This window comes from Gouania willdenowi, chromosome 8 (assembly GCF_900634775.1).
Source record: "Gouania willdenowi chromosome 8, fGouWil2.1, whole genome shotgun sequence".
NCBI lineage: Eukaryota > Metazoa > Chordata > Actinopteri > Blenniiformes > Gobiesocidae > Gouania > Gouania willdenowi.
The window spans coordinates 31,915,531-32,059,709 of NC_041051.1; the positions used below are offsets into that span (position 1 = coordinate 31,915,531).

Below are 144,179 nucleotides of genomic sequence, written 5' to 3' on the forward strand. Positions count from 1 at the left end.
TCCACATAACAGAACATTGCATCTTCCTTCTCATCAAAGTAGGACAGCAGCACGTAATTCCTCGTTGTTTCGAGTGTTTTGCTGCAAAACCCGCAAGTAATCATTTTTATTTATCCAAGTTGAAAAATCACATGGACTAATGTTGGACAAAAAGGCCACTTTAAATGGGAAAAAGACAGTCTAGTGTTTTACTCAGAAAACTAAAGTTAATCCTACCAAGGCGCCAAACCAGACGTTTTTAAATTATTTTCTCTGATAACCACGTTAGGCATGAAAATGTCCGCTTCTCAAGCGCAAAACACATTTAAAAAAAATAAATAAATAAAAAATAACGTCTCTGGCTAGCTTGGCTGCAGTGCACACGTAACAAGAAAGTTAACTGCAAAACCACAAAGTAAGCAAAGCCACACGAAAAATCTGAACATAAGGATTTCAGTGGTACGTTTGAGCAACACACACACGGGATAACTTTATGTGCTAAAGAATCAGTTTACCTATAATCTGCCCAGTCGAAATAGCCCCGCCAGTCAGCGTTCTAACTGTGGTCACAAACAGAGCTAGTATTTATCTCACAGGTGATGCTAATGATAGACCAGAACAAGTTTAAACAAAGTAAATGTTAAGCTTACCGGTACATGTCACGGTGCTCTGTCCATGCAGGTGAACGCAGCTCCAAGCGGTAGCAGCACGAACGAACGAAGGGCGTGACGTCACGCGCAGCGTGGTAGACACACTTCCCGCCTGAAATGCCAGCTGGGCACGAGACGTTAAACTTTGAAAAGCGAGTACTGCAGCCTCTCGCGATGGTTCAGTGTTGCAATGAAATTAATGTTTTTCCACAGTGGCTGTGTTTAGCCATAATTTCCTAACCATCCATAGTACAATTACCTCGAGAAAACAACAATAATGACAACATTCATCTTAATTTAAATACAGGCTTTTATATTTTTATTCAATAATTCAGGAATATTTTAGTTTACCACTGTGGTGATGTTTGAAACAATTATATTTTGTCAAGGGATGAAATTGTTTTTAAAATAATAAACAAACAAGCCTCTTAAACAGGGGCGTCACGAGCTTTAAAGACAGGGGAGGATTAGCCCCAAGAACACACACACACACACACACACACACACACACGCACACACACAAACACACACACACACACACACACACACACACACACAAACACACACACACACACACACACACACACACACACACACACACACACACCGTTATCAATGATTTAGGATTAAAATATTATTGGGAAGCTTCAGCGCCCCTAAAATAGAGACCTAATGATGCCACATAAGGTTCTCTTTTTCAAATATATCACGTAATGAATATAAGAAATTTTAATGATGCATGCTGTTTGTTGTTGTTTGTTGCATGAGGAAAAGTGAAAGGGAACTTAGCTATCATTTTGCATCTAAACACAACATTTACTTGCGTTTGGCCCATGGCCCCCAATTACTTTTTAGGTTTGGCCTGGTGAGAAGTTTGTACAATCTCCATTTGTAAATCTTCAAGTTTAAAGCTGTAACCTATTTATTTTCTATTTAAAGTGGTTCGCAATGTGAAATATACAAATTATAATGCTATACGGTTTCTTTCAATAAAAATGAAATAACTCGACAAAAAATAACCATTATTTTAACACTGTCATGTTGTAGTTTTAACTGTACTGTATTGTTTTTTGTATTTCAGGTTTCCTCAGTTAAAATTACAGCAGAATGTAGATTTTACAAAGAAATTTGAATATGTTTACATATTTTTACTTTAAAATTAACTGTTGGGTTTAGTTCTGTATTTTAGAAAATATTTCAGTTAATTAAACATTGTTTCACTGTTTTCCTGTTTACATGTTTTTGCTGTCATAATTTTACAGCATTTTACGGTTAATTTTACAATCTTTTTTTACAGTGTAATTTTGTGTGTTTTTGGAGCCTTTTTTTATATTTGTATGCATTTCTGTTGTCATTTTGTATACTTTTTGTATAAATATTGTTTAGTTTTATTTTACTCATTTAGTATATTTTTATTATAAATACTGTGTGTGTGTGCCAGCCATGTCCTCTGTGCGTTATCTATCACACATGCGCTCGCGCTTCTTGCACATAATCCGTCGCAGGTTGTTAAGAGAGACATGGTAACTACGGTGCGCCTGTTAAGTCAACTATTCATCATCATGTATGTCTATACTGTACCCACCACTGGATAAGTTTGTGTAGAGCCCTGATAATAATAAATATAATGATACGAATATATTATTATTATTGAAAATAATAATAGTAATAATAGTAATGGTCATATTAATAATAATGATAATAATACCAATAACAAAGTAATAAAATAAGAATCTAGTAACAATAATATGACTAAAAAAAAAAAACAATATGAAATAATGAGGTAATATGATAATATAGCAATGCTAATAATACAAAGACAATGATATGGATATAGTATTAATAATGCAAGTAGTAATAGTAATAAAAGTAATGTTATAATGATATTAATAGTAATAAAATAATATAATGTGCTAAAAACTATTAATAATAGAAAAAATTGAAAACTTACAAGGTAATATAATGACAATATAGCAATGCTAATAAAACAACGAGAAGACCAGTAACAATAATAAAAATATTAATAATGAAAAAGAATATAATGGTAATTATAAGAATAGCAATAACTTTAATAAAATAGTAGTAAAATGATACAATAACAAAATATTATAATAAAAATCCAGTAACTATGATACAATAACATAAAATAATAAGGTAATAATAAAAAATAAAATCAGAATACCAGTATCTATAAGAGAAAATAATAATAATTTTAAAAAAATAGCAAGAACAAAAATACAGTAGTCGTACGATTAGATGGAGATAATAATAGTGAAAGTAGTAATAATAGTAATGGCTATAATAATAGTAATAGTAATAATAACAGCAATAACAAAATAATGTAATGAATACCAGTAACTACAAGATAAAACAATAATAAGAAAGACTAAAAATGTAGTCACATCGTTCATCGCTCCGTCTTTGGCTGCAGCAGTCGATGCACTCGAGCACCATTTGATTAGCTTTAGCTTAGCTTTCTTAACTGCCGATGCCGACATTAGAACTACGTGCATGTTTAAACAGACTTTGTGGGTTTCTCCGGGGATTCTCCCTGTGCGCTATAAAGGACGCTCTGCTACGGATAAACCGTAAGTTACGTATGTAACTATGGTTCTATGAATCCCGAATGACCGCCAGAGGCGGTGCTTCAAGCACTGAATGATCATTCTTGCGCATGCGCAGGTCGAGAAATTAATAACAACAAAGTCACCTGTGACCTCCGGTGACCCACGTGAATCTATAAAGTCACATGACACCGGAAACACAGTCACACAATCTTCTCGCGTAACCACAGAAGATTCCGAGGGACTGAACGCTCTGGCGGTCATTCAGGATTCATAGAACCGTAGTTACATACGTAACTTACGTTCTATTTCATCCCTTCTGACCACCAGAGGCGGTGCTTCAAGCACTGAATGACTAATATCAACAAGGTCCCGAGGAATCCCCGGAACCAAAAGTCACTCACCTCGCTCAAGAGCGGCGTTGAAGGAGGACGCCCTCCAACGGATGTGGAGCGGCCACGTTCACCTTGTAGAACCTGGCGAAGGTGTTCGAAGACGTCCACGATGCTGCTTCACATATAGTCTCCAGTGGAACCCCCGCCTGTGCAGCCCAGGAAGTGGAGATGCTCCTGGTGGAATGGCACCTCACACCTGTGGGCAGCCGCCGACCACACCTGGCATAAGCCTCAGCAATGACACCAACAACCCAGTGACAGACGCTGCTTCGACAGTGGAAGGCCCACACGGGGTCCCCCAAAGCACACAAATAGTTGACCCGACTTGCGTAGTGCCGCGGTCGCACGCAGGTAAGCGGCCAGCAAACGGACCGGGCAGAGATGCTCGGAGCCAGAGCCCGAGTCAAAACGAGCAAGACGCAAGGGGCCGACCGGGGTCGCAGAGGGAACCTTGGGGATAAAAGATGGATTAGGCCAGAGAGTAACCTGTAACGCTTCCTTAGGCTAGTTAAGGGACTGACTGTGATAGGCTAAACAATAAGTATTATCGCCAAACAGAAAGATTCATCTCAGCTAGAGTCTGTGTGTAAATAAACCAGGCAACATCAGAAGTGTTTGCAAACAAGTATATATTAGAAATTCTAAAGTTATACACAAACATATATATGTAGATATTCAATAATAAATATATATATTAGACATTTGCACAATGAGAACAAAAGGAGGAAAAAAAACAAAACAACTCAGTTCATGTGATGAGTTGTGGCTCTTCAATTTATAAGAGTCCAAAGTTTAGTTCATGATTTCGTTTCCGTTGGGGTTTTTTTTTCTTAAAGTAGGAGTCCCAAGATCCAGCAGAAAAAACAAAAAAAGTTGATTCCTACCACAGCGTGGTTGAAAAGGGGTAGCTCACCATCTGCTGAGTCGGGTCATGTAGGGGTTTTTTATAGACAACAAAAACCTGACCTAAAGAAGGTCAAGACAAACAATTAGGAATCTTGTAATTCATCAGTGCATGATAAATACATGTTTCATCAATCAATTCAATTTAAGTGCACTTACAATAAACAAAAATAGATTCATAAATACATTGCAATGTTTATATTGGTCACCATCAATAATTCAAGTTGTACAATATAATTCATTTTCACAACTGGGCCCATTCAAAACCAAAGTTGGTTTAAAAAACATACAAATTTGATTACAACCAGGGCAAAATAAATGTAATGAATACATAACAGCATTTTATCACACATTCCATTGCTCCCTGGATTCCAAACTATACTTCGGCTTAAGTACCTTGATGTAACTTCGATCAGAAGTATTGTGAAGAGTTCCGGATTGTGACCGGGTTTCCAAATAGCGCTTAGCACCTCTGCTACAAACAAACAAGAAAATCAGCGATCTCTTCCTCCAATGATCATACTCTAAAAAACTGAACGGACCGATACACTCGCCGTTGAATCCGACTCAAAGATTGCTTATTCAGCATCCATCCGTCGTTTCATTTTGGTACTTTTGTGCCAGTTTACCAGAGGAGTTTAGCGTGCTTGCTCCCGGGTAGCCGATCGCTCGGAAGTTACAACAGCTATGACCTCATTTTGTAGGCGGCAACCCCGTAGTGCGGCGGAACGTTTTCAGAATAAAAGTAGGTCAAGTAACATGGGTTACAAAGCCCTGAACCATCAGGGGTTCCACTGGCAGCAGGGGTCCTCGACAGAGAACGTCTTAGCCGAGACCATCGCCAAGAGGAACGCAGTCTTCATGGACAACCATTTAAGGCTCACCTCTGCCGATGGCTCAAAAGCGGAGACCCCAGGGCCTCGAGCACTACAGCCAAGTCCCATGAAGGCACCACGTGGCGTCTGGGGGGATGCAGTCTCCGGGCACCCCTCAGAAACAGGGAGACCGTCTTATTGACACCGACATTTTCACAACTCATGTGTACCCCCTCTTCATATAATCAGTACCCTCTCCATGATTTCATATGCTTTTTCATAAGTGGAACAGTGGATTCTCCTAAACCTCTAAATGGGTCTTGAAGGTTGGTTTCCTACAGCTTAATCTACAAATTCAAAACAATGAGTGTAATCTAAAGTGGAATTCATATTTGTTTTTAAAAATGACCAATGCAACTTTTATGTAATTACTTCCACAGTGAGTAAATGTGGCCTCCAATGTCAAATGAAGCAAATTATCGTCTCATATTGTCACAAGTGTGATAAAATGGCGTCCACAGCATAAACATAATCCTGTTTCAATAAAATACAATACAATATAGTGGTTTATTGAGCAATAGTCCTGTTAATTTGTGGTGAATTTGTCCAAAAAATGGCCTAAAAAAGAACTAGGAACATTTTCTGATCATTTTTAAATGAATTGTTCAATCATTCTGTGTACCCCCTGTAATGTGCTCCTGTAGCCCCAGAGACACACGTACCCCTGTTTGGGAACCACTGACTTCGCTGATGCTTCAGTTATCACAGGTTTGTTTGCAATAATTGAAAGTAATTAGTTAATGATTATCATTATATCACTGATTGCACCAAAGTGTCAAGTTTACCTCAGATGTTTCTTTTGAAATCAAAAATCTAACACACGTGGGCTCATGGGTATTTTTTATTAAAGTCACATTTATTTGTTTAAGGAAACAAATGATGTTGACTAAAGGGTTGATCCTCTGCTCGCTGCTGTGTTAAAGGGACCTTTTCTTGTTGTTGTAGAGTCGTCCTCCTGAGTATTCTGTGTAAACTGCACTTGCAGAACTTGCTTGTTTCAAGCGTCTCGCCGATAACTGGGAAGCAGCCAGTCTCACTCAGATGTGCCATCACCGTGCTCCACTGTGAGAAAACATGTGTACAGTTGTAAATATTTATGTCTTTGCTGTGACATTAAATGAATCTAAACACAAACCCTTTCATTTTCCTTATTTATCAAATATGGCTAACAGGGTTGGGCTCAATTACATTTTTCTGTTACAATTGTTTTCAAATATTAAAGTTCAATTATAAGTAATCACAATTACTGAGCCTGAAATAAATAACCTAAAAAAAGTTTACCCTAGCTTTCTGTTTGCCTCTCTAGTAATAACGATCAGCTGTAAAAAACACACACAATCTATCATCTATTTTTTTTTCCTATCTATTTTTTGGGGGATTTTGGGATAAAACCGGATTACCGGAGAAAACCCACATAAGAGTCACACACAGAAAGATTTTTCTTGATGAAGAAATAAGAAAGGTTGGATGGGTGTGTTCAAATGTAGATTATCTATGACTGCGTGTGACTCGACATCAGACTGATTTAGATTTAAGTATCAGAGGACTGTTCTGCCTTTCAAAAAACAGCAAATAGGCAGAAGATTTTCGATCCTTGATGACGTCCTGAATTGATGTTTCTTTCACATTGTTGTCGCTGTATGTGAGCCAAGATTTTGAGCTTTGGCTCTGCTTACTGTTCACTCCATCACAAATGTAATGGCCATATTTAGTCGACGTTCCCACATGACTTACAACGCTGACCAGAGAATATTTAACTGATTTTCTCTCATTCACGCAGAATTTAGCAGGAATCTCTAGAATCTGTGAAAAATCAACAGCTCCACTGTCCTTTACTGCCTTATCATTTCGGAATAAAAAGCGTGTCAGCTGTACAACCAGCACGTTAGGAAGCGACTGGAAAAAGTGTTTCTGAGAAGACTCCTTGAATCCGCAGTCGCATAACCTTTCAACAGTTTCCTCTGTCAGGCCGTCCAGGAGACACTTGTCTAGTGAGGTGTTGGCCTTCACAGTCTGAGTCATAATGATGAAGTTTTCAACAATGCTTGACTTTGAACCACATCTCAAGCAGGTTATGGTCTGCACCATATCGAAACTGAACTGAGCATCAACTGGACACAAGTAACAGATGCTCAAATTAGAAGCTATTATCTCGAAATCATCTTTAGATTCCCGCAGTCGATAAAGCCATTTCAACATAAATTCAGGTGCATCCATTTGGTCGTCATTATCGAAATCTTGGAAGGACATCACAAAATTGTCTTTGAAACGCCTCAGGCTACATCTTTTTTCATTATCAAGTTGGAACTGGCAGTGTCTAATGCTCAGTAATTCTTTGAAACCCACTGAGTAAAAATGTTTTTCCCACACAACTTTCTGTCTGTAGATGTCATCAATGAATCCTTTCAGTGTGAGGAGAGCCTGTAATGTTGCATTGATGTAACAAGTGTTCGTCAGGTTTGGCAGCCCTAAGTTCTCGGTAAGGACAATGTTATAGTCTGTCCCTCTGAAATCCACAGAGTTTCTTCGCTGTCGTTGATAGTGGTGGTGCTGAAACTCCGTCGTAGTCACTAACACGTCGGTCAAGCAGTTCTCCACATCAGTGATTTCCATCTGCAGTGTCTTTGTTTCACTTTGACGATCAATGAGCTCAGGTTCTGTGTAGGCGACTGTAGCCTCTGTGTCTTCATTATCGTCACCTGGATTAGAAAGTACGACTGAACTTTCCTTCATGTTAGAAATGCCAACAATTGGCTTCTCTTCATCATTTATGGCGACAACAGACAAAAAGAGAGACGCCTCCAGAACATCAGTAGTATCATCATCGTTCACTGTTTTGGAGGTAATGCTGTCTCCAGTGGGAGCAGAAGTTTTTGTTGGATCGATGACTTTGGTGATTTCTTCATCAGAAAGTTGGCCGTCAGTGTCCACAAACTTCTCATCTGAAGTGGGTGTGGCTTCCGTTTGGTGTCCCCCGAAGAACTTATAGATTTTCCAAAAAAATCTTTTTACCCAGCTGCAAAATTTGATCCCCTTTAGTTTTGATTTACGGTACAGATCGCCCAGTAAAGAAAATATCTTTGGAAATAACTTGATTTGACACATCTTTCCTCACGTCTGAACTTCACTAAATGCGCTGAAGTGTTTCAAAGCCACTGAGTGTCTGTTCTCTCATGTCCATAGATATCGAACCTGGTATCTGAACACACGTCATACTGACGTTCTATATGCGCATGCGCACTACCGAATTTTTTTTTTTTTTTTTTTCTAAAATAAATTAATTCCTTATTTGTTTTCAAAGTGAAAAGACACGTGTTTTATTTGTTTAATGGATTATGTTAGGTTTATAATCTCAGTACGGAGGTAAACTCAGACCGTGACACCGGTATTTCAGTTTAGTGCTCAGCAGCTGATCAGGAGCATACCTGTCAAGTATCCCGTTTTGACCGGGAAACTCCCACATTTGATCCCCTTTCCCGCAGTAATAATTAAAAGATAAAGAGACTTCCTAAACAGCAGCAGGATGGGACACAGTTACACGTTCTGTAAAATATAACTGAGATTTTAGCGTCTCTCACAGCGGAAGGAACGACGTAAATAACCATGAAAAATCAGTCAATCACAAGCTCTACAAATATAAACTCCTTTATAAAGTGTTAAAGGATGTAAAGTCTGCAACAAATGTGTCTAATAAGTCATTAGTGAATATCAGAAAACCACATGAGAAACTGTAAGAAAATATGTAATGAATATATATTGACTTGATATGAACTGAAAGTATATTAAATAAAGAAATGTGCTTCATATACTCACTTTTTTTGACTGAAAATATTTATTTTCGATTAAAGTTATTTTTCTTTAATTTGAAAAGGTTTTTTTTGTTTTAATGAATGATAAAGACACAAATGTACTAATGAAAATATGGCCCAGATACAAAAAAATAATTAATTACATTTAAAAAATAAAACAAAAAAAAACCTTTTCAATTAAAAAAAAAAGTGGGGTTTTTTTCCATTTTTTTTTTTGATAAAAACAATAAATATTTTCAATCAAACAAAAAGTATTAAAATGCAAAGATATCAAACAGGAGGCATGTTTCAGCAGCATATGAACAGTAGAGGATGTGTTTAGGGGGAAAATATGAATGATCAAAAGAGCATGAACATCTCATCAAAACCACAAAATGTAGTTGGAGGAGAGAAGAATTTTATTGGTCAGAGACATGTTGTTGGATGTTCTCAGATTCCCTGGAGGTTCCAAGTGCTCTGGGAGGGAGGGGAAGCGCTGGCTGCCACAAAGATTTCCAGAAAAAATTCTGGGCATTAGGGCTTGACAGCTGAGCAGTGGTGAGGTTGTATTTTCACGCCTTATGTTTGACACCACTCGCTGATCATCACTTGTTTTCATGCAGTCAGTAGTTCTTCTGGGACTGTTAATGCACCTGTTGGGAGGCATAATGGAGAAAACACACAACACTTATCTATCACACATATTTGTAAAGAGAACATGCAAACTCTTAATTTACAACCTTTTATTTAATAGTCGACAGCGAATGCTATCATATGCTAATGTGTAATATCTAACTAAATATTGACACTATTACAGATGTGCGTGTAATAAAGTGTAACATTTAATGCTGCAGTACCGTCAGAGAACAGCAGGGGGAGGCACTGACTAGCAGCAACACAATTCATTTGAGCTGGACTGCTTAGAGTAGAGTAGAGGGACATTTACTGTCATTACTACGGAAACCTAGAGCTGCACAGGTGAAATATGATTTGGATCACCATAATGTATGAACAATATACTTATATTGTACAATATAGTACAGGCCCGTGCAGGGACCTCTAAAGGGAACATATAACGGTACATATCATGACATCTTGGCCAGTATCAGACAGTTTCATATACTGTATATATCAAAAGTAGTAAGCATGGAAATTGAAAGAGATTTTATTTTAACAGAATATATAAAACAAACAACTTGCAGCACATATTTTAAGCAAAATGTTATAATTTAAGATGAACTGAGAGCTCCTTTGATTCTAAGATGATCTGTAGCTTCAGATCTTACTGGTACTGCTGGGCTGAGGAGGAGATGAGGGAAAGACTGGGGACTGGGGAGGGTCATGACATGGAAAGAAAAAACAAAAGTACATGAGCACACTGTTGGTATTTTAGTGTACTGTAATAAACCATTAATACCAAATGCTTTGCCAGACTTACAGTGCAGGACAGTAGCACATTTTTAACACTAGCAGCATTTTGTGTACTTTTTGTATAAATATTTTTCATATTTTTGTTGTTTGGCGTATTTTTCTGTAATGTATGTATTTTGAAGTATAATTTTGTGTGTTTTTGGAGCCTTTTTTTATATTTGTATGCATTTCTGTTGTCATTTTGTATACTTTTTGTATAAATATTGTTTAGTTTTATTTTACTCATTTAGTATATTTTTATTATAAATACTGTGTGTGTGTGCCAGCCATGTCCTCTGTGCGTTATCTATCACACATGCGCTCGCGCTTCTTGCACATAATCCGTCGCAGGTTGTTAAGAGAGACATGGTAACTACGGTGCGCCTGTTAAGTCAACTATTCATCATCATGTATGTCTATACTGTACCCACCACTGGATAAGTTTGTGTAGAGCCCTGATAATAATAAATATAATGATACGAATATATTATTATTATTGAAAATAATAATAGTAATAATAGTAATGGTCATATTAATAATAATGATAATAATACCAATAACAAAGTAATAAAATAAGAATCTAGTAACAATAATATGACTAAAAAAAAAAAAAAACAATATGAAATAATGAGGTAATATGATAATATAGCAATGCTAATAATACAAAGACAATGATATGGATATAGTATTAATAATGCAAGTAGTAATAGTAATAAAAGTAATGTTATAATGATATTAATAGTAATAAAATAATATAATGTGCTAAAAACTATTAATAATAGAAAAAATTGAAAACTTACAAGGTAATATAATGACAATATAGCAATGCTAATAAAACAACGAGAAGACCAGTAACAATAATAAAAATATTAATAATGAAAAAGAATATAATGGTAATTATAAGAATAGCAATAACTTTAATAAAATAGTAGTAAATGATACAATAACAAAATATTATAATAAAAATCCAGTAACTATGATACAATAACATAAAATAATAAGGTAATAATAAAAAATAAAATCAGAATACCAGTATCTATAAGAGAAAATAATAATAATTTTAAAAAAATAGCAAGAACAAAAATACAGTATAGTCGTACGATTAGATGGAGATAATAATAGTGAAAGTAGTAATAATAGTAATGGCTATAATAATAGTAATAGTAATAATAACAGCAATAACAAAATAATGTAATGAATACCAGTAACTACAAGATAAAACAATAATAAGAAAGACTAAAAATGTAGTCACATCGTTCATCGCTCCGTCTTTGGCTGCAGCAGTCGATGCACTCGAGCACCATTTGATTAGCTTTAGCTTAGCTTTCTTAACTGCCGATGCCGACATTAGAACTACGTGCATGTTTAAACGGACTTTGTGGGTTTCTCTGGGGATTCTCCCTGTGCGCTATAAAGGACGCTCTGCTACGGATAAACCGTAAGTTACGTATGTAACTATGGTTCTATGAATCCCGAATGAACGCCAGAGGCGGTGCTTCAAGCACTGAATGATCATTCTTGCGCATGCGCAGGTCGAGAAATTAATAACAACAAAGTCACCTGTGACCTCCGGTGACCCACGTGAATCTATAAAGTCACATGACACCGGAAACACAGTCACACAATCTTCTCGCGTAACCACAGAAGATTCCGAGGGACTGAACGCTCTGGCGGTCATTCAGGATTCATAGAACCGTAGTTACATACGTAACTTACGTTCTATTTCATCCCTTCTGACCGGTGCTTCAAGCACTGAATGACTAATATCAACAAGGTCCCGAGGAATCCCCGGAACCAAAAGTCACTCACCTCGCTCAAGAGCGGCGTTGACGGAGGACGCCCTCCAACGGATGTGGAGCGGCCACGTTAACCTTGTAGAACCTGGCGAAGGTGTTCGAAGACGTCCACGATGCTGCTTCACATATAGTCTCCAGTGGAACCCCCGCCTGTGCAGCCCAGGAAGTGGAGATGCTCCTGGTGGAATGGCACCTCACACCTGTGGGCAGCCGCCGACCACACCTGGCGTAAGCCTCAGCAATGACACCAACAACCCAGTGACAGACGCTGCTTCGACAGTGGAAGGCCCACACGGGGTCCCCCAAAGCACACAAATAGTTGACCCGACTTGCGTAGTGCCGCGGTCGCACGCAGGTAAGCGGCCAGCAAACGGACCGGGCAGAGATGCTCGGAGCCAGAGCCCGAGTCAAAACGAGCAAGACGCAAGGGGCCGACCGGGGTCGCAGAGGGAACCTTGGGGATAAAAGATGGATTAGGCCAGAGAGTAACCCCTGAACCATCCGGGTTCCACTGGCAGCAGGGGTCCTCGACAGAGAACGCCTGCAACTCCCCCACGCGCTTAGCCGAGACCATCGCCAAGAGGAACGCAGTCTTCATGGACAACCATTTAAGGCTCACCTCTGCCAATGGCTCAAAAGGCGGAGACCCCAGGGCCTCGAGCACTACAGCCAAGTCCCATGAAGGCACCACGTGGCGTCTGGGGGGATGCAGTCTCCGGGCACCCCTCAGAAACAGGGAGACCGTCTTATTGACACCGACAGTAGCACCATCCACCCCAACATGCCAACACGAAATAGCCGCCACATATACCCCCAAGGTAGAAGGAGACCGCCCCTTGTCGAGGAGGTCCTGCAGAAACTGGAGAACCGAAGGGACAGGACAGCATACAGGGTCCAGCCCACGGTCACCGCACCACTTGGCAAACAGTTTCCACCTATTAGCATACAACATGCATGTGGACGGCGCCCGTGCATTGCAAATAGTGTGGCCCACACCACTGCCGAACACAGAAAAATCTACGCCCGGCCGTGCAGCGGCCAGACCCAGAGCTGTAGGCGATCGGGATCGGGGTGTAATACCCGACCCCCCATCTGTGATAACAGGTCCCCCCTGCAAGGGAGACGCATCGGCAAGCTGCAACAGAGCCTGTGCAGCAGCGGAAACCATGTCCTCCCCGGCCAGAATGGGGCCACCAGGAGGACCCGGTGTCCCCCCTGAAGGACCCGGAGAAGCGTCGGGAAAATGAGCGGCAACGGCGGGAAAGCGTACAGCAGGACTTGCGGCCAGTCGTGCGCCAGCGCATCGCGGCCCATCGGGCTAGTGACGTCCCCCAGAGAGAACCAGAGAGGGCAATGGGTGGCTTCCCTCGAAGCGAAGAGATCCACCTTTGCCCTGCCGAAGGCCCCCCAAATCCGTTCCACCACCTCCGAATGGAGCATCCACTCTCCCGGCGGCAACGCATGGCGAGACAAGAAATCGGCCACCTGATTCCACGGACCCGGTAAATGCGCCACACGCAAGCCCGCCAGCCGAGGCCACGCCCATGTGAGTAGCCGAGCCGTCACCTCCGTCAACCTGACCGACCTGGTTCCCCCATGTGGTTGATGTGGTAGACCACAAAGGTGTTGTCTGATCGCCTCTCAGATCGCCTCTCTTCCTGCCTCTCAGATACGGCAGGAACTGGCGAAGCGCCAAATGCACCGCTAGGAGCTCTAAAACATTTATGTGTTCCCGCCTCGATTGAGGGGACCACGTACCCTGGGTCACTCGGCCTTACCACGTAGCACCCCAGCCCGTGGACGACGCATCCGTATAAACAACTTCTCTCCGTGCCGGACAAACCCCCAGCCGGACGCCGTGCTCCAGCCAGAATCTGTCCCGCCATGGAGTCAGGGCCACAAGACACCGATGCGATACACGCACCAACACCCGTCGGTGTGCCCACCGCGACGGATCCAGACCCCGGTCGTTCAGCCAGATTTGCAGGGGGCGTAAGCGGAGCAGGCCCAAAGGAACTACGCCAGCAACCGAGACCAGCTTGCCCAGGAGCCGAAGGTACTTGGCAAAAGGGAGCCTCCCGGCCCCGCGAAAAGCGGAGAGGGTCTCCCCTATATCCTCGACCCGCCGTGGGGGAGGCCGAGCCATCATGGAGACCGTGTCGAGAGCAACCCCCAGAAAAACCGTGTCCTGGGTTGGCCTCAACTTGCTCTTGGGGAGATTGACCCTGAGCCCCAACCGCCGTACGTGCTCGAGGACAGTCTCCGTGTCCCGAACAGCCTGAGCGCGCGACGGTGCACAAATGAGCCAATCGTCCCGGTAAGGCAGTATCTTCAACCCCCGTGCCTGCAATGGGGCCAGCGCTGCTGCCACAACCCGCGTGAATACGCGGGGCGACAGTGAGAGACCGAACGGGAGAACCCTGAACTGAAAATGGCGGCCCTGAAAAACAAAACGTAGAAACTTCCAATGAGGAGAAGCGATCGGGACGTGGAAATACGCATCCTCCAGATCGATGCTGGTGAACCACTCGCCCCTCGATACAGTGCAAAGCACCTCGTAACATGCGGAACGATAACACCTTTAAAAACATGTTGAGACCTCTCAGGTCCAGCACGGGACGCAGGTCCCCTGTCTTTTTCGGGACCAGAAAATATCTGGAATAAAAACCTCCTGGATCCTGCAGGGGATCCACAGGCATGATCGCACCCTTGTCCAGCAAGGTTCGAATCTCGAGTCGTAACACCTGGGCCTTGGCCGGGTGGACGTGTGTGACCCGGACTGGGCCAGAAACGGGAGGTCGGCGGCGGAACTGTAGTCTGTAACCCCCGGACAATATGTTAAACACCCCCACGTCCCGGGTGTGGGCAGCCCAATAACGGAGCTGCTCCAGGGTGAAACAACCGACTCCCGGACCCCGGATCTCACCTGCGTCCCCCCCGACCCCTAGTGGATCGGGAGGGTTGCCGACTCTGTCGCTCCATGCGGGGCAGACGAGCGGCCTGCGTCCGAGGTCGATCGCCTTGAAAATGGTCACACCTCGTAAGCGGTCGCCGAGGAACAGCAAAGGGATCCGCCGAGGGAGGGGAAACCCTTGGAAGTGGACCCGGCGCAGGCGCCCGCGGAGGTGCACGCCGGTGAAGGCCCGCCAACTGCTGACGCGTCTGGGTGGCCTGTGCCGTACGGTGCAGAGCCTCCATTGCCGCAGAACCAAAGAGTTCCCCCGGGTGGACCGGGAGACCCCGCAGAGTCCTCCTACAGGACTCGGTCAGAGGAGACTGGGACAGCCAGACTTGCCTCCGAGCCAACGTGAGAGTGGAGAGCAGGCGGCCCAGCTCCCTTGAAATAAACGCAAAAGCCTGCAGAGAAGTGTCAACAAGACCCTGCGTAGGCAAATCTAGACCAACGTCCTCCAGTGACGCAGCCAGTCCCAGCAGCAAATGGGACAGGGAATTCCCGATACGCCCCATACGAGCCCCGGCCTCATAAGCTCTACACAAAAGCTCATCAGTGGCCCGACACTGAGGGCGCAGGCACCTCGCATCGGATCTGAGGGCCTTCTCTGGAGACACAATAAGGGTTAGGGTTACAACAAGGAGAGGCCAGCATGACGTCGGGTCAGGTCGAGTCGCAGACCAATAGCGACCCAAAACGCTACAAAAACAGACCCACCCAAACGAACACGTCACTGGTGGATAAAAAAGTAAACCGAGCAGGGAACGACCACTGCCGATAGCCGGTAACAATACCAATTATCTTAACCAGCAACGAGGAAGCCGAACACGGCAGCGTCGCGCGGAAGCAAGCAGCTGATTGTACTCCGTGTAACAAACAAGTCACGCCGAACACGGCACCAGACACACAAGCCCACTCCTCACCGTAAACGGCAACAGGAAAATACTCACCAGGGACCCACTCCGCAGCAGCAGCCCACGCAGCCCAGGAGGGCGAGACGCGCTCGCAGCTCCCACCACAGGTCACGGGCCGATAGCAGTGAGCCGCAAAAGACTACAGTAGTATGTGGAGTCCGTTCAGAAGAGCAACACTCGACCATACGCGAGAAGAACAAAAGGGACTGTGTCTCCGGTGTCATGCGACTTTATAGATTCACGTGGGTCACCGGAGGTCACAGGTGACTTTGTTGTTATTAATTTCTCGACCTGCGCATGCGCAAGAATGATCATTCAGTGCTTGAAGCACCGCCTCTGGCGGTCAGAAGGGATGAAATAGAAATGCATGTTTACTTACCAGAATAGTACGTCCCACAAAACTGATTAACGCCGATAGATGAATAGCAGTTGTTTCACAGTTCATCTGTTTCGCCTTCAAAACGGATACCGGAAGTCGTCTCAACTGTGATCGAAATGAATGCCGGAAGTCGTCTCTCAACAGACGGTGCGCTAGCGCCCCTTCACACCCTGAGGACAAAAGCTGAATAGGTTTCATTTCGGGGCCATCCAGAAGAGAAATAAAAATAAAATAAACATTTTGAAATCACCAAATTACTCCAAAATAACAGCTACACACACTCGGGGTATTTGGAACCCGTCGACCGAGTTTCAGGTCGAACTTGCAACGCGTCGGGGAGATATTTGCTCCACACACAGACCTCCCTTGAATTATAGTATAGATATTTTAAATTTGAACAGAAAGTGATTTTATTTTGCAAATTAAAATTATATAAACACTTTGTTTATGCGCTAGCAAACAAACAGCAGTTCACTAATGTAAAAAAAAAAAATCATTTTTTTATTGTGAATTCAGTTACATGTGTAACTCAGTTTATCACTGTCATAGTTTGGAAGGAATTATTTTGACTGAAAGTCACACCTTTTTTTTACATTTTAATGCACAGGTTTAATTTTTTAAATTAAGAGTTTACTTACAGGGCTTCAATAGTGTATTTATTACATCAACACAAACCGCAGCGTAATTAAGAAATTATACAATCACTACACACTGTTGTCTTCCAGGCCACAGATTTTTGTTATTATCAAAGGAAGCCTGACTTAATGAATCCCTGATGTTAGAAACACACACAGAATAGCAACGAGTGTGAAACAGTGAGATCTGTTTTCATTTTGGGACTCCATAATTCTCCTCCTCTAAAGTTAAAGACCAATGGGAATCGTGTTAATCTTCCTATTGGAACAAAGTAAACACACAAACGGAAATTAAAAAAAAAGCCTAAAATGTCACACAGGTTTTTCAGCCAGCAAATAAAGCACACGTAAGGCAGCGTGGGCCTTACTGTAAATTAAATACAAGGTACAGTTCTTTGATCTCAGCCTGTGGGGACGAGTCCGTCACTTCTTCTCAAAAACACTTTCAATGAAATTAGCAATTTTTGCCGAGCATGCATTCGCCTTCTGTTCAGGACGAATGAAGCCCTTCACGTAGGTCAGCAGGTGGTGAGTGAACTTGACCCGCTGCTGCAGCCCCTCCCCCTCCTCGTCCTCACTGTACGGCCTGCTCGTTGGCTGTGCTACCTGAATCCTGCGGCTTCATGACGTCCGGGAGCTCAGGGGGGGTGGAGAAGGGCTCCATCCTCAGCTGCTCAAACGAATCATCTGTGAGAGCGACAGAGTTCAGAACAGACACACGCAGTTTTTTACATCATTTAGCAGCTTTTTCAGGCAAAAGGACAACTTGTGCTGCCTTTGGTTGATCTTTGGTTTATAGTCATCTAAGAGATCTTTATCATCTAAGAGATCTTTATCCTCTTTCGGTAAAACAAAGAGGTTTACATCAACATCTTTAACTTTTCCTGATTATTTAGAGCAGGGGTGTCCAATTCCGGTCCTCGAGGGCCACTATCCAGCATGTTTTAGATGTTTCCCTCTTCCAACACACCTGATTCAAATGATTAGGATCGTTATCAGGCTTCTGCAGAGCTGGATGAGGAGTTGATCATTTGAATCAGGTGTGTTGGAAGAGGGAAACATCTAAAACATGCTGGATAGTGGCCCTCGAGGACCGGAATTGGACACCCCTGATTTAGAGCAACCAAAAGCAGCACAAATTGTCATTTTGATCTAAAAAGCTACTAAATGATCTAAAAATCAGGATGAATGTTTCACTTCAATAGAAAACAATGGGATGTTTAAAGGCAGTGGGGTCGTGTGACATCATCTGAAGCACTCACCACTTAAACGAAACGCTAATCCCACTGTGGCCGGAGCCTGAGGTCTCGCTGTTTGATTGGTGAAGCCACAGTTTCCCAGGGTCTGACTGTCATTAAGCAGCACGTCGTCCTGTGGACACAAACCATACTTTGAGAAGCTTCCCAGAACCGTCATTTAATGTAGCGACAATACAGAAGTTCTCAACCTTGGGGATGTTAGATTCAATTCAACTTTATTTATATAGCGCTAATTACATCAAGTCATCTCACAGCACTTTCAAAATATAAAATTCATAATAAAAAGGAAAAAATCTAACAAATCGAGATGCCTTCAAGAAACTAAGAATATTTTCTGAACAAGTTAAGCCAATTTTTGCTTATTTTTCACTTTTTCTGCAACTACACCAAATGAATACTATATTTTTACCTATTTTTCTTGCCATATTTTTGTTCCTTTTAATGCATTTTTACTACATTACTCTAATTTCTGACACTTTTCCATCAAATTTCAATACCTTTCTGCACTTTTTTTCCACTTTTAAGACATGTTCAGCACTTATAAACCCTTTTCACCTAATGTCACATATGTTGACCCATTATTGTCACTTTTAACCTCTTTTCACCATATTTCATGCTTATCTTTGCAAATTTAACCACATTCACAATTTGTCATGCCCATTATTTGCCAGTTTAAACTTATTGTTCCAATACTGACAGTTTTAAACCCTTTTTATAATTAAACAAACCAATTAAAAACCCTTACCACCTTACCGCTTTTTTCCACTCTAAATTACAACTTTTAACCAATTTCTGTGGTTTGTTGGTGAATTTTAACCCATTTTATTTGTGATTAAAACAATGATTTACATCTTTAAGATGACTTGGGGAGAAAATAACCACTTATTCACCATGCTTATTTTTGCTAATTTAACCAACTTAACCCCCTTTCCACCAATTTCTACCAATTTTAAGCAAACATTGACACTTTGAACCATTTTTTAATCACTTTTTCTGTCTGTTTTTGGAAAATCTAATTTGCAACTTTTTACCAATTTCTGTGGTTTTTAAAATCCCATTTCAGCACCGTTTCCACAATTTTTCATCACTTTTATCCTATTTTATTTCTTTAAGATGACTATAAACTATGGTGCAAATAACACTTCCTGGATAAGAGTGGATACTAATCAGATGAATGAATAAATGTGGTCATCACAGATTCCTGTTGGTGTATCGTTTCATGTTAGGAGATAGTGGACAGAAACCAGTCACCAGATGACACAATCACCAGTCGTACGTAACAGTCCGAGCTCTAACGCTAAACTCGTAGCTACCTTGTAAAGCCTCTGCTCCTCCGGCGGTCTCTTTAAAATTCCTTCCACGATGCGCTTCAGGTCGTAGACGGTGGTCGACTCTTTGGCGTCTGTGAAGATGGTCGTCTTGTGACGTCGGATCATTAGAAACACATCCTGGTGGGAGATGAAGTCAAAGTAACAGGAATGGAACATACATGTGAAAAAGGCTTGAATCTGTTTTTTTTTTCTTAAAAAAAAAAAAAAAAAGTTGCCAAATGTTTTGCAGTCGGAACTATAAAAAATGATGGACAAAGCACAATTAAAAATTAGCTTAGCATTTACTTAATTAAATATCATGCACAAATATCTAGAAAAGTTTGTTTATTTTGTCGTTTAACTTTGAGAGGAACGTGTGGATTCTTCCTCCGTCTGTGAACAAAATAAATACAGTTTAAGTCTTGTTAATATTTTTTCATGTGAACTTTTATTGATCTTTTGAGGAAAATAAAATAAAAGCATAAACAATAAAGTCTAGAAAAGTTCTCAAATCGATATGAATTAGGTTTTTTTATGTGTTTGGGAGGAATCTCTCGATGCTGACTCACTCTACCCTATACTGTAGGATTGTTGTTGTTTTATTTTGAAGAGTAGATGCAGCAGAGGTCAGCAAAGGAAGTGTGTGAAACATAAACTGTAAGTAACATAATAATCTTTATTTATAGAGCACTTTTCAAAACACGTGTTACAAAGTGCTTTTCACAGGCAGCTGTAAACAGTTTAAGAAACATAAAAACAAGTTAGAAATGACTTAAATATTGTTACACAGTCAGCAGACCTGATCTCAGACAGATCATTCCAGACTCAGCTTTTCCCATTAGTTTTCAACCAGGCCATGAGGATCTTAAGGTAATAAAAGCTCTGTAAGTTGGGGTCATTTAGGGCCTTAAAAGTAATCAATAAAATATTTAAAATCAATCCTAAAACATACTGGGAGGCAGCCAGTGTAAAAACATTAAAACAGAAGTAATATTGTCATATTTCTTGGTTCTTGTTAAAACCCTGGCAGATAAGTTTTGGACAATCGTTTGATGGAATTATGATTCATGCAGATAAAATGTCTGTTACAGTTAAAAGTATGTAAAATTGTTTCTGTGTCTTTAAAAGTTAAAACAGAGCGTATTCTAGAAAAGTTCCTCAGGTGGTAAAAACAAGACTAACTTTGTGGTTTGATGTTCCAAACTCAGATTAATGTCCAACTCGAGCTGGGCGATACATCGAGATTCAAGATATACGGAGTTTTCTATTTTAAGGATATAATAAATTACGTCGTCTTATGAGTCACTACAGCATTAAAAGCTCAGTTAGATGGATTAACATGTGCGTTCTCCTAAAGGTGCATTCACACCAAACGAGACTGAAGCGACTAGATTACATTCAAATTAATGTCAATGACACAACCTCAAGTTTTCCCCCCTCAAGCGACGTGACTTACGTGATTTGAGCGACAAGGTCAAGCGCGACCTCGTCGCTCAAACTTTTTAAGCGACAACTCTCCCGTCCTTCGTCTGTAGAGCGGAGGCTGCAGCCCCTCCCTGCTCCCTCCCGCTACAGTGCAGACAGTTGTACAACTTCCTCAATTTATCAGGGCAAAATTAAAGCCGTTAACTTGTTGAAAACCAGAGTAACTACTGATCATAACACATTCGGAGTGAACTCACCCTTGAATATCTCCGTAAGTTGATCATTTAAACCGTTAAAGCAGAGCAAGAAGGAAGAAAAAGTGATCAACCCTCTCTCTCTCTCTACCCTGTCACTAGCTCAACCGGCCACAAAAAAAAAGAAACTTTTAACATTTATTTTCATGTATGTAGAGGTAATTTTTATTTTTATTTTTTTTAAATATTCACTTCCACTTTTGTGCTCACATCTCCTTCATTTGACCACATCTGGTAAAACTCAGCACCAAAGCGAGGGCATATTTACTACACTGAAAATGCGTGACAAACACTCCCTCACGCTGTTTACTTTGGTTTTATATTCAGTTTGAAACTTGAAAATGTCATATAGGGTTAAAAAGTCAAATAAATTGAAGTTTAATAAATAATAAGGATGAATCAACACCAGTAGTATCAGGCCGAAAGTGTGCTAAAATATCACTTAAAATATTGGTTTTTATAGTCATTAAAGAAAAAAAAATGTTACCAACTAATTTATTTGCGTGTGGCAGAATTATCGTATTCAGAATCAAAAAACATGCAAATCCAAATAGCTATCCATCGTATCGTTTTGGGGAAAAATTGGTATCGCTGCATCCCTAATGAATATACTAGCAAGTAATAAGCCTTTTTTTTCTCCTTATCAATCTCATGCATACAATGTTTGGTATTATATCGTGAACTCAGTGTATCGTCTCACCCCTAGTTATTGGATACAGAAGTACAATTATCTCATTAAACTGTTAGTGGTAAATTCAATTTCGATGCATCATTCATTTATACAGTTAGCAGATAAATAAAATAGCAAAAGAAGTCTATCGTACACAGCACTGTTTGTCATTTATTGTTTGTTCAACGAGATCAGGCAAGAAATCCTGATTATTGTGGGTTTTGTTTAGAATTTAAAAAAAAAAAAGTAAAACAAACCTAAACTTTATTAACCAGGTGGTTTAGATTAAAGGCTGACTGGATTTAGAAAATGAATGTGAAAAAGGAACTCTAGCGGTTGATCAATCGTCCAATCATTGCCAGCGAGGCTTTTTAAAGAGCCAGGTTAGCTTAGCTGTTAGCGTGTCTAACAAAAGCAACCCTTTACGTTCAGTGGACAAACTTTACAGATCAAACTATACATCTTGAATAAAGATAACACCTTCTACATATACAGATACATCGCTTTAGTTTGCTTTCAATGTTATCAAACGGTTGTTAAGAAAATGCTAACGTTAGCCTAGCCGTATCAGATAACTTCGGCAAAACAAACTAAAATAATTAAAGGGTTGTTGCTCTTCTGACATTTGACTGAAACCATGTTGTTTCTAACGTTTATATGTGAGTGCAATTCGTCATAGTTTGTTTTATTTCAGCACTATTATTAAGCGAAGAAAGATAGAGGTGAGCTAAGTAACTGCTAGCACCGGTTAGCCGAACAAAGACATCGGCTTGTGTCGGAAGCTTGTCCCGGACACAATAAGGGTCGCTCGGTCACAAAACGCTACGTTATCAGGCGAGTTTTTTTGGTTTAGTTTTTTGTCCACTCACCATTGCTCACAGTTTGACGTAAAACACCCCAAAAGCGAGGCTGAGATTCACAGCCAGCAGCATCAACACAACACGGCTACAGCTTGCAGCTCGCACAGCCCGACGCCAGGGGTCGCAACTAGAGCCTTATCATTAACTAGAGCCAAAGAAGAAAAAACAAGCAAGAAATCACATTAGTTTCTTTATTTAGATACACAAATAATTACTAGTCAGTCACGAGATTCACTCATAATTCTGAGACAAAGTACACTTAAATATGACATCTAATCAAGTCAGAATTCTGAGATTAAAGTCAGAATTCAGTTTAAATTTATGATTATTACTAATGTTCTGAATTTAAAGTTAGAATTCTGTGATTGAATTCATAATTCTGAGTTTAAAGTCAGAATTCTGAGGAAATAAAAAGTCAGAATTATGCGATTAAAGTCAGAGTCCTGATATTTTGTGTATTTTTTTTACTTCATTTTTGGTATATTTGTTGCCATGGTGTTTTGTGATGTTTAAGGTATTTTGCATATTTTTATGGTTTCGTCCTGTTTTTGGAGTCATTAATTTCATGTATTTTTCTGTCATTCTTTGTTGTGGTATTTTGTGACTAAATGGTAAATGGTCTTGATTTATATAGAGCTTTATCAACCACTGAAACAGTCTCAAAGCGCTTTACATATCAGCTCATTCACCCAATCACTCTCACATTCACACACCAGTGGGACAGGACTGACATGCAAGGCGCTAGTCGACCACTGGGAGCAACTTAGGGTTCAGTGTCTTGCCCAAGGACACTTCGACACATAGTCAGGTACTGGGATCGAACCCCACCTCTCGATCAGAAGACGAACCCACTACCACCTAATCCACGGTTCGCCCATGGAGTTCGGGGTTGGTTTTTTTTTTTTTAGTATTTTTGTTGATGTTTGGAAGTTTTTCCAGTTATTTTTGTGCATAACTGTTGTGGTTTTTTGTTATTTCATGATATTCTGTTGTCATTTTGTGTATTTTTTTGTTATATGTGTCTTTTTAGGGGATAATTTTGTGCATTTACTTTGAGGGTCGCCAGTTGCCTCTGTATTAAATCATTGTTTAGTCTTATTTTCCTTCATATTACATTTATTTATAATTCATGACATGTTAACCTGCACCGTAGTACAGCACACGTCAGAGTTTAAAATCAGCCCTCAGAAGGATTTCTGCACAGAATTGAAACGGGATCACTGATGATCGAATCATTATGTTTTACTATTTCTATCTTGTTTTTTTTAAATACATTTTTATTCTATTTAAAAAACAATATTTCTATTTACTTATACAACTTGCATCAGCATTACAAATCCTGTGTTATAAAATATTTACATAATGTACATTATTTTCCAAACACAGACACCGGTGAATTCTGATACGTTAACGCTAAACATGCTACATGCTAACGTGTGATCACCTGTTACAGTGAGCGTTTGCTGTATGTTTACTGTTCTAAAACAGCCATAACTACATTTTTAATGATTAAATTGACCTTTATGAAATGTATAAACAGAAATTAAAGCCTTGTTCCTCCTGCAGACGTCGGTATCGATTGTTGCTGAGAAGTAAAGTTTGGTTTCCACTTCAAATGATCTGAAAAGAAGTAAGAGATGCAAACGTTCATGAAGCCGTCAAGACTTTTTCACCCAAATTAACACCAAAATATGATCAAAAACATCCAACAACTCACCTGTTGATCTTCTACCTGATCACAAAAACCCTCTCTCTGATCTCAGCGTGTGTGTTCTGTACGTCAAAGATAAACACGGCCCAGTGTTATATATAAGGTGTATTTATTGATCAATAATATGAGCTAATCTATAGCATCACGTACGTCCAGTGGTCGAGGAGAGCGCACAGCCTCTCGTCCTGTACAGCATAGCAGCACAAACGGCCTCTGCTTTGTCTGTGGATGCTCTGTGAAGCACAGACTGAACACCTGAGCTGGAAGGTGAACGTCCCAGTCTGTGGAATGCTGAGTCAGCAGATCACTGACCATCCTGTCAGTACGGGAGGGGGGCGGGGCAACGCAGACGACAGAGAATATACGATTATGGGTCAGTGATGTGATGGGCATCATCGGGCCACGTTTGCATGAATATTACCATGGAAACAAAAATAGAAATGCTTTCATGGTCAGACAGTCGCACCACATGATATTTTTATTCATATATACATATACAAATATAAATCGTATAACAATATTTGACACGAGAAGCAACGTTCTTAAAGAACTAAATATCCATCCATCCATCCATCCATCTTCTCCCGCTTAGCCGTTTCCGGGTCGCGGGGGCAGCATCCTCAGTAGGGAGGCCCAGACTTCCCTCTCCCCGGCCACTTCCTCCAGCTCTTCCGGGGGGACCCCGAGACGTTCCCAGGCCAGCCGAGAGACATAGTCTCTCCAGCGTGTCCTGGGTCTTCCCCGGAGCCTCCTTCCGGAGGGACGTGCCCTGAACGCCTCACTAGGGAGGCCCCCTGAACGCCTCACTAGGGAGGCGTTCAGGGGGCATCCTAATTAGGTGCCCGAGCCACCTCATCTGGCTCTTCTCGATGCGGAGGAGCAGCGACTCTACTTTGAGCCCCTCCCGAATGACTGAGCTTCTCACCCTATCTCTAAGGGAGAGCCCAGCCACCCTACGGAGGAAACTCATTTTCGGCCGCTTGTACCCATGATCTTGTTCTTTCGGTCATAACCCAAAGTTCATGACCATAGGTGAGGGTTGGAACGTAGACCGACCTGTAAATCGAGAGCTTCGCTTTTTGGCTCAGCTCCCTTTTTACAATGACGGACCGGTGCAGACTCTGCATCACTGCAGACGCCGCACCAATCCGCCTGTCGATCTCTCGCTCCATCCTTCCCTCACTCGTGAACAAGACCCCGAGGCACTTGACCTCCTCCACCTGGGGCAGAACCTCATCTCCAACCCGGAGAAGGCACTCCACCTTTTTTCCGGTCGAGAACCATGGACTCGGATTTGGAGGTGCTGATTCTCATTCCGGCCGCTTCACACTCGGCTGCGAACCGATCCAGTGAGAGTTGAAGGTCACGGTATGTTGGAGCCAACAGGACCACATCATCTGCATAAAGCAGTGATGCAATACTGAGACCCCCGAACCGGACCCCCTCAACGCCCTGACAGCGCCTAGAAATTCTGTCCATAAAGTTATGAACAGAATCGGTGACAAAGGGCAGCCCTGGCGGAGTCCAACCCTCACCGGAAACGATTTCGACTTACTGCCGGCAATGCGGACCAGACTCTTGACTCCGGTCATACAGGGAACTAAACGAACTAAATAGTGTTTATTATTTCTATCACTGAGTCCTAACATAATGTGTAATATGAATAAAGAATATTATGATTGAATTGTTCACAAAGCACAAATGAAATGTAACTAAGATATATTCATGCTTTTCTGGATTTTTTGTAAACTTTCTAAAACAAATGTGTTTTTGTATTAAAATAAAAACATCACTTAGTCCAGAACATTCCAGAGAAGTAGAAACTGAACAGTGTAAAAGCGATGGTTCCACCTCTGAACCTGGTTCCACTGGAGATTTCTTCCTATAAAAAAGAGGGAGTTTTTTTCTTCCCACTGTCGCTAAATGCTTGTTCATGTGGATCTTGTTGGGTTCTTTCTTTCTTACTATGAACTTTATATTTTGTTCAGCCCTTTGAGATGACTTTGTTGTATTTTGCGCTATATAAATAAAGTTAAATTGAATTGTAAAATAGTTAGAATATCTGTGGATATCATGATATAAACAGAGCAACTGATGAAGATGATGAATTTAGTCTGAAATAGTTTTTCTACAAAACAGTTGATAAGTTGGGTCAGAAAATGCTATCTGGAGCAGCACTTCAAGCCCCGCCCACATCCTGTACCACAGAGAGGTCGACTGTCCACTACAATCATTTATCACTGACTTTGTTCATTTGTCACTCATTGGTGTGGCGCACGGTTGCTTAGTGGTTAGCACGTCCGCCTCACAGCAAGAAGGTCCTGGGTTCAAGCCCTGGGGTGGACACTTGGGTCCTTTCTGTGTGGAGTTTGCATGTTCTCCCCGTGCTGCGTGGGTTTCCTCCGGGTACTCCGGCTTCCTCCCACAATCCAAAAACATGACTGTAAGGTTGATTGGAGTCTCTAAATTGCCCATAGGAGTGAATGAGTGGTTGTCTGTCTGTGTTGCCCTGTGGTGGACTGGCGCCCTGTCCAGGGTGTACCCCCGCCCAGCGCCCTATGAGAGCCGGAGATGGGCACCGGCAGACCCCCGCGACCCTGATAAACGGGAATAAGCGGGTATGAAAATGGATGGATGGATTTATTGGTTTTGGTTCTGAACCCTCTCTGAGTGTCTAGTGTGGATTGGAGACACTGTCTGCTCCACTAGGACCGTTGTCCCAGCTAGCTGCTACACGTTAGCGTTGAGGTGCTAGCTGCTACATGTTTAGCATTGAGGAGTTAGCTGCTACATGCTAGCATTGAGGAGCTAGCTGCTACATGTTTAGCATTGAGGTGCTAGCTGCTACATGTTTAGCATTGAGGTGCTAGCTGCTACATGTTAACATTGAGGAGCTAGCTGCTACATGTTTAGCATTGAGGTGCTAGCTGCTACATGTTAACATTGAGGAGCTAGCTGCTACATGTTTAGCATTGAGGAGTTAGCTGCTACATGTTAGCATTGAGGTGCTAGCTGTCACATGTTTAGCATTGAAGTGCTAGCTGTCACATGTTAGCATCAAGGTGTTAGCTGCCACATGTTAGCATCGAGGTGCTAGCTGATGCCAAAAGAGCTCTGGTGATCGGAAACTCTTTCTTGCACAATTTGCACACAACCGGGCTTTTGTTTTCAATCCGGTGTTTTTAAAAAAATAATAAAATGAACGCCCACAAACGACGACTTCTCTGGTTTTCCTGTTTCTTGTGTTGTGGTCTGTGCATCAATATTATGGCTATACCGGGAAATCATGCAATAAAAAAGGTTCCACGCTGTTTGGAGTGGGAAAAAAGCTATTAACTGTGTTGTATTTTTTTGTGCATTATTTCTCTTGAATTAATTCATCGTGATTAACGGGATAAGGTCCCAGCCCTAATATATACATATAATATGGTATTTTAATGCATTTAAAAAACTGAAAGAAAAGCAGGTGGACAGAATATTAGAGCATGGGAACAATCTGGAAATGTTACATACAATAATCTTTAGAGAAGAGGAAGACCAGTAAAATCACAGAACATTACTGACATCATCCACAGACCTGTCAATCATTGGAGGTGTGGTGGTGTCTGCGGTTCCCGTCTGATGATGATGAACCATCAGAGCAACGCTGACCTTCAGGAGCTCCTTCAGCTCACGGTTGATCTGATGAAAAAGGATCTGGATGTTATACACACACACACAGTACACACATAAACATGTGTGTACTCGGTTGTGGTGGTTCACCTTGTGTACGATCTCCTGGGGGAGCCTGGACAGGATTCCCAGCGGGTAGCCCAAGTGTGAAACGATGTCGGCCACGTTCTTGGCCACGTCCAGAGGGAGGCACGTTGCCATGGGAACGGCCTCCACCCATTTAGAGTGGAGGTCGGACACTGAGAGCAGGAACTTGTGACCGTTGAGCGTTTGGGGCAACGGGCCCCTGACGTCCAGACTGAGCCATTGCCACGGCTCCTTTACCTGCACACAGGAAGTTAACACTTTCATTAATGTACCACGTTCATCTGAACTCCTCCAGATCAGGGGTTCTCAACCTTAGGGTTGGGACCCCATTTGGGGACGCAAGACACTAAGAGAAGGTCGCCAAATAAGAATATTTTTTTGAACAATTTGAGCCTATTTTTGCTTATTTTTACCCTTTTTCTGCAACTACACCAAACTTACCATATTTTAACCTATTTTTATCACTTTTTCTTGCCATTTTTTTGCTCCTTTTAATGCATTTTTGCTACATTACTCCCATTTCTACCACTGATTTCAATACCTTTTCAAAACATTTTTTCAACTTTCTAGACATTTTTAGCACTTATAAACCCTTTCCACCACCTTTTCCACCTAATGTCACATATGTTGCGCCATTATTGTCACTTTTAACATCTTTTCACCATTATTCATGCCTATTTTTGCCAATTTAATCACATTGACCATTTGTCATGCCCATTATTTGCCAGTTTAAACTAATTGTTCCTACTTTTTAAACGTACATTACTCCAACCCTCCAACCTTTTATTAAAACAAGGATTTACATTTTTAAGATGACTATATACTATGGTACAAATAATACAATAAATAAATAAATATATCTGAGCTCAAAAATTATCAAAAACTAATTTTGTCTTTGGGGTTGACAGAAATTCTTGAAATTAAAACGGGGTCATGATGCAAAAAAACCACTTCATTAAATACTGTTTCATTCCACTTATTTACAAAATGAGATTCTTTATAATGTGTGTTATCACTCGTTCATTCCATCATTATGATCAATAGTTGTTTTTAAATCATTTTTAAGTAAAATGTCATAGTCAGACAAAGGGGGAACTTGAGAATAAAAAGTTTGAGACTGTTCTAGTTGTACCTCTATCATGTTCTCATCTTTAAGCTCCGTCTGTTAAAAAAAAAAAAAAAAAAGAGAAAAGGAATGAGATGAAAAACTGCAGGAAAACCAGGATGTGAATATAAATAACATGTTTTAATAAAAGTCTGAGGACTTACAGCATCTGCATCATCTGGAGCCCATTGTATGTTCTGCTGGAGACGTGAAAACACACAAAAAAAAACACCCAGCGCCTCAATTTATGACAAATATATGTTTTGTTACTAGTGAAAAACTACTAATCAATAAATGATTATCAGAGACAAGCTACAATGGCCTCGTGAAAAGGATTTTCAATATCCACGAGTGGTGAAATAACCCAAAGTTTGAGTCCAAAATGAACATAAAGAAGAAAGACAAAGAGCGTGTGACCCAAGAACCAAAGCATGTGACTAATAATTAGTGATGTCAACAGTTTATGTACATAGCTCTAAGCTGACTAAACTACAGGGAGTTGAGGCATATGCAGGGCAGCCTTCCGGCTAGGCAACCCAGGCGGTCGTCTTGGGTGCCAAATTGCATCCCCCAAAAAATAATAATTTATAAATGTATAATAAATGTGAAACACAGCCTTTACAATCACTTTACATGTTTTATCTTAATCAAATATTAATATTAAAAATCTGTACACCTGCTGATCTTCTGCCCATATTCATTTTATTTTAATTCTTGCTCTATTCTATATAATTGTATTGTGTTATTTGGTTTTAAGATTTGTATTACTGACTAGTGAAACCAAACAGGGAAGTAGAAACTTCTGTTTTGCATTGCATTTGGATTTTGCACCATTGTTGTTGTTGTTCCTTGTGGGGGTGGGGCTTACTGACTGTTCCTAAATGCATGGGCGCTAACACGTGGCTAACCTGAGGAACGCAGTAATCTCCATGAAAAAAATGTGGAAATGACGCAATCTTCATCAGCCCGTCATCGATGATGATCCTCCACCTCTCAGACTTTGAATGTTCTCTGATTGAAAAACAGAAATCCAGACATCGTGACACGTGTTATAAAAAAAACAAACTCATGCTGTACGGCAGCATATTAGTGCCACAATAACATAAAAAGAAACCTCAGCACAACACGATTAAAGTCGTAATATTGTGAGAATAAAGTCGTATTTATTCTCACGAAATTATGACTATTCTCACAATATATTTATTTTCAAAATATTAAGACTTTAATCTAATAAAATACGACTTTAATCTCAAAATTTTATGACTTTAATGTAATAAAATTATGACTTTGATCTCAAAATATTATGACTAATGTAATAAAATCATGACTTTAATCTCAAAATATTATGACTTTAATCTAATAAAATTACAACTTTATTCTCAAAATATTACAACTTTAATCTAATAAAATTATGACTAATCAAATAAAATTACAACTTTATTTTTGAAATATTACATCTTTAATCTTGACTTTAATCTAATAAAATAACAATTTTAATCTTGAAATATAATGACTTCAATCTAATAAATGTACAACTTTATTCTTTAAATATTATGACTTAAATGAATGAGATTACGACTTTAATCTCAAAATATTATGACTTTAATCTTGTAGTGCTCAGATTTATTTTTATTTTAATATGCTGTCGTACTATCATGTTGGTGATGATGGTAAAAATCACACATATATGAAATAAACAATATAAACACACCCTGAAGAAAACTGCTGAATCATGCTGAGGCTCGGGACATCCTGCTTCGTTGCAGATGGAGACGTTTCGTCCTCCAAGGCTTTGGAAGCAGCCTGACTCAACACAAAACCACAGGAACAACAATATTAAGCCCCGCCCCTTTATCAGGTACACACGTTTAACTGCATGTTGACAATAGAAACCAATCAGTTCATAACTGTAGAGAGGAGTAAAGGTTAAATCAGCTGAGTCATGCTTTAAATCCCACAGTATCATTACCAAGTCACGCTTCTAATGCCATGTTTGCAAAGTCAGTGGTTGGTCATTTAAAAAATGTCCATTTGCATTCATTATTATAATTAATTACTGATTAAATATCTCTTATTGAACATTTTTTTTGTCATTTTGTGGTCATTTATATACAGGGGTGCACATCAATCACTTTTTAAAATACACATTCCCTGTCTTTTAGTTGTTCATTTCTAAGCCCTAGCTATATTTATTTTTGTACTGAATGAATATGATACTAACTAAGGTAGTCCGTCAGTGTCAACGAAGACATTGTGGTGCTATTTTTAATTTAATTTATTTATTTATTTTTTGGCCTGGGGACCCACCCCTTATTTCCAGTAATTTCCAAATTTATGGGAACAAAGTCGAGTGATATATCGTTTCAAAGGTAATTCAACGTAGATTACGATTATGCCTCGCACAATTCGATTAGGGGCCCGAGGGGCCCACCCCCCCTTTTTTCGGCAATTTTTCGGCCCCATTTTTCAAATGACTACTCCTCCGGAGTTCATCAGAACTTGTTTTTAACCCAAGTCACTACATTCTGTAGTTCTGTGTGGGTGTTGTGAGGTCTCACCTTGTGTTTCTTACGACTTGAAGTGACGGAAACCTGTATTTAAAAAGAATATTTGCATTAATCAAGGAATTGGAGATGATTACAAACAACTGCAGATTGTTTGGTAAATCTTAAGAGTGTGTAACGTAACGAGGTTATTATGTCTGACGTCTGTATGAGTGAACATCAGTTTTTGTGCTACAGACCATCTTCTTCTTCTGTGAGTCAGTGTCAGAGGACAGGAAGACGGTGGGAACGGCGTCCTCTCTCAGCGTCACGTTCTTGCCCGTGCGGTCGATGTGTTGTTCCTCAAAGTGATTGATGCACAGAACGGAGAAACGACTGGGGGTCCAGTCCTTCCACCTCATGTTGTTCAGCCATTTCTTCAGCTTTCTAGGATTGTACAAAGGAAATCTGCAGGACACACAAAACTATCTCTTATTTCTATTAAAGTCTCCTACTTGACAATCAACTTCTGCTAGTGCGGCTTGTCACTGTAATGTGTGGAGTGTAATATATGAAATACACTGCAGCAGATTCATCTGTGAGTGTGTTTTCCTGAATATCAACAATGTACAAGCGAGCTGTGACACTAAAAAAATATATTTTCTAGATCAGAAATGGGCAACAAAAACGTTAGTCTGCTCTGAGGGCCCCATTATTAGCATTTAAAATAACGACCAATCAGAGCAATATTTATTACAGGAAAGAACAAATAGTTTGTGTATTTCTAATATATTATTTTCTCATTTTTAGGTTGTCTTATGTACGGTATATTTGTTGGTATTTGGAGTAATTTTTGAGTACTTAAAGTCAATTTTGTGTATTTTTTATTGTCCTTTGTGTATTTTTCTGTAATTTTGTGTATTTTATGTTGTTGGTTTGGATATTTGGAGTCATTTATATGTATTCGTGTTGTCAATTTGTATATTTAAAGTCAATTGTGTGTATTTTGTTGTCCTTTTGTGTGTTTTTTAAAGTCAATTAGGTTCTTGTCTTGAGTTTCAGAGCCATTATTGTGTATTTTTCCTGTGCCGTTTCATATTTTTCTGTCACTTTGTGTGTTTTTGCATTCATTTGGTGCATATACTTTAGGGGCCGCACAAAATTAAACCGAGGACCGCATGTGGACCCCGGGCCACCAGTTCCCTAGATCTGTTCTAGTATCTGAGCAGCTCAATAGTGAATTAATACACAAATCTGAGACTTCGTACTTAAAAACTGCTCTTTTATCATTGTGTAGATGTTTATTTATTATTTAAACAAGGATAAAACTGCGTTTTTAGCGATAGTGTGCATTTATTCATACAAACATAGCATCCCTTTTCTGCAGTGGCCTCTTTCAGAAGGATAATATTCCCAGTTGGGAACACGGGAAAGGTTCAAAAAGTCAACACCGTAAAAGTTTTATTTTGAAATGCATCCATTCACGTCTGTAACTATTAACGCTGATATTTCGGTAATTCATTTAACTGTAGTCTTCAATTATTTTCATTTTAAATTATTTTTAAAAAAATACTTCACACTAAATATAATAACTGTTGTAGTTTTATTTGTAATTGCAAACTCACGGACTGAATAACGACAAATAAACTTTGTACTTTATCGGTAATTTCGCGTTTTTAAACAATTATTAGGGCAAACAAACTTACTTAAAGCACTTGACATCAGGGTTGCTGGAGTTGTCGCAGTTATAGGCACATTTATATCGTCCCATTTTAACATAATATGCAGTTCGAAGAGAGTCTGAACTGATGCTAATGCTACATCTGCGGGTAACTAACTAAAATCTGCATCCGGTAAGCTATCAAAATAAAGCACAATACAAACTCCTTTTACTTGTTTATTGGCGGAGCAAAACATCATTTGATTTTCTCAATTTCTTTTTAATATATGTTTCGGTTATTATTAAAATGAACCAATGAAGTCTTTTTAAATTCATATAAAACTAAGCTTTATATCAGCAATATATAGGTGCTTCCGTTTTAAATTGAGCTAAATATTTCCAACTTGATTACTTTCAACCATAGGACGTTGTTTTTCTTCTTCTTTGTGAAGTTAAAAATGAACATAGTAGCTCTTTACTGCCCCCTGAGCACAAGTGGAATCATTACATTATTTCTCTATAATCTCATAAAAACCTTTACGTTTATTTTGTTTCATGTTGTTTTGTGTTTTGTTAAATCTACAAGACAAAATGTAAAAATCATTTTGCGAGTTTTATTTTAATTAAAAGAAACATTTACAGTCAATTTTATTTGTAAATCCTGAAAAAAAAAAAAAAAAAACTGTTAAAACTTTTACTTTTTTAATAAACAAAATAAAAAAATAGGGGAAAAAAGATTTAAAAGAAATGCAATGGACTGGGAGACAACACAGAATAAAACAGAATAGGCATTTAAAAAAAAAAAAGGTTTTATTTGTATTCATCATTAGAATGACAGAAATGAACCCAAATAAAATTTTAAAACAATTTTTTTAGTGAAGTTTTGTGTTGTTGTGTTTTCAGTGTATATGTAGTTTTTAGCATGTTTTTGTTGTCATTTGATGTGTTGCTGGAGTCATTTTGTATGTGTGTTATGTTCTTTTGAGTTTTTAAAGTCAATTTTGGGTATTTTTCCCTAATTTTGTGTGTTTTTGGAGTCAATTCAGTTCTTGTTTTGGTTTTTGGGGTCATTTTTGTGAGTTTTTCCTGTTCTTTTCCATATTTTTATGTCATTTTGTGTATTGTTGTTGTTGGTTAGGGTTTCTAAAGTCATTTTTGTGTATTTATGTAATCGTTTTTCAATCAATAATTTAAAAAATAAGGCAGACAAAATGATAAAAATACAAAAGACTGGAACACAACACAGAATAAAACAGAATAGGCATTAAGTAATTAAGCAACAACTGTTTGTTATTAAGTCACAATATTACAACGAAGTAATAGATGACTTTTAAAATAGTTTTTATTATTATTTATCTTTAAAATGACAGAAATTAGCACAAATAACATTGAAAAACTAAATTTTTAGTTTGGTGTTTTTTTTTGTTGAAACATTTTTTATCTCATTTTGTGTTTTTGTTGTTATTTTGTGTATTTTAGTCATTGGTTTGGTATTTGGAGTCATTTTTGTGTGTTATGCTCTAATTTTTGGATATTATTTATTGTCCTTTTGTATATTTTTCCCTCATTTTGTGTGTTTTTTAGTCATTTTGGTTTTTGGAGTCATTACATTACAATAAAGTGATGAATGAGTTTTTATTTGTATTCATCATTAAAATGAGAGAAATGAACCCAAATAAAATGGAAAAACTACATTTTTTGTTACAAATATAAGGTTTTTCCCTCTGTAAATGAAACTCATTCATTAAATATGAATTAAAATGAATCAAACATTAACTTTAGAAAAAATCTGTTTATTAAACAAAAATTGTTAGAACATGTGTGCGTGTTTTTAATGTCTGGGTGGCTGACAATTATTTTCTTATCCTCTGTCAGAAGGAACTGGAACGTCAACGATGAAGGAGCCTTTGATGTAATTCCAAACTTCTTTAATGACCTCTTGCAGTGGTTACATGGGGGTTGAATAGTATTATGTGTGTGTGTTTGTGTGTGTGTGTGGTTTTCTGGAAACAGTAGAAAGGAGGTAAACATAATTAGGATATGGTTGAATGTAGGTAACATACCAACAGGCAAACAAATGCACCCTGAACAGGCCAGCGGTCTGAGGGCCAATGGCACCACCTTTTGGATGTATCAATGTACTGCACTCAACTATTGAGGCTGCAGTCGATGCAAAGGAGTGCAATATAACATTAAACACTATGGAAAAAAACAGTTATAATACTGTGAATAATAGTCACTTTGATGTATGTTATGCTCAGGGAACCCTTAACTGACTAGCCACGTGTCAGGCTGCCTCTAAGCTGAGTGAAAGACTACACTTAACATGCAAACTATGCATAGAAACATATACACATATATTGCAAAACACTAGGCTACATGGCAAGTATAACTAAAAGGCAACAATACTGTAACACAGGGGGACTTACTTGTTATTGACCCACACAGATGCAACAATCCGGACTTAAACAGGTGGAGTGGAATGTACCATTGCAACGGGGGAACATGGAACAGTCCAAACGACACCGACCTCAGGGGGTTTTCTACAAAAATGATGAACAGTGTTTCAGCTGCTCTTTGTTTTCCACTCCACTCTCCATTCGTCCCAGTCCAGCAAAGTTCTCTTCACGTCCCACCCTGCAGCTTCAGCTCCTGGAAAACATAAAAACACATTGGAACATAACATAGAACAAAACATAGAACTCATTTCCTGCAGTCGCTTCGTCCAAACCAGGGGTCGTAAAATTCATCTTAGTTCAGGGACCAAATATGGACCAGTTTGATCCCAACCAAGCCACAGATTTAAGGCGGGAAAATAAGCAATTTTTACATGAATGTGCCCTAATTTACAGTTTCAGGTATAATAAGTATGTAAAGCACGATCATATCTGATCAAAACGTGACATATCTTTGCTTCAAAACTGGATGCTCTGAAGGGCCGGGTTTGGCCCCGGGCCTTGAGTTTGACACCAGTCTCACAGTTTTTTAGTTTTTGATCATGTTTGAGTTTAGATATTATATATATATATATATATATATATATATATATTTTTTTTTTTTTAGTTGAACTAGTTTTATATTTTACAAAGTGAAAGTATAGAAATACAGTTGTTTAAGGTTGTGTGTTGTTTTAATTTGAATAAAACGAATAAGAATTGAAACATATCAAAAATGTATTTACACTTTTTTGAAATTTCAGACGACCCCACATGGGGTCCCGTCCCCAAGGTTGAAAAACACTGATTTAGTGGCTCTTGAATAGATTAATTTCTATAGTTTTTTATCATTTCCGGTCATTTCACACCTGGAGTGAAACCAAGACTGACTCTTTATTCGTTCATTTTCCACTCTCTCTCTTTCTTTCTTTCAAGTAACCCCTGTAGAGCCATCGAGTACCCCTAGAGGTATACGTACCCCTATTTGAGAAACACTGGTCTATACCTTTGAGAAAATCATCAAAAACTGCGTCCATCTTCTTTTGACTGTCGTGCACCAACTTCCAATGATCTTTACCACAAAAAATAGTGTAAAAGAAACAGCGTGAGCACAAAACTGGAGTTTGTTTAAAACACATCTTAAATTTTAAAAAAAAGAGGTAAATCAGTGGTAGAATCTGACCTTGTGCAGCTCCAGATGTTTTAAACTCATCCCTGAGCCACAGCGCCTGACACATGGCTCTGATTTCATGGTGCACAGAAGCTCCAGGAGACAAACACACACACACACAACCTGGAGGACCATCAAAGCACAGTTAATATATCAGACATTTAATGTTAGCAGGGTTGGGGTCAATTACATTTTTCAGGTACAAATACATTTTCAACTACCAATGTTCAATTACAATTCCATTACGATAACAGTGACCAGCATTTTTTCCAATTACAATTAAAATACAATGACTTTTTATCCTCAGAAAGTCAATTACGACTACAATATTTGCATTTCCTGATGAAAATGCAAGTGAGGATGGAGGTGCTAGCCCACGTCGCACTGCATTAGCTAGCATTACCATTAGCATTAACCTAGCATTAGAATAGCATTAGTCTAACATTAGCATTGACATAAACCTACCACTAGCCTAACGTTAACATTAGCATTAACACTAATCCAGCATTAGCATTAGCTTAACAATAACATTAACCTAATACTAGCACTAACCATAGCGTTAGCATTAACATTAGTCTAGCAATAGCATTAACCTAGCATTAGAATTAGCCTACACAATAACAATTACCTAATACTAGCACTAACCGTAGCATTAGCATTAACATTAGTCTAAAAATAGCATTAATCTAACATTAGCCTAACAATAGCATTAGCACTAACCTAGCATTAGCCTAACAATAACATTGACCTAACAATAGCATGAGCCTAACATTAGCATTAACATAACATTAACCAAACAGCATTAGCCTAACATTAACACTAACTTAGCATTATCCTAGCATTGTCACTAACCAAGTATTAGCATTAGCCTAGCATTAACACTAACCTAGCATTAGCATTAACAAGAGCATTAGCCTAATACTAGCTTTAACCTAGCATTGGCACTAACTGCACGAGCCAAGCAATAGAATTAACCCTAGCATTAGCTAAGCATTAACATTAGCAATAAGGTTGAAAAAGGTTTAAATCTAATTGCGATTATGACAGCAACAGATTTTTAATTTAAAATTACAAACTGTATAATTGCAATTACAATTGTAATTAATTATGGTACCTTTTCTGATGCTCATCAGGTAAGGCAAGTGCTTTCCATGCGTAGCCAAATCCAGCTCCTCTAAACTGTGACACAAGCAGAGATTAACGTCAAATGTGAGAAAAAAAAACATTGATTATGTTTTGTTGTCATTTTACATTTGTGTATTTTGTTGTTAGATTGTGTTTTTGCAGTCATTTTGTTGTAATTTTATATATTTCTTGTGTTTTTGTTTTTATGGTCATTTTGTGTATTTTTGCTATTGTATCATGTGCTTTTCTGTCATTTTGTGTATTTTCTTTTGTTAGATTTGCGTTTTTTTGGTCTCATCTCTGTGTATTTTGTTGTCATTTTACACTTTTTTCCCTGTTATTTTGTAGTTAGATTGTGTTTTTGGAGTCATTTTGTGTATTTTAGTCTTAGAAACACCAGAATATTTAAGACCAAACACTGTCACCTCTGTGCGATGTCCTCCAGTCTCACTCCCAGTCTGATGGGAACGTTTCTCCCAAACTCTGCAGCAACAAATCAAACACGTTATTTAAAGCTTGTTTATTATTGTTATTATTATTATTTAAGGAAAACAAACCCCAAAGCGTTCCTCACCCAGAAACACCGGCTCTCTCCGATTAACGTCCGGCGGACTCAGCACCCGTTTGTCGCTCAGGAAACTCTGCAGTGCGATGGAAAGGCGAGCCTCGTTGAAGGTTTCCATGACGACCGATCGCACGGCTTTGTAGTTGGCGTAGAGATGAAGGGCGGTGAAGATGAAGAAGAGGCCGAGCGTCAGACTGAAGGGAATCAATCACTATTAATATATTACTAATATCAATAATAACACACACAGATGGTGTTTTATATAATCATTTTATATTTAAATTGATGATATAAATTAGACCATTTGTCAAACTCATGGCCCGGGGGCCAAATCCGGCCCTTTGGAGAATCCAATTCGGCCCGCAGCAGGAAGCAAAAATGACAGAAAAAACATGAATTATTGTGTAAATAAAACTCAACAATATTTACAGGTGCTCAGAGATGATTGCAGTCATTTTTAATGTTAAACTGTTCAAAAAAAAAAATCTAAATTCTTCAATTTTTCCTCAAATTATGACAATATTTCCCTTAGTTAAATAGAAATTGGTCATGAAATCTAGGAGATGTAAAGTGTAGACCCTGTTGGGAATGATATCTGTCACTTTTTGTTGAATATTGTCAGTTTCTTACATATTTTGTTAATTTATTATATATCTAGAAGTGTAAACTAGGGCAAAATAATGTTGAAATTACTCGTTTTCCAGCTAAAATTTGTGGCCCACATGAGATTAAACTGCTCCGTGTTTGGCCTCTGATCTAGAATGAGTTTAACACCCGTGAATTAGACACTAATATTACACACATAACTGTTACACTAAGCATTGCTGATGCTGTTTAGCAGCCTGGTGGCCGACTTTTAAAAGTCAAACACATTGGAACACAGAAATGATTGTCATGGTTAAATATGACATGTTTATCGTAACAAAAGTTGTCCTTTAGAGCTTTCAATTTGGCCCTGCAGCAGAAAACATGACTCATTGTGTAAATTACCAACTAATTTAGTTGTAGAAATTTAACAAATTCAACAATTTCTCAAAAATTCAGCAATTTTCTTCAAATCATTCCACAAAACTTCTTCAAATTACATAAAAATGGCTCACAAAAAGTAATTAATTTAATTTAATTTAAAGTGAATATAGACTGAAATCTATGTTGTCGTTAAATTGTGTTTTTGGAGTCATTTTTCTTATCATTTTGTGTATTTATGCTATTGTATCATGTGCTTTTCATGTGATTTTGTGTATTTTTTGGTATCATTACAGTGTAGTTTTGTTGTAATTTTATATTTTTTTTCCTGTTATTTTGGATATTTTGTTATTAAATTGTTTTTTGTTGTAATTTTATGTATTTCTTGTGTTGTTGTGCATATTTGCAGTCATTTTTATTGCCCTTTAGTGTATTTCTGCCATTGTATCATGTGCTTTCATGTCATTTTATGTATTTTTATTTGTTAGATTTGCAATTTTTTGATATCATTACTGATTTTGATGTAATTTTAATGTTTTTCCTGTTATTTTTTGTATTTTGTTAGATTGTGTTTTTGGAGTAATATGTTATAATTTTGTGTATTTTTGCCATTGTATCGTGTGCTTTTCTGTCATTTTGTGCATTTTTGGTATGATTTCTGTGTAGTTTTGTTGTCATTTTATATATTTCTTGTGTTATTGTTTTGCGTGTTAGCGATCATCTTGTTTATTTGTTTTCTTTAATGTATCATGTGCTTTTCTGTCATTTTGTGTATTTCTTTTATTAGATTTGTGTTTTTTGGTATCATTTGTTGTCATTTTATATTTTTTTCCATATATCATCTATATTTTGTTGTTAAATTGTGTTTTTAGAGCCATTTTATATATTACTTGAGTTATTGTTGTGTCATCTTGTTGAAATCTGTCACTTATTGCTTTGATATTATCAGCGTTGTAGATATTTTATCATTTATTTATACGTGGTGGTGCAAACTAGAGCACAATGATGATTAAATGACTCATTTTCCCGTATATAATCTGCAGCCCACTGAAGATAAACTGAGTTTAAGGTTAAAGCAGTGATTATTTTACACTTACAGTAGATTATCAGTGACGAGAGGAACGAGGATCAAACTGACGAGCAGCCCAGCCAGATTCACCAGAGTCTCCTGTGGGAAAAATAATTAAAAAAATAATAATTTCCAGTGTATTTCCAGATGTTTGCGAGCTATAATTCTATATTTCCTTTTGTAGACCAAAAGGAAAAAAAGCTCATCAACCCATGAAAACAGAGAGATAATAATATTACTATTTAATATATTAATGAATAAAGTAAACACTTTATCCACTCATTTACGAGGGCCGAACTATTTTAACACGTTATCAAAAATCTAAAAGATTTAGATTTTATTATTATAATAAATCATTTTAAATGATGATGTATTAGATTTCATTATATACTAGTAAATAATATATACGTTATAATAAATGACTTTTTGTTGTAGTATTATTTTAAATTAGCGCCCGATGATGATGGGAGGAAACAGGTGGAAAAATGGTTTAATATGATCTTAAATTATTTTGAAAAATGTTCATTTAATTACAAAAAAATGTCGATGATTATTTAAGAAATATAAATGACAAATAGTAAATAATAAAATAATGTTTACATACTTAATGAACCCAGTGAATTTAATTAGCTCTTTTTAAAAATCTCATTATCTTAATTGTGCCGTCTCATTTCTGTGTACTTTAGTTGCTTTATTTATTTTTCCATGATTTTGCGTGAGTTTTGTTGTCATATTATACATTTCATCTGGTTTCATCTTATCTTGTGTATTTTTGTTGCCATTGTATCATGTGCTTTTGTCATTTTGTGTATTTTTTTGTTAAGATTGCATTTTTTGGTATAATTTATGTGTCATTCGGGTATGAAAATGGATGGATGGATTATGTGTCATTTTGTTGTAATTTTATATATTTTTACTGTTATTTTGTGTCTTTGGAGCCATTTTTGTTGTCAATTTATATATAAAAACAGAAATGTCCCCCAAAGAAAGTAGTAGATTTTGAAAAAAACGTAGAAGGCTAAAACTCGCGGCGAGATATTTTGCACTAATGATGCTATATAGTGGATTTTAGTGCATTATATTAGTGTAATTGTGGCTTTTCTTCTGTCTTTTTTGTAGCACTTTTCTTAGCATGATGTATTTTCTCACATAGTTTTTGTTTACATGATGTATTTACAAGTTTAAATCTGGTATCCATGGTAACGATGACAAAGAATTGAGCATCATTATCAGTTTACCTCCTTCTATGTACCAACTTATAGTATAGCAGTAGTATGGTCTCTTAGTAGTCCTCTGTAGAATGCTGTCTGGTACTGGAACATATCTGCATGATTTACATCATTTTTGTGTGGTTTGCTTGTAGTTGGTTTTGGTAATATATTTAGTCGTATCAATGCACATTAATATTCATAATAAATCTAACACAAGCATATTTTAATTAAGCTCAAAAGTTGATCATGGATGTTTAAAGAAAAACATAAATTAATTTGTGTTATGAGTCTGAGGCGTCGGTAGAAAGGTCTGCTCTGCCCGAGTCTGAATATGTGCATCTCGCCTGGGTAAAGTCAGAACTGCGCCCCCTAGAGGCGAAACATACAATTGCAGTGCAAAAAAAGTGCTCATTTCATGGAAAATGTAGCACCAGCAGACGCGTTTTATTCCCCTGAGTCTCAATATGTGGTTTGTTTTCAGCTAGGGACCAAATTGTGCCACCTGGGGGCGGAGAAATTTGGTACCCTTCAGCAACAGGGTCGGGTTTATGCTAATGATGACTGATGTTAGAGGTGTTAGCTGCTGCTTAGTGGAGCGTGAGATAAACTCACGAGATTTAGAAAATGGCCACCACATTGAGCATTGCTAAAGTTGCTCAAAGTGTGGAAAACTTCTTTTTCATGGATTTTAACAATTCTTTCGGTGCTAAAGGGGTACGGAATCATTTATGAACATGTTAAAAGAGTAGAAGGTGATTCCGCCTGCACCTTTAACATCGAGGAGTCGCGCTTTATCCTAGAAATGCCAGGATTTTTCAGCATTAAAGGAGGAGAGGGTTAAATGTGACTAACTTAAACTCTCGTACCTGGCTGCCATCTTTGGCTGAGATGTCGGCCATGTTGTCTCTGCGTGCCTGGTGGACGGTCAGAGCTGCTCTGGTGGCTCCGCCTGCAACTCCAACAATGGACTGGAGAGAAAAACCTCATCACTGATGCTCAGAATAACAACACTCACAGAAGTTTAATATAGAAGAGTGTATTTTGGTTTAACAAATAGAACATTTTGCTTAGAAAACTATTTAAAAACAACTATAGATCATAATGATGGAAAGAATGAGTGATAACACATTATAAAGAATCTCACGTTGTAAATAAGTGGAAATAAACTGTATTTAATGAAGTGGTTCACAATATTTTTTTGGATTGTGACCCCAAAGACATTTTATTTCCTAGAATTAGATTTTTGTTGATGATTGAGCTCAGATTTTTTAGATTTATATTTCACAAAGTAAAAATAAAATACAGTTGCTTAAGATAGTGTGTTGTTAATAATCATTACAAAATTTCAAAAATCTATTTAAATTTTTCAGAAAAAATTCAGGCGATCCCATTTAAACTCCAGGTGACCTCACATGAGGTCCTGACCCCAAGGTTGAAAAAGGCTGATTTAGTGACTCCTGAATAGATTTATTTCTATAGTTTGTATAATTTCCAGTTCTGCTGTACGTTTGCACTGTGAGTAAACATTTACAGTATGTGCTTTGAATTTATTAAGATTTAATTTTTTTTTGTGTGTCTTAACACTATTCGAAGCTGGAACCCCTAAGGGTACACATACCCCCATTTGAGAAACACTGCATTAGGGTGAAAATATTTTGATTTCCAAAAAAGCGGACACTTGGGCCAACCTCAGCGTACTCAAAAAGTACTCGACGTTTTCTTAAATCTACCTTGTAAAGGCAAAATACAATATAATAGATAAATAAGTTCATTTCTCATGAAATTTGAGGTTTTTCTAAAATAAGCGGGTCTGAAAATACACAAAAGGAGATTGTCCTTTTGTGTATTTTTTATTCAGTTTTGGTGTCAATTCACCTTGTGCATTTTTTTTTGTCATTTTGTGTATTTTTGTGTCATTTTTTTTATTGTTTCTTGGAGTCTTTTGTGTATTTACTTAAAAGGACTGCACAAAATTAAACCGAGGGCCGCATGTGGCCCCTGGGCAGCCCATGTCTCATATTGGCTGTAAAGAGCAACTCCTTCGCTTTTAGAAACTTCTGGAATTTCTCAGAAAGAGCAATTATTAGCAGAGTTACGGTTATTTAAATTAACGTATTCTCCTAGATGCGTTCAGGGTCTCCGGGAAAGTCGGACATCTTTGTGAGTTTTTAAAAATCCATCCAGACAAGACGTGAAAAGACGACGTGTCCGGATAAATCTGGACGTATGGTCACACTAATATACGGTTTGTACATAATTCACCTTGAATATTCCTGCGATGCATAATATCACGACGAAGAATGGAGGAAAATACGGAGCTGAGATTTCCATAAACATGGCAAAGTCGTTGAGAATGTCGGCAAACAGCCTGAACGGGAAAAACAACCAACATATTGATTATTCATTCATTCATTTACACTTCTTCTAGCCCACTTACATTACAATTATTATTTCCCCCCTGAAAGTCAATGACAATTACGTTCTCAATTACTAAACTTCAATTACAATTAAGCACAATTACCTTAACAATTAGCCTTTAATAAATAATAATATAAAACATAACCGTCCTCTTGTGCTAGCTTTCTGTTAGCATCTTTTATGGTGTTGCACTCGTTTTAGTTCCGGGGCCTAAAAAATAAAGTAGTTTGATCTTTAGTGGGCCGCAGATTTTAGCCAATTTCAACAATAAGTTTGTGCTTTACACGACGTATAAATGATACATAAAGTATGTAATAAGTGACTGATATCAGTGACTAGTTTTTAATTTCATTTTGGGAAATTATGGGAAACAATTTCAGGAAAAAATCGAGTCCTTTGAACAATTTGAGATTTAAAATGACTGCAGTCATGTGATAGAAGCACGGGAAATATTGTGGAGTTTCATTAAATTAGTGTATTTAGAAGGGTTGAGATATCTATAACTGTATTATTTGGTAATTTACACAATAATTCATGCGTTTCAGTCTTTTTTCACTTTCTCCTGGGTGGTCTAAAGGGCTTTGAGTTTGACACGTGTGATAAATACACTCAAAAATATGATCTATCATCTTATTTGTTTTTCTTCTCTATTAGGCTTCCTAATCAATGAAAATATAGGTTTTAATATTTTTATTGTAAACATCTGAACCTTTTTTGTGTCAGTATAGCCCTCCATTTACAGTACATATATTTTTGATGGTAAGATGAGAGGTTGTGGGAAAACTTGATATGAAACACATTTTATTGATTGGTAATTACCAGGGTTAGGGTCACTTATAATTGTAATCACGTAATTGATAATTCATTACAGTTATGGTGTGATTATGACTGTAAGTTCAAAACTATGTTGCTGTCAATTGTGATTAAATTGTAAATGAGTTCAGATAATTGACTTTGTAATTGTAATTGCCATTAAAATTCTATAAGAAATGTCAATTATAATTTAACGCAAAACTGGAGAACCATGTTACAGTTCTATGTCCAGTACATCTATAGTTAATTATCATTCAAATATGTTTCATATCAAGCTTTCACACATTTTAACATTTAAAAAAAATATATAAATCCAGTGACACAAAAAAGGCTCAGACATCCACACCAAAAATATTAAAACCTATATTTTCATTGATTAGGAAGCCTAATAAGGTAACCAATAAATAGGAAATAAATTAGATGATAGATATTTGTTTTTAGTGTATTTTACAGCTGATTTATGACCCGTTAGCATTAGAGATGCTAACAGAATGCTAACACAAGAGGAAGGTTAACTTTTATTAGCTTATTTATTTCAGGCTCAGTAATTGTGATTAATTGCAATTGAACTTTAGTAATTGAGAACGTAATTGTAATTGACTTTGAGGATACAAAATTATTGAAATGTTATTGTAATTGGAAAAAATGCTGGTCACTGTAATCGTGATTGAATTGTAATTGAAAATGGATAATTGGAAACATAATTGTGACTAAATTATGAAATTGACCACAACCCTGATTATAATTACATCGTAATTGTAATGAATTACCAATTACATGATTACAATTATAATTGACCCAAACCCTCGCTTCCACATCATGGTGTACCTCCATTTTTTGGCCTCAGAGTCCAGTTTACTCCTGCAGAAAGAACAAAGGCGTGAGTGAGGAAGACGAGGGTGAGAACGATGGAAGAAGATCAGGTGGATGAACTCACCCTTTGAGCCACGCAAAGAGGATTCTTCCCAACATCCCTGTTCCATCTGTGGAGGAACGGAACGGTTAGAAAAGGACAAGAACAGAGAAATAAACACACTGAGGTCAAAACTAAAGAGCTCTACTTTAGCTGCTCACGCTAATGGTTTACAGTACAACACACACACACACGCACGCACACACACACACGCACACACGCATGTTTGTGATGTTTCAGGGTTGGGAATAAAATGAAGGAAAAACAGAAAACCAGTTTTCAGGTGTTGACTCCGCCTCCAGACTCCCCCAATTCCAGTCTGTCCAGTGTGTGTGTGTGTGTGCGTGTGCGTGTGCGTGTGTGTGTGTGTGTGTGTGTGCGTGTGTGAGACATGCTGGATCAAGTCTGATCTACTACAGTTTGCTACGTGTTTGCCCTTAAAGCAATTTCTTTAACGTGTTTTACGTTTAAAGCAGAAACTGTAAATTACAAGATACGTAATTAAATGGCGAGTAGACAAACTTGTGTTCTAATATTAAAAAAAAAAATAGGAATCGTTCACAAACATTCAAACATTCCAACAGACATTGAATGCAACGCGATGTCACAGCTGGTTGAAGTGAATTCAATTGGTTTTTTAGGCTTGAAAATGTAAAAATGATGAAAAAAAAATATGTTTTTTTTTTTTTATAACATTTTTAAAATTGATTTAAAATGTACGACAAAAATAAAATAAAACATTGAACCCATGAAAAAGAAGAAACACTAATCCTGTATGTGCAAACATTCAAACTACAACAAAAAGGACAAAACAAATGACACACGAGTTATACAAGATATGAACCAAATGATGGTCTATTGTTTTATGAATCTGTGATAATTTATTCATCTGATTAATATCCACTGTTATCCAGGAACATTTACTATTATTATAGTCATTGTAAAGATATAAATAATTGTTTTAATAAGAAATAAAATGGGTTAAAAGTGGTGAAATGACATTTTAAAAAGCACAGAAATGGGTTAAAAGCTGTAAATTAGAGTGGACAAAAACGATATAAAAAGTGGTAAAAAGGGTTCAAAGTGTCAATATTTGAACAATTATTTTAAACTGGCAAATAATGGGCATGACAAATGATGAATGTGGTTAAATTGGCCAAAAATAAGCATGAAATATGGTGAAAAGAGGTTAAAAGTGACAATAATGGGTCAACATCTGTGACATTAGGTGGAAATGGTTCATAAATGCTGAAAATGTCTTCAAAGTGGAAAATAATGTGAAGAAAATACATTGAAATGTGACGTAGACGTGTCAGAAATGGGAATAATGTAGCAAAAATCCATTAAATGGAGCAAAAATATGGCAAGAAAAAGTGATGAAAATGGGTTAAAATATGAAAAGTTTGGTGTAGTTGCAGAAAAAAGGTAAAAATACGCAAAAATGGGCTCAAAATCTGAAATTATTCTTATTTTGTTGAAAGCAAGGTTGAGAACCCCTGATCAGTGTGAGATTAGATGTAAAGAGGAATGTGGTGAGAAGATCAGATCCCTATAATATGTGTTTTAACATATACTTTTAAAGTCGTACCTTTTAACAACCACGTCACTGTAGCAGCAGCGACCGTCGCCTCCTGGTTTCCAACACCGACACCTTTCAGAGCGGCTTGAGTGGACAAAGTCCCCGACAGAGAGCTGGAGAAAGCCTGAGGATACACATTGGAACGTTGCACATGCTAAAATAAACAACAACTTTTTTTAAACATTTAGCAACAAACCACATTTAAAAAACACATGTGATCCTTTTGTTACTTTTTGACCAGATTTATTTTTTCTCGTAAAAATGTCAATGTTTAATCTAAATATTAAATCTAAATGTTAAATATTAATGCAAATCTAAATGTTAAATATTAAATGCAAATCTAAATGTTAAATCTTAAATGCAAATCTAAATGTTAAATATTAAATGCAAATCTAAATGTTAAATGATAAATCTAAATGTTAAATTTAAATGTAACATTAAGTATAAAATTTAGATTTACATTTAACATTAGATTGAATATTTAACATTTAGATTCAACATTTAGATTTAATATTTAACATTTAGATTTAACGTTGACATTATATTTTTTACAAGAAAAGTAAATGTTAAGTCTGAATCTAAATATTGAATATTCAAACTAAATGTAAAATATTAAATTTAACATGTTTTTCTATCGTAAAAATATATACGGCAATGTCAACATTAAATCTAAATGTTAAATATGAATGTTAAATGTACATTTAACATAATAAATATATTTATAATTAACATTTACATTTAGAATTTCCAGTGTCTTGCTGGGGTCCTGACCCTAAGCTTGAGAACCACTGCTCTAACCTAACCTGAAGAGGAGGAGGAGGAGGGGGCGGGGCTTGGTTTTGTTTTTGGGAACCCTAGAGTTCCTGGATAAAGAACCAGCTCCTGGTTCTTGGTAGAAACTATGGTGGGAACGCGGTACCTGGACAGTGTCCCAGAACTGGTACTGCAGGTAGTCCTCACTGACACTCTCTGGGAATCCTTGAGGCAGGAAAACACTCTGGAATAACAATGATACGTCACACTTTAGGGCATGTTTCAGACATTATTGTTAGAAAAAAACCCCACTAAAATAACGGGTTTCACGCAGCAGGATAACGTCACAACGTGGGGGTACTACTTTTCCCGCTGACACGTGGACGTTCACACTCACTTTAAACACCGCGAACACAGATCTTCCTCCGCCGTCGTCCCTCCTTCTCTTTATCTGCCCGTCAGACGTTATGTAGTTCCATGTCTCTGCGCTGCCGTAGTACTCTGTGGCAACCACGGCTCCCTCCATGTGTGCTCCACGGTCACTTATTCAGATAAAGTGCCTTATTTTTAATGACTTTATCCGCTCACAGGCCCTGAGGAGTCAGTCTTTGAATCACTTCCGTGTTTTCGTCCCGCCCTCAAAGATTCTGGATCCTCATTGGCCGAAAATGCGTGAAAGAATAACGTCATATTTGATTTCTTTAAACTTATCCATAGTTTTTATCCATTACAACTTTACACTCAAAATAGGTTTAAAAAATATTGATTCCAACTGTAGCTTCTGTGATTTATTTCCTGAAATAGTTTTCAACATTTTGCGTTATTAAGGAGGAGTGTATTGTTTGGACTTAAGGAAAACAACTGTATATTCCTGATAAATTATTATTGTTATTGTTAATAAATTCAGGCAATGCATAGATTGAATCAAATACACTAAGAAAAAAAGCAATTAAAACTGTTTTATCTTGCAGTGTGTTTGATATCCCCCCGAGCATTAATGTGTACTTCTTATTGTTGTTTTTCTTTAAATTGTTAGTGATGCACTTGTTAATTTACACAACCTTTACATTGGATACTTAAACTGTTTATGTAAAAGTTGTGAATATTTTATTTCACATGAAAAGTACGATAAAGTCTAATACAAAAATTACAAAACAGAAAAAAATACAAAGAAAAAACACAAACTACTAATATGTCAAAATATTGACAAAAAATGATTTACAAAAAACCCCGTCAAAATAGTGAAAAAAAAATACACAAAATTACAGATCACACACAATGACAAAGAAAAAACACAAAGGTTGAAATTATTTTTTTATTTCAATAACTAATCATGTAACAAAACATATAATATATATTAAAAAAAAAATAGAAAATCATGAAAAATAAATAAATATAAAATATAATTATTATCACAAGAAGTGGCGATATTAACATGAATATCAATATTAGTAATAATATTTTTTATATGTATTATGTCTTTTATTCTGTGATTAATAAATGTTTAAAATGTGAAATTAAACAAAGACTGTGTGTGACTTTGTAGTAAAAACCAATAAAAAAAAATATGCTGGAAAAATGTAGGCTTTGATGTTGAAATAAATAACTCCACATCAGTCAGTCCCTGCACTTTGTCTTCAGGTTATATTCTCGTTTATTGCGCGCGCACACACACACACACCTGTAAATGTGTGCAAACAGGCCTCGGTGCAGCTTTACAACCTCCTGTGCACACAGTGAACATGTGATCGTCGTCGACACCTTTACATTGGATTCTAATTGAGTTCAACTCAGTTCATTCATTGATTTTCATCTTTTATTTCTCAAACTGAGAGAAAAAAAGTCTATAACAAACTGTTTGGACAGACATTCAACTGGTGGCCCAGGAGCCACATGTGACTCTTGGTCGAATTTTGTGCGGCTTTCACAACAGATACAGAAAATGAAAGAAAAAGAAACAAAATAACCCCCAAAACCCAAGAAATTACAACAGAAATGCACAAAATTACAGAAAAACACATGAATTGAGAAAGAAAAAACAGAAATTACAAAAACCTAAAAAATAATGACAAAAATACACAAAATGACAACAGAAGAATAAACAAAATAACCCCAAAAATCCAAGAAATTACAACAAAGATGCACAACAATTACAAAACAACACACAAATTGAGAAAGTAAAAAACAGAAGTGATGACAAAAAACAACAAAATAAGGTCAAAAATACAAATTATTATTATTTTTTTAAATACACTCAATTACAGAACACACAAAATGACAAAGAAAAATCAACAAAAGAATGACAAAAATACACAAAATAATGACAATAAACTAAATTACAGAACACACAAATGACAAAAAGCGTAAGGACAAAAATACACAAAATAATAATAAAAATACACAAAATTAATGACAAAAAATGACAAAGAAAAAAACTACAAAATAATGACAAAAATACACAAAATTTCAAAGAAATAAATTACGACAAAAAGGATTGTGTTGTGTTGCACTGATTCCCGCCCTCTCATAGTTTACATTTTTATTTGTTCTCATTGTCTCACTGGTGTTGGGACGTAACAGCGGTGACGTTTGTTCCTCAGAAGCTTGTCGTCATCGACTCAAAGGAATGTGGGAGGAGCTAAAATTATTAATAAATACATCTGTTACTGGAGAACTGATGCTTTCTCTGGTAATAACATTAATATTTCTCATTGTTATGAACATTAACATGGGCCGTTGATTGTAAAGTTACTCATGCTAAAATAAACAGCAACTGTTTAGCAACAAACCACATTTAAAAAACATTTTTTTAAATGTTACTTTTAACCAGATTTACTGCAATATTTGTGAAATTTGTGATATTTTCTTTTCTCGTAAAAATATAATGTCAATGTTAAATTTAAATGCTAAGTCTAAATCTAAATGTTATGTATTTCAATGTTAAATCTGATCCTATATGGTACATCTAAATGTTAAATCTAATTTTTAAATATTAAATCTGAATCTAAATGTTAAATATAAAATAAAATTATATATGTTAAATGTAAATGTTAAAACTAAATGTTAAATAATAAATCTAAATCCAAATGTTTTACATCTAAATGTTAAATATTACATTTAATTCTAAATGGTTAATCTAAATTTAAAATCTGAATCTCAACGTAATTCTAAATAGTAAATGTTGACTCTGAATCTAAATATTAAACTTGTTGAATCTAAATTTCAGATGTAAATTTTAAAAGATAAATGTTAAATCTAAATGGTTAATGTAAATGTCAAATGGTAAATCTTAATCTAAATGTTAAATGTAAATCTAAATGTTAAATGTAAATTTATATATTAAATGTAAATGTAAAGCTAAATGTTAAATGTAAATCTAAATCTTAAATCTAAATGTTTGTGTCAATGAGCTTTTATTTTGGTACTTTGGGTATTAGCTAAATATTTAGTTTTACCCGTGACAATTAGATTTTACATTTAGATTTCACATTTAGATTAAGAAATTGAGATTAAGACTTTGACATTTAAGATTTACATTTAACATTTAGCATTTAGATTTAATACTTAACCTTTATATTCAACATTTAGATTTAACATTGAAATTGCATTTTTACAAGAAAAAAATATCACAGATTTCACAAATATTGCAGTAAATCTGTAAATCAAAAGCAACATAAAAAAAATTCACATACATTTTGTAAACATAGTTTGTTGCAAATAGGAAAAAAAAGCACTCATACATTAATAGTTATTATATAATATTTGGGATTTGTAGAATTCTTTATTTGAAACACCTTCGTTCCTCCCTGTGTGGGCGAACGGCGACGAAAGTGTGGGAGTGGAGGTGAGCTACATCACTATCTATGGGTCAGAGAGCAGAGATCCATCCCACATGTTTACTGTTCCTATACAGCGCGGCCTTAAAGGAATCAGACACAGGTGCATGATGGGACGAGTGCAGACACACCTTTCAGGCAGCTCAGGAATGTGGAGAGAGAGAGAGAGAGAGAGAGATCACAAAGGAAATGAAAGCTGAGGGAACAGTTTGACAGTGTCTGTGTGGGAGGGTGAGACACATGAATAGGTGTGGAGGTTACACACACACACACACACATGTAGTTTCAGTCCACAGCACTGCTTCCTGATAATAGGACGGACACACAAACACACACAGGAACTAAGGAGTGGAGGAAGGTCTACCTGCATTTCGCCGACTGAACGTCTCAGTGAGGATCTCACCTTCATCAGATCAGGTTAGTTTCAACTTGCTGCCGTAAACACACACACACACACACACACACACACACACAAACACATGTCGACAAAGAAGCCCGGCCTCTGACTGGTTTCATGATCAATACTATTATTATTATTATTATTGTAGAATAGGAACTCGTTTCTTATTGTTTCCTTTGGTTCTTTATGTTTTATTGTGAAGGACTTTGTGCTACACTGTACATTAATGACAGAAAAGTAAACACAAATTACAACAAAAATGTACAAAATCACAGAAGCCAACACAAATGGAAAAAGAAAAAAACACAAATGACCAAAAATAACAACAAAATAATGACCAAAAACAACAAAATCACAATAATAATGCACAAAGAAGCCCTTCCTCTGACTGGTTTCATGATCAATACTATTATTATTTAGAATGGGATCTCGTTAATTATTGACAACGTATTTCCTTTGGTTCTTTATGTTTTATTGTGAAGGACTTTGTTTTACACTAATGCGTATGAAAAACAAAATAATAATAAAAAAACATACAGTACAGTTAACTGTGGAGAAGAACAAACAAAATGAGAACGAAAAAACACAAATGATGACAAAAATACATAAAATTACAAAAATGCACAAAATTACAAAAATAAACAAAATGACCTCAAAGACCAGGAAATGACAACAGAAATCCACAAAAAGACAGAAGAACACACAAACTGAGAACACAAAACCACAAATGATGATGAAAAACAAAAATAAAAATGACAAAAATGCACAAAATGACAAAAAATACACACAATTACAGAACACAAAAAACACAAATGACAAAGAAAAAACACAAATGATGACAAAACAACAAAATAATTACAAAAAACAACAAAATAATACACAAAGAAGCACTAATGATCAATACTATTATTATTTCTATTATAATCAAAGGAAAATGTTATCTTGTTTCTTATTGCTAACGTGTTTTCTTTGGTTCTTTATGTTTTATTGTGAAGGACTTTGTTCTAACCTAATGTGTATGAAAAACAAAATAAAGAAAAACATACAGTACAGTTAACTGTGGGGAAGAAGAGACAAAATGAGAAAGAAAAAACACAAATGATGACAAAAATACAAAATAACTATATAAAACAGTGGTCCCCAACCACTGGACTGTGGCCCCAGAAGGTGACGATAATTTTCTCATAGGGGACGATACAGTAGAGCAAAGGTTCTCATCTCATAGGATGGGATTAAAAAGCGGTTCAATTTACAGAGCGGTTCACGAGTATTTACAATTAGTAAAAAACAATAAAAATGCGTGACTTTATTTTGAAGGGATTTCATGAATACAGTAGAAAAGCAGCCTTTTATTTAGCCTGTAATTGGACTGCTTGTAGTAAGCTTCAAAAGTTTGCATGTATTTGTGTTATGGTAGTTGGAACCACAAACCAGAGCATGTTTGATGTGCTGAGATCAAATCTCAGATTACAGTTTCGTATTCTTCCACGTTGGCCTGGAGGCCGGGTGGTTTTTAACGGGTTTTTCCACATTTTCAGGGACTACGTTCCTCCTTAAATACCATTAATAAACTGCAACACAGAATGACATCAGAGGAGTGGATTCTTAGGTTTAAAGCGAAAGGATGACTGATTGTTCCTTCAAAGTAAAAGCCTCTAAAGATGAATACAAACTTAAAAATCTATCAATCTTCGAGATGAATGGGTGGATGTCTGCACACAATACCGTCATAACAAACATGTTTATCGCATTCATTCTGTTTCCAATTCACGAGTGACGTTCAAGCACTACTTAACGGTACATTGTGGGCGGGGCCTACCAACTTAAGGTGCTTTAAATGCTAAAAATAGCTTTACAGTTCAGTAATCGCAACCAATGTAAATAAACATTGACGACGAATTATAGTTGAATAAAAAAAGTTGAAATAATTCCAGATGAATAAATTATCTTCATCCACCAATAATTCATGTTAAAATATCTATCAAATGACTCCAAAAACCCCCACAAAATGACACATATATACACAATATGGCTCAAAAAAACATATATTTTCCAGGAAAATTACACAAAAGGACAATAGAAATATACAAAAGGCTTCACAACAAGCAAGACAACAACAAACATACACAGAATGACAGAAAAACTTTGTTCTTTCCTGTATTAATGCTCAGATCGCTCATTATTCTAAATGCTTCCAGTAAATTTCCACGTGGAACTTAAGCTTGGGAGTAATTAAAAGTAGAAACTTTTCACAGGAATTATTTATTGGAATTAACTGGAAATTGGGAGTAATCTTGAATAACTGTATCATAGCAAACATAAATATTGGCATCCATTCAAGAGAATACAACTAAGAACAATAAATGTTTAACTCGGATTGCAAAATCCCGGGAATTTTCTAATTTGGAAACTCTCCCGATTATTAACAGGAAATGTAAATATTTGAAGGTTGACTGGATTGTAAATAATTGTAAATATATTTTGGCATCTCCTAAAAAAGCATTTTTTAAATACAGTATATTCAAAATTCCCAAGAGCAAGTTCTGGTAGAAATGTATCAGAAACCCAACCTATAAGCTGTGGTTTGTGTTTTTGAGGTTCACACAGTGCGTGACATCAGCAGACAGTATATCATGGGATTGATTGACAGGTGACTAATTTTCATTTCTGTGTGTTGATTTCCTCACGTCCTTGTTTTTCTTCCATTTTCAGCTTCCAATATCTCCACAAAGTTAGAAAAGTCTCTGATATTTTCATTCACAACTGAAGATGAAACTTATTTAAGCTAAAATATGTCTTTTTCTTTGCAAGAAGAAAAAGAAAGAAAGAAAGTCCCGGTTTAGTTTAGCAGCAGCCACCACGCCTTGTTTCCTCCTCTTCCTCATATCACTGGTTGACACACGTTATCACATCAAAGGAAAAGGTGTTTTGATGAGGTCAACATTTACTCACACAGTTTGTTTTCAGCCAAACTGAAACCAGTTCTTTCAAAGTACGTTGAACTTGAAAATCCAGCATCCTGAAGCGTGTGTCGCAGCACAAATACAACCTTTAATGTTCTGTGATTGTTTGCACACACAGAGAGAAAGAGATGTTCAACCATAACCAGGAGGAAAGCTTCCCCCTGCAGAACTTTGATCCTCCTCAGACCAGATTAGTGATGGAGGACGTGGAGGAGATCCCCCTGAGTACAGTACCAGGACAGGGCTGCAGCCCACCTCACAAAACCAGAAACGCCATCGAGTCCTGCTGCAACGACCCGCATCACCGCAGACTGGCCATCAGCAGCATCATCTGTGGAATCTCCTGCATCGGAATCAAAGCGCTCATCGACTCCGTCAAGGTAGCGCTTTAACCCTTCATTAACCCTCTAGAATAGATCACTTTATACTTTAACCCTTCATTAACCCTTTAGAATAGATCACTTTATACTTTAACCCTTCATTAACCCTTTAGAATAGATCACTTTATACTTTAACCCTTCATTAACCCTCTAGAATAGATCACTTTATACTTTAACTCTTCATTAACCCTCTAGAATAGATCACTTTATACTTTAACTCTTCATTAACCCTCTAGAATAGATCACTTTATACTTTAACTCTTCATTAACCCTCTAGAATAGATCACTTTATACTTTAACTCTTCATTAACCCTCTAGAATAGATCACTTTATACTTTAACCCTTCATTAACCCTCTAGAATAGATCACTTTATACTTTAACTCTTCATTAAGTTCTCAACATTTGCTTTTACTCAATACACTAAAATGTGTTGGCCTTTTATTTTGAAATAATTTTGTCCTTCAGTTACATTATGCATTATTTCAGGTTCAAACGGCACAAACTTCTCTCAGAATACGTCAGAGTGAAGATCAGCAACTTTTATCACAGCAGGGCCACAAAAATGTGATTGTTTCTAATCAGACATTCATCAACATTTATGTCAGAATTTAGAATAACGACCAACCTGAGCATTAACACGGGAAAGGACAAAGTGTGTGTTGCCATTCTTTGTAGTATTTTGTGAATTTTTATATTTCTGTTGTCCTTTGTTGTACTATTACAGTGCCCGTCGTTAGTATGTATTCATATAGTGGAAGGAGCTTAAGTAGAGTTGTCAATTATGTCCAAATGAGTTTGTGTTTGAAGGTTGGATGTACAAAGAGGTGTACATACTCTGTAGTGTTATAAAGGGGTTTATTTGTGGGTGCAAAGGAAAATTGCGTGTGATTTCCCTGGTTTAATTCTATGGGACATGTACATGATAAATGTTTTTTTACTCATTTTATATTTTTTTTATTTGGTGTATTTTTCCTTTAATGTATGTTTTTTTGAGTCATTTTGTGTATTCTTGGAACCTTTTCGTATTTTTTTGTGTGCACTTTTTGTATATAAATATTTAGTTTTTTGTTCTATTTTACTCATTTAGTATATTTTTTATTATAAATACCTTATGTGTGGTGAGGACGTGTGTGACTCGACCTGTTCTCCTGGTTGCCATGTGGGACTCTCTCTCTCCATCTCCTCCGTGGATTCTCTCACACACACACGCACATCAGGCTGTTAAAATGCGTGTCTCACGACCAATGTGTGAGACTTGAGAGAAAAAAGAAAAAAAAAACGGACCCGGAAGTATCATGACAAATAAACGTTTTGCAAAACCAAATAAGTCTAAAATAATGGATGCACACCATGGGGTCATGTGGTCTTCTTCTACTGATTATTAAAGGTTGTAAATGAACAGATTGGTGTGCTAGCGCCCCCTCACACTGAGGTCAAACGCTGAACAGATTTCACTCCTGGGTAAACATGAATGTGACGTTCGGGCGAAATAAAATTAAAATAAACATTTTACAACACCAGATAAGTCCAAAATAACACATGCACACACTTGGGCTATGTGGAAACTATTAAAAAACACACACACGAGCAGAACTTCCTTGCTTTTATAGAGATTTTCTTAATGTTTTGTTGGTTTTTTGGAGTCATTCTGTGTATATTTTAGTAGTTCAGTCTATTCTTCTGTCAATTTATGTGTTTTAAAGTTTACTTTAATATTATTTATTTTTTTGCCCATTTGGAGTCATTTAAAGTATTTTTGTGCCCTTTTTTGTATTTTAGTAGTCAATTTGCATGTGTTTTAGGTTAATTGTATATTTCTACAGTCTATTTCTGTTTTTACGAGTATTCTGATTTATTTTTGGAGTACTTTTGTGCATTTAATGTGTGTATTTTTCAGTCACTTTGTGTATATTTTTGAGTCTTTTTGTGCATTTTATTGATTCATTTTGTGTAACTTTCTGTATTATTGGAATCTTTTCAGGTATTTTTTGAGTCATTTTGTAGTCCTTTGTGTGGTTTTTTTTTAAAAATTTTTACACTGGTCGCTCATGTCTCATTTAGAGGATTACCTAGAAAAAAATGATATATGTATAAATTATACTGTTTGTATTTAGAAATATGTAACAGTTATTACGTTATGGAAAGGATGTGGAGTTTCAGATACAAAATGCATCTCAGTTTTTGTCTTTACAGCATGTTTGAGAACATGTCCACTTTCTGCCTGATAAACATTTCAATTGTTTTATTTTGCCCATGTTTTATTTGTTCATGAATTAATGAATGCGTGTTAAGCCTCCCTTGAAGATGCTGACATTGTGTTTTTTTGCTCCGGCAGGCTGAGAGCGCCACAGACCCAGAGGCGGCCGACAGGTTTTCCCGCCGGGCGAGGAAACTGGGAATCATCTCCATCGTGACGTGGGTCTCCATCCTGGTGTCCATTCCTCTGATGCTGGCGTTGGTTTCCTACCTCATGACTTTAGTCGACTGATGGAGCAGAACTCTGGGTTCACACGTTACAAACCAACGAGGAGCCAAGCTGATGAAGGTCGTGGAAGACGCACAAAAAGGACTTCTTCAGACTTTACCTCACAGCAGAACGTTGTTCTTCTTTCTTTAGTGATGATGTGGAGTTTCCAAACACAAGCCGATACGGATTATTTTTAATGGATCAGAGACTTTTCCTCTGAACCAATCACTTATCAAATCATCTTAGCTTTTGTCAGAAGCCAGACACAAGAAAACATGTTCACCAGTTGAGTCGTAACACTGTAACTTATATATACGCCGAGTGTGATCAAAGTACAGAATTTCCTTCTCCAAATGATTCTGGAGAAAGACCAAGAGTTTCAGGATGTCTAACAGTCAGTTGACGACCGTGTGCTTCGGATCACGCCGTTCTTTCAGCGCGCATGCACAGTACTCTGATTGGCTCAGAACTGGACGATAGAAACACAAATATTACATAAATAATATAGATTTCTGACGACCATACGAGGGTTTTCACAGCGGAACAAAGTGATGTCGTCGTTTTCTCACGGATTCGAAGAAGCTGGAAGTCACGTTGTCATGGTAACAGAGCTGCTGTATCAAGTACTTACTGTCCACTGGGAGTAAATGTTTTGGTCTGGACATTTATGGCCAAAGAAGAAAAAGTCTGATTCTTAAACGAGTCGATGAGTTAAACTATGTCATTTCCTGTTGTATTATGTAGCTTTGCAGAAGTGACTTTTACGTTACAATTTTTTGTTATACACACACACGCGTGCGCACAAAATGCAGCAGAGGCACAAAAAAGTGTTACAGATTTGTGACAGTGTTTCTGCTTTAACTGGAAGTCCACTTTTGTGCAAACAAATTAATGGATTGTTTAGTTCATTGAAATGACAGTTATCATAATAAAGCAGTGTTTCCCCCTAAGGTTTACAGCTTTCTGTGCATACACTTATATTTGAACTCGTTATAAAAAAAAAAAAAAAAAAAACCCTGAAGGCCTTAGGGGCATTCCATGTAATCTTAACAAATGTCCCGCACACTTCAGTCTCAAAAAATTCTGAAATTTTTACCACTTTTTGAAATATGGACAATTTAATGAAAACTTTCAATCATTTTCTGGAGGCAAATATCTGTGGGGTCACATTGACCCCAAGTGTAAAATGTGTTATGGATAAAAGGAGGGTTAAATGATGTTATCAGGTCCATAAAAGAAGGAAATACACTTGGTAAATCACAAACGTTCCCAACACACATGATTAAAATCGTCCCGACTGGTGGAGGTAAACTACATCTGTAGCCACTGCAGCACCAGAAACTGTTGGAATGGCTGCGCTATTGTTGTTTCTTTCTCATCGTCCTATGAATGAAATAAATGAACCTATGTTCTTATTTTAGTGAGTGATAGTCCGCCCCCTGCTGGTTGACTCCATGTTAATGCGTTATCCTTCAGAATAAAAGACTACAAAACAAATGTACAACAAAATTCAAGAATCGACAACATTTACAAGTCTCTGTACACTGTAATATTTATTCAACAATATATGAACAACTCCAAATCTGAATACATAGAAAATTCAGCCAGTTTTGAAACACAACGTGACGATTATACATTTATTATTATTATCACAGCTGTCAGTAACGACCCAATCCTTTACGTCTTTCCTACAGAATGCATCCAAACAGATGAAAACACTAATAAATTAAGTCCAATATTGATCATAAATCAGCTGTGAAAGGATTGGGTCTTCACTGGGGGGAGGGGTTATTAGGGATCGTGGCCTCACATTAGCATTATTGCATTGTTAACGTGTTAACTCATGTCAAACGTACGCTTTTATACAAAGAGTTTTTCATAGCAAAAAATTGTGCTTTTGAGTTCTTTTTGAAGTTTTAGAAAAACTACTTTTTTTTAACCACAGGTTTAAAAAAAAAGAAAAAAAAAAAACTTCGAAAGCATTTATAAAAACACCAAATGGAGAACAGCCGCCGTCATCCCCGAACACTGGATTAACGTTGAGTTTACGGGGAGAGTTGCTGACGTTTTGTGCTTTTAAGTCATCGTCAGAAACTCGAGTGTGAAACCGTGTTGCTGCGAATCTCTCGTTGGCACATTTTGAAAGTTAAAAACGCAAGAGTTTGGTATAGAAAATAGCTGCCGCTGTACAGAGCACGCTGCTTCCTGCTCACTAATACATACTTTATGTTCAAGTGCAAGAATAAGAGCTGCTGAATAATGACGGGGACGGCGTGAGTGAGTGAGGAAATACCGTGTGCGATCAAACCTCCGCACACTGGTCGTCGTGCAACAGCCACAGACTCAGCTGGTCCAGTTTGGCACAGAGCAGCGAGTCCACGTCCTGGACGCTCAGGGACGGCTCGTCTTTAGGGAAGGCACCGCGTCTCGTCCTGGAGGAGGAGGAGGAGGAGAACGAAGAGGAGGAAGAGAAGGAGAACACAGACGTTTTCCCCACTCCAGGGAGAGGCTTCTTTGGCTTTCGGACGTCGCCGACCTCGGGGAACTCCAGGAATCGTCTGACGCGCCTCAGACCGAACCAGGACTCGGAGCCGTTCCTGCGGTTCAGCGGAACCTCGAAGATGGTTTCTAAACGTCTGAAGGCACAAGGAGTACAGAGAGATCCACCTGATATATGAGCACATACGTGTACTCTGTAATCTGAGCACAGATTAAAACTAAGATCTGATTTTTATAACATTCACACTCAGCAGAGATTGGCAGCGGTTATCAAAGTGTGGGATTGTATTTGATTCCAGGATCACATGACCAACATCCACATCAGCATCTAGAATTATGATCAATCTGAGCATAAACAGGAAACTACAAAGGCTTTGATGTGCTTGTTTTCATTTTCTGAATTCTTCTCTCATTTAGTGTGTTTTTGTTGTTGTTTTGGAGTAATTTCGTCATTCTGTGTAGTAAGTTTTGTTGAAATTTAGTGTATTTTTAAACACATCACAGATTTAAAAAAAAAAAAAAAAAACTAAAGCTTTTTACATGAGAAAAAGTCTTTAAAATGACATATTACTTTTGAAACCTACATGTAAAAGAGGGTGATTGAACCTCAAAAAAATATTCTCTGTTTATCCTGGTTTACTTAATTTTAATTGAGTTTAACTGTTTTTTATTTCTCGAAATAAGGAATAAAAAAAAAAAAAGAAATTTTCTTCTATTTTCCAAACAATAAATAATGTAAACCCTTTTTCACCCACGAGGAACGTAACCATTTACTGTCCTCTAGTGCAGTACTTCTCAACTTTGGGGTCAAGACCCCACTTGGGGTTGCGAGACACTCGCCATAATATTTCTTTTAACAGTTTGAGCCCATTTTTGCCTATTTTTTTGGAACTACACCAAACTTGCCATATTTTAACTTATTTTCATCACTTCTCCTGCCATATTTTTTGCTCCTTTTAATGTATTTTTGCTACATTGCTCCCATTTCTGCCACTTCTACATCCCATTTAAAGTCCTTTTCTGTACATTTTTAGCACTAATAAACCCTTTCCACCACTTTTTCCACCTAATGTTTCATATGTTGACCCATTATTGTCACTTTTAACCTCTTTTCATCATATTTCATGCTTATTTTTGCTAATTAAACCACATGCACTATTTGTCATGCCCATTATTTGCCAGTTTAAACTAATTGTTCCATTATTGACACTGAATGTTTTTTTTGCCACCATTTTTGGCCATTTTTAGCAACTCTAATTTATAACTTTTGACCAATTTCTGTCGTGTTTAAAATCCCATTTCACCACCTTTTTTGGTTACGTTTTATTTGTGATTAAAACAAGGATTTCCATCTTTAAGATGACTATAATAACAATAAACGTTCCTGGATAACAGTGGATATTATTCAGATGAATAAATAAATGTGGTTATGAATGAACTCACCTTTCTGGTGGTTTGCTGAAATTCTTGTTGGTGTAAATTTCCTCCAAACTGAACTGCTTCTTTTTCAGCCTGCAGAGAATCACACAGAACTTCACCATTGATCACATGGAAACCATTCAGTTGTACCAAGCGTGGACAAAAGGAAATACAGTCAGAAGATGTAACCTGTCCCAGTGGTTTCTCCTGTACCGTAACACCAGTTTATGTCCACATAGTTACAGACTCCTACCTGATGGGTTTGGGAAGGCCCATGGGCGTCAGGTTGTTCTGGGGTTTGGGTAAAGTTTTCCGAATCCTGATGGATGACACCTTTCCCTTTTCGACCACCTGTGACGACGGGAAAAAAATTAAAAATGTTGCCTTTATTAATGTGAACGTTTAGATTAAATTCATAGCAGGCAAGAACAAGCAATCCTGTAAAACGACATATATATATATATAAATATAGTCTGTAACAAACATGAGAAGAATAAACGATTATTTGTACAGCAAATACAAAAGCTGTGAACAGCTGACATAAGTAACAAAATCCAACATCAAAAAAGGCTCAGTTACTCTAAATTATCTCTAATTTATAACCAAAGGGAAAAAGAAATGACCCACATTCACTCTGCTGTATAAATGAAGCTCCACAATTAAACTGAATCAATGTGCAAGGCAATAGCACCCTCTCCTGGCCAAAAATATTATTGAATAGATTTTCCCCCACGATGATAACAGCAACGAGAACTCCGACACGGTAAACGGTGTTAGATAAGTGGGTTAGCTTATACAGTTATCAACTTAGCATTAACTTAAAACATATTAATGGTGACTTACTTTCTGGTCATTGACTATAAACAAAGTGGAGCACACAGGAACAGGAGAAGGAACTGAACACAACTCAGAAGAATGTTTTAAAGGACAGCTACGAAGTTAAACATCCGACTCAGGCTCTTACTTGGACAACTGCCAACACTAAACTACGCACTGAAACCGAGTGCCTCTTAAAGAGGCAGGCACATAAATCAGAGCCTTTTAAACAGAGACCATTTGTTATCATTGTGTAATTTTTATCATGTAAATTGAGGAAGCAAAAGTAGTATCGGCTCCAAAAAAATCGGTATCGGCATCGGCCCTTGGATGTTGGTTTTCCTTGAGCAGAGGACCTAATTATTCTGTTGTATTTTGCAAAGATGCAACATTGTGTTAAATAAAAATTTAATTATTATTGTATTTGGCACTAATGACACGTATGTCATCTCATAGGGACAATGTCAAGGATGTGCAGTCGACCTTTTTAGGAGCCAAAATGTCAAGGTCAAGGTCGTGTCAAATGTCAAAAACCAACATTTTCTAAATCTCTAATATTTATCGTACAAGTTTGATGCTTACATTTATGAAAAGCTCATCTCAAGTATTTTATTTCATTGGACCAAAGCTGTACGACCTACCAGTAAAAAGATCAGTAGGGGTCAAAGTTCATGCATATATATATATATATACTTTTTTCCCTATAACTTGGCCACAAATGTGTGACCTTGCCCTTCGCTCAAGGTTAAATTTAAGGTCAAGGTCAGTCTTCTGTTTTTTCTGCATTATTACTTTCAATTTAATTAGTAAAAACAACAAACGTGTCAACAAATCCAGATACAGGTTGTCATTTTTGCCAATTCTTTCAATTGCCAAATACATATTCGCCTTGCAAATACAAGTCTTGCCTATTTTTGTTGTTTTTTTTCCTTTCTTTCAATATTTGGAGAGTTCCGAGAGAGAATGGAGGGGATTAAATAAGGTTGTACTTCTTCCCCTCCCACTGATCATTTCTAGGATAATGTAGACGTGGTGATGCGATTGTGCATATGTACTTGTATGCGTTTAAATATAAAATGAATAACAAATAAATAAAACAAAAACATTGACTTTACCACTCACAAAAAAAACCAAAAAAAACAGAACATACCTTAATTTCTGAGTCAGAGAGAGCTTTCTCCTCCCTCAAACCCAGATCTTCAAACTCCTGACTGGAGGAACTTGTGTCTTCTTCGTCATCCTCGCTCTGCCTCCGTTCCAGCTCACGCTGCATCGAATGCCCACTGAAAAGTAGAAGGCTTAGTTCAACCCAACAAAGAATCAAATCCGGCGTCATGGTCTGAGTTCACATCGTACTGAGATTGTATACGCGCACATGCGCACTACCGAAAAATGAATATTTGCTAAGAAAAATTTATTAATTTTTGTTTTCAAAGTGAATGGACGTGTTTTATTTGTTTATTAAATTATGTTAGGATTAGGGTTATAATCTCAGTACAAAGGAAAACTCAGACCATGACACTGGGTGTAGCTAAAGCAGACTAAAGAAGGTCGGTTACAGCCAGGGTTAGGATCAATTACAATTACGTCTTCAATTATCCATGTTCAATTATAACTTAATTGCGATTACAATTATTGTTTTTCCCCTGAAAATAAATTACAATTACTGAGCCTTAAACAAATAAGATCACAAAACGTATCCCTCCTCTTGTGTTAGCGTCTCATATGATAACGGGTCAGTTTTCAGGTCTTATATCAGCTGTAAAATACACTAAAAAATTATTTTTCAACTCTTGGTTACCTTGTTAGGCTTCCTTATCTATAAAAAATATATACTTCTTTTAATATTGATATTAATATTGTTGGTGTGGTTTTTTGTGTCAGTATACCCCTCAAATTCAGTTTTTTTAATGTACTGATCCGAACAGAAACTTTATGTAAAACATAATTTAATAACTGTTAACTACATATAATAACAACAACAATAATAATAAATACATTTTTGGGACTCAAAGCCACTTTACAGAAAAATAAAGAAATAACAGTAAAAGAAAAGTGAGTTTGTTATGTGTAAGCCATAGAACTGTAACATGGTCCCTCAGGTTTGTGACTGATTATATTGTAATTGACAGTTTTTTTCATAGAATTTCTATGCCAATTACAATGACAATTATAATTGACCCCAACCTTGGTTATAAGTTCAACACCTTACCTACTGCTATGATCCAAGGCGGCTCCAGAGGGGCTCGTTCTTGGAACTAATCCTGCATGAAGCCACTTCATGGGGGAGCTTAGCGGCGAGGAGGGAAATAAAACGTGGCTTGAAGAGGCGGGGCTTAAAGCAGCTCCTCGGCCCTCGGCCTTCTTGGAAAGGAAAGCGAGCGGGCTCGAGAGGAAGCAGGAAGCGAGCGCAGATGGGGAAAGGCAGTGGTTGAGGGAGTCACAGGGAAGCGATCGCCTGGCGGGATACACTTCCTTACGGAGACACAATGGGGCGATCTCCCTCTCCACCTCCACGCTGCAGACTGTGTGTCGGCGGGTTCTGCGCTGAGTTTTGTGGGAGGTGGAATTAACGTGGGAGTGCTGGTGCGATGGTCGGCTGTGCTGAGGCGAGTACAGCGGAGAGGTCCAGGGGACATCGTGGGGACAGAGGGAGTGGATTTCAGGACACGAATAACTCCGTAACAGACGTCCGGAAAAGTTATCGGAGCGCGGCAAAGCCAAGTCAGAGTCCTCCATGGTGATGGACTTTGGTACGTCCTCTGCCTTGTGTGTCCAATTATGCAGAACCCGGCACTTCCTCTTTTGAGGGTCGGCTTTCTTCAGCTTTACTCTTCTTGTGCTTGGCGGTAACCTCCACAGATGAACGCTTACATCGTTAGTATTGATGGAGTCGGAAGGAAATACGTCCTCCTCCATCAAAAGAGTCCTTTTTATTGACCCAGCTGCAATATTCTCATCAACATCACCAGTCAGTGCACAACGATTTAAACAGTGTGAAGTCTTTTGTTGTGAATTTTGTTCAAAGGAAGTCATTTCAAAATAGGAGTCATTTTTGATAGTGGTTTCATTTGTGTCTGAACGTGGGTTGATGGAGCATCGTTCCATGCCATTGGACGCAGAAGCTTGACCTCGGAGGCCTTTCTTAGACCTCTTGGATGGCAAGTTCTGCGCCTTCATCAAGCTCTCGGCGAGCTGAGACGGATGGATCTCCGTGGACGGTTCAGACGAGGTGGAGCTTGTTGGGTTGGGCAGCTTCCGTTTCGGCGGCCTCTTGGTGACATTTCTGTTGTTGGTTGCAATCGGATGGCGATTTCTTTCTGGACGTACGAGTTCCGGTAATGGAACCTCCTTGGATGGTTTTGAAGAAGTGATAGACAAAGTGGTTTCCAGATCCATTATAGACAGGTTGATGTGGGTTTTTGCTCCAGATGTGGTAGTTTTCAGTCTCCTTCCTTCAGTTCTTGGTTTGGTTTTGCTGCTGCTGTCTTTTTGCTTCTGATTTGAGGCGGAGCATTCCGTCTGGATATATGAAACCTTGTTAGCTACAGACACAAGAACTTCCTGGGAATCTTTCCCATTCCCGTTTGCTTTTGCAGATGTAGTTTGTCTTTTTCTTGGAGTCTTCAGCGTTTGACCGTCTGTAACAGTTTTAATCAACCGAACATTCTTTTTAGGCGATTTTAGTTCTGTCGGATTTAAAGCTTTGTTGTTCATATCTGCTTTCAGTCTTTTCTTCTTCACAGAATGGAGGGGTTGTCTGTTCAGCTTGCTCTTTGTCTTAGCAAATGCTTTAGTGGTGTTGGATTCAGAATCTCGCTGCTCTGGATCAAATTCAGGTTTCATTGTCTGACAAAATGTTTGGTTATTGCTGAGTTGCACAAAGCAACATCTCTCTTTAATGTCCGTCTGAAGGCAGTTTGGGCTAAAATGAGTGCGACTGAGTGAAGGAAACGTTTCACTGGACTTTGTTTGCTTGTCGCTGACTTCTGAGTCCTGCGCTACCTTTGTGTCCTGAGGCGCCAGAGTCCGATCGCAGACTCTTCCCGCCTCGGATCGGTTACCTGTGCATTTCCTTGGCAGTCGTCTCGTCCTCTGGTTGTCAGCAGAGGAGGATTCCTGTGAGGCACTTTGTAACAATATAGCAATTTCCTTCTGACTGCTCAGTAAAGGCCTGGTTAGCAAAGGCACTAAAGAGGCTGACTGTGTTTCGTTCTGGTTTCCAGCATTTTTATCGGAGCCGTGTGCGGTTAACTCTTCATCGAAGATGAGTTTTCTAAAGGAAGAAGCAACAGTTTTTGTTACATCTTCCCTGTTAGGACTGCTCTCTTTTGGGGAATAAATGCTTTCACTCTCACTCCCTGGAGGAACGGCAAAGCCAGAATCTGGGAGTTTATCATCTGTTGTTCCTTTACTCCCGTCCGATTTATCCTGACAGTCCAAGGACGGGAAAGAACTGTTGCTTTTAAAGAGTTTGGCAGGACTCATGACGATCTCAGTGAAACTGGCCATCTTCGACTTAAGGGACTGAAACAAGGGGCCGATCACCCAACCTTTAGGAGGCGAGTGGTTTTCGCCGTCATCCTTGATCGGATCGCAATACATGTCCACGCCAGGCGGGGTTGAGCTGTGACTGCTCTCAACTACATTTTCTCCAGGTGAAATATCAACATTGATCTGTTGATTGTCCTCGCTTTGCCTTAATGAGAGGGAGAAAAATAAATAAATAAATAAATTAGAAAATCATGGAGCACAATCCTTCGCCGAGCGCCAAATCTCCTCCGTCCTTACTTTAAATGCTTGTAAGAAATTTCTATCCCCAATATTAACGATACATTAGCTCCAAATATATGGGCGAGAGCTACAACTAACAATTATTTTCATAATTGATTAATTGGTCAATAAATTAATCGATGAATCAGATTTTCTGTGTAACATAAACGATTATCAGAATAACACTAGTGGTGGAACTCAAATAAAAATTTTCATCTAATTAAATTAATGGCCTAACACTATTTGACATTTAGTTTGAAATAGTCTTTCTAGATAGCAGTCCATTACTATCTGTAGCAGCGCTTCTAGCCCCGCCCACATCCTCTACCACAGAGAGTGGTCGACTGCCGCCTACAATCATTTAAAGACCGACTTTGTTCATTTGTCACTCATGGACTTAGTCCCATCCCTAATTAACACACACAGTCTGTAGTGATGATATCATCACTAATGAGGCCATAGACAGTTATATACATGTACATGATTCAAAGTGTAAGAGATCCACTTCAGTGATTCATACTGAGCTTTTAAAAACACTGCACTGTAAACAGACATCCAATCCCTGTGTGCGTTACTATTAACATCATCATTTATTAATAGACAGTGGTTTGCAGCTCTCAGTCTCCTGTTTGGTAGGAAGGGCAAAAATGGCATGTTGGACTAAACCAAATGCCCACATAGGAAGGATAACTAATACTATGAATAAGTGGTAACTGATGTTAAATAGGTCAATCAGATGTAATCTTCTTGTGGGAAGTTTAAACAAATCAATTCTAATTAAATAAAGTAGTGGTCATAATTTTAGTTTTGCAAATTCTCCATTGACTGAGTAGACTAAAATAATTTACATTCAAGTCGATTGAAGTAGAAATTAATCTCGGAACTGAACCTAAATTACATTTTTGTTGTCAATGGCAATTTTATTTTTCTGGGGAACTGGACCCAAAAAAGGGACTGAAAATCAAGGCACAAAAAAATTAGTTCAACAAATAAAGACTTTTTTGTATTGTAAGCAATTGGATTTAATCCATTAATAAGGCCGTTTGAAGGCTTTTAAAATACATATATTTATGTTACAATTGGAGAGAAAGAGCAACATCTGATGTATGAAAGTACTTCAAAGGGAGTACCATAGCATCTGTATTTGCATTAATAATTCCGTATAAATTGGTATCAGGACGTCAACGTTTGAATGATTTAAAAATTCTAAAAATGATTAAAAGGTGCTAGGATTCAATACATTTAATTTCTCTGCAAATCCTGAAAAGGAACAAGCGAGTTGGAAAATGGATGGATGGATTATTACAATTAAACTTTTATTTATTTGATTAAGCCAGTGGTTCTTAATCTGGGTTTGTTGAGTATTTCTTAGGGGTCAGGACACACAGTGAAAATGTTGTACAAAAAATGCATTTCCATAATAAACTAGTTTATCAAAAGATAAATTACGATAACGTCAAATTTAAAATATTAATTTATTTAAAAAAAAACATTTAAAGAGTTTTGAACAAAACAACAAAAACGTGTCTGTCTGAATAAAATACACACCTATTTTATTTTTCCAATTACGGAGGGTTTAGTGAATGCACCTCCCATAAAGTGAATAACCATTGGATTAACAAGTTCTTTGACAGTTTCTTTTGTTTGTTTTTTTTTTTAAGATCCTTTTTGACCTGAAATGGTTCCAAATGGAACTAAAGAGTTTAATGACAACTTAATGGATGCACTGGTTGTAAAAATCAATCGTTTACTTACTTGAGTCGGTGATCGGCTGCATCTAATCCAGCCTGCAAAAGGGAAAATGAACATCACAGAGTTAAAACTGGAAAATTAGACATTAATTACTTGTTTCTAACCAAGGAAAGTTGTAAAAAAAAAAGCTAATTTCTGGCTTCCAAATGAAACCGGGTTCGATTGTTCACCTTATTCCGTGTTAAAACCAAATCAAAATAACAAACAGTTTGGTTATTTTGTTTTGCTGATTTAAAACCAAAACACAAATACAGAAAAACCAAAAACCAGATAAGCAGCATTTTTCAGTTTTTTTTAAATTTATTTTTGTTTCACTTGTTCTGTTTGTGTGATATTTACGGGGGAAATTAGAGCGAGAACAGAAGTCCACTGCACCTGGTTTCCCTCCTCAGGTCCTGGACCAGGTCTCCACACACAATAGGACTGTTTAGGATTTATTTCAGCAGTTTTAGCTCATAAAAAGCTGCTCACATTTATGTTTTGTTTCACAGTGTTATGATCCAAATCGTATCCCAACAAACTGGTGACTGACTATCAACTGTGAGTCTGGTGTGTTTATGTTTATGTTGCATGTTATAAATACCGCTAACAGCAGACGTCAACACACACAGAAGTTGATCACAAGAAACGAGGAGCACCAGTAGATTCATCGCACCACATCTGGCATGTTTTACGTAACATCCATTTTTTGGTCTTGATTTATTTAAGTATTAATAACCTTTCAATTCACCAGTAATGTGACTTATGCGTTTCTTCTTTTTATGTCCGGACCGGGAGCAAAAGCCCGCCCAGTCACCAGTTTATCTGGATACTATTTGGACCATAACACTGTTCGGTAAAGTTGGCAAATATTCACAAATTCAGACTTCCAGCATCAATAACTCTTTAAGAAAACGGCATCGACACACAAATTACACCTCTGACACCGGTGAGAGGTGGACAACATGAAGCAGCAGAATAAAAGTCCGTCTGTCGGTCGTCCTGTGTGGTGAGAACATGAATCTCTCGTTCCAGTTTCCCCGTAAATATCCAAATATCACACAAACAAAACAAGATTTAATTTCAAAACAGATAAATGCTGCTTGTTTGGTTTTTATGTTTTAAATTGATTAAAAAAATTTAAAAAAAAACAGTAAGTTTTTTAATTTGGTTTTGAAACAAAATAACCAAAGAACAAAGGGTACACTGATTTTTAATGACAAATAATTGGTACTAATGGATATTCAAACACTGCTTACATGTTTATATCATTAATTTCCCCCCTTAAAAATGTTAAATAATTTAATTTATAGAGGAGAATGGTGTTGACTACTTCCTGGATGTGATGCTGTAGCTTTTGCACATGTTCCAACGACACTGAAGAATCCATTGCACGGCGCAACATCTGCTGCCTGTGCATCATTCATTATTTGTGGGTCACGTTTAGACACTCGATTGGCCGCCTGTGCCAGGCGCAGCAGACCGTGAAGGAGGATTAAATCACTCAATTAACCCCGACACCTCAGTCACTGTACGGGGCAGCAGTGTTGATACAGCAAGGCTGGGCATTAAGATTAAAAAGCTGGCCACTCGCTGGAAGGATTTATAAACATCCTCCCTCACTCTTGATCTGAGAAATGTGCAAAAACAGATCATGTAAACCAAAGAAATGCCACACTGACCTCGATATCTTCTTCTTCTTCATCTATCCGTGTTCTGTCCACACGCAGCAGCTTTGATTGTTGCACCTTTTTGTCAAACAGAGAAAAGTAAAACAAAGCTTTGATTAAAATAAATTAAGAGCAGCTCAATCATGTTTGAACACAAAGGCCGCACCATGTTGGCGTCCTCCAGTTGTCTCTTAGCCGTGGACGGACTCTGAGATCGGATCCCTTGGATGCGTCCGCTCCGTCGGTGTCCAGATATCCCATCGCTCGCACAACTGGGAGCATTTCCAAAAAGAAATATTTAAATAAATTACCATCAAACCCACATGTTTTTTAAAAATTCACAGAAAACAAGCACGTCGATTACCTGAGAAAGGTGGGATTAGGGCTGGGCAATATATCAAGATATATCTAGATTTTTATTTTGGCGACATTGAAAATTACAATACCGCCTTCATCGATTTACAGTATATATTTTCTATAGTTTAATTTGTATTAAAACACTTACAGTATGAGTTGCAGCTTGTGCTACTAGAACAGCATGAAAAGCACAGTTTGATGGATTTATGAGTGCGTACAAATCCAGACCAATCCCTAAACAAGCCACACAACAGAACTCACTCACACATGCTGTCCTTTATAGGAGGAAAAAGCCAAAAGTGGCAAATATTGTGCAGCTGTGTATTAACAAATCTTCCAGTGTGACATTTTGCATTAGCAAATTAAACCCAGATTTTTTCTTTCTGGTAAGACTTTATTTGAATTAAAAATGGATTTATATAATATATCGCCATCTTCAGAAAAAATATTGAAATATGAGGTTTGGTCCATATCGCCCAGCCCTAGGTGAGATTCATATTGAGACGAAATTGCAGAGAGACAAAAGACAAACACTGATGCAACCAATTAGGAATTAGTGAGTCGGAGAACATTTGGTTAAGTGAAGATCGCTGACGGAACAATATCCCAAAAATACACATCCAGCTTCATAGTACAGGCCCTTGATGATAAAGAGAAGTTAAAAGCTGAATTTTAAATGTTAATCACTTTTTGTTCTTAAAAAGATCTTTCTGTTTTTACAAACGTGGCCTAAAATCTTTGAAATGTATTCATTAAAAGATCTATGCATAACAAAATGCATTATTATGGACCACTTTCTTTTTATTACATTTTAAAAATGGGACTACGTCGCCATTTTCGAGCCTGTGTACCACCATTACTGGTCCTTAAACAGTGCGCTGACACGCTCTGGTGACTGAAGTTAGCAAGTAAATCACGGACTGTTGAAAACACACAAACCCTGACAATAGAAGTCCTTTCGGGTTGGATTCCTTCAACAGTCTGTGATTTTCTCGCTAACTTCAGCCACCAGAGCTTGTCAGTGCACTGTGTAAATGAGAGTAAAGGTCTATGAGGAGAGCTCTTCTTCTCCGTTTCATTGTCAATTAAAAAAACACAGAGTTGGAACTGTCCCCCCTGCGGTCTCAGGTTTGATTCTATTCTCTTTCGGTAAACAAAAGAGGTTTAAATTGACATCTTTAACTTTTCCTGATTATTTAGGGAAGGGGTGTCAAACTCATTTTACTTTAGTGGGCCGTAGATTTTAGGTTAGAGAGAAAAGAAAAACTTTAACATTATTTTGCTTAAGATTTTAATATCAGTTCAATTCACTTTAAAAAAAAATAGTGATTTTGTAACCAATTTTTGTGTAATTTAAAGTTATTTTGTGGAATTGTTTGTGTGAAATTGCAAGACTTGTGAAAAAAATTGAGAGTTCTTTCCATAATTAGCAATTAAAAATGACTATATTCATGTGATATAAACAAAGGAAAACTGTAAGCCCCTAAATACATTGTGGTGTTGGTAAATTTGAGGTATTTACAACAAATTATTAGGTAATTTACACAATAAATCATGTTTTCTGTCATCTTTACTCTCCTGCGGGCCAAAGTGAATGCTCTAAAGGGCCAGATTTGGCCCCCAAGCCTTGAGTTTGACACGCGATTTAGAGTAAAAGCAGCACATGTTGTAATTTTGACCAAAAAATCTGCAAAATGATGTTAAAAACCGGCTGAATGTTTCATTCCAATAGAAAACTATGAGATGTTTACAGGCAAAAATCAATCACGTGATTTCAAGGTGAAGGAACACAGGATCTAAAACTCTAAAGTAGTCCTAAGTTAATAAAATTAATATGGTGCATAGTAATGTGTTTTTTTAAACAGATAGTAGAAGAGTTGGAAACCAATGTTTTCTGAAAGAAAACGACCAAATATTTCTAGAAAAAATTGAAATTTAAAAGATTAATGTGGAAAACAGAATTTGAAAAATAAAATAAAAAGGATTTTACAAGTGCAATAAACCAAGAAGGGAAAAGTAAAGGTGTGAGGACCGCGATACCTGGGAGTGGTGGAGGAAAGGGGGAGGAGATGTGGTGGAGGTTGACTGTGGAGGGGTGCACTACTGAAAGGGTTTGGGAGGAGAGCATCTTCATCCATCGGAAAAACTATGTGAGGGAGCGAGTCAGAGGGGTAAGTCAACATCCCCCTTTACTCTGTCTGTCTGTGTGTCTGTCTCCTTCACCCGTCTCCTCTGTAAATAACAACCAAAATAAACAAACGTGCGAGGGATCAAATAGACAGAGAACATTTCAAAGTGGGATTTCAAAGTGAGGTCGCACTTACCGTATTGAAGTCTGGGGCGGGAGTGCGATCTGCAGCGAAAAGAAGCAACGTGATGGATTTGTTTACAAACTCAGATATTCAAAAACACTGAATAACTGAGAAAATGGACAAAAACTCAGTTTGTGTTTCCAAAGAGTTAATATATCTAAGTAAAGGAATCCTCAGTTAATTACTGTAATCTCAAAAAAAACTATCCATATCGAATTCCATATCGTATCGTGAGTTAACTATTTCGTTACACCACTAATAATTATCTATATTTGCTTTCACAATTGTAAACTTGTTGTGGCATTTGTAAAAGTGTTTTGCACCTTTCACCCACCGTAGAACACTAATGTTAAATCGGCTACCTTAACAGCTGATCTGTGCTGGTAACATTTAGTATATATGTAATATTGATCAGATATTTGTGGTAAATGAAGGAGGTTCACCACAGCAGACATTCGTCTATTTACTGGCGGAGAGAATTGGTGTTTATTTGCTCACACCGTGGACGTTTGTTATTGGAAATTATACATAGAGAGGAATGTAAAATATGATGGTGGATTTAAAAGCGAGCAATAGTCAGAGATGGATTAGCGTAAACACACCAGGGTTTGGACGACAACGATTTTTCTCAGCAGCACCGCAGACCAGGGATTAGCCGTATCCGCGAACTGTCACATCTCTGGCTGTAAATTCAGATATTTTTTTTTCAAGATATCTGGGAAGAGCCTCTGTATTTAAACTTCACCTCAGACTGTAGCAGTAAATAATAAATAATAATGGATAAATACACTTGCCTTAAACACGCAGACGGACCGCACTCCGACCTCGCCGTCAGCTATGTATCCGTTTTTACAAACTCAATTGATTGAGAGACGGTTCATCCAATCACAACGCGACTTGGCGGCCCACCCGCGTAGGGTTGTTGAAGTTTGACCAATCAGAGACGAGGAACGAGGACCAATACAGTTCTTCTTCTTCTTCTTCTTCTTCTTCTTCTTCTTCTTCTTCTTCTTCTTCTTCTTCTTCTTCTTCTTCTTCTTCTTCTTCTTCTTCTTCTTCTTCTTCTTCTTCTTCTTCTTCTCAAGAAAATAAATAAATAAATAACAATGACCATGGCAAGTCATAATTATCAGTTAGTGAAGTCATATGAGATAGAAAGTCATAATTATGAGATACAAACTGAGCATTTGCTGCTGTTCACCAACACTGACTGTTACCATTCTTAATGACACTTTGAATAAATAGTTAATTCAAAACACATATTTTGGCTGTTTATTTAGTTTTTAGAATTCAACACATGATACATGGTGTAAAAAATAATGGAAGTACATAAATACGTCTTTATCCCAAAATGTTTCTGTCACTTTTTTTGCAACTTTACATAAAAAATGTTTTCTCATAATTGTGACTTTCTTTCCCATAATTATGACTTTCTGTCTCATAATTATGACTTTCTATTTCACAATTATAAATTTCCCTCTCAAAATTATGAATTTACTAACTCATAATTATGACTTTCCGTAGTGATTTTCTTTCTTTTTTTTTTTTTTTTTTAGTGACAGAAACAAGCTTCCATAAATCTGTTACAATTCATCACAATAATCATATTTATAGTCCCTGTAGTCACATAAAATGTTCAGAAGTCTGTTATCTGTGTGTGTGTCATCTCAGTACGATGTGAACTCTTTCTTCTTCTTCTTCTTCTTCTTGTGTACACTTGTTAAAATCACTACTCCTCTGTTGTTCGGGAACGGATCGGGCTGAAAGTTGGTAGCTAAAATGTATGGATGTGTACGCCTCAACACACAGAGCCCAATTTTGGATTGGTGGCCCAGGGGGCCCAAGACACCCCAAAAGAAAAAGAAAAAAAACCGAAAGCCGTTTTCTCATTTATTTGCGAGTCAAATATATATTATGGTTGGTGGTACCAAATTATTGACACATACCGATATATAAATGGGGCCCATTACCCCGTAGACTTCACAAGGGCGCCAGGGGACCCCCGGGGGCCCCATTTTTTAAATTACTACTCCTCTTTTAGTTCTCGTTAGATCAGAATGCAGTTTGGTATGAATGCTCTGAACCCTTTTGTTTAAATGGGGCCCATTTCCGGTAATTTCCAAATTTATGGGAACATAGCTGTGTGATATATCGTTTCAAAGGTAATTCAACGTAGATTATGATTATGCCTCGCAAAATTTGATTAGGGGCCCGAGGGGCCCACCCCCTTTTTTTCAGCAATCGCCATTAAAGTCGTTTTCACATTTATTTGTAAGTCAAATATTACGACAGTTGATGGTACCGAATCATTGACACAGACCAATATATGAATGCGTCCCATTACTCCGTATGTGACATGGGGGTGCCAGGGGGCCCCCAGGGGCACTATTTTTTTTTAAAAAATTAGAGACCTTTTTGAAACGGGGGGCGGGGGCCCCTTTTCCCGTCATTTTTAAATTTATCAGCGTATAGTTGTGTGATATATCGTTCCAAAGACAATGCAATGTAAATTGTGATTTTACGTTGCACATATTCATTTGTTTACTCGGTGGAACCGAGTCATTTCACTGAATTTTCGGGAATGTAGTATGTGCTATTCGGTGTGGAGTTGTTCTGCGGGTCCAGCCGTAGTTAATCAGAACTTGTTTTTTATTGCATCCATATGAGGTCATTCCATGTCATTTCAACAAATGGCCCACACACTCAGTCTCAAGAATTTCTGAAATTTCTACTAATAATTCTATTTGTATGGCATTATATAATTTGGAGATGATCTTGTTGCACAATCTGGGCTTTATTAATGATATAAATACTTCCATGAATCCTGACTCACTTTTCTCTCCTCTATTTCCAGACCATGGTCCTGTTGCAGGGTTTCAAAGCTCTGGAATGCCCCCTTGTGGACAAATGAATAATAGGCAGTTACACCTTTAGTGATTCGTGTCTTAAATCTGCCATCACTTTTATTAGGTATAAAATCTGAGTCATTGGCAGCTTCTTTAACCCCATAAATTTGCTAATTTCCCTGCCAGGATTTAAAAAAAAACTGGAGGAGCATTGTCCCCCCTCATGGTCAAAACTTTTTCTTACAGTTTTCCAAAACTCATTCAAAAAAATATTTAATTTTTTTTTTTTTTTTTCCTGCTGCTTTCATTCATATATTATTACTGTTAGTTTCATGTCACAGATGTTAGTTCTACCTCAGGTGTGTAGTATAAGTTTTCAGTCAAATGATCCCAAACTTTTGAGACTTTAGGTTGGTTCTTCTTCAGTTGTGCAACTCTTCTTCACAATGTAAATGGTGAAGTGACTTTGCACCCAGCAGTTCATGCAATGGTGCTGCAGCTAAAATGAAGCAGAAAGATTTTATCAAGATTTTACAACATTAAAAGATGCATTGGCGCAAATTTTTGGAATCAGCATTATCGCTTATGTTACTAATCATTTTTGCATTATTGTATATGTTACACATATTGTGGTTGGTGCAAATCTGGACACGGTCTATACATTTAATTGTGTTTGTTTTTTATTATGTATTATTTATTTTTATGTTACATTTTGAGGTACAAGACCCCATTTTCACTACACGATGAAAATGACTTCAACATGTCGTGTATGGACGTACAGTGTGAGCAGTCAGATCATGTCAGAGTGTGGGTCCGTATAGTGTGAGAACATGAATCATGAGTTGCGAACATTCGGTCTCTGCATTTGAGTTGCGTTGCACAATTTGAGCTGGAGCTGAGTACAACGTATGAAAAAATTGCAGTGTACGCACGTACATTTCTCAGTCATTTATTTATGCTCCTTTTGCAAGTTTTTTTCCGTCATTTTGTGTTTTGGTTTCTTTGGATCATTTTGTGTATTGTTCGGTAATTTTGCATGTTTTAAGAGACATTTTGTGTATTTTTTTGGTGCTTTTTAGTTCATTTTCTGTGTATTTTTCTATCCTTTCGTGTAGGGGCCGCGCAAACTCAGACCGAGGGCCTCATGTGGTCCTGGGGCCGCCAGTTGCTCACACCTACTTTAGATAAAATAAGAAAATATTTATACACCCTGCACTTCTTACAGACTCACAACAAAATCTAATTAAAAAAAAGTGGGTGAAAGTGAATGATTTAAGAGCACAAACACATTTCTTTATTGACTTTGTGGCCTTTCCTTGACCTCGTCCCGCTGTCACACCTTATCACATGCATTTGAATAGGAGCGTGCACGCTCATGTGTGTTTACAAACATGTGTCCTGCAGATGGCGGGGTGGGGGTTGACAGCAGGGCAGGGGTTTGAGAACCTGAAGCTGCAGATCTGGTCTGTGCGTCGTGCACGATCGGATCATGAATGTGTCACAAACATAATTTAAAAAGACGTCTAAACCCATCATGACAGTGTGCTGCTGCAAAGAGAGCGACGTGCAAAGGCCGTGCGTGGATTTCATAGTGGAGCGGGAAGAGCATCGTGCACCGTGGCTCTGCGATCGAGCTCATAAACATAAAATTATGCAGATTCCTGTTGTTTTTATGGATTTTTTCGGAGAATCCACGCCTTTACACGGTGGTTTAACACGCACACACAAGTGTTGATGCGCATTTTAGCCTGCGGCGATAGTATGCACCGATTGCACGTGTAAACCGGTCGATCCGCTCCTTTCTAGGACTGTTAACACGCTAAATCCGCAGTTTTCCGTTCACTCGCACCGCATATGCTCTTACTACTCAACAACCGACCTTGAATGTGTCCTCGGCTTAAACACAGCCGCATCAGTTTGGCAGCCAGCCATTGGCGGAGAACCACGCCAGTATAGATAGTCCCACCCCTTCCTGCGCGTGATTGGCTGAGGACGACAGGCTTTCTCTCGGCGGTGGGTCGGTGCTGCCTGTCCCCGGCCTCGCATGTTCTCCTCCGGGTCCGTGTTGTGGATTTGATGCTCCTCAGCTGGACCTGCTGGTTCCCGTCCTCACGCCTCTGAAGGTCCCCAGGAACCAGGCTCCCCTCGGCTGGTCACCGTGTTTTCAGTTGCCCCGTGACATGGCGGGGGTGAGTGGCGGGTCCACCGGGCCGGTTGCCCGGTTGGAGGGCCGAGAATTCGAATACATGATGAAGAAGCGGTCGGTGACCGTCGGACGGAACTCGTCGCAGGGCTCCGTGGACGTGAGCATGGGACACTCGAGCTTCATCTCCCGGCGGCACCTGGAGATCTTCACGGCCGGGGAGGACGGCTCGGGCAGCGGGGACTTCTACCTGCGCTGTCTGGGGAAAAACGGGGTGTTCGTGGACGGGGTGTTCCTCCGACGGGGCGCCGCTCCCCTGCAGCTGCCTCGGATGTAAGTGTGCCGTCCGCCGCCCTCGGGGCTCCGGTTGCCGGGTCCGCCGCGGCGGCTTCACGCTGCAAAGCGGACCACGTGTGTTAGCATGCTAGCTCCGGAGTCCTCGGGTCCTGGCTCGGGTTGCCATTTTCTTTGTTGACATTCCTGTTGGCCCTCAACATTCCCTGTCAGGATGGAACATTTAGCTGCATTCCTAAGCAATCTCTATGATCTCAAACTGAGGCTCGCGGCCCTTATTCACCTCTGCCGGCCTCAGTTTTCGGACGTGCCCCTGTGTTTACAAAACAACTAAAACCTTGCTTGTGAATCATGTTCTCAGTATGCATCAATCATTTTGCTTGTTTTTGGAGTCGTTTTGTGTATTTTTGTTGTTTTTGTATTATTACTTTAGTGTATTTTTTTTTATCATTTTGTGTGTTTTTGTTTCTTTGGGTAATTTTTCGTATTTTTGTTGTCCGTTTTGTGTATTGTTTGGTAACTTTGCAAGTATTAACAGCAATTTTGTGTAAATTTTGCAATTTAGCTATTTTTTGGTTTATTTTGTGTATTCTAAAATTTGTTTTTGGAGTTTGGTACATTTCTTATTCATTTATTTATGCTCATTTTGTGTGTTTTTGGAGTCCTTTTGTGTATTTTTGACGTTTTATTTATTATTTTGGTATATTTTTCTTTTCTTTTTGTGTGTCTTTATGTTATTTTGTGTATTTTTGTCGTCCTTTTTGTGTATTGCTTGGTAATTCGGTCATTTTGTGCCATTTTTTTCTTAATTTGCGTGTTATTAATAATCATTTTTGTTCTCGTTTCGTACATTTCCACTCCACATTACTGTCAGGATGGAGCCTTTGGCCTGCATTCCTAAGCAATCTTTATGGTCTCAAACTGAGGTTGGCATGCCTTATTGTGGTCTGCCAGTTTTCGGGGGGTGCCCCTGTGTTTACAAAAACACTGAAGCATTGCTTGTAATTAAAATATAAATGTGGTTAAATGTTCTTTTAATCAAAACTATGTAATTAAAGTATAAAAGAGCAGGTATGTAAAAATTAAAACAAAGTGATTATGTGTATATATTTTATTACTTAGTCAATTTAAAATATTTAAAGATTGTATTAGATACTATGATTTTTAATTAAGTTTTTATTTGTTTTGTTTAAGACTGAATATTTTTGATTTATGTTCAAATTTGATTCAATCAGTATTTGTTTGTGCAAAATGTTATTTTAAAAAAAAGATTTTATAATTTTAAGTTTTGTTGATTAAAAAAATATTTACAACTAGTCCCATAATGAGAATTTATTTTTTGTCATTACGGCAACAATAATTAAGAAGTGAGACAGCTGGAAAATAGGCATGGAAACGTATTTTTACACTTTCAAAAATATCTTAAAAAAATAAATAAATAAACTCTCTTTGAGCTTGCCCATAATGCTCTTTTGTTTTTCAACTGGTAAGAAACCAGTGCTCCCACCCTAGCGTGAGAGCGCTAAGCCCTCAGCTCTGCAGGGGGGTCTTTATCTGCATGTTTTCTGTTGTGTTTGTGTGTGGTCGCTATGACAACAGGCCAGTTTGTGAATGAAGCTCTGTGAACGTAAACAAACCAGCTGGCCCCGCTGGCGACCTTTGACCTCCATTCCCTGAAACCGCCTCAGTCGTGTTTACTTCAACACGTTCCCTTTTAGTGATTATAGTCACACTCACTTTGTTTAGATGATACGTTCACATAAAACAACAATGCAAACACATGAATGAAGAGTTTTTCTCCTTCAAATACTAAACTAGTGGATTTGACCTTGAAATATAAAGACTTATTTGTCATTTTAGAAACATTTATAAAGATTAGTTTGTTGCATTTTCATCATTGTTGATATTATTTACAGTTAGTTTTTACTTTTGATTCATTTTCAGATATTTAGTTTATACAATGATTGCTTAGGTTTTGTATGATTTTATTATGAAATGTTTGGTTGGGAAACAATTGCAACAGTGGTTTTCCCTTTAAAACAGTCAAAGTTTAAACTAATTTTTGTTGTTTCAGACATTTCTCAGTCATTTGTGTTTTTGTAGTCATTTTGTGTATTTTTGCTGTTATTTGGCTTATTTTCTGTGTATTTTTATCATTGTGTCTGTTTTTGTTTGTTTGGGTTATTTTTCTGTATTTTTTGTGTGTTCTGCAATTTTTATGTTTTTTGTCATTTATGTTTTGTGTTTTTTTTTTTTTAATCATTTTTGCGTGTTTTTGGAGTAATTTTTGTTGACGTTTCATACATTTGTTTACTATTTACATCAGTTTTTGTATTTTGTCTGTTTTTTATTTTTCTATTTTATTTTTGTGTGCTTTGGTTTCTTTGGGTCATTTTGTGTATTTTTCTTGTCCTTGTTATGTATCGTTCTACAATTTTGCATGTTTTTAAGAGTGATTTTGTGTATTTTTGCTGTTATTTGGTCTATTTTTTGTGTATTTTTCTATAATTGTGTGTTTTTGTTTGTTTTGGGTCATTTTGTGTATTTTTGCTCTCTTTTTTTGAGCACTGCAATTTTAATGTTTTTTTTTTTTCATTTTGTGTATTTTTGCTGTTTTTAAAAAAGTATTTACTGGGTATTTTTGCTTTTTCATTTATTTTCTGTGTATTTTTCTATCATATTGTGTGGTTTTGGAGTAATTTTTGTTGTTTTCATACCTTTCCCAGTCATTTATTTATGGAATACTATTTTTGTGTATTTTTCTACAACAGAATTTATTAAAGGTGATTATGGCAGCAATGTTTCCCTTAGGTCTTCCAATACCTCGATCACAAAACATTATTGATGAATTTATTTCTGCCTTGAAGCCTCGTTTATTTTTCAAAAAAGTTATTTTTATACAATTACTGACACACTAAACGTCTCAAAGTTATGTAAAATCCCTGCTATGGAGTAGTTAAGTTACATTTTCTAAATATTCATATTTTTTTTCCTTTCACGATCTGTGCATTTACAGTATTTTTACCCTCTAAGTTCATGATCTTATTTAAATCAGTGAATGTTTTTCCTCTTGTGCAGTGTAACAAACCGGTGTAAACCAGTAGATCTATGACGATTTCTGTTTAAAATGAGCTGGCTTTAATTTTTGTTTTCTGGTTGAGTTTTGCAGGTCGAAGCCTGTTGTTGATAATGAGCAGTTGTGAAATCTGCTGTATTCTAGGCAGACTTTGATCAAAGCGAGCGCTGGTCGATGCCGCACACGTCAGTCTAATGTCAGTTTATGGTCGAGTCGATGCTGAACATGTTGGTCTGATGTGGGTGGAGGATCGTAGTTCTAAAGCCTTTGTTTACTTTAGTTACACCAACTAGTAACTAGTGCAGTGCCCGTAGGAAGTGTGTCTTGCTATGGAAAAGTGGGAGGTTAAGTACCTTTTTCATGGATGGTTTATGGGAGCTTTAATTCCTTTTTAATTCAGAATAAAAGTTAAATCTTTTAACTAATGCAAATTTAATTCTGTATTACACATCCAGAGTTACCATGACTACCAGTCAACATTGAGCTGTTCTGCAAAGCTGCATTTAAGACAATTTTATGAAATAATTTATGAACGGTATCATTGCAATCTAAATTACAGTTCCACGGTACCCCCAACGGTAATACCGTGGATTACAATACTACCGGTGCCAGTTTCCGCTACATAGCGGCTGCCTCTACTCTCCTCCCGGCTTCTCACTGCACAGTCTAAGGTCACTGCACCCTACGCACTTGAAAACAAACCAACATGGCAACCGAACTCCACAGCTGCTGAATGATTAGCTGTTTGCCTGTTACTGGTGACGTACGGAGATATGATAGGCTGTTTCCGCACGCTGGGTCCACCCGATTGTTAGCTGATTGGCTGTTCGTGTGTTTCTACCGGCAGAATGAACTCCATGAAGACATCTGCGCTTCGACAGAAACTCACTTAAAAACAAACAACAAGCTAAAGTTCTGTTTCACATGGACGCGTGCATGGCTTACAGTCACAAACACGAGACAACACATGGCAGAAGCACCGGGCCCGAGCGGCGAGTCTGCCGCGGCGGTGGCGTCGTCAGTGGCATCCCTAATTTTGCTCAGAAAACACAAACTCTAAAAGTCCCACTTGGAACTATTTTGGATTTAAACAAGGCAGAGACAGTAAAGCAATAGGAGATCTACTGTGCAGGCGCTGTCACCAGGCTATAGGAGCCAAAGGAGGAACACTTTTTATTTTCCCCCGCACAGACTCGGAGCGATCTTTTTTTTATTTTTATTTATTTATTTTTTATTTATTTTTTTACAGATATTTACACTGTACAAACCATATTTACAAATGATATACACACAAAGGAGGCATCACATCCAATCTCATAAAACCCTGTGACGTCACCCAGAAAATACATACAAATATAGTTTTCTCAGGGAATCAGTTCCTGTTTATTGTATTTTATCCTCTATGGTTTATTATGTTGGAAAAGAAGCATTATTGTCAAATAGTTTTTTGTTTTTTTTTTTAAAAAAAGACAGTGGATTTGTTATCCTAAGTTGATTATTTGTATTAGTTCAACATAAATTGATGTGCAAAGGAAACTGAATGATTATTTTTTTAATTTCAACCATGTATATTCTAACTTCTTTTATTAGTTTTTTTTATTGTTTATATGCTTTTGTTCATGTACTCATATCATGCACCAAACAATACTATAAGTAATTAATAAGTATTTCTAACTTGTACAAATACATTGCAGTTCATAACATTAATAATAATAAAAAATGCTTCAGTATTGTGATATTACCCGGAACCGTGATACTTTGTCTGGTATCGTATCGTGACAACTCTAGTCCAAACAAATGCACACCCTTGAACCAAGCAGCAGCCATAATCTCAGCCTGATTCACAGAGATATTTGAGGAACACACACACAGATTCATTGCTTTATAGATAAGATTGATAGATTCAAACACAGGATGAACACATACTTTCTACCTATCACTGGATCATGAGTTTCATACTCATAAGTGCATTGAGTAAGTAAATACATCTGATGATTTTTGATCGTAAAGGATCAGAATCAGATTAAAACATGACGACGATGTGCCAAATTGCGGAGATCGTAGAACAGTCTGTAGTACACATTTTATCCCTCGCGTCGTGGTGCCTTGTCTGCAATATGTCTGTGGCTCATACATAGCACATACAAAGGTTTTTTTTTTTTTTTTTTTTTTTATAAACATCATTTGCTAGTCAGGCTCAAGTTGGTACTACAAACACGCCGACGAATCAGAGCTCAATCAGTGCAGAAAGTACGATCCATACAGTCCATATCACCCAGGCCTAATGTAAGCAAAGCAGTGACGTTTTATCTTGTAAAGGATATAATTGTCCAAACTGTGGGAAATGAGGCGTTTGAACACTGCTTAAAATAGGATTTTATTCAAATGTGTTACGTCAAAAACAAATCACTGGACTGATATGCTGCTTTGTTATGTAGCAAGTGTTGCTAATGCTATACCACTTAAGTTAAACAAAGGAAAAAGACTGTGACTAAAAGTACATGTCGGCCTTTTTGTTTGTTGTTAATTGTACTGGGAACGAGAGCTGCAACAATCGATTATTTTCATAATCGGTCAATAAATTAATTAATGAATCGGATAAAAAAACAACACATTTTTAATTTCATTTTCTTTATTCGTCCCATTATGAATGTAGTGGCAGGTCACCCTAAGCTAGTCTTCATTGGCTACACGTGTCCATTTATCAATAGTGAGAGACAGTTTGTTGTTGGTGTTAATTTCAGTTTTCACTTCCTTTAAAGTCTCTTCATATTTTCACTCCATGAGATTTGTAAAATGTAAAATGTGTCATTGGAGGAAGAGTGTGACCTGGATTAAAGGTGCGGATCATTGTAGTGAAGCTTCATCTCCAACCATCGACACAGGCCTCATGTCAGTGATAATTAGGGGTGTGAAAAAAATTGATTTCACAATATATCTCGATTGTTTTGGGTGCCGATTTGAATTTTTTTTTTCAAATTGTTGATTTTTTTTTTTAGTTTTTTGATATTTAATCAATATTTTTGTGTATTTGTGCAATATTTCAGTGGTGGTTACAATGCTTTCATTGTGTTGCTATGGTTACTTTATGCACTTGATTTTATGATGGCAGTGTGTAATGCCTGCAATATTAATGTATACACAGACATTTTATTTTCATATATTCTGTTCAGATCATTGTTTAAACTGACACAATAGGAGAAATAATTTTTTCTTATATTTGTGCGTTATCAGTAACTCAGGATGATTTTTTCTTAATGTTCTCACAGTTGTTACAATGCCGTCATTATGTTGTCATGGTTATTTTGAGACTTCTACACAGTAGTTTGAGTGAAAAGAAACTTGTTGCATTTTATTTTATGATGGCAGTGTCACTACAACTTATATTTATCTTTTAATTATATCTTACTTTATATTTTACATACATTTTTATTTATTAGTATTTTTTTTTTTCCTCACAGGAGTTAAATACTAATATATATATATAAAAAAAATTATAAATATTTCTAAAAAAAAAAAAAGAAACCTGGAATTAAAAAAATTAAAGTCGAAAACACGGAATTTGCGAAAAAATAAAACAGAATTTGGAAAAAATGAAACAGATTTTATAGGGCCTTACATTAATCGCATGACGCAACGAATTGATGATGAAATTTGCTTTTAATTGTCGAATTTTATCGATTCTTTGATTCAGCCTTACTGGGAACCAGTTTAAAAAATTACTTGCATACGTTTTTAAACATGTTTGGAAATTACCCTGACTTTTTTTTCCCGTTTAGGGTGATGATTTTAATTGGGTGAATTGGTTTGTTTTACTGGTAAATAACTTTCAAATAATCTAAATAATCAGAATGAAAAAAAATGTGATTGAGTTTTTACTAAGAAAAATATGTGATGTGAATTTTTTCCATATCGCCCACCCTTATGTTCAATAATAATTGTCACTCATAGACACAGATGTGAATAGTGTCTGGTTGAAACAGATTCGGTCTTGAAGAGCCATCGACTTCTTTCTGGTCACACGGTTAGAAAAACTAACATTAGTCCATTCGTTTTACAGTGAAAAATATGGTGGAAATGTGTGAATTTTTTTTTTTTTTTTTTTTTTTTTTGTCCCAAAACCTGCATGTAAGGCAGTATTCAGTGTCAAGTTGCAATTTCAGCTTTAATTTGTTTTGTTTTTAAATAATTTAAAAAGTCAAACATGAATTCTGTATCTTCCGTCTGTTTTTTGCTGTCGTCACTCTGACTCTGAGCTGTTTTCTCGTCTGCTCTAAGAACTTGTTTTAACTTGATGTAGACGCTTGATTCAACCATTGGTGCCTTCAATGTTTCCTGCTGCTTTAACCCACGGTGACTCAGGGAACCGCCACGGTTTCACAACGACCACCGCCATCAAGGAGCTTTTAATCAGAGGGAGGTGCGACCTTCCTCCTCTGGGCTCACATGCTTTCCTGTAATCCTAATGCTGGGGCCGACTCATGAGTGACCTGCGGCCTCGCCCTCCGAGATAAGACGACTGCAGCTGAGGGAGCAGATTGATAAGCGTGAGCGAACTTGTCGTATTCCAGGGATTCCTCTTCAATGAGGCACTGGCGTTCCCAGCCTCTCCCACGCACAGGAATCCTTTGTTTATGTTCTCTCTGGGAAGCTGAATGTGGGGGACTATGGAGTGAAGGATGGCGTTTTGTTGCCAAAAACCTCCAAATTAACATTATCAAACTGTACATTAGGGATGGATAATGACTTCATTAAAGAAATAATAGACCAAGTAAAAAGAAGACGTCTTACTGTCATAAAGCCACAGATTTGTTTATGGTCAGATTTAACACTTGTATGGAAGGATAAAAACTAACATGTCACACGTGAAATAAATGTTAGTATAAATACTAATGTTACATTTCATCCATCCAAACTTGTGAAACGTAATATATTTCATTATATTTCACGTGTTCATAAGACAAAGCTGGTCCCATTAGACAGTCATTTAACTATTATGATTATTACACTAAATATACCGAGTGAATAAATCATCAGCCTTGATCTGGTTTAAAAATAGGAAATCAGAGTTATTTATAAACCATAACTTTATGTAACTCATATAAAATAAACATGATTCAGCAACAGTAAAAACACTGTATTGGAGTTATTTGTGCTTTTTTTTTTAGAAATTGATTTAATTTTAAGTGAGGAAATAAATGAATTACATACAATAACACTAATAGTGACCCACATACACTAATATATTCTATAAAATATCAGCCCATGAGCTCTTTGAGCCAGCAGTTATTACAGCCTTTTTTAATGTGTCTAGTGTTGATGTTCAAATTTATTAGTGTTTTTTTAGGGAGCCTGTTTACACTTTAAGTTTGGATTTGTTATAGTTGTCATTTTGTGTAATTTTAGAACTAATCTGTAATGTGTTTTTTTTTTTTTGTGTTTTTCGTAGTCATGTTGTTTGTTTAAGCAGTTTTTGTCTGTCTTTGTTTTCATTTTGTGTATTTTTTAGGGATGCACCGAAATGAAAATTTGTGGCCGAAGCTGAATAAAATATAAACTCTTGACCGAATGCGGCTAAGTTTTTCACTATTGTTTTTAGAATAGTGGATAAATAGCCTAGCATAAATTTTTAGACATGTTTTTTCAAAGAAAGCAAATGTTTATTGAATATTCTGATATTTTTAGCCCTTCAAATAAAACAAAACATGCATTCCAAAAAAAACTAACGTGCATTAAAGGGGAGGTATGATGAAAAAAATTACTTTATTATGGTTTAACCACAGTGATAAACATCCTTTAGCCTCATTCAGAGGGACAAAGTGTAAAAAGTTTTGTTTCCTCCCTCCCTTGTTATTCCACATTTTATAAAAAGTCAGCTTTAAACAGGACAGTTGGCAGGTGATGTCACCTAACACGCCTCCTAGAATGTGAGCTCCTCCCTCTCCAACTATCTAACAGCTAAAACAAACACTGCTGTTTAATATAGAATATATATTATGCTTTATTGTCATATATGTAAATACAAACTGCACTACTTTTTCTGCTGCCGATCGTGTTGGGAGTCACTGCTTGGAGCCACGGACCCATTGTTTACACACATCAGCTGTTAGCACTCTGTGCTAATGCTACACCAGTCTGTGCAGCGAGACCCGACGTCGCTTGTAAAGTGAGGAAACGATGGGGATGTTTACAGATTCGTGGCTCACAGCGCTAAACAATGGACTTGGTTGTGGAATTAGACGTCTTCTAACATTTACGCGGTGAAGGACGACGGAGAGTGGTATGCGGAAAGGAGAGAGTCTGGCTGTGTTTGTGTGTGGAAAGGCAAGGCAAATTTATTTGTATAGCGCATTTCATACTCAAGGCAACTCAATGTGCTTTACATGATAAAACATTCAATTGTTTAAAATCAATAAGAACATTTAAAATCATCAGTAAAATCATCAGTAAAATCAATTAAAATCATCAGTAAAATCATCATTACATCAACAACATGACTAAAAATCTCTCTCAATCATATGCAGTAGAGAAAAAAAGTTCCTTTAACTTTGATTTAAAAATGTTCACATGTGATGCTGACTTCAGCTCTGCTGACAGTTTGTTACACTTCTTTGCAGCATAACAACTAAAAGCAGCATCACCATGTTTACTGTGAGCTCTGGGCTCCACTATCTGACCTGTGTCCATAGATCTGAGAGACCTGCAGGGTTCATACCTGACTAACATCTCACTGATGTATTCTGGACCAAACCCATTCACAGATTTATACACCAGCAGCAGAACTTTAAAGTCTATTCTGAGGCTGACTGGGAGCCAGTGTAAAGACTTTAAAACTGGAGTAATGTGTTCTGACCTCTTTGTTCTGGTTCAGACCCGAGCTGCAGCGTTCTGAACCAGCTGTAGATGTTTGATGCTCTTTTGGGGGATTCCTGTCAGAAGACCATTACAATAGTCCAGTCTGCTGGATATAAAAGCATGGACCAGTTTCTCCTGATATTTCTGAACCATTAAACCTTTCACTCTGGAGATGTTCTTTAGGTGGTAGAAGGCTGTTTTTGTGGTAGATTTGATCTGACTGCTGAATGTAAGATCTGAGTCAATCAGAACACCAAGGTTTTTGACTTGGTCTTTAGCTTTTAAAGATCGAGACTCAAGATAATTGCTGACAGCAGTCCTCTTTTCATTGTTACCGAAGACAATCACCTCCGTCTTGTCATGGTTTAGTTGAAGGAAGATTTCACTCATCCAGCAGTTTACTTTTTCTAAACAGTCACACAACACCTCAATGGGACCATAGTCATCTGGGTTCAGTGATACATATAGTTGTGTGTCATCTGCGTAGCTCTGATAATCAACCTTACAGTTCTGTAAAATTTGTCCTAAAGGAAGCATATAAAGGCTAAACAGAAGAGGTCCAAGAACAGATCCCTGAGGAACCCCACAGGACATTGGTAATCTGTCAGATTCAAAGTTTCCAATGCTTACAAAATAGCTTCGCTCCTCCAAGTATGACTTAAACCATTGCATTACTTTTCCATTTAGTCAAACCCATGTTTGCAATCTGTGCAACAAAATTGTATGATCTACAGTGTCAAATGCAGACTTGGATCCAACAGAATGAGAACAGATACTTTTCCTGAATCAGTGTTCAACCTTATGTTATTGATCACTTTGATAAGAGCAGTTTCTGTGCTGTGATGAGAACGAAAACCCAACTGAAATTTATCAAATATTTAGTTGAATGTTAAAAATTGACTCAGTTGGTTGAAGACCACCTTCTCAATGATCTTGGCCATGAATGGAAGGTTCTGATTAGTCTATAGTTAGCCAGTATAGAGGCATCCAGTGTTCTCTTTTTTAACAGAGGTTTCACAGCAGCTACTTTCAGGGATTTTGGTACGGTGCCTGATTGGAATGAGTAGTTAATTATCTGACAAAAATCAGTGACAATTGACTTTACAACAGTTTTAAAGAAGTTTGAGGGTATTGTGTCAAGGCAACACGTTGATGGATTCAGCTGCTGAAGAGTCTCCTCTTCAGGAGCTGCTGCTGCTGGTTCTGCAAAAATGCGCACACACTTTTTCCGACTCAAAATCACTGCACGTTGTTTGATTGCATCATTGCGTCACACGCTACTATTTGGCCTCGATTTTAACGCACTAAACCGAAGGCCGAATGTGGCTTTGTTTTTGCAATATTCGGCCACTGAATATTCAGTGCATCCCTTGTATTTTTGGAATGTGTTTGTGTACTTTGTGCATTTTGCTGTCAATGTGTGTGTTTTGGGAGTTATTTTGTGTATTATGTTATTTTTTCCAACTTCTTGAATTACAATTTTTGGGGATTTGTTTTGGGGGGCGCACAAAATTAGTCGGAAGGCCACATGTGGTCCCCGGATCCACCGGTTGCCTATGTCTGCAGTAGATCTTTGAAATTAAATTAAATATTGTCCAGAGGACCAGGTTTAAGTCTACATCAGTTGATGATAAGGCTTCATTTTTAACAGTAGATACAGTATGTGTTGGTGCAGAATGGTTAGAATAACACAGCTTTGAGTTTCCCTCCAGTATTCACTGTAACCTTTTTAGTTAAATACGTATGTAAATATTCCGTTCATGTGGGAATGCCTTTGAGCAATGTTTGTCAGCGTTTAAAGGTTATATTGCTCAAAGGCTCTGATAGTGGGGCAGGCCTGAAACTCAACTTGTTGTTTTGAAAATGTCTGCAAAGGTAAAACAAAAACAACCGATCAAAAGGAGAAAGTTGCTCTACAGCAGATCTACGAACGCTGCTTCCTAAAATCCAGAATAAAATTGAATATATTCACGTAGGGATGGACGTTGTGAACCATAAATCAAGTCTTGATTCCATACAGGGATTTTTATTAACAGCATCAACATCTGACCCACTTACCTCTGTGTCTCTAAGGCAGGGGTTCTCAACCTTGTCATGAGACATTGGGAGGGGGTCACCAGATGCCTTCAAGAAACTAAGAATATTTTCTGAGCAATTTGAGCCCCTTTTTTTTTTTTTTTTTTTTTTTTGGTTATTTTTACCCTTTTTCTGCACCAAAGATGCTATATTTGAACCTTTTCATGACTTTTTCTTGCCATATTTTGCAGTGTGACCCGCTGAACAGAATGACAATACGCAACAAAAAAAATCTACAAAAATTACAGATCAATATACAAAATGACAACTGAAAGACAAAAAAGTTAAACAAAAAGCATACAAAATTACATGAACGAAATGACTCCAAAAATAATACAGGAAAACACAAAAATATAGGACTCCAAACTTTGTTCTTTCCCTTAATCATGCTCAGAATTAATTAATGATAAAAGTTGCCCATCTTTGCTATATACACAGTATATATATCAATCATTGCATTCGTTACCTCTATGGCACATACATCTATGATGATTATTAATGCGGCATGTAACTTTAAGTCATGTTGTATTCACAAAAATTTCCATTTATTTATTAAGATTTTTTACACGCGAGAGGAAACTTGTAGACATCGTTGAGAACATGTAAATTTAACTCAACGACTGGGACGTGAACCAATGGGGTTAGAGATGAGCTATTAGCAGGAAAATGATGGAGAATGAGAAGCTATGCCTGACGTTAGCTTGGTGAAAATCAATGTGTGTTTTTTTTTTTTTTTTTTTATCAAAGCATCTTTTTCTCTTCCTTTCATCACTGACATCAAAACATCTCCTGCTTTTAGTCACGACTCGGGTATTTTTGCTGCAGCGCGAGTGTCTGTTTTCTTTGTACTCGGTGACGATTTGCTTAGAAACCAGTGAGTAGGATTTAAATAAAGTGTTTCTTTGTCTCTGTGTCCCACCCCCCACCGCCCCATGCAGGTGCACCTTCAGGTTCCCCAGCACCAACATTAAGATCATGTTCACGGCGTTGTCCAGTGGGAAGAAGGTGAAGCGAGAGGCTCCAGAGTCTCCAGTGAAACCAGTTCAGCCTCAGATCTCCCCACTCACCATCAACATTCCGGACAACATCGCCCACCTCATGAGCCCCCTGCCCTCGCCCACCGGCACCATCAGGTACTGGGTCTGAGAGCGTGCTGTGTCGCAGGTTTCTGTGGAATGAGATTCAAAACTTTCCTTTTCTGTTCCACAGACGCATATCTCAGCCGTACTCTTATTTTGAAGGGTTTCTCACATTCAGCCGGTTCTTAAGACTTATTGTTTCTGTTAGTCGAGAACCTCAAAAAGTACATTTCCAGTTTTTAAAAGGATCCTCCACTGTTTTTACAAATGTGGTCTAAAACCTTTGAAATGTACTTATTAGTAGATCTATGTTTAACAAAACACATTATTATGAACCATATTTGTTTCATTAACTTTAAAAAAAAAAAAAAAAATAGGACTGCTTTACAATTTTAGAGCCTGTGTTCCTTCATCTTAAAATCATGTGATTGATGATGTCACACGGCCACACTGCCTGTAAACATCCCATTGTTTTCTATTGGCGTGAAACATTCAGGCTGATTTAATATAATTTATCAGCTTTTTCAGTCAAAATGACAACTTGTGTGGCTTTTAATTGATTCTAAATAATCAGGAAAAGTTCAAGATTCCGATGTACCTCTTTTGTTTACTGAAAAACAATAAAAACAGTTGTGACCCAAAAAATTATCTATGACCGCAGGGGGGTACAGTTCCAACTCTACGCTTTCGTAGTAGATAATGAAGCGGAGAAGAAGAGTTTTACTCTTTCTTAAAACGGACAATTAGAGATGCACAAACCGTGAGGATGGAAGAGTCTGTGATTCACTCGCTTAACAACAGCCACTAGAGCGTGTCAGCACACTGGTTAATGGAGAGTAAAGGTTCTTTAGGAGAGCTTTTCTTCTCTGCTTTATTGTCTACTACCAAACCTCAGAGTGGGAAATGTCGCCCCCCTGCGGTCACAGATTTTTTTTTTTACTTTTCCTGATTATTTAAAACAACCAAAACAACAAAAGTTGTCATTTTGACTGAAAAAGCTGATGAAATGATGTAAAAAATCAGGCTGAATGTTTCACTACAATAGAAAACAATGGGATGTTTACAGGCAGTGGGGCCATGTGACATCATCAATCACATGATTTCAAGATGGTGAAACACAGGCTCTAAAACTGTAAAGTAGTCCCATTTTTAAAAGCGTAACAAAATGAATGTGGTTCATAGTAATATTGTTAGGCGTAGACTTAATAATAAATACATTTCGAAGGTTTTAGGCCACATTGGTAAAAAACGGTGAAGGATCCTTTAAAACATCTGCTGAGTTGTGTGTAATATGGCTGTCAGACACCAGGCACGAGGCAACTTGATCACCATTTGAACCGTAACACCAGCTGGAACAACTCAATGCTGTCAAAGTTGTGTGTTTTCCTGCTTTAGAATATGTAGAAGAAGAATTCACACGTTTTACCTTCTTTAGGATTTTGTTATAGCTTTTACACACGTTCAAACCAGTGTTTGTCGATCCTAGTGAGCAGAGCCTGGAGGTAAGTGTTTTGGTCGAGTATGTCACCTGACCTTTGTGCCCCCCACCACTTCCCCCCGTGCGGTGAGCAGCTTAGCATTAGCACAGATTGGCAGGATCCATCTCAGCCCCTGACCCGGGCCAGATGGTCAGTGGGTCAGAGGTCTCGTAATCAACCGCCTACCAACACCTAAAGCAACAGTGTCTTAGTTAGTTTTAGCGTTTCACTAAAACAGCAACGGGGACGTACTTTAGCGGTCGGTTTCTGCAGCAGCTTGGCCCACTTTTTGTATTAATTCTGCCAAAACTCCTTGAGTTTGAAGCTAAAGTAATGTACAGGGTTTTAGAAAGTTTCCAGGTATAGCATTATATGGATAGGCCTCCAATTTTTGAAAAATCGAATTTCAGTATATATTAGTGGTGGGAATTTTTAAGCATCTCCTGATTCAATTCGATTATGATTATAAGCACTGTGATATGATTACCGTATTTTTCGGACTATAAGGCGCACCGGTTTGTTGTTGTTGTTGTTATTATTATTATTATTGAGGCTCATTAAGCGAAATAAAATAGTCATATAAGTCAAACTTTATTCAACATTGATTAACAATAATTCTCAACATTGTTCAGGTTTAACACATAAAATATAGAACATTACACTCACTTTTTCAGTTCAGTATGTTGAAGCACAGTACTGGTACATATCACTCCATGAGGCGTCTGACTACGTTAGCCCTGAAGCGCCAAAAATCCATCAAGTGGTGATAACCTAACCTCAGATGCTGGAGGTTTTTTCTTCTGTCTCCATCATTTGAGTGATGTATGTTCACCAATCAGAAATGCTGAGAATCGCCTTCCTGGGCTTCTGGCCAATCAGAGATGGTTACAGGACACATCCTTGTATGCGCTGCACCGAGTCTCTGAGTACGCTAATAACAACTACACTAGGGCCCTATAAAATCCACGTTAATGGAATCAACCAATAAAAACGGAATATACCATTGAACGTAGAAATAGACAGAATCTGGTTGAAACGCCGTCACCGTGAGGAAAAAAACTTTTTTTATGCGGAATGTCACTTATTAAAGGTACTGTAGATATAAGTTGTTTTTTTTATTATTTATTTATTGTGTGTTGTTGGAGCCGTTTTGTATATTTCTGTTGTAATTTTGTTTGTTCATGGAGTTAATACAGTATATGTGGGATTTTTGTGTCTTCTTGATGTAATTTGGTCTTTTTGGATCCAATTTGTGTGTTTGTCATTTTGCACATTTTGTTTTTGTTGTCATTTTACATATTTTTAGAGTAATTTTGTTTATTTCTCTCATTTTGAGTTTTCCTAAGTTATTTTTATGTGTTCCTGTTGTCGTATTGTATATTTTTTGTTGTTGTCTAGAGTCTTTTTGTTTATTTTTGTTGTCCTCTTTGTATGTTTTGTGTGTTTTTGGAGTCATTTTGCATATTTTTAGTAATTTTGTGTATTTTTGGCGTTATTTTAAGTTTTTCTGAGTCAATCCTGTGTTCTTTTTTTTTTAATCTGTTTTCAAAACTTGATGTACATTTAAGCACCTGTTCAATGTGGAAATATGGTTTGACATTTTAACAAAACATGTCGGTGAGGGTGTAATTCCACTTCAGGAAATTTTTTCATGCCATGATCTGGGTTATTAAACATGTGTGTGTTCTCACAGTGCTGCTGTCTCTGTCTTCCTGCAGCGCTGCTAACTCGTGTCCCTCCAGCCCGAGGGGGGCCGGCTCCTCAGGCTACAGGATGATGGGGGCCCGCATGGTGAGCTCTGCAGAGCTGCAGCTCATTAACGACAACTCTCAGCCTGAGAACGACAAAGAGGCGTCTGGGGGGGACAGTCCTAAAGACGACTCCAAGCCCCCGTACTCGTACGCTCAGCTGATCGTTCAGGCCATCACGCTGGCTCCAGACAAGCAGCTCACGCTCAACGGGATCTACAATCACATCACCAAGAACTACCCGTACTACAGGACGGCCGACAAGGGCTGGCAGGTCAGTGTGTGTGTGTGTAACCAATGATGTGGAAAATTTTTAAAGTAACAGGTCACTAATCTTTATTTGAAGTATTATTTATACAGATTACATCAGAGATGAGAGACTTTTATCACAGCGACTCCAGCCATTTGATGTATTTTCCCCTCATTGTGTGTTTTTGTTCCATTGTTTGTTTTTGGGGCCATTTTGCTTATTTCTGTTGTCATTATGTTTATTTACAGAGCCTATAAATGTGTTTTTTTAGTTTTTATAATTTTGTCTTGATGTAATTTTGTGTTTTTGCATCCCATTTACTTTTGGAGTCATGTTGTATATTTTGAGTCATTTTGTGTATTTTTGGAGTCATTTTGCATATTTATTTTGGATTCATTTTCCATATTTTTGGAGTCATTTTGTTGATCTTTATCGCATTTGGAGTTTTCCGGAGTCATTTTTATATCTTCCAGTGGTTTTGTTCATATCTTTGCCGTCGTCTTGTGTCTTTTTGCTGTAATTTTGTTTATTTTTCCGTGTCATTTTTGTTTTTGTGTTTTGTTGTTTTCTGAATTTATCTTGTAATTTTGCGTATTTTTTGAGTCATTTTACTTATCTTCGGCGAATTTTTGTGTGTTTTTGGAGTAATTTTGTTGATCTTTTTCTCACTTGAGTTTTTTTGAATAATTTTTATGTTCCTGTTGTTGTACTATATGTTTTTGACTTGTCTTTTTGTTGTAATATTGTTTATTTCCTTATCTTGTATTTAGATTTTTAATGTTTTTTGTTGTCTCTCTGCGTTTTTCCTGTATTTTTGTTTGTAATGTTGTTCATTTACTTTGGTAGCTGCACAAACCAAAAACGACCCTAACATTTGTGAATTCTAATATAAACCTTAAAAACAATGAGTAATGTGATTTATAAAGTTATGTTTCTGATCCAGATGAAGATGTTAAACCATTCTCTGCTCTGATTGTTTCTACAGAACTCGATCCGTCACAATCTCTCTCTGAACCGTTACTTCATCAAAGTGGCTCGATCGCAGGAGGAACCTGGTAAAGGTTCGTTCTGGAGGATAGACCCCTCCTCTGAGGGGAAACTCATCGACCAGGCCTTCAGGAAGCGGCGGCCCCGCGGCGTTCCCTGCTTCAGGACCCCCCATGGCCCGCTCTCCTCCAGGTGGGCCTTCGCTCTTTATTCCAACACTTCATTTCAGACGTTCCCTAACTCTGCTCCTGTCTGACCCATAGGAGCGCTCCGGCCTCCCCCAACCACTCGGGGGTGCTGTCAGCCCACTCTAGTGGCATCCAGACTCCCGACAGCCTCTCACGAGAAGGGTCTCCTGTTCCTCTGGAGCTGGACTCTGCTCCGGTGCCGCTGCCCACCGCCGTGGTTCAGCCCAAACTGGCGGTGATCCAGGAAGCTCGCTTTGCACACAACACATCAGGTATGACCGTTGACCCGCCCCTAAAGGGCCCTCTGGAGATAGCCACATATTTAGACACTCAGCAACAAAACACATCTGATATTCTGTCTTAAAATGTGCCAAATCCGTTTCAGGGTTCACCTTTTTGCGTATTTCTGTTGTGATTATGTTTGATTATGGAGTCTGTATGTTTTTGTTTTTGGTCATTTTGTGTCTACTTGATGTAATTTGGTGTTTTGGGATCTAATTAATGTAGTCGTATTTGTCATTTTGCGCGTTTTTTGAGTCATTTTGTGTATTTTGTTTTTGTTGTTTTGTGTATTTTTGGAGTATTGTGTGTTTTTGTTATATTGTTGATTTTTTTACTCATTTATTTTTGTAATTTTTGTGTTCCTGTTGTCATACTGTATATTTTTGTTGTCATCATATTTCCTATATGTCCTTTTCTTGAATTTTTGGTTTTGTTGTTGCTCTGTGAATTTTTGCTGTTGTTTTGCATATTCTTGCATCAGTTTAACCATTTCTATTCCATCAACTTTCCCTTTGTATAACTTGAATGGCTTTTAAATGTCCAGAAATTGTACCAAACATGCTTGAAAGGGTTCATAACTTGTTATTCATTTTACAGTCAAAATAGATGCTTTCATCTGTGCTTAATGTCAGTCACAAGCTAACACAATGACCAGTGGAACTGTAACACACGTGTATTTGACCTCTAACCCCACGCCGTGTCTTCCAGGCTCTCCTGTGAACAATCAGCCGGTCCTCATCGCGGTCCAGCGTCAGTTACCTCAGACCATCAAACCAGTGACGTACACCATGGCGTCCCCAGTGAGCACCAGCTCCTCTCAGCCCAGCGTCCAGACGGTCCACGTCCTGCAGCAGATCCAGACCTCCTCCCTTAGCCCCGCCCTCATCACCCAGACTGCCCCCATCATCAAGAGCTCAGGAGACGCCCAGGAGAACGGGGAGCACACGGAGATCAAAGGTGAAACCATCGCGAGCATGTCCTAAAACTGTGGTGTGGGGTCCAGGATAAGGCCATAGATATGTAAAATAAAGTACAGGAGTAGATCCATTCTATATAGATCTGTAACTGAGGACAGGAACAGATCTATTATTTTGTACTCTGTAAGTAAAGAGAGGCACAGATCTATCTATAAAGCAAAAAAGGTCTTTGTGTGTGTCTGTGTTTGTGGAGCAAATATTTCCCCGACGCGGTGCCTGTTTGACCTGACACTTTGTCAACGGCTTCCAAATACCCCGAGTTTGTGCATCTGTAATTTTTGGAGTAATTTTGTCATTTCAAAATGTTTATTTTAATTTTATTTCGTCCGGACGCCCCAAGATGTGAAACCTATTCAGTTTTTAACCTCAGTGTGAGGGGGCGCTAGCGCACCATTTAGATTTAGTTCACTGCACAGCTCCTCACAGTGGCGAGCTAGAGTCACATGTGCAGCCAGAGCCAATCACTGCACACACAGCTAAGCAGACACGGACTGTAAACACACAAGTGAGAGAGAGGAAGATAGTTTAAGGCTCTTCCACAAGTTTTGAGCTCCTGTGGACTTCTCTTTTGAGGAAACATACTTTTTTACTGTTCCTTATTTGGTGATTACGTTTCAAAACGTTTATTTTAATTTTATTTTGAAATCACCGGGGAATCAATGCGGGTTACACCGGAAAGGGGGGAGGGTCGACTGAGTTGTCACGCTCACACCTATAAACTAGCAAAGCTCTCAAGTCTCACTGATTGGGCCTGATGTGAGTCACTGATGGGCGTGCATGTGCGCGTGTGCGTTTGCCATCGAGGAGTAGCGAGTCACACACACCTCAAAACACGCCCTCACCACACATGAGGTATTTATAATAAAAATATACTAATTGAGTAAAATAAAACAAAAAACTAAGGAAAGGAACAGATCTATAGATCTGTAACTAAGGACAGAAACAGATCTATTCTAAATACGTGTAACTAAGGAAAGGAACAGATCTATTTTATATAGATCTGTAACTAAGGACAGGAACAGATCTATTCTAAATAGGTCTGTAACTAAAGACAGAAACAGATCTATTCTATATAGGTCTGTAACTAAAGACAGAAACAGATCTATTCTTTATAGGTCTGTAACTAAGGACAGGAACAGATCTATTCTTTATAGGTCTGTAACTAAGGACAGGAACAGATCTACTCTATATAGATCTGTAACTCAAGACATGAACAGATCTATTATATTTTTGTTTGTAACTAAGGACAGAATTGGATCTATTCTATATAGGTCTGTAACTAAGGGCAAGAACAAATGTTATTCTCCTTAATTACAGAATAACAATGAATAGATCTATCCTTGCTTTATCTATAACTAAGGACAGGACAGATCTATTATATATAGGTCTGTAACAAATGTTTTTCTCCTTAATTACAGAATAACAATAATAATAATGCATCAATTTTATATAGCGCTTTATCATAGACACTCAAAGACGCTTTACAGAATTAAGGCATTATTCTTTCACTCCACACCAACACTCACTCACACACTTCGTTCATACTAGGCGATGTAGGTGAAGTGCCTTGCCCAAGGACACAATGACAGATACCACTGCAGCGACTGCCACCCCACTGTGGCACCTGGAATTCTCAGTGGTCTCCCATCCAACTACTAACCAGGCCCAAACCTGCTTAGCTTCCGAGATCTAACGGGAGCGGGCAATGACAGGCTGGTATGGCCAATGAATAGATCTATCCCCGCTTTGTCTATAACTAAGGACAGGACAGATCTATTATATATAGGTCTGTAACTAAAGAGAGTTACAGATCTACAAGTATTCTTTCTTAGTATGTTAGTAAGGACAGAAACGTCGGTAACAAAGAAAAGGAACAGATCTATTCTATCGACTCTGTCATGTGATCCCTGTGTGATTTTTATTTTTTATTTTTCCCTCCAGTTAAAGTGGAAACTATTCCCACCATCACCTCTTTAAGTTCCTCCAGTCGTATCATCCAGAGCTCCCAGTCGGCCACGCCCCTTCAGACCGTCACCATCGTGCAGCAGGCTCCCATTGGTCAGCACCAGCTGCCAATCAAAACCATCACACAGAACGGAACGCACGGCCTCACCACCGCCATCCACGGGGCGGCCATCGCAGGTCAGACAACACGAGGTCACACAAACATCATGTAACTTCCACATCAAAGTCTATTTAAAAATACGGGACTTTGGCCTCAAATTTTTGAAATAAACTTAGAACACGCTGTGGTGGCTGAAGTTAGGGAGTCAATCACGGACTGTTGAAGGACTCCCACCCTAAAGGAATTCTATCCTCAATGTCTGTGTCTATGAATTACTTACTAACTTCAGCCACCAGAGCGTGTCAGCACACTGTTTTCGGCTCAGGTCGTCATTGTAAAGGAGAACTGGTTCTCAACTGACCTCACCTGGTAAAATATAATAAGTGTTTAAGGGGGAGTAAAGGTCCCTTAGGAGAGCTCTTCTTCTCTGTTTCATTGTCTACTACGATACCTCAGAGTTGGAGCTGTTGCCCCCTGCGGTCACAGATTTTTTTTGTTTTTATTCTGTTTCTGTAAACAAGAGGTCTACATTGGCATCTTCAATTTTTGAAGATGCCAATTTTTGTTGATCTTTCTGTCATTGAGTGATTTTTGTTTGTATATTTTTGTCATCATCCTGTTTTTTTTGTTGTGATTTTGTTTGTTCATTGTCTTTTGTGTGTATTTTTGTTTTGTGTTTTTGTGTAGTTTTCCTGTATTCTTTTCCGTTTTTCTGTGCATTTACTTTGGTAGCCGCACAAACCAAAAAAGACTCGTTAACTTCAGCCACCAGAGCGTGTCAGCGCACTGTTTACTGATTTTTGCAGTGTGAGATTTTACCGCTGCAGTGGTTTCCTGCTTCCTGTCAAACTTTGCTCCTCCTCCTCCATCAGCTCCAGTCGTGTCCAGCCCCCTCCACCTGCTGGCCGCCCACGCCTCCGTCTCCGCCTCCCTCCCGACCAAACGGCAGAACGGGGACCAGCCAGGCAGCGAGCCGCCGGACGCCAAACGCAGCAAAGCGGACGACGAGTGCGCACCGGCTGTAGCCATGGCAACGGGGGCTGACTCAAACTCATCATCGGCTCAAACCCAGGACAGCCATCCCAACTAGTTTAACCTCACCTAAGCCCCGCCCCTCTCCACCATCCCCATCCGCGGTCCCTTTTTCTGTCGTCATTGTTTTGTTTTAGTTCTCCTCCACCAATCACTGAGCCCCGAAGTGCCAAGCGGTGAGGAGGCGTGTCTTTCGCACGTCAAAGGAGGAAAAACAACAGAAATAAAAAATGAAAAAGTGCAAGACGAAAACGAGCTCGTCTGCGTCGCTGAGAGATGACGTACGACCGCAGGAAGCCTTACGAGACGCACCAGGCAGCTAGCCTCCCCCCAACACTTCCTCTGCCACGTGCGTGCGTACGTGCGTGTGCATACGTGGAATATTTGTCGTGGAACACGTGGAGCGTAGGAACCTTTACACGTTTCTCTCTTTTTTCACTTCTTAGATAATCACAGGAACGCGTGCGGTCGCTGACATTTCTCTGGCCCAATCACATTTTTACGTACGGACGCTGCACAGGAACCAGCGTTTCATTGTCGTTGCCGTGGCGACCCCTGCATGTTTCCGGCGGCGAGAGGAGAAAAGAGGACTTCCTGTCTCCTCCTCCCGCCTGTGTTGTCGTCGTCGTGGTGGCTGAATTTTTTTTTTTTTTGTCCTTCTCCTCCTTCTTCTTCTCCTCTCACCTCGGCTTCATTCATTTGCTTTCCTGCAAAAACATGCTGAGTTTTCTTTCTGATCGTGAGTCAAAGAAAACCGATGTCGGCTCTGCTTCAATGGAAACATGCTCTTTTTTTAAATAAATTAATTTAATTTCCTTTCAACCAATCGTCTGGTTTCCTTTCCTCATTAAACTCACCACGTCTCCATTTGGTGAGCGTCACTGTCATCAGTGATACTCCTTAAAGCGCGAGAAGCGACCGTTAAAATGCAAACTTTTACCTTGAGATAGACAAACGGAATATTAAAAATAACAAATGTGGAAAAATTAAAAAAATACATACAAGTCGACTACAAAACCACTACAAACGTAACACCACAAAATGACAGACAAAAACTACACAATCTGAAACAACAAATACATAAAGGCACAATTAACTACACAAAACTGAACAAAAAACACGCATTTGATGACAAAAATACACAAAAAACTGTCAACAAAATACGTGAAGTCAGAAAAATACACTAATGACTAACAAATAGAGAAAAAAACACAAAACTAAAAAAAAGAAGACAAGACAATGACAAATATACAAAAAAGTGAAAATAAAAGACCACAAAAACAAGCACAAATGCACTATAATTGACAAATATACAAAAATTATTATAAATGTGCACATTAATGCAAAATGAACACAAAACAAAGAGTAAAACGTTTCAGAAAAATACACAAAAAAACAAAACAGAATAAATGAATGACAACAAAAACACTCACAAAACCCTTTGTTTCCTGTATTAATGCTCTGGTCATTAATTTTGATCATGTGACCCTCAGATCAAACTCAATTACAATTTTGTCATTCTCGCCGTGATTAAAATTTCCCAGCTCTGATTTCAGGTGTAAGGTTATTTTAGTGTGTGTTAATGCAGGTAGTTACACTATTGTCCACACGGGGGCAGTGCACGACCACTGATGGACCTCTGACATCATCACTGACCCCTTTTTTATTTAATAAATATTGTTTTAATATCGATATAAAATTATAAATATACATGAAGATTTTTTTTTTGCTGCAAAACACATTTATTTATATTTGAGCATGTTTTTGGAAAAAAGAGGGAACTTAATTGGCCGGAACAATAATAAAACATGCAGAATAAATATTTTAACAATTACAAATGGATAAATAAATAAAGAGTCAGAGTCAGAATGAACTGGACCTGGACTGAGGGACGAAGTGTGCTTTAATCTTCCAAAAATGTTGCTTTTCAGCAGTGCATTAAAAAAAGAAAAACCTCCAGCTTTTCACAATAAGAGCGTGTTATGTAATGTTGGCCTCACTCACACGCAGTCTGGGATGTGCACATGCATGTTTAAACTTGTTTTCATTACATTTCAGGACATTTTTTTTTAAATGAAAATACAGCCACAAAGTAAGGCAACGTTAACAAATTAAAACTTTTTCACCTTTCAGCTGACATAAGCAACAGGTGGCCCGGGGACCACATGCGGTCCACCTCCTAATTTTGTAGGGCCCCCAAAGTGAATGCACACAATGGTTCCAAAAATAATCAAATTTATAGAAAAGCACATGACACAATGGCAAAACTAAAGAACAAAAATACACAAGATGGCATGAAAATACGACAAAACAATGTAAAATGACAGGAAAATATACAAAATGACAACGACACAACAAAATCTGACACAAAATACATAAAAAAAATACACAAAAATGACTCCAGAAACATGCAGGATGATGACAAATACACAAAAAATTAAAAAATATATCAGAACGACAATAAAAATGACTCCACGCAATCAATATATGTACAAAGAATGACAAAAGTACATGATACAATAGTAAAAATGCATAAAAGGACAACAAAATACACAAGATAACAAATATGCACAAAAATAAAACAAATATATAAAATGACTTCACAATACACAAAATCACAGAAAAATAAGTTAATAAATACATAAAAGATGAGAGAAATACACAAAATGACTACAATAACATGTAAGACAGTGACAAAAAATGCACAAAAAAATTCGAAAATATACAAAGTGACTCGAAAAATGTGAACAAACAAGAAAATACAAAGCGACCACAAAAACACACTGTCATTTACTTTAAGGAAAAAAACAGAAAAATACACAAATTACTCCAAAAACAATGACAAAAATACACATAAAAATGTGAAAATATGTCAGAATGACAACAAAAATACACAGTGACTCCAAAAATGTAAAATGTCAACAAAACTATGCAAAATGACAAGACAATGCACACACACACACACACACACACACTGTTGTTTCCTTTAATAATGCTCTGATTATTCATCATTCTATTGATAATGTGGCGTGTGTGTGTTTTTAGCACATTTGAGGACATTTTTTATGAAAACACAGTGAGGAACATTTAACAAACTAGGACATTTTCACCCTTCAGCAGACATAAGAAACAGTGGTCCTCAAAGTAAGACATAAAAACCACAGAAATTACCCCAAAACCATGCTAAATTATGACAAAAATACTCACAAAATGTAAAAATATATCAGAACGACAACAAAAATACACAAAAGTGACTCCAAAAACATAAAACGTCAACAAAAAAAATGCAAAATGTCAACAAAAATACATAAAAACCACTGAAGAGAAAAACACACACACATACACACTCTTTGCTATTTACTGTAATAATGCTGTGATCAATCATCATTCTGTTCATAATGTGTGTATGTTTTTTATTTTTATGATGAAACACCCACGTAACGGGGACACCTTTTGACTTCCTGATGTTTCCAATCATTCTACAGCTTTTTTTTAAAACTGTGTGTGAACCCCAGAGGCTAAATGTGTAACTTTTAATACACTTTGTGTACACACACACACACACACACACACACACACACACACACACACACACACACACACACACACACACACACACACACACACACACACACACGTCAGTTAAAGACGTGTGTGTGTGTCAGTTTCACGTTGTTCTCACTATCGACGCATTAAAATCCAACTGGACTCTATTGTTGCTTTTCGCTGCTGGCTGTGTGGGCGAGTGGCGTTGCCATGGAAACCGGCCTGTGTTGAGCGTCTGATGCTGCAGGGGTTTGTTTTGGAGGATGATGAAGATGGAGAAGGTGGAGTTCATCCGTTTCCCTCAAACAGGATGGAATGAAGGAGGGAAAGGTGCAGATGTGAGATGGTGAACAGGTTTCTGTCCAGACCTGAACCAGAGTCTGACTCTGATCATCCCTGATGTTGGTTTTTCTATGAGGAGGAGGAGAGCTAGAGCTAGAGCTAGAGCCATTCCCAGCTTGTATGAGTGTAATTCTCTCATACAAGCTGCCCTGTGCGTGCACGTCCAAAAAGACCCTCAGTAAACTACCAGAGTAAATGAGCTGTTACACAATTATCATCATCATTTTTCTATTTCACAACTAAAATCAGCTTAGGACTCAGGAAAGCCTGAATTTATTTAGCCTCTCGGAACAGGTTTAAGTTTAGCATCATTAAAGCCTGCAGTGTTCCTCACAATGGGAATGAATTTATGTAATATATTATTTATACATATAAAAGTATATAATGTAAATATAAAATACATTGCATCAATATATATTAATATATAATACATAATTTAATATAAATGTAAAATACACATTAAAATAAAACATATTTATTTGATTATATATAGTATGAATATATATTAAAATACAATATAAAATATGTATTTAGTTATATAATTTATATATGAAAATATAAATAATATAAATAGGAATATATATTGAAATTTACCTTCACAATATTCATACAAATATATTAAATAATATTTAATTATATACAATAATGTAAATAACTACATATGAGAAAAATATATATATGTAAAATGACATATTTCATAATTACATAGTAATCATAATTGATAATATAAATGTATATATAGAAATAAATAATGTAGTATTTTATACGTAATGGTCATGTGGTCTAATGCTGGTGAGGTAATTGATTGTATTGATGATTCAGATGTAACGATGTAAGAAGGTTATACAAAAAGTGAGAAATAATAAATAAATAAATGAATCTACCTGTAAAATGGCTTTGAATAATTATCATTACATAATTATATTAACCATGAAATAGAACAGAGCGCGTTTGAAAATGTAGTTACATAAACGTTATTAAAATACTAATAATAAACACTTATGTTTGTGTATTTTAATGTTTTGCTTTTTAAAATATATAAACAGTGTAGTTTATAGATCCATAGACTATAGATCCGACCATAGAAAATCAGGCTATAGATCAGACTGTAGATAATTGGAAGTTCAATCTTATTGTAGATAACTGGACAATAGATATGACTGTCGATAATTAGACTATAGAATCATATCATAGATAATTGGACTATAGATCTGACTGTAGCTAATTGGACTATAGAGCTTATTGTAGATAGTTGGACTATAGATATGACTGTAGATAATTGGACTACAGATTGTAGATAATCAAACTCTAGATCTGACTGTAAATATTTGGACTATAGATCTGACTGCAGATAATTAGACTATAGATCGTATCATAGATATTTGGACTAAAGATGTGGCTGTAGATAATTTGACTATAGATTGTATCATAGATATTTGGACTATAGATCTGACTGCAGATAATTAGACTATAGATCGTATCATAGATATTTGGACTATAGATCTGACTGTAGATAATTTGACTATAGATTGTATCATAGACATTTGCTCTGTAGATCTTATCATAGATAATTAGACTATAGATCATATCATAGATAATTGGACTATAGATCGAATCATAGATAATTGGACTATAGATCTGACTGTAGATAATTTGACTATAGATTGTATCATAGATATTTGCTCTATAGATCTTATCATAGATAACTGGACTATAGATCGAATCATAGATAATTGGACTATAGGTGTGACTGCAGATAATTATACTATAGATTGTATCATAGATAATTGGACTATAGATCTGAACATAGATAATTGGACTATAAAACTGTCTGTAGGCATATATTTGGGAAATTATCTGTTGATTTTATGCATTCAGCTGTTACAGGGCTCTTATTGTGAAGGGCCAGAAGAATTGTGTAGTGGTGCGTTGACTGTTTTAGGTTTTTTAAGTTCAAATCAATTCAATTGAATTTATATACCGTATATAGTATAGTTTATATAATGACAACAGAAATCATCTTGAAGTGCTATCAAAATATGAAAATTTGTAAGAAAAAACTTAATAAATCCAGACGAACAAGCATCAGCAGAACCAGTTCAGAAATCATCATCAATCAAATCAAAGAATCTGATTTTAACCAAACTGATGATGCACAAGTCATCAACGCTGTGCACGTGACATCCACTGAACACGTGCACTAATGCACCACGGCCTCAGGCCCTGCTCCGCTCTAATTGGTGGAATGAAGTAAGTTTCTCTCTACGGTGAATTCTACGCTGCTGTCAGGTGTTTTTAGCCATGATTTGATAACGGCGGCGGTTTCCAGGGCCTCATGGGCACCGAGGAACTCTCACCCCCTAATTGTTCTACTCGCTCCCAGTTCAGGCACCAGAAAGCCTCCTCTTAGTTCCCACGGTAACCAGCGCTTCACCCTAATTGATGTTTTCTCTCCTGGTTTTTGCCGAACACACACTGTGTGTGTGTGTGTCACCACATCTCATGCCACATTTTTATTTTGTAACGTTTACCTCACAACATGATATAACGATGATGTGGAGTTCACCGCCGCATGTCTCCACGGCGACCAAACGCCTTATACTTATAGCATGAACATTTCATAACATCAAACTGGTTCTCGCCCCTTTTTCTGCTGGTAATTGGACTTACTTAAGTCTTACTTAAGACTTACTTAAGTCTTACTTAAGTTCGCCCCCCCCCCCACCACCACCCAGTCTTCTGATTGGACCTCTTTGATTGAGTCCTTCTCCTGGGTTCTATAACCACATAGTTTAAGTCTTCTCTCTGTGTTTCCAGGAATCCACCACCACCGTCTCATAACTGGAGCGTTTTGAGTCTTCACTGTTCTCCGTTTTTGGGGGTAATTGTTTTGGGGATTCTCGTCAGTGTCGATTCTTGGGCCCAGCCCGTTCACTCACACCAGCTTGTTCTCCATCTGTGCACAGATCTATTTTTACGTGACCCCCCTCTTTGCCTTGTGTACGTACAGTACATGGAAATACTGACAACGTGTCCTATACAGTATTTCCCTCTCAGTGAGACAGGCATGAAGGGACAAAATGAAATGAAAGTGGAAAGAGATTTAAAGCATATCACGCGTGTCAAACTCGTGTGATATAAAACCCTTTCTCTTATTTCTGAATCCCTTTTCTCTCTTTGTCCGACTACAACATTTTGCTTAGAAAACTATTTAAAAACAACTCTGGATCATAATGATGGAATGAATGAGTGATAACACACACAAAGAATTTCATTTTGTAAATAACTGGAAATAAACCGTATTTAATGCAGTGGTTTACAACCTTTTTTGGATCGTGACCCCATTTTGATATCAAGAATTTCTGGCGACCCCAAAGACATTTTTTTCTAGAATCAGTTTTTGCTCATGTTTGTTTGAAAGAGGATGTTTTTTTTATTATTTGTTTATTAGTAGTAGAGCGTTATGTGATGCCTCATCGTGAGATATTTAAGGAAGTGAAAATGACAGAAAACATGAATAATTGTATAAATGAAACCCAATAATATTTGCAGGGGCTCACAGTTTTCCTGGTACTTACTGTATATCACATGATTTACAGTAATTTTTATCATTGAACTGTTGAAAAAACTCAAAATTCTTACAAAATCATTCAATACTCCTCAATTTGTTACATAATTTTCCCTTAATTTAATAGAAATTGGTCACAAAATCTAGGAAATTTAATGTGAAAATCCTGTTGGGACAGATATTTATCACTTCTTGCTTGAATATAGTTGTTTCTTATACATATTTTGTATTTTATGTATACGTAGAAGTGCAAAGTAGGGCACAATAATGTTGAAATGACTCATTTTCCTGTATGAAATCTGTGGAACCACTTGAGATCTGCTTTGTATTTGGCCCCTGAACTAAAATGAGTGCATTTTGAAGTATTTTATTTATTTATTTATTTTCATTCTTTCTGTGATTTTTTTGTGTGTGTTTGCCCCTAAAAACTGTTCCAAAGTGACTTCCCAACACATTTCTGGTGTTTTCCCTGAACGTACATCAAAACGATGGCAGATGTTTATTTTGGGGTTTACACGGAAAGATCCGAATCTGGCAGAAATCAAATGTTCGGTGGAGTGAGGTGATCTGACGGGGAATACTGGGAACAAACTAGAACAAAAATAGAGTCGAGGCATTCACTGTCTTCCTTGTCTGGAGAAGAAACACAAGTTTTTATCCCTCACATTCTCCTCAAATATTACTAACACACTTAATCCTGGGGCCAATCCGAAACTTTCAGTTTTAGAGTTTCAGAGTTAGTGAATAGGGTCAAATTGACCCCAAGGATAATATGAGGGTTAAAGCCAAAACATGCACATAAAAGGACAAAATCAGACAAACTATAGTGTGTAGATCTCACATTAGGACAGTGGTCCCCAAATGTTTTCAGCTATGCCCCCCTTTGAAGAAAGAAAAGCTCTCATTTTTGTTCATTTTTAATTCTAAAAAAAAAAGAAACAAAAGGTTAAAAAAAGTGATTTAAAAAAATAAAATAACTAATCATTTCAGAACAGTAAAAAAAAAACTATAGTGCAGAGAAAATAAAATTCTAACACACACACACACACACACACACACACACACACACACACACAGTTGGTGTGCCTGCAGGTATCAAAGGAAGGTGAACTTTTAACAGGCAAAGTGAACTTTGCTCCCTGTGTGATGGCAGACAGGTTTATGTATACCACACACACACGCGCAATTGAAAATTGCCAAATACATTGTAATTGTAGTTATTATTTTTCTTCCGCACCTGGCTTTGTCCTAGAACACCTCCGAGACTATTAATGCAGCACTACTCACACGTATGTCATATCATAGGGACAATGTCAAGGATGTGCAAAATGTCAAGGTCAAGGTCGCATCAAGTGGCAAAAACCATAATTTTCCATATCTCTACCAATATTTATTGTACAAGTTTGATACTTACATTTATGAAAAGCTCATCTCAAGTGGAGTATTTTCATAAATTGGACAAAAAAAAACAAACTTTTTTCCCTATAACTTGGCCACAGATTGAGATCCAGTGCTCAGACTGGTACCATTGAACAACATTTCCTTTCCTTTGCTCAAGGCCTCCACCCTATTTTTATCATGAATATACAACATTAAGTGACGCGTCTACCAATGGGTCACGACCCACAAAAGCCACTGGTTTAGTTACTCTTTAAAATGAACGGCTGCGTCCTAATAGTCCCTCCTATCTCCTTTCTTATCCAAGAAGAGGAGTTAGGGAAAGGCGATCGCCGTTGTTTTGACAATCAGACACACTTCCACTAGGTGACGTAAGAATCCGACGGCCGCAAAGGTTAGTGACGTCTGCCGTGGTGAAAAAACTACAAATTTCTGAAAATCTGATCTCAAATATCATAAGGTTGGAATGTAAATCAAAGGAAAAGAGGTTACCAGGCTACGAATGGTTGCTCACACTCACCTTCTAGTCAGATACTGTACATGTATTATGTTGAATAAAACATAATGTGGCTAAACATGTCTGATCCCTTTTTCATTTATAATCTGATATGTCTGCATATAATAAGATGTGGGTTTTAGATTATTTATTTAAATAATGTATTGCATTGGTAACTTACATGATTTCCGTCCCTTGTCGGTCATTTTCAGTTTTTGTAAGCGCTCGGATGTGTGTCCCGTTAAATGTTGTCGCAGCAAGGAATTGTGGGTCAGCATTATCTCGTCTCCTTTGGTAAAGGATGCATCAGTGTTTTCTAGAGAATGGTCCAGCTGCAACCCCGCAGGCCCCCCAAACCACGCCCATCCAAACCACGCCCATTGCGGCGCCGACAACAGAAATGAAGCGTTTGCGTAACCCAAACCTTGTGGTTTAACAATGTAATGAGACCTTAACCCTTTTATTTATTTATGATTTACTTACTTTGGCTATTGTCTCTCAAAGTGGGCGTGTTACGCTGCAAACGCTTTATTTCCGTTGTTGCGTTTTCGTTGTCAATGACCATATTTGGAAGTTCTACTTCCTTCATGTTGACCTGCAGGTCTGCAGCTGAATATACTTGTTTTCTAGGCTAAAGGAGGTTCTAAATGAAGCATTGAGCCTCCTTTCCTCAGCGTAAAGAGACCACAAAGGCTTTTAATCATGGCCACCACTTTAACACTTCTGGCGGTGAAGGAACAGTGGATAGAAAAGGAGATAGGAGGGAATATTCAGAGTTTCTGCGCTAAAGTTTCTTCTTCTTGTGTAGAGAGAACTCACACACCGCCCCCTGTGGTTAAAGGTGGTACTGCTTTGTTTGATTCGTTTCAGCAAACTTTCAGATAGAATACAAACTTTGGTTTTAATGTTGATTGTTGTGAGAGAAGCTTAGAGATAATTATGATGAGATAATTGTGGGTCACTGAGTTGAATGTGTGTGTGTTTTTATGAGGTGTGTCTAGCTTTGTGTTTGTTTCCTGCCTACGTGACGATGGAGCGAAGTAAAAAACAGTCGAGCAACAAGTGCTACAGCATCACAGCGTGTGTTACAGTGACACAAAAGTCACAAAGTGTGAGGAATGCAGCCAATGTGTAGGTACATACATAATGTAAAGATTGATGATGTGACATGTGTGTGAGAGGCCCTGCATTCCAGGACCAGGGAGGCCTCCAGGACGGGGCTCTGCAGTATTCCTGTGCCTGCCTGTTTTAATCACATTTACAGTTGGCGGGAAAACACGGAACGGATCATGGAATCGGATCCTCGAGCTCGCATGGTTCAACACGGTGATACCAGGCTCCAGGTCCAGGTTTTCCTCTGAGCTTGTTCCCTTCTTTGAAAAGTAGGTCAGTGTTTGCTTTGTATTATTTAGCAACTGGAATGATTGTGCAGAGAAGGCTCACACGCATGCTCGTGCACACACGCATGCTCGTGCACACACACGCATGCTCGTGCACACACACACTTGATGATGATTCACCTTTAAAAGCACTGTTAGGATCCTTTGAGCCCAAATCAGGGCCACTTCAGTCCACAGGGTCCACCAGGTAAGCAGGCTTGTTATGTAACCACAAGGGTTCTCAACCTTGGGGTCAGGACCCCAAATGGGGTCGCAAGACAATATTTTTTAAAACAATTTGAGCCATATTTTAACCTATTTTCATCACAATTTCTTGCCATATTTTTGCTCCTTTTGATGCATTTTTGCTACAATACTCCCATTTCTGACACATATTTCAATGGTTTTTATGCACATTTTTTCCACTTATAAACCCTTTCCACCACTTTTCCACCTAATGTGTTATATGTTGACCCATTATTGTCACTTTTAACCTCTTTTCACCATATTTCATGCCTTTTTTTGCACTACTTTTAAACTAATTGTTCCTACTTTTTCAGTTACATTACCCCCACCCTGTTGTTGCATACTCTAATGTGCAACTTTTTACCAATTTCTGTGGTTTTTAAAATTCCATTTCACCACCTTTTCCACCATTTTTGGTCACTTTGAACCCATTTTATTTCTGATTAAAACAATGATTTCCATGACTATAATAATAATAAACGTTCCTGGATAACAGTGGATATTATTCAGATGAATAAATAAATGTGGTTATCACAGATTCATAGAACAATGGACCATCATTTTACTGACTTTATGGATGGACCCCAAAAATCTCTCCCCTTTATTCCCCCTTATAGAGGGTCCTGTCTCCACATGACTGTTCTTCAATGTTCATGTCTGTGTTTAACCACCTTCAGCTACAGTGGGGGTCCCCACTCTCCTTATTTTAGGGGTTGCGGGCTGAAAAAGGTTAGAGGAGGCTGAGACATTTCTTAGCATTATACTTTAAAATGATTAGTTCCACATAAGACATGAAACAACAAATGAATACATAGTGTTATAAGGAGGTTAGGAGGGTCCGTCTTTCTGCAGTCTCATTGGATGAGATTGCACCATAGTTACCAGGCTCCAATTATACTTTGTCACAATTTGAGAAATATCATTTTTTTTTTCCAAAAACTTTATAAAACCTGTAATGGGAACACAGCTAGAGAGTGATTAAAAACACAATAAAGTAAATAAAATCAAGAAACCAAAGTAGCACATTGGAATAAATGAGTTTTGACTTTATCTGATATACCACCACCACCACATATGATTAAACAATGAAAAGTGTGGCGTGCTACAGTACTATCAGGCCCTTCACTCTGCACACGGGCTGTGAGGTGTTTCCTGATTAGGAAACAGGTTCCACTTGAGTGTCACCTCAGTATAAATACATGCACACCTGTTCTGTGAATGCCTTAGGATAAAGAAGCCCCGAGCAGTTGTTCTGCACACACAATTGCTTTGGTTTCTCTTGATTACAAGATCATTTCCTGTTGTTCAGACTATTTTGCTGTTAGAAGAAGTACAAACACAATCTTAGGCTATGTCCTAATATTCCCTCCTATCTCCTTTCCTATCCAGCGTTCCTTCACCCCCAGTAGTGTTTAAGTGGTGGCCATGATAAAGAGCGTCCCAGGTTCTTTTTAAGCTCAGGAAAAGAGGCTCAATGCTTCCTTTATAACCTCCTTTAGCCTAGGAAACACTGATGCATCCTTTACCAAAGGAGACCACATAATGCTGACCCACAATTCCTTACGGCAACAATATTTAAAGGGACACACACACCCCAACTCTTACGGAAACTCACGAAGACCGACAAGTAACGGAGATCATGTAAGTTACCAGTGCAATTATATGCCTAGAACAACTTTAAATAAATAATTTAAAACCCATATCTTATTGTATCTAAGACATCAGATTATAAAACAGACTCTCTGATTCTAGAAAAAGAGATTTTTTAGCCATAATTATTCAACATAATTCATATTTCTGAGTGGAAGGTGAAGTTCAAGTTCATGTTAAATTTATTTGCCATTTGCAGTGAAAAAACCACATTGGAATATTTGTGCAAAAATACAGTATGCACCAGAGACAGCAGCAACAAACACCAAAATAGAGAAATAGAATTAACAGTAAAAGTTCAAAGGGAAACATTTGACACTATGAAGCGAGGCGATAAAAACACACATATAATCTACATAAAGCAATAAAACAATAAAGTGCAAGAACAGCCTTCAAAGTGCTTTGTTCAGCCTTGTAGGAAGAAGCCGTTAACGTGGCGAGATGTCCAACATCTCACCAAACGATATCTTCTCCCGGAGGGAAAGAGCTGGAACATGGCTTTACCAGGATGGCCAGTACCAGGAGAGTCACTGATGATTCTCAGAGAGTCACCAATCATAGAGAGCCTCCAGAACAAAACTTTTTGCACCACCTTGTTCAGAGCTCTCCTTTCTTTGACTGTGATGTTACTGACCCACACAGTCATAGAGTAAGTAAGTAAGTAGTTTGTTTATAAAGCGCTTTTTGCAGATAAAATCACAAAGTGCTGTACAGAGTTGTGGTAAAAGTACAAGTGCAACACAATATAATAATAAAACAAGAGTGCATAAACATCATAAGAACAGCAACATTAAAGGACAAATAAAAATTAAAATCCAGTAACTAAAAGCTTTACTGTAAAGTGTAGTCTTCAGCAGTTTTTTAAAAGTGTCCACACAGTTGAGCTTCCTGAGAGACTGGTGCAGGTTAATCCAGAGTCTGGGAGCTACAGCCTGGAACGCCAGGTCTCCTCTGGTTTTACATTTAGTTTTTGGGGTCTTTAGGAGACCCTGACCTGAAGACCGAAGGCATCGCCCTGATGAGTAGGGGCACAACAAGTCCGAGATATATTTAGAGGCCTGACCATGTAATGCTCGGAACGTGAGAACTAATATTTTATATTCTATGCGAAACTTAACTGGAAGCCAGTGCAGAGTAGCTAGAATGGGGGTAATATGGGATGTTCTAGAAGCACCAGTTAAAAGTCTGGCAGCAGCGTCTGTACGATCTGGAGTCTGTTTAGGGTCGACTTATTAAAACAAGTAAAAACAGAATTACAGTAGTCAATACGAGATGATATAAATGAGTGTATGACCAGTTCCAGATCTGATTTTGATAAAAGATGCCTCACTTTAGAGATATTTCTCAGGTGTTAAAAACAGTTTTTAGTCAGTTGACGACAATGTCCCTCCAAAGACATGGACTGATCAAAAACAACCCCAAGGTTTCTGAGGCTGGTTTTAACAGATGAGCCCAGATCACCAAGAGAGTTTTTATTCAGAGGATCGTTTTATCAGGAGCAATGATCAGAGTTTCTGTTTTGTTTGAATTTATCTGGAGATCATTTGATGACAACCAGTTTTTGATACAGGATATACAGTCTAAGAACTCTGATAAAAAGTGAAACTCAGAGTCATTAAAGGAGCAGTACAACTGGATATCGTCAGCATAAAAATGATAGGACACATTTTTAAAACCATGGATCAACCGACCAAGAGGCATCAGATACAACAAAAACAAAACAGGCCCCAGAACAGAGCCCTGGGCTACTCCACATGACAGGTTGGACATATTAGACATTACATCATTAATAGCAACATTAAAGAGCGAACAAGCAGACTTTCTATGGTGCAGCCGTAAAAGTTAAGCAGAATCTCAGAGTTATTTGTAAATTCCCTAAGTTTCCACAGAAAGAAGAGACGCTGACGAGCTTTCTTGACAATGCGATTTAGTGTTTTTGTCCCATCTCAGGTCATTAGACAAAGTTAAGTGAGTGTGATCAACCATTCTCAATGTGTCGTTCTTTTAGTTTTACTTTTGTTCCTTGTCGTCTGGTAGCTTCTTTGCCTTTGATTTACATTCAAACCTTGTGATATTTGAGATTATATCAGCATAAAGTGTTATAAATGTGCTTTTAGTTCATTTTTGGAAATTTGAAGTTTTTTCACCACGTCACCAAGTGGAAGTGAGAGGAAACATAAACTGACATAATCTGTAAAATATGCTTTATCGAGCATGTGCAAAATGTGGGAGTTTCTTATATCACACTGTAGAACACATTCACATTTTACTTACTAGACTATGGCACTACAGGGGGTACTTGATAGAAAGAGAGTGGAAAATTTACTGATTCGAAGGCATAAAAAATATGCGGTTTAATTTATAAATGTTCAGAGTTTTTGAGAAACATCTCGATGTCCCGCCCTTAACAGCTCCACTTCCTCCCCCTGCCTCTGCCAGTCTACCAGAAGCCACGCCTCTACTTTTCTACACGCGCATCGCGGAACATAACAAGGTTGCATCGGGTTACACTGCTATACAGTAGGTCTATGGGTCACATAAGAGAATAAATCATATTTATCTGTTTGCTGTAGTGACGTGCTGCCTTGTTTCCGTGCACAGTTCCGCATTCACTTTGATTGACAGTCTCAAAAACAGGAAGTAGAATCCTATTGGCTGGGCGCACTCAGCGATTGTTTCCATTTGTATAGGGGTCTATAGGACGAAGGAAGAACTTATATACATTAATGTATACGAATGACCACCAGCACTAGACCATAGTAAAATACTAGTTAGCTATTTTTTTGTGTTTCAAAAGAGTCATACATAAACATAGATTTCTCAGAAACTCCAGATATCAGCTTTAAATGATAATCATAATAATGATGATGTCTGGGTCCCACGCCAGGAGGGAGATCATGACCAGAAATGAGGCACTGAATGCTGTTTTTTTTCCATTTATTTTCAAAACGAGATTCTTTAAAATCTGTGTTATCACTCATTCTTTCTTGGCAGTGGCTATCCATATGGTTGCCGTATCAATATACCGACATTCTTTCCGTACGCAGCGCCCCTGATTGGCCAGTTTAGGTCACGTGGCTAAGACTAAACCTAAACCTAATAAATGTTGCGATATTGGTTATAAGCTAACCCTAAACCTAAGACGCTATGTACGTGTACTTCAGTAAACGTACCAATAGCACTGGGGGTTGTCCGTAGGGTAATCGTACAACTAGACACTTTCTTCTTTCTTTTCATCAGTACGCTCTATAGTTGTTTTAAATAGTTGTAGTAGGATAAAGGGGGAATAAGTTACTATTACTGTTGCAACAACTCATCATCAGTAGGGTAAATCTAACCTGTCTCACGATGGTCTAACCCCAACTCACGTTCCCTATTAGTGGGCGAACAATCCACAGTTGAAAACCACTGGACTAGATGATGCTGCAAGCTGAAAAATTGGCATATAAGTCACACTCACAGTTTTTATTATTTTTTAAAAAGCCATCTTTTATGCAAAAATAATGGTACTTGGGGAAATATATTGATTAATTTGAAGAATATTGTCTCATAGGATCATATAGGGTATTTTTAATTCATGATAAAACACACAATGGTTTCTAAACAGTGTATAAGTCACACTCAATTTTTAAAATATGTCGTCTTTTATGCAAAAAATAGGGTACTTGGTAAAATATGATGGTGAATTTGGAGAATATTTTTCGTTTACATCCAAGCCATGACCATAACCCTAATTGCAATAAAATAGACTGAGCTTTCTTTTTTTTTTTTAATAGATTTATCCTTTTTCATAATGTTGCTAATGTTGTGTTAAATTCACCTTTGTTTTGTACAGCACTTTGTGATTTTAGTCTGAGAAAAGCACTTTATAAATAAAAATGACTTACTTTCATCCAATTTTTTCAATAACCCGTTGATGGTTTTGTCAAGTCACGAGTCATTTGACAGGTTTGTTTAGCAGCTCTGTCTCTATTGGTAGAAACACTTTTCTACCATCAAGTGTTTTTGTTAAGGAAACCATGATAAAAATGCTTAATTTTGGGCTAAAACTTCACATTTCCATTTCCCACAAACTCACAGGAGATAAAAATTGCAGAAATGAATCAAATTTCAGAGAAATACTAAATATATTAGCAGTGAACTGAGTCTGTTCGTTTTCCTCAGACAGAATACATAACAGCTGTAATAGCCACAGATGATGTAAGTTATTACAGTAAGGTAATGACACTGACTAAATGCCAGCCAACACAAAACCTGTGTGTTGTAAATTGGGCTCATAGGCCTTAATGTAGACGGCAAATAAGCATGAATACATTATCTGCTGCTTCCTGTTGCGTCTCTGATAAACTTTTCCTTTTCTTTAACAAAAACACTTGATGGTAGAAAAGTGTTTCTACCAATAGAGATAGAGCTGCTGAACAAACCTGTCAAATGATGGGTGACTTGACAAATCTCTCGTGGACAAAACCATCAACAGGTTATTGAAAAAAATGGATGAAAGTAAGTAATGTGCTATTATATCATCATCTCCCTCTGACAGAGCCTGATTAAACGTCCCCGTGGTTTGATTTATGTAAACACAAAACATGGAGGTGATCCCTCTGTTTAGAGCAGCTAATTGCCTCTAAAGCGCACAAACACTCTGGGTTTGCTTTTGCGTGACTCGCCGAAGACGGGAAAAAAAAAGAAACGTCCCACCCAACAGGTATGAAGGCGTGACTGAGGCTAATGTCGCGTGAAAACCAAACATTCCTCAATTAGCCTTCAGACTTAACAAGGAGCAGCCTGAGAGCACAGAGCGTGTGTCACACTCAGACTCTTTCCCACTCATCAAACCGAGTTCAGCTGTTATCACGCATTCAACTTCAGTCGGCTCATTCTTCACCAACACAAAGGAGTCGAGACGTGTTACTAACAAGCCGTCAAAGTGGCTCCCGTTGGTCATAAAGACTGAGATGTTGCTCAGCGCCAAGATGAAGTGTCACAGGTGCTCATTACTGCACCTGAGGATGGTTTCACAGTGTTTTACTCTTTAATCTTCATGTCATACCAAACATAAAAGATGGACGTTTGCTTTGCCAAAGCAACAGAATGATCCAAAGTCATGAGCAGAACTGGTTCCTCAGTCCCAAGAAATACATAAAGCCAATGAAACTCCAGAATATAAACAGATACTGTATATACAGGGCTCAAAGGCCGTGTTGTTAATGTCATCCCAATGTACTACTCATACTAAGTTTAATGTCTAATTGAATATGTGGTGCGTTCACATTAGATAGTATGAAAAGATTGAGTACGTGAGAAATACCCAGATGTATACTATACATGGACATTTTAAGTATGCACCGTGGACACACTAGTCATAGGCTGTGTTTGAAATATCACACTCTGTAATATACACTACAAACTCAATGAGTATATAATATAGACTATTGGGATGATTAGGATTCTGGGTGTTCCCCCTGAAGTATACTTCCAAGTTTCCCAAGATGCATTTGGAACCTACAACGACAAAAACCTGATGTTGATTTTCTACTTGGTCACTTTCTCGCTTCAAATGTTTTCAGAACTTTCAACGGTGGAGAATCAACAGAGATATTTAGCCTCAGTGTGATTCAGGTTTTTGTTTTTGTAGGTTCCAAATGCATCTTGGGAAACTTGAAAGTATACTTCAGTGGAAACAGTTTCTCTGTGCTTTTGTCACGTGATGGCAGCCATTTTACTGTGAACTGTTTCTGATTAAATAAGGCTGTAATTTGACTTCAAACATTAAGCATTAGTGTAAACTCAGACATCAGTCCATCCTATTTCTAGTCAGAAACACTTCTGAACACTTACGTTTTAAGCCTCATTCATCTGACTGATAAACAATCATTCTGGACATATCAATGGCAGGTTTTTTTTGTACAAATTTAGTTGAAGAAATTGCAGACGCCTTGTTTTTGTCTGTCAAATGTTTACTAAAATACAGAGATAAATCTCTTAAACTGTTCAACCATGTCATGGTCTTTAAATTGGTTTTTATAGTCTTGGTCTTGGTCTTGACTCAGTCTTGACTTCCAAAAGTCTTGATCTTGATCTTGGTCTCGGTGTATACTGGTCTCAAGCAAGTCTTGGTCTTGTATAGTGTGGTCTTGAGTACACCACTACCATAAATGTGAAGGGATAGCGTATGTTATGTTGATTGCTTCTTTCATTAAATAATATATTTTATTGTGCATATTTTTCATCATTTAAGTGACACTAAACCTTCCATTACCTCATCCTTTCACGTTAAACCATGAAGAACAATCTGTTCCTTGAGGGGCTGAGACCCTGACACCCTGTTCCCACTATGGATGTTCTCATTTCCTTCTCAGAGCTTTTCATGCCAGGTGCATCTCTAACAAAGATCTTCCTGGGAACGCTGGTTTCCTCTGCTACTCGACACCGTCAGCCACAGGCCTGTGTCCTACATTTACAGTCAGGAGATCCCACAGTTTGAAGAGCTTACGTATCAATTTCCAAACTTCTTCTCTCATTACTCCCATTTCTGACACTTCTCCATCAAATTTATATTTGTTTTTATTTTTTTTTCCTTTTTCAAGACATTTTCAACACTTATAAACCCTTTCCACCACTTTTCCATCTAATGTCACATATGTTGATGGCCAACATACGCTTCATAGTCATGGTCAACAGTTGACCCATTATTGTCACTTTTAATCTCTTTTCACCATATTTTATGCAAATACTAAACTTCCTAGATAACAGTGGATATTATTCAGGTGTTCAACCACCGTCAGGTACAGTGGGGGTCCCCGGTCTCTGGAACCTTTAAGTTAGAGCAAATAATGACATTTAAATACAGCTAATTATTATTATCCCAGGTTCTAAGTGCACCATTGAGTCCATTAAGTATGGATTAAATAAAAAGGCGTTCATGTGCGGCCTAGATTAGCACTGGATGAGTACCTGACGCTGTTCTCCTCCAAAAGGGAATGAGAGAATATTATCCAACGTGTTCTGCAGAGCCGAAAACGGAAAGCACAGTCTGTGCTCAGATATAATCCTCACTTTTAGCATTTCGTGTTTGCTTATGTCATTGACGGTGGAAAACTCTGACCAGTATGTTGAGCTTTCTTTGTGTCGAGTCTGGAGCTCTTTCTGTTGTCACAGAAACACAAACCAGGACGTAGAGTCACCCCGTGTAACCCCACCACGCTACGCCACTGCTTTGCTTTCACACCTTCAGACTGCGACACGTTAGCCACGCTTCCTCTGCTGCACATTAGCACGTGCCCACATGACCACGTCACACTCAAGATTGGATTTAATGCAGTGAGGAAGGATCATTTTCTTAGAGAATCACAGGGAAAAGATGATGCAAAGATTTTTTTCATGTCCTCATGTCAACATGTTAGCATGGCAATGCTAAATACCCCCCCCCACACACACACACACACACTCATATTATGTCCACCTTCATGTAAAATCCTTACACAGTGCTAATGCTAATGTGGGACAGTTGCAGCTGAAAGTGTTTCCTATCGCACAATAAATGTCAAACTCAAGGCCCGCGGGCCAAGTCTGCTCCACCAGAGCATCTAGTCTGGCCCACAGGAAGATTTTGTTCAATGTAAAAAACGAACGGAGCGTCTTTCTGCACAACAGTCTGGTGATAGATGAGATAACGTTGAGTGGCTGGCTGTGGGAGCCAAAGCTGATAGAGAATTGTTTTCGATTCAGACTAGCTCAATTTCAATAGCTTAGCCCCGGTCTCTCAGCAGGTAATCGTAATACGGACTTTGTGATAGGTCAGAAAGATGCTAGCTCCAATCAGCAGCAAGCCTACTACCATAATTCCAATCATGTAGATGTCTTCCACTCAGGTGGCCTTTTGAAAAAAAATTGGTGGATTGTATTGAGAGACCAACCATTATTCCAGATTTAGATGAGATGCAAAGAGAGACTCCTATAGATTTACTAGACCAGACAAAACAAAGCAGCAGCAAGGACAGATATGGGTGGAAGAAAGGGAGCAGAAAAAATGTGACCGCCCTCGCCGAGAAACAGAAGAGAAATGCATTATGATCATTTACAAAGAAATCCTGTTTTTGCTATAATAAAACCTTCCTGCGGGCCGTACTAGATGCTCTGGTGAGCCGGAATTGAAAAGAGGTTCAAAGTGACAATAATGGGTCAACATATGTATATATGTGACATTAGGTGGGAAAATGGTGGAAAGGGTTTATAAGTGCTGAAAATGTCATTGAAATGTGTCAGAAATGGGAGTAAAGTAGCAAAAATGTATTAAAAGGAGCAAAAATATGGCAAGAAAAAATGATAAAAATAGGTTAAAATATGGAAAGTTTGGTGTAGTTGCAGAAAAAGGGATTAAAAAAAAAAAAAAAGGTTTCTTAAGGCATCTGTTGACCCCCTCCCAGTGTCTCACAACCACAAATAGGGTCCTGACACCAAGGTTGAGAACTCCTGGTTTACTAAATGTAATTAGATATAAAGTATGTGTGTTTCCAAAGCTATAATCTGATTTCCTCCCACTCTGCTGAAATATGTTTTTATATTCTAGTCGATCCACATTCGTATCCTTTGTTTCCTGCTCGGTTTTCATTCAACAAGCTCAACTGAAAACCGTGTTTATGTAATAAATAAATAAAAGGGAGAATATCTCCTCCACGGCCCACGTTTCGAGCCAGTTTTTATTTCCATCACATCTTCATTTTGCTGCTGAAAAACCTCCTCCCACGGCGTGGTGAGAACATCTAAAGAAGACAAAAATAGAAATATTAATACAGTGAAAGTTGGAGGTGGACGAGGGTTAAACTGAGCAGCGTTCAGAGCTGCTGCTGCTGTTCATGATTCAGAGAGAGAGAGAGAAAACCAGACCAGCACAGAAAATGAGGCCTTCTCTCATTAGGAGGTGATTGGCTCAGAGGTGTGAATGTGGGTCGCGTTAACCGGATACATAAGAAGTGACAGCTTGACACGTTGCTAAGGAACAGAAAGAGCTTCTTCACTCAAGGTCTAGCACAGCATGGCGTTACGAGAACGCCCTGAATCGCCTGCTACATTACTCCCATTTTTCCTGCTACTCCATCAAATTTTGATGTATTTTCTGCACATTTTTTCCTCTTTCAAGACATTTTCAGCACTTATAAACCCTTTCCACCACTTTTCCACCAAATTTCACATATGTTGTCCCTTTATTGTCTCTTTTAACCTATTTTCACCATATTTCATGCTTTATTTGTTTTTTTGTTTTTTGTTTTTTACCAATTTAACCACATTCTCGATTTGTCATGCCCATTATTTGCCAGTTTAAACTAATTGTTCCTATTTTTTTTTGCCTCTTTTAGCAATTATTGACACTGAACTTTTTTTTTTTTTTATTTACTACGTTTTCTATCCGTTTTTAGCCCCTCTAATTTGCTTGCAACTTTTAACCATTTTTTGTAGTTTTTAAAATCCCTTTTCCACAGTTTTTGGTCATTTTAAACCCGTTTTATTTGTGATTAAAACAAGGATTTCCATCTTTAACAAGACTATAATAATAATAATAATAAAAGTTCCTGGATAACAGTGGATATTATTCAGATGAATAAATAAATGTGGTTATCACAGATTCATAGAACAATGGACCATCATTTTACTGACTTTATGGATGGACCCTTTATTCAGCCTTATAGATGGTCCTGTCTCCACATGACTGTTCATGGCTGTGTTCAGTTAGTTTCTTTGACCTTTTGCCATTTTTCATCCTTTTGCCCAATACATACCACTTGTTTCCTATTTTGCCTGTTTTTGTTCCAAGGTTTTGCCCTTTTCCACTATTGTTTGCGACATTTTCCATTTAAGATACCTTTTGCCTTTACATACCACCTGTTTCCTCTTTTTTGCCCCTTTTGTGCCACTGTTGACTGTTTTTGGCCCATTTTAGTCACTTTACACTCTTTTTTGCCACTGTCAAACCATTTTACACCACCTATTACTTATTTTTTGTCACGTCACTCACACTTTACTCATCACCGGTCACAGACTTTAACACCATCGGCTCCCGTTGCTGAGTCGGCCTCTCCTCGCTCGTCTCCCAATGGCCAGTCCACCCCTGCTAAGCACTGATAAAGCTTTGTGTTTGTTGTTGGTCTTGCCCTTTCTGTGTGTGTAGCTTTGACAATGACCTCTGACCTACTTAGGTGGCTTGTTAAGATTTCCAGGACGGCGGAGGATTTACTCTCTAATCCTTCTATTGAATGTACTGTGAGTGCAGATTGTGGGATTTAAAGTCGCGTAGAAGAACATCAGACCTTTGCCTCTGCGTTACCTGATCACATTAGATACAACGGATCACCGGCAACCTGAAAAATACACATAAAGATCTTGTGCTTTTATTTTGAAAGGCATTTATTGATAGGTGCATTTATTATGTCTTAATATTGATCATATTACTACCATTAGTTTACACTTGTAACAAAAGGCCTTCTTCGGCTGTGTTGTAAATGTTCCACTCTGTACTGTACACCAGCGACTCTCAACTGGTGGTCAGGACCCAAAAGTAGGTCAAAAATAAATAAATACTTAATGTCTCTCATGTTGGGCTTGTTTTATTTTGAAAGAAACTTTTCTTTTGACAGGCATTCTGTGAAATGTATGTTGCACAGGAAATTGTATATAGATTTATGTTTTAAAAAAGATTGTATGTGTTTTTTTAACAGCTATTTTTGAAAAATTAAAGGTGGTTGCTTTAAAAAAAAAAAAAAAAAATGGGTCGTGATTAAATGACCGTGGAAAAATGTGAGTCTCTGGGTGAGACCAGTTGAGAACCCTTGCTTGCCACTGTAAAACTCAATGAGTATTTAATGTCTACTTTATACTATTATAGGATTAGGATAGTGTGTCCCCACTAAAGTATATTTCCAAGTTTCCCAAGATGCATTTGGAACCTACGACAACAAAAACCTTGTTCACACTTAGGCTAAATGTCTCTGTTGATTCTCCACTTTTACTTTGAAAGTTCTGAAAACATTTGAAGTGAGAAAGTGACCAAGTAGAATATCAACATGTGCTCATTTGATCCATAAAACTCACGGAAACACATTCCATTCACACATTTTCAGAGACTCTCCATTGTGCTACTGACCAAACTTCTGGTTAACTTAAAAAAAAAAGCCCTAATTATCAAAGGGTTGAAAACACTAATGGAAGACAAGAAGATGCTTTTATTTTGAAAAGGGAATGTTTGCTTTTTAGCTCGAAGCCAGATTGTATCTGAGCATGCGCACAACTGAAAAATGATGAAAAAAAAAAAAAACTACCGGAAAATGAATTTTTGCTGCATCCGCTGTGCTGAGATTGTTCATTCAATTTCAAAATAAATGTTTAAAGTTAATTTTTGCAATAAAATGCGCTTCACTGACAAATAACTTGTTGAAGTATTTAAAAATACATTATTACAATTCTTAATACACAATATTAATGTGAATTACAGCTAAGATATAATTGTAATCTCAGTATGACAATTCCAGCACAGGTACAAACTCTGTGAGTTCAAACTCAGTACGTGACATCGGTCCCAGGACCATTTTACATTCCGCTCGCAATGCATCATGGGACAGAGAGATTCTTATAGTGATTCAGAGGGGAGACTTCCATCATAGATCCAACCCAACGTCAACCAGGTCAGACGGCACCGAGCGAACCTTCGTAAGAAGCCGTTCCTCCAGATCTCTGAATGACTCGCATGTATTTAAGATGATTTCCGTTTTTTCCCACTCAGATTTGGTCTTTCTTCGTTGGTTTCTTCTGGTTTCCTTTCAGAAATCAAGTTGCAAATCCATTAAAGTGATGGATTTTTCCCAGTAGCTACAGGTTTATTCCTAACAGAGGGGTTTGTAGAGACGGGCTGAGTAAAATGATGCATTCAAACACCCTGGGATAATTTTGTATCCGTCAGTGTTTCATAACTTGCAGAAATCGAGGTCATCCCCATAGGAGCTGCTGCTGGCTGCTGTGAACAGGTTGACCGAGTTAACACACTGAGACGGATAATCAGTCACACACACATCCTCCATCCTCCAACATTCTCCCTCAATCAATCAAACGCTGCTGTTTTTAGCTTTGGAACGTTGAAAATCAGAAGCTCGCTGAAGAAAAAACCTCGACATGAACCTTCAACATTTTCTTCTTTCCCGCGGTGTCCACAGAGCATCAGTCATTTTTAGTCATTTTGATTGAAAACTGGTTGATTTCTGTCTAATCTCATGCTGTATTTACATCACTGGGTACTCGCTGTGTGTACTGGAGTTGCAAAGAGGCGTAACATTTATGGTAAATTCTGGGAATTTTGGGAATATTCAAAAATAGAACCTTTCCATGGTAATTTTTCACTGGAATTAACTGGGAATCGGGAGTAATTCTAAATAACTGTATTATATCCAAACATTAATATTAGCATATGTTCAAAATAATACAATTTAAAAACATTTGGAAATTAAAACTTATGCTTTTCTGAGCATCTTGTTTTTTAGAACTTGTAGAAATTCATGTGATTTCTATTCAATACTTTTGTAATGGAAAAATCTCAGCAACAAAAACCATCAATTCTTTTCAAATTAAATTGAAATAAAATGACAAACTTGGCTTTAAAAGCAACAAAAAGTCCCGTTCAGGTGATTCCTGGACCTCAGCAACATCCTCCATGTTTCCTTCTTCAACATTGTGGTCTGACCCAATTTTTACGATACTCTTAAGTTTACTTGCATGAAATCTGATTTTTTTTTTATGTCAAAACTCTACTAAAAATGCAGTTTCCCAACTGTATTTAACATCCCTGTTAATTGCCAAACTTTAATTTTGCAAACTACCCGTTTATTCCTGTTAATTTATGTTAATTCCTGGAGATTCCTGTTAATTCTCACTGAAAGTTTCCAACTTTAATAATACCCAGATGTCAGATGTATGTAACTCACAAATATGCCTACATGTACTCTTTTGAAAAAGCTTATTTAACTTGTTTGTTTGCGGCGGAAAAAAACTATTTCCAACCTTTCTGATCATCTTACGATGAATCCATTTTTTGAAAAGTTCCAAACGACGGTGACGGTGTTTCTACCACATTAACGATCGAAATCAGCACAAACACAATTAAACACCTTTTAAAATCTGATGAACTTCACTTCACACACGTCCCAGCTAGCATGCTAACCGAGCGAGCGAGACACGCCCTTTATCAAGATTGGACTGGAAATGTCAGAGCTGTAATTATATGGATTGTTCCGTTGACAGTTGTCTCTCCGTCAGCCATTTGTCTACACAAAGAACCTAAATTCCACACAATAATTCACCCAAATGAATGGAAACACTTCTCACAGGTTGGTTTTTCTGCTAAACCCAACACTGGGAGACAGATGTAGCAACGCTCAGAGAAATAAAGGGTGGTCAATCAGTTGCGTCTCTAAATCCTTTAGTGATGCAGTTTCTTCACCTGCTGCGAGGAATTCACTAAGATTGCAGCAATGATTAGTGCACATGTAGAAGTGGTGGAGACCGCCCATATTTAAATGAGTGTTTTGCTCGTTCAATGTGGCGACGTGATTGCACAGAAGCACACAATGATATTTGAGTAAGTGAAATTGGAGGCAGATGGACTTCTCCGTCTGCTGCACAAACATTTAATAATGTAGAAAACTAAAACTTTAAAACCTAATGATATTTTTCCCCCTAATTTAATGTGGTTGCTCCATCAGGTCCTGTGACTTTGCTCTGATCAGTCCATGAAAAACAGGCAGATTTGGACACAAACTGTCCTATTGATTTGAGTTAATGCAGCAACACAGTCTGACAATCAATCAATCAGCACCATTTGAAGATGATCTACTGACCATCATCCAGCAGGTCTGAGCTCCTGAGTAGCGCTGTGTCACCACAATCTCATATGTGAACATTGTGCCATTACTGTGTAAATTAAGCATCTGATCAGCTGATTCTGGTCTGATGCTCCTTCATCAACGAGACACCAGAGTTTAACGGTCAAAACATCACTGGAGCAATGTGTTCATAGCGCACACAGCATCCTCTCTTCACCGCAGCGTCACCAGACGGTGCCGTGCGTGTGCAGCTTTTTTTCTCCACACTTTTTCTCATTCAATGGATGTTAAATATTGACTATTGTTTTATTTAAATTATTTTCTTATACTATAAAGGTTAACTGGAGCCTTTTTTCCCATCTCCACTGTATTTTGTATCAACATTTACTGCAGCTGATCTCTGCGTGTGTGTTTGCACCTGCTTGTCAGTCGTACTATTTTCTGGTGCTAAAACAATCACTGCAAACAGTTCCAGATTTGATGAACTACATTGCACCCACTGCATTCATTTATTTCCATTTCCCCCTCCCATTTTTTTATGAGATCCGCCTACTTTACATGTTCATCAGAGGGAAACTCCCTAAATGGATTGAGGGCGCAGTCCCGATTCCCTGGAGTTCGTACTCCTTATTAGTGCATGGAGTGACGTGTGCACACATTTTAATACCCCTAAACCATTAGTGAATCTGCCTCATTGTGTGTGTGTGTGTGTGTGTGTGTGTGTGTGTGTGTGTGTGTGTGTGTGTGTGTGTGTCAGAATGAGTTTGCTCGAAGGCCAACTGGCAGCTCTCCAAAAAGCTTCCGTGAGAATGGCAGACAGCTGGAGTACGACTCCCCGCTCAGACAGATACACATTCACACACACGCACATACACACATGCACGCACGCACACACACACACACAGGACAACAGTGGAAAAGACGTAACGGAGTAGCATGGGTGTGTCCGTCCTACTGCTGACCTACAACCTTTTGGACATTCACGGACTCACAGTTCTCTGTAAACACATCCCATTAAGCCGTTAGGCTCCTCCCACACACTAACCTTCGCTATAACTAAATAATTGAAAAACATGCAAAACGACTATAAAGAAAAAGACAACAATCACTACAAAAACACAATTTGCAAAAAATGCACAAAAGTACTTGAAAAGCACAAAAAATGGCAACAAAAACATACAAAATGAAAACACAAATATCTCCAAAAGCTAATTATAACAAATATACTTAAAAAGCACACAAAATGAGTACAAATATACACAAAAATAATAGAAAAACATACAATACGACGACAAAAATTACTCTAAAAGTACAAAACACCTATAAAAATACACAAAATTACATATAAGGCAACTACAAATATACACAGCAATAATAAAACATACAAAACGTCAAAAAAAAAAAAAATTACTCCAAAAGCACACTCCAACAAAAATACATAAAATTACAATGAAAATACACAAAATACAAGAAAAATAAAAAAAATCATTTAAAGTTCATTAAAGGACAACAAAAAACACAACATGAAACAAAAACCTACCAGATGACTGCAAATTTACACATAATATTTGAAAATTATGTATAATTTTATAATATAATAGTAACATGTCCACAGGAGGCTTTAGTTTTGTGCATCTTTGTTTTAATAGTTTTTGCATTTAAAATTGTTGTTATAACTGTCATAATTGTTGTTTTTGTATTTTGTGTTTTGCGAGTTTGAACTTTTTTTTAATATTTTTCTCTCATTTTGTGTGTTTTTGTTGTTGTTTTATGTATTTTTCTCAGATTTTTGTGTATATTTGCTTTTGTTTTGTGTATTTGTGCATTTTTCTGTAATTCTTTGGAATTGTTCTGTAGTTTTTTTAAGTCATTTTGTGCATTTACTTTTGCCTCCAGTTGCCCGTGTGTTACTGTAGGGGGTGGGGCCTATCGTATTAGTCCGTCCACGTCACTGTTTCTGATGGATTTAAACTTTAGTAAACACATTAAAAAGCACTGGGCCTCTCCCATACTCACTTGGCACCTAACCAGCGCTAACTGGGACCTCGTGGTGTTCATTGGGAAAGGAAAGCGGCTCATTGGCTGCCACTGGAGCCATGACCTCGTGTTCTTTATTGTATCCGTTTTTGTTTTCTACACACGCTCAAAGTGCTCTAAGTGAACTTATTGGTTTGACTCCATTTTTGTTCCCAGTATTCCCAGTGACATCATCTCACTCTGCCAGACATTCCATTTTAATTTCTTTTAAATCCCAATAAGAAACATCTGCCATGTTTTTTTAAGTTTTTTGGGGAAAATACAAGAAATCCCAGTAAGAATGAAGTACAAACACTTTTCTGTATCCAGCAGGGGTTCTCAACCTTGGGATCAGGACCCCATTTGGGGCAGCGAGACATTGGGAGGGGGTCACCAGATAGTTTCAAGAAACTAAGAATATTTTTGAACAATTTGAGCCCATTTTTGCTCATTTTATACCCTTTTTCTGCAACTACACCAAACTTTCCATATTTTAACCTATTTTCATCACTTTTTCTTGCCATATTTTTGCTCCTTTTAATGCATTTTTGCTACATTACTCCCATTTCTGACACTTTTCCATCACATTTCAATGCCCTTTCTACACATTTTTTCCACTTTCAAGACATTTTCTACCGCTTTTCCACCTAATATCTCTTATGTTGACCCATTATTGTCACTTTGAACCTCTTTTCACCGTTTTTCATGCATATTTTTGCCTATTTAACCACATTCACAATTTGTCATGCCCATTATTTACCAGTTTAAACTATTTTTTCCAATATTGACATTCTGAACCCTTTTTTTTTTTTTTTTTAACACTTTTGGCCACTCATTTGAAACTTTTAACTAATTTCTTCTTAAAACAATGATTTCCATCTTTAAGATGACTATAATAATAATAATAAACGTTCCTGGATAACAGTGGATATTATTCAGATGAATAAATAAATGTGGTTATCACAGATTCATATAACAATGGACCATCATTTTACTGACTTTATGGATGGACCCCAAAAATCTCTTCCCTTTATTCCCCCTTACAGATGGTCCTGTCTCCACATGACTGTTCATGGCTGTGTTCAGTTATAGTGGGGGTCTCTCCTCTCTGGAACCTTTATTTTGGGAGGTGGAGGGCTGCCATGGCCATTGATAGGCGCGTTCTCACCGCTCTAACTTTCCCCCAGAACCCCAGAAGGAGGCAAAAGGAGGTCGGACAATGTGGTCAAGGTGCTCCTGGACATTTTTAGGGTTGGAAAAAGTCCTGCACGTTCCTCCTGCAGCAGGAATTCCACACAACAGGCCAAATATGATTGTGGGTAGAAAACTACCAGGGACTAAGGAGGTTCCTGGACATTTTGTTGTAAAAGTATGTAAGATGGATCCCAGTGCAGAATGCGCTCCTCACACTTCTTTACTCTTTTGCACGTTTCCTTCTCTCGTCTCTCGTGTCAGTGGTTAGAACATTATGACACACACACACACACACACACACCTGCTTCATGATTGTCCTTTCACAGCTCTCCTTGACTATAATCCTCCTCGTGTCTCCATGCATCCCCCCCACCACCCCCACCCTAGCTTCACTTCACGTGGCACTCAGCATAACCTGCTGCGTGTGATGGAGCCACCGCCCTGCTCTATGTTAACCACACAGATGGAACCAACTCCATCCTCTCCTCCTCAGGTTGGCTGGATGTTGAGGCGACTGCACCAGATTATGTGTTCCCGTTGTTGTCTGGGCATCATGGCAACCGAATTTCATTCACGGCCTGCGTGATGCTGCCGCCAATCTGGGGGTGACACTCACGCTACACGCGTACACACACACTCTCCCGCTGCGCTCTCGTATGGAGTCACATGCTGTTAGCATGGACGCACACGTTTCCAAGCACATGTCCCCATGAGGCCAATCGTGAGGCCTTGTTTGCTTGACTCAAAAAAAGCCACATTATTCACGAGCGAAAGCAGAGAATGAGGCGGAAAGAGGGAAGAGAGCAGTGAACCGTTCCTCTTTTTTTAATTCAGCTCTCTTCATTTTTCCATGACGGAGAGGATAAACAGAGTGGGCCCAGCGGAGCACCTCATTAGGCCGCCTGTCTGCTCCCATTCCTGGGATTGGATAATGGTCTTCAGCGGGAGGGGGGGGGGGGTACCAACACAGAGCATCCTTAACCTGTGACTTAGAGGTGGTAATTTACATGTTGATGGCATCAGCCTTTCCAGGGCTGGACTGGGACAAAAAATCCGCCCTAGGAATTTTCTGTCCAGACCAGACCATTAGCTACATTATCAGACATCATGTAGAAGCCATTATTAACTCAGTAATGCTCAACATGTGGCTCTTTATGTCTTTATTTTAACTATTATTCCCCTAGAAAACCTTAGAAAGGTGGACACTTTTTAACCACTTTTTACCTACTTTTCTTTTGGCCATTTTGCAACTTGCATTGACCCACACTTTTTTCAGACTTTAGCTCCTTTTGCCAAAAAGCACAAAACACTTCTATCCAATTTTTGTCTTTTCTTGAATTTTTTGGCCAATTTTCATCCAAATCATCTAACTTTTGCCCAATAAATACCACTTGTTTCTTTTTTCCTACATTTTGCCTCTTTTTGTTCCAATTTTTTGCCCTTTTTCACTATTGTTTGCCACATTTTGCCCATTTAAGCTACCCTTTGCCATTACATGTTCTTTATTTGCCCATTTTTTGGCCACTCTTCACTGCTTTTGGCTCATTTTAGTCACTTTTAACTCTTTTCTTGCCACTTTAGGATCATTTTTAGCCACGTGTTAACATGTCTACCTTCACTCCCTTATCAAAAAATAACCCCACCGGCCCACTTTAGGTTGACGGACCTCCGGGACGATGCCCGGTCCCCCCTGCACCTTTCCTCAGCTGTGGTTTAGGTCAGGGGTTATCTTTTTGTCCTTTTTTGAATTTGTTTTGCCACTTTTCATCCAAATAAGCTAAGTTTTGCCCAATAAATACTACTTGTTCCACATTTTTGCCCTTTTTCACTATTGTTTGCCCACATTTTCTTCATTTAAGCTACACTTTGCCATTACATACCACCTCGTTTGTCTTTATTTGCCCATTGTTTGGCCACTCTTGTCTGCTTTTGGCCCATTTTAGTCACTTTCCACTCAAAACTCCTGGCAGATTTGAATTCAGCAGGTCAAAAACTTTAAGTGTGCCAAATGTCATGCTTGTAGACAAATTTGCATCATTTGGTCTAACTTCTAAAGTGAAGATAAGCTGGAAAGGCAAAGCTGGAAACCTTTAAACCAATATAGGATAGGTCTTGGACCGAGGAAACCTTCAACATAAACATACAAAATGACAAAAATACTCAAAACAACAGCAGAAATACACAGTTTGTCCCAAAACAAACACAGCAACTGCAAAGAGCACAAATATTACAGGAGAATAATACAAAGATGACTACAATACACAAGAATTACACCAAAAACATACAAAATTAGATACAAATACATAAAATGACACCAAAAACACAACATAACAAAAATACACAAAGCAACAACAAACATGTGAGAGAGAGGAAAAAAACGTACTAAGTGACATCAAAAACTTGACGATCATTTTAAAATATACAAAACGATAACCAAAATACACGAAAAAGATTCCAAAAATATACCAAATTACAGAAAAATGTATAAAATGATAACAAACATACATAAAACAACTACAAAAATATAAAAGAAAAAATACAAAACAACAACATATATACACAAAATTAGTTTTTCACACAATGGCCTCCAAAATAAACAATAATATTAGAAAATTATACAAAACAAGAACAAAAATACACAAACTGACTAAAGAAATTACAAAAACACACACAATTTGTTCTTTCCTGCATTATTGCTCACATTAGTAATTATTCTAAATGCTGACATGAATGTTGATCATTTGACCCTCAGTTCAGTCACAATAACATTTTTGTTGCCTCCGCTGTGATAAAAGTCATTGGTCTCTGCTCTCGGGATTAAAATTAATCCCCAAAAATATGTTGTTTGAAAGCCAAACCACTTTCTAAAAGTTGCTACAATAGTTGTCGCCATGTTTTCACTTCTGCATCATTTCCCTTCCATGACTCAGCGTGTCCAGTGTGGAAGCTTTTAGTCAGAGTTCCCTGTGGATGTTTAACCAGGAGAGGAAACTTTAAGCTAACCTTTAAGAGCCATTAGGAATCTTTAAAGAAGCCACAGCGTCTCTGTGAACTAAAAACTTTCTCTCTTTAATCCTCTTTGGGTCGAGCAGAAAGACATTGGAAAGAGAGTCATATGTCAGGACTGAAAGAATCCAACGCTGTTCCCGTCACACCCGGTGACCCACAGGGTTCTGTCCTGGGCCACCTTTAAGAGATCCTCTACTGTTTTTACAAATGTGGCCTAAAATCTTTGAAATGTCCTTATTAGTAGATCTATGTCCAACAAAACACATCATTATGCACCATATTTGTTTAACTTGTAAATATGGGATTACTTTACAGTTTTAGAGCCTGTGTTCCTCCATCTTGAAATCACATCATTTACCGTGGCTCAGGTGGTAGAAGGGTCACCTTCTGATCAAGAGGTTGGTGGTTCATGCTATACTTGTCTAAGTGAGGAAGTGTCTTTGAGGAAGACACTGAACCTCACCCTCGTCCTTCATATTTATCATTATTATTATTATTGTTGCTGGGTTGTTCTTTGTTTTTTTTTTGTTTGTTTTGTGCACCAACTACCAAGAGAAATTCCTTGTACTGTCCTTAAAACTGTACATGGCCATTAAAAACATTTCTGATTCTGATAAGTTGCTCCCAGTGGTTGACCAGCGCCTTGCATGGCAGCTCCTCCCATTGATGGGTGAATGACTTGATATTGTACAGTGCTTTGGGACTACTTCAGTGTAGACATAAAAGTGCTATATAAATCAAGTCCATTTACCATTCAGCTTGCTTTTTAGATCATTTAGCAGCTTTTTAGATCATTTACAGCAGCTTTTTCAGACAAAATGACAACTTGTGTTGCTTTTGGTTGCTCCAAAAAAAAAAAAAAAAAAAGACAGGAAAAGTTAAAGATGCTGATGTAAACGTTTTCGTTTACAGAACTTGAAGTTAGTGAATAATTCTCAGACTGGTGAAGACACACAAACTGATAATTCTGATAATTTAGAACAACCAATTATCAATATAATCCTTTTTAGTCAAAAAACCAAACATGTCATTGTTGTGCAGATGACACACAACTCTTCCTCATACTCTACAGAGCCAGTTTGGACCACTATAGTGTACAATTTGTTTCAGCTGTCGCTAAATGATCAACTGGGGTTAAAAAGTTAAAAATGCACTTTCTTGGTTTCTGAAAAAGCTTTTAGTACAAATATACACAAAAATAATAGAAAAACATACAAAACCACAACAAAATTACAATAAAACAAAAATCCCCTAAAATGACGACAAAAACACACAAAATGACAACAAAATACAAAATAAAGACATACAACACACAAAACAAAGACAAAAACATGTCAGGACTGAAAGAATCTAACACTGTCGGTGACCCACAGGGTTCTGTCTTGGGCCACCTTACTTTAATGGTCATTATAATCCCTTTTTAGTCATAAAAAAAATGAAACACGTCATTGTTATGCAGATGACATATAACTCTCCTTCATATTCTACAGCATATGTGTTAAACTCAATTCAATTCAACTTGATTTATCTAGCGCAAATTACAATAAAGTCATCTCAAAGCGCTGTCAAAATCTGAAATTCATAATGAGAAGGAAAAAACCTAACAAGATCGACATGAACAAGCATTTAGCGACAGTGGGAAGAAACAACTCCCTTTTAACAGGACGAAATCTCCATTAGAGCCAGGTTCAGAGGTGGCAGCCATCTGCGTGGACTGGTTGGGGTTAGTGGACAGAAGGACCAACAGAACAGGATAGAGAGATAGAACATCAGAGTGTCTCAGACTAGTTGAGTTGTGAACCACAGATCAGGAAGTGACATCATCAGCTTCACGACACCTGAAACAGAGCAGAGAGAGAAGGACGAGGAGAAGACACTGACTGCAGAAAAACATGATACAGGAATACAGTGGAATGAGAATTAATATGGGGTGGACATCAGTGTAAATGATGTGTAAGCAGTGTGAGCAATGTGATGGGTATACAACGAGGTTCAGAAGAGGGAAGTTGGCTACAACCTGGTACAACTTTGTCTGATTCAACTCAAGGCCCGCGGGCCAGGTTTGGTTCATCATAGGGTCCAACCCGTATGGCTTTACACAAAGTAAAAATTACATTTCTTATTGAGTTATTACCTTATATTGTATTCCAGCTGTCGCTAAAGTGGGGTTAAAAAATGGACTTCCTTGGTTTCTGAAAAGCCTTTTAGGGGTTTTCTTCCTTCTAATCTTGTTCTCACTCAGAGGAGACGAGTTAACAGCACATGATGTGTCTCACTGCTGCTGCCTTCTAGAAGACATCCTTTCACCACATGTCAGATCAGATGTCACTTCCCTAAGTGCGTCTGGATTCCATGTGCTCAGCAGGTAGGTGACACGCGCGCACACCACCGTCCATGTGATGTTATGGGAAGGTGAGACGTTGTTGCCATGCCGTCAGGAAATGTTCAAAACACGCTCTAGCGCGTCATTGTTTCTCCCTGAGCTTCAAACTTCCATCTTCTCCCACGAAACGCTTTTCAACGACTTTCCTGCATGTTTTACATGCAGGAAAGTCAAGTCTAACGATGGTGTGATCATACAGCGCTACAGAACGCCTGTTAAAGAGCCACTATCTACACTCAGCATCTAAAACATGCAGGACAGGAGCTCTCCAGGACCAGGCTCGAGCATCCTTGACATACACCAAAAGTAAATGCATAGTATTACTCCAAAAACATCTAAAATGACAAACGATTGCAGAAAATGAAAAAGACAGCAAAATGCAAAAATAATACTCAAAAAACACACAAGAGGAGTTCAAATATACACAGAAATGATAGAAAAGTTAACAAAACAGCAAAAAATACACAAAAAGGACTTCAAAAAGACAATACAACAAAAATATGCAAAATTACTCAAAACACAAAAGGAACAAACAACCAAAAATGACTCATAAAGCACACAAGAAGAGTACAAATATAACAAAAAAACATGCAAAATGACAACAAAAATGACTCCAAAAACAAAAAAAAACACAAAATGACTCAAAAAACCACACCAGATGACTACAAATATACGCAAAATATTGGAAAAACATGCAAAATTACAACGGAAGTACACAAAGATGACTCTAAAAACACAAACCAAAGACGAAAACACCTAAAATAAAAGAAAAACATGGAAAATGAGAAGAAAAACATGCAAACGCTTAAGCTTAGCATGTAGCGACTTCACTGCTTTCTGTTCACAAACCAATCACAATTACAGTCATTTTATCAGTGCTGTCACTCAAAGCCTGCAGCCATTTTCCTTCCACTATGAGGAATGTTGATTTAATCTCCAAATTCTCACAAACAGCCTGTTTAGAACCAAAGAAAAAGGCAGAATTTTGTTGTTATGCACCAACAGCAACAACGTGTTAAAAATACTCAGCGACTGTCAGCCGCTGGATTCACCCACTGGGAGTGTGTGTGGGCATCCAAGTGTTTAATGCAGTGTGTGGGACGTGGAGATGAACAACCTGCACCTCCATGAGTAGGTAGGTGGAAATCCAGCACGAAGCGTACAGATGAAAACGGCTGAAGAAGAAGAAAAATGAAAAAATAAAAATGATTCCCTGAGAGCTTCAGTGGTTTGATGCTGATCTGATGGAATCAGTTTTCATCTTGAATGATTTTGTTCTTCCTGATCACCTCCCGTCTTTTTGATTAAAATCAAAACATTTCTTATTAAAAAATCCCTCCAAACTGGTTCATAACGAAGCGGCTGAAATCAAATCCTTTGATTGTTTTATGACTGCACAGCTTCCATCTCCTGTGCAGTTTGCATGTTCTCTTTGAGTATTCAAGAGATTCGACTCTTATTTTGAAAGGGATTTTTTTATGCACATGCATTATGCTGACTTTGCAAGAATATATTATTTTAAATTTTCCCCACAACTTTACAGTAACTATTTGTGATTTATTATTGATAATATGCAATTTACAAAAATTTTAAAAAAATAGTTTCCTTTTTGAATTTGTGCAAGAAACACAGCTGAAAACTAAATCATAAATCATCGTAATTAATTGAAGGCAGTTATTTAGGAATAAAAGCAGATTTTTTGTTGTTTTATAATTGTATTATTATTATTATTGTTGTTGTTATTATTAATAATATAAATGTATTATTTTAAAATATTTGGGTCGAAGTTTCTTTTTAAGAAACATATTTGGGTCACAAAGCCTCAACAATTTTGTTATTTAATTGAAAATAACTGAAATAGTCCTGATGACGAAATTTTGATTCAAACATTTTAGTCAAAAGACTTGACTAAAACTAAATTAAAAAAAATTGCTGGCAAATGACTACGGGTAGGGGGTCTCAACAGGTGGGTCGGGTCCCAAACTTGGGTCGCACAAATTTTTTTTTACATTTTGAAATCCTATGCTTTTATTTTGAAAACGATTAATTTATTCTAATGAAAGAAAGCTACAAATACAGATAAATGACACTTTTTTCCAATTGAAATTTTTCAATGTATTTATTTTGGGTTTTTGAATGAAAGTAAATCAAAAGGATTATTAAAACATTAAAACATATTTTTAGAGCTACTCATGTGACGTACAATGATGTTATGATCCATGGATTTGATTTTAATGCAGCATATTTTTGTGTTTGGTTGATAAAATCTTGGCTCTTGCTATTTTCCCACGGGGTTCCTTTGATGTAAGATGTGCATAATGCAGCGGGTTAAGTGAGGCCCTGGTTGTGTCTGTCCTGGCTGAGCTGAGCTGAGAGCTCTGCAGTCAGTGAGCCTCACTGTTACATAACAGGTTGTGTTGCAGTTTCAGGATGATTTCAGCCTCTGTGGATTATGGTGGTGTTTAATGACAGTGGGAAGAAAAAACTCCCACTTTTTTTTTTATAGGAAGATATGTCCGTTAGAACCAGGTTCAGAGGTGGCAGCCATCTGCGTGGACTGGTTGGAGTTAGTGGACAGAAGGACCAACAGAACAGGATAAAGAGATAGAACATCAGAGTGTCTCAGACTAGTTGAGTCGTGAACCACAGATCAGGAACTGACATCATCAGCTTCACGACACCTGAAACAGAGCAGAGAGAGAAGGACGAGGAGAAGACACTGACTGCAGAAAAACATGATACACTACTAGCAGGTCTGCCCACATCGTTTTGGGCTTCGTTTTTAGTTGTTCGGTTAACGTCAAACGTCTTGCGTCGTCTGCCATGGTCTGAAATGCTACCACTACAGACGAGACTTCGTCTTGTACTGGGCGCACGTAACAATCTAAGCTATCGTTACAGACGAGACCCTGCCTGCTTTAAGTTAACACTATTATACGGTATACGCTTTAGCAAATAAATAGGTTTTGAGTTTATTTTTAAAGGTGGAGAGAGTAGCAGCCTCCCGTACTAAGACTGGGAGCTGGTTCCAAAGGGGAGGAGCCTGGTAGCTGAACACTCTGCCTCCTGTTCTACTTCTAGACACTTTAGGAACTTCTAGAAGACCAGCAGACTGAGAGCGGATGTGATGTATTTAAGACAAGCCTGGAGTTTTTATAACTGATGAGTTTCATCTGCTTTCATTGACAAATAGAGCTGTGTATCATCTGCATAGCAATGGAAATTGTGTTTAAAGCAGACATGGAAAACTGGCCTCCAAACATAAACGAACAATACAAATTAAAAAACACTCAAAATGACAGATATTGCACAAAAGGAAAACTAAAATGCACATATTTTATGCAAAAACACACAAAACGAATGAAAACCAAAAGGCCTCCAAAAACCAAAAAATACACAAATGACACACAAAAATGACGGACAAATACAAAAAAGGACAACAAACACACAAAATTTTTCTAGAAAATGTACAAAATTATAGATTTTCTATAGTATACACAACAATAACAGAAAAACTATACACAAAATGAGTCCAAAAACACACTAAACATAAATATAAACAAAAATGACCCCAAAGACAAAATACAACAACATAAATAGACAACATGATTCTAAAAACACACAAAAATACATAAAATTAATAGAAATATACAAAAATGACTACTAAAATAAAAAAATACACAACTTACCCAAAAAACATGTCAAAAATACACAATATAATGAAAAAAAACACTTGAAAATCCTAAAAAGAGAAACAAAACATACACAATGAGTTCCTAAACACATGAGATGATGAAAAATATACACAGAAATAACTTTTTAGAAATTGCAAAAAGAATCCAAAAAACTACAAACTGTGTGTGTTGTTCTGTGTTAATGCTCTGATTAATCATTTTTTAAATGCTGACATGATTATTGATCATGTGACCCTCAGATCTGATACAATCACAGTTTTATGGCTTTGTTTCTCGTCTGGTTTGAAGCAACATAAAGGATTCTGAACAAATGTGATATTTTTATGTTTTTGGCAGACGCTGTGAGAAAAGCCCAGCAGCCTACATCCCTCCTCCCCCCCCCCCCCCCCCCCCCCCCCCCTAAAGAGTGATAAGTAATGGAGTAAAGGTTAAGGCCCAGATATAGATGAGTCACATGGTCTCAGGTAAAGATCTGCAGCTCAGAGCGTTTCTCTATCGCTGATGCTGCGTTTGCAGGTTAGATCTGACGTGTCCTCCAGCTTTTATTCTGGAACTCCAACACGTTTTCCTCCATTCAAAAATGGACAAAAAAAGAGAAACAGAAAATGGCTTGAAAAACACAAAAACACGGAAAAATGGAAAAAAATAAAATCACAAAACAACAACAAAACCTTACAAATAGATTCCAGAAATACTCAACATGACAGAAAAACACACAAAACAACAAAAAACACAAAAATAACATGAAAAGTGCACATTCTGATCCTTTACTCTGTCGACACATTAGGCTTCGTTTCCGTTCGTAGATTTTGTTCCAAACCATTGATAGAAGTGTGTGCGTCTCGTTGTATATTTTATTGTGATTGTAAAACTCTGAGTTGTTTCCATGCAGATACACTAACTTGCAATAATAAACCGCTGTTAAACTGTGAAAAACTGTACAGCGAAAACATTTATGACGTTGACTATCGCTAGCACAAAACGCGCGTTTGTTGTGCTAGTGATCAGCTGAACGCAGCCGTGCCGTACGGGATCAGTCAGGGTCGCGTCTAAAAGACCACGTCAAAGAGCTCCCAGTCCTCAGGGGAAGTGATTTCAAACTGTGATGAATCACCACAAAGAATTATGTGTTTTTTCTCCGGAGAGAGAAGTTTTTATGTAGCGTGATTCAGTTATGAAACGACAGTGTGTTAGTTTGTTAGTGTCTCTAATATACAGTATATCTCTCTACTCTCTCTGCGGCATGCTGTAACCCCAGTTTTGTGCGTCCCCAAAACAAATCCCTTAAAAAACTGAAATTCAAGACGTTGGAAGGAAAATTAAACCCAACGCAATTCACAAAATAACTCCAAAAACACAGACAACGACAGAAAAATCCAAACAATGTCAATGTAAATTTACAAAATTACAACAAAAAGTTTCCAAAAATTCACACAACAACAGAGAAAGAGGCCAAAATATCATAAAAAATGGTGAAAAAACAAAAGAAAATCAAAAAAAAAAAATCACAGAAACAAAACGCACAAAATAACAATAAAAACATACAAAAAGATTCCAAAAATACGCAAAATGACAGAAAAATACACAAAATGACAGAAGAATATCATGGAAAATTGACAAAAAACACACAAAGAAACGCACAAAATCACAGAAAAATGAAAAAAGATAAAATAAATTCACAAAATCATACAAATATTCCAAGATTATTCAAAATCAGAAAAATAGACAAAAAAAAAAAAAAAACAATGTTAATGGACAAAAAAGAAACGTAAAATAGTTCGGAAAAATGCACAAAATCACAGAAAAATGGGGGAAAAAAACATCTCACAATAACAACAAAAACATACAAAAAGGTTCCGAAAAATAAGCAAAATGACAGAAAAATACACAAAAATATCATGGAAAATGTACAAAAAAAAAAAAAAGAAAAGAAAAACACAAAATGGCTCCAAAAACACACAAATACAGAAAATGGGAGGGGGGGACAAAATTCACAAATTACGAACAAAAAGATTGAAAAAGACGTAATAACGTAAAAATACATGAAATTACATCAATAATCAAAACAAAGATTGATCATTAATCAGAAATATTGATAGCGTGGCCCTCAGATCAGAAAATCTCAGTTTTGTGGCCGCTGTAATAAAAGTTGCACATCTGTGCTGCTTAGTGCCAGAATAATTCATACATGAATGAAAACACGGTTGGTTTTACGCTTACTTGTAGCTCCAAGAATTTCTCCACATGAAGCTGAAAATAGCAAAACCCACAGATAAAGTTTTCCTAAAATACAAGTGAACTGAGTTAAAAGTGTCGGAAATCACATCAGCATTGAGAATCTAACCAATCTGAACTACTGTATATTATTGTCCTCTTTCTATATTTTTGTTGTTTTGTGTGGGGTTTTTTTATGTTTTTATTGTTGTTTGTATGTTCTTTGTATTTGCTAGTAAATGTTTCTCTGATTTTGTGTTTTTGGTACCGTTCACTATATTTTTCCACTTTGTGTGTGTTGTTGCTGCCGTAATAGTATTTATTTCCTCCTTTTGTGTGCTTTTATTGTTGTTTTGTGTGTTTCTAGTGTTACTTTCTCTCATTCTGTGTGTTTTTGTCATGGCTTGTTTGTTTTTTGTTGTCATTTTGTATATTTTTCTCTTATTTTTGTGTGCTTTTGGTGAAATTTAGTATATTTCTTTCACTTTGTATTGTGTATTTTTTCTCCCTGATTTTGTGTAATTTTATTGTTTTGTGTGTTTCTAGTTATTATGTTTCATTTTCTCTCATTCTGTGTGTTTTTGTTATTATTTTGTATTTTTTATTGTTGTTTGTGTGTTATTTGTATCTTTTAGTAAATCTTTCTCACTTTGTGAAATTTTGTTGTCGTTTTGTGTGTTTTTGTTAACGTAATAGTATTTTTTTTTTCTCTGATTTTATTGTTGTTTTGTGTGTTTCTAGTTTTATTTTGTTGAATTTTGTCATGGTTTCTTTGTTTTTGTTGTCGTTTTGTATATTTTTTGTTATTTTTTAACTCATCTTATGTATATTTCTGTCATTTTGTGTGTTTTTGGTGACATTTAATACATTTTTCACTTTGTTTGTGTTTCAGTTGACGTAATTTCATTTTTTCCCTCCTTTTGTGTGATTTTATTGTGATTTTGTGTGTTTCTAGTGTTATTTTGTTACATTTTCTCTCATTCTGTGTTCTTGTCGTAGCTTGTTTGTATTTTGTTGTCGTTTTGTATGCCTTTTTGTTATTTTTGTACTCGTCATGTGCATTTGTCTGTCATTTTGTGTGTTTTTGGAGTCATTGTCTGTTTACTTTTGGGGGCCGCACAAAGCTAGACAGAGGGATGTGCATGTGGCCCCCGGGCCGCTAGTTGCCTATGTCTGCTTTACACTAAAAAAACAAGTCCATAGATTTGTTACTTGTACTCCTTTAACGTATGCTGTGATCAGATGATGATGATAATGACGATGATGCATCTGTAAAAACAGAGGGAAATCAAAGTATGACTCAGCACTAGCTATCACTACTGCTCTGAAATGCATGGGTTTCAATGTGAAGCGTCCGAATCGAGTTGCAGTCAGAAAACACCCATTGGCTGAAAGTAGGTCAACTTTGGATTGGCGTCACTCGTCT

At 37.6% G+C, this 144,179-nt stretch overlaps 7 protein-coding genes, 1 long non-coding RNA gene and 1 pseudogene across 12 annotated transcripts; 2 read left to right on the top strand and 7 right to left on the bottom strand.

Annotated features, from left to right (window-relative positions):
• Positions 1–5,446: 5,446 nt before the first annotated feature.
• On the bottom strand, positions 5,447–8,616 carry LOC114468687 (ubiquitin carboxyl-terminal hydrolase 4-like). The gene is made up of 2 exons (XM_028455718.1): positions 6,648–8,616; positions 5,447–6,428 (listed from the first exon to the last, which is right to left on the bottom strand). Exon 1 carries the CDS (start codon positions 8,469–8,471, stop codon positions 6,882–6,884), a length of 1,590 nt encoding a protein of 529 aa, XP_028311519.1. The 5' UTR covers positions 8,472–8,616; the 3' UTR covers positions 5,447–6,428; positions 6,648–6,881.
• A 939-nt stretch (positions 8,617–9,555) lies between these two features.
• Positions 9,556–10,699, bottom strand: LOC114468614 (uncharacterized). The gene is made up of 3 exons (XR_003674656.1): positions 10,441–10,699; positions 10,012–10,124; positions 9,556–9,807 (listed from the first exon to the last, which is right to left on the bottom strand). It is a non-coding gene; the product is annotated as an uncharacterized LOC114468614 (long non-coding RNA).
• A 6,387-nt stretch (positions 10,700–17,086) lies between these two features.
• elob (elongin B) lies at positions 17,087–23,189 on the bottom strand. Its single transcript, XM_028455287.1, has 4 exons — positions 23,029–23,189; positions 19,814–19,948; positions 18,504–18,612; positions 17,087–17,928 (listed from the first exon to the last, which is right to left on the bottom strand). The coding sequence occupies exons 1-4, from the start codon at positions 23,029–23,031 to the stop codon at positions 17,816–17,818; spliced, it is 360 nt and encodes a 119-aa protein (XP_028311088.1). The 5' UTR covers positions 23,032–23,189; the 3' UTR covers positions 17,087–17,815.
• An 834-nt stretch (positions 23,190–24,023) lies between these two features.
• Positions 24,024–33,909, bottom strand: LOC114468561 (uncharacterized). 2 transcript variants are annotated; one of them, XM_028455534.1, is made up of 12 exons: positions 33,784–33,909; positions 32,338–32,545; positions 32,153–32,185; positions 31,306–31,397; positions 30,503–30,605; positions 29,759–29,791; positions 29,622–29,651; positions 28,493–28,726; positions 28,308–28,411; positions 24,881–25,046; positions 24,737–24,792; positions 24,024–24,639 (listed from the first exon to the last, which is right to left on the bottom strand). In XM_028455534.1, exons 1-11 carry the CDS (start codon positions 33,846–33,848, stop codon positions 24,748–24,750), a joined length of 1,113 nt encoding a protein of 370 aa, XP_028311335.1. In that variant the 5' UTR covers positions 33,849–33,909; the 3' UTR covers positions 24,024–24,639; positions 24,737–24,747. The 2 variants fall into 2 exon arrangements, with proteins under 2 accessions (XP_028311335.1, XP_028311334.1); XM_028455533.1 differs by having other exon boundaries at positions 29,759–29,794.
• Positions 33,910–35,509: 1,600 nt separating this feature from the next.
• rusf1 (RUS family member 1) lies at positions 35,510–49,386 on the bottom strand. 2 transcript variants are annotated; one of them, XR_003674633.1, is made up of 15 exons: positions 49,153–49,386; positions 48,922–48,999; positions 48,012–48,126; positions 46,448–46,493; positions 46,339–46,371; positions 44,542–44,647; positions 43,146–43,247; positions 41,097–41,167; positions 39,043–39,227; positions 38,894–38,951; positions 38,458–38,522; positions 37,356–37,466; positions 37,179–37,244; positions 36,167–36,389; positions 35,510–35,740 (listed from the first exon to the last, which is right to left on the bottom strand). XR_003674633.1 is itself a non-coding variant. In XM_028455107.1 (14 exons), the coding sequence occupies exons 1-14, from the start codon at positions 49,279–49,281 to the stop codon at positions 36,304–36,306; spliced, it is 1,251 nt and encodes a 416-aa protein (XP_028310908.1). In that variant the 5' UTR covers positions 49,282–49,386; the 3' UTR covers positions 35,510–36,303. The 2 variants fall into 2 exon arrangements, 1 of the variants encoding a protein (XP_028310908.1); XM_028455107.1 differs by having other exon boundaries at positions 35,510–36,389.
• A 3,390-nt stretch (positions 49,387–52,776) lies between these two features.
• On the top strand, positions 52,777–59,999 carry LOC114468461 (transmembrane protein 265-like). Of its 2 annotated transcripts, XM_028455377.1 has the most exons (4): positions 52,777–53,008; positions 55,959–55,983; positions 56,073–56,334; positions 58,671–59,999. In XM_028455377.1, the coding sequence occupies exons 3-4, from the start codon at positions 56,083–56,085 to the stop codon at positions 58,821–58,823; spliced, it is 405 nt and encodes a 134-aa protein (XP_028311178.1). In that variant the 5' UTR covers positions 52,777–53,008; positions 55,959–55,983; positions 56,073–56,082; the 3' UTR covers positions 58,824–59,999. The 2 variants fall into 2 exon arrangements, with proteins under 2 accessions (XP_028311178.1, XP_028311177.1); XM_028455376.1 differs by lacking the exon at positions 55,959–55,983 and having other exon boundaries at positions 58,671–59,994.
• Positions 60,000–60,336: 337 nt separating this feature from the next.
• Positions 60,337–75,251, bottom strand: prr14 (proline rich 14). Of its 2 annotated transcripts, none has more exons than XM_028454758.1 (11): positions 75,174–75,251; positions 74,392–74,420; positions 74,108–74,299; positions 71,877–71,982; positions 71,723–71,788; positions 70,065–70,096; positions 65,749–68,235; positions 64,687–64,819; positions 62,974–63,071; positions 62,745–62,813; positions 60,337–61,438 (listed from the first exon to the last, which is right to left on the bottom strand). In XM_028454758.1, the coding sequence occupies exons 3-11, from the start codon at positions 74,248–74,250 to the stop codon at positions 61,105–61,107; spliced, it is 3,468 nt and encodes a 1,155-aa protein (XP_028310559.1). In that variant the 5' UTR covers positions 74,251–74,299; positions 74,392–74,420; positions 75,174–75,251; the 3' UTR covers positions 60,337–61,104. The 2 variants fall into 2 exon arrangements, with proteins under 2 accessions (XP_028310559.1, XP_028310560.1); XM_028454759.1 differs by lacking the exon at positions 75,174–75,251 and adding an exon at positions 74,982–75,064.
• A 3,952-nt stretch (positions 75,252–79,203) lies between these two features.
• LOC114468082 (forkhead box protein K2-like) lies at positions 79,204–102,577 on the top strand. Its single transcript, XM_028454760.1, has 8 exons — positions 79,204–79,701; positions 92,608–92,802; positions 95,945–96,248; positions 97,210–97,403; positions 97,475–97,671; positions 98,390–98,638; positions 100,600–100,800; positions 101,596–102,577. The coding sequence occupies exons 1-8, from the start codon at positions 79,406–79,408 to the stop codon at positions 101,811–101,813; spliced, it is 1,854 nt and encodes a 617-aa protein (XP_028310561.1). The 5' UTR covers positions 79,204–79,405; the 3' UTR covers positions 101,814–102,577.
• LOC114469085 (uncharacterized) lies at positions 100,271–100,388 on the bottom strand (annotated as a pseudogene).
• Positions 102,578–144,179: the final 41,602 nt, after the last annotated feature.

Coding starts and splice junctions, on each gene's coding strand:
- LOC114468687 (XM_028455718.1), bottom strand. CDS start 8,471: ATGTGTCAAATCAAGTTATTTCCAAAGATATTTTCTTTACTGGGCGAT.
- rusf1 (XM_028455107.1), bottom strand. CDS start 49,281: ATGGAGGGAGCCGTGGTTGCCACAGAGTACTACGGCAGCGCAGAGACA. Junction 48,127..48,921: donor AGTTCTGGGACACTGTCCAG/GTACCGCGTTCC, acceptor GTGTATCCTCAG/GCTTTCTCCAGCTCTCTGTC. Junction 38,952..39,042: donor GAGAGAGCCGGTGTTTCTGG/GTGAGGAACGCT, acceptor TTGTTGCTGCAG/AGTTTGGGAGAAACGTTCCC.
- LOC114468461 (XM_028455377.1), top strand. CDS start 56,083: ATGTTCAACCATAACCAGGAGGAAAGCTTCCCCCTGCAGAACTTTGAT. Junction 56,335..58,670: donor CGCTCATCGACTCCGTCAAG/GTAGCGCTTTAA, acceptor TTGCTCCGGCAG/GCTGAGAGCGCCACAGACCC.
- LOC114468082 (XM_028454760.1), top strand. CDS start 79,406: ATGGCGGGGGTGAGTGGCGGGTCCACCGGGCCGGTTGCCCGGTTGGAG. Junction 97,672..98,389: donor CTTTGCACACAACACATCAG/GTATGACCGTTG, acceptor CGTGTCTTCCAG/GCTCTCCTGTGAACAATCAG. Junction 98,639..100,599: donor GGAGCACACGGAGATCAAAG/GTGAAACCATCG, acceptor TTTTCCCTCCAG/TTAAAGTGGAAACTATTCCC.
- prr14 (XM_028454758.1), bottom strand. CDS start 74,250: ATGTTGACTTACCCCTCTGACTCGCTCCCTCACATAGTTTTTCCGATG. Junction 63,072..64,686: donor TCTCTGACTCAGAAATTAAG/GTATGTTCTGTT, acceptor CCGTCGTCACAG/GTGGTCGAAAAGGGAAAGGT. Junction 62,814..62,973: donor GGCCTTCCCAAACCCATCAG/GTAGGAGTCTGT, acceptor GATTCTCTGCAG/GCTGAAAAAGAAGCAGTTCA.
- LOC114468561 (XM_028455533.1), bottom strand. CDS start 33,848: ATGGGACGATATAAATGTGCCTATAACTGCGACAACTCCAGCAACCCT. Junction 29,795..30,502: donor GAGATTACTGCGTTCCTCAG/GTTAGCCACGTG, acceptor TCACGTCTCCAG/CAGAACATACAATGGGCTCC. Junction 28,727..29,621: donor AAGATGAGAACATGATAGAG/GTACAACTAGAA, acceptor TCCTGTGTGCAG/GTAAAGGAGCCGTGGCAATG.
- elob (XM_028455287.1), bottom strand. Junction 18,613..19,813: donor AGGAGCAGAGGCTTTACAAG/GTAGCTACGAGT, acceptor TTGTGTCCACAG/GACGACGTGCTGCTTAATGA. Junction 17,929..18,503: donor ATTAGCGTTTCGTTTAAGTG/GTGAGTGCTTCA, acceptor TCGCTCTCACAG/ATGATTCGTTTGAGCAGCTG.